Here is a 122,602-nt window from a genome sequence, read left to right on the forward strand (position 1 = left end):
CCCTTGTAAAACTGACCATCCTACCAATCCTCGACTTTGGCGATGTAATTTACAAAATAGCCTCCAATACCCTACTCAACAAATTGGATGCAGTCTATCACAGTGCAATCCGTTTTGTCACCAAAGCCCCATATACTACCCACCATTGCGACCTATACGCTCTCGTTGGCTGGCCCTCGCTTCATACTCGTCGCCAAACCCACTGGCTCCATGTCATCTACAAGACCCTGCTAGGTAAAGTCCCCCCTTATCTCAGCTCGCTGGTCACCATAGCATCTCCCACCTGTAGCACACGCTCCAGCAGGTATATCTATCTAGTCACCCCCAAAACCAATTCTTTCTTTGGCCGCCTCTCTTTCCAGTTCTCTGCTGCCAATGACTGGAACGAACTACAAAAATCTCTGAAACTGGAAACACTTATCTCCCTCACTAGCTTTAAGCACCAACTGTCAGAGCAGCTCACAGATTACTGCACCTGTACATAGCCCACCTATAATTTAGCCCTATCAACTACCTCTTTCCCAACTGTATTTAATTAATTAATTTATTTTGCTCCTTTGCACCCCATTATTTTTATTTCTACTTTGCACATTCTTCCATTGCAAAACTACCATTCCAGTGTTTTACTTGCTATATTGTATTTACCTTGCCACCAAGGCCTTTTTTGCCTTTACCTCCCTTCTCACCTCATTTGCTCACATTGTATATAGACTTGTTTATACTTTATTATTGACTGTATGTTTGTTTTACTCCATGTGTAACTCTGTGTTGTTGTATCTGTCGAACTGCTTTGCTTTATCTTGGCCAGGTCGCAATTGTAAATGAGAACTTGTTCTCAACTTGCCTACCTGGTTAAATAAAGGTAAAATAAATAAATAAATAAATAAAAAAGCCTAATATGGACAGTGAGTGTACAGAGATGGCAAGAGCTGTGGAATAGAGATACCAATCTCAGGCATTTATTTCAAGTACAGAAGAAAGTCGGGGAGGACAGTAGGAATGGACAGAAGAAAGGAGACTATTTTTACAAAAATTAAGGGTCAGACACAGCCGGTTGAATAAGACTTTGTGATAGGAAAGCATCCAACAGGAAAGTGTGATTATTACCAGAAAACAGAGATAGTGGAGCATGTATTGATACAGTACGGGCAGCATGAGAGGGAAAGAGAGAGGTTGAGAACAACATATTTGAGTCTGTATTTTTTAAGAGAAATTGGGCTGGCAGGTAGGATTTAGTTTCTCCCTCCAGTGCAGTAGGTGACGGCAATGAACCATAATTGTGGATGCCAACCGCCGATGAACCCCACCGAAGAAGAAGAAGAAGAAGGAAATTCCGGTCAACTTTCAGAGTTTCGCGCGCGTTCGAATGTCAAACAAAGAACTGCGGGTACATTCAGCTATCAACATTTTCGATTAAATCAATACATTTGCATAACTTCAGAAATGACAACTGCTGATTACGACCAGGCTTCACTACCGGACTTATTGCCTCTGTACTACCGCCGACTTTTCCCTTTCTCTCAATACCACCGGTGGCTGAACTATGGAGGAGGTGAGTACAGTAAGCTAGCTACTGCTAGCCTCTACGCTTCCGAGTGGGAAGTTCTCTCTCCCTACTCGAACAGTTATTTTATTCAGAATGTTCAATAAACTCTATCGGTTGGTTGTCAGTTAACGTTATGTTGCTAGAAATGAGACAAACATCAACAGCAAAGTTTTTTTTAAACGGCAGTACCAGCAAAGGACAGTATAATATGAATATAGGCTAAAACTCTAGTGTAGGTAGCAGAATCGCTGGAGTAACTATTTTATTGGACGTATCGAGAGAAGTGGGAGGATCAGGCGTAACATGGTTTCTCCACAGGTAGAGAATCGCGGTCCAAACACGTAAAATAAACATCCTATCCCCTCAGCCCCCAAATTAAATGGGCACTTCTGATGACGTCTCATGACTTCTGAAGAATATACACTTGCAGGGCAAGGGAGGAAATAATCATTTTTAAATGGACCACCCTTAGCCTGAAATTCGTCACTTGTTCATCCCGCGATGATTGTGTTTTCAGCCACCGTAAACTTGCGGGTGCTTTATATGCGCTGCAGTCAATTGAGTGCATGTCTACGTATATTAAACATATAATTATTAATATATGCCTACAGTATGATAGGTAGCAAATTAATTAGCTAACTAACGTTAGCCTGCCTAGCTGGAACTTCTGAAGGAAAAATTTGTATTTCTACAATTTCCAAAAGATACCCAAACAAAAATATATTAGTTTGTACATAGTAGCGAAATTTCTAACTTATTTGCATTCGTTGTTACTTACACTTGTATTTTGATTTCTCCATTGATGTTTTTAATTTTTCGCTGGCTTTTCTTAGCGGATGTACAATCTTCGCGAATTGAATTATGGGGCGTTTCAGACCAGGAGTGAACATAATTGGTAACTCGCAAAGCCGACTAAAAACGAGGGCTGATGGGCTTACGTTGCCAACTTCCCTTGCTTGGCTAATCATTTGGACCCCCTTCCAAGGTGGTGAGGTGGATTACGCCAAGGGCATAAGGCGAGGGTAAGTGGACAAGGGTGTGTCGAGGGTAAGTGGACAAGGGTGTGTCTCTTAAGTGTTTGGACCGCAGTGGGAGTAGATGGATTTTGTTCCAAAAACTATAATCTGTTATGAAAGGGAAAGGGGGATACCTAGTCAGTTGTACAACTGAATGCATTCAACTGAAATGTGTCTACAGCATTTAACCCAACCCCTCTGAATCAGAGAGATGTGGGGGGGGCTGCCATAATCCATATACATTTCGGAAATCTATTACAAAAATACTAAATTGATATCACATTTACATAGGTATTCAGACCCTTTACTCAGTACTTTGTTTAAGCACCTTCGGCATCGAGTGTAATTGGGTATGACGCTACAAGCTTGGCACACCTGTATTTGGGGAGTCTCTCCCATTCTTCTCTGCAGATCCTCTCGAGCTCTGTTAGGTTGATGGGGAGCGTTGCTGCACAGCTATTTTCAGGTCTCTCCAGAGATGTTGGATCGGGTTCAAGTCTGGGCTCTGGCTGGGCCACTCAAGGACATTCAGAGACTTGTCCCGAAGCCACTCCTAAGTTGTCCTGGCTGTGTGCTTAGGGTCGTTGTCCTGTTGGAAGGTGAACCTTCGCCCCCAGTCTGGGGTCCTGAGCGCTCTGGAGGAGGTTTTCATCAAGGATCTCTCTGTACTTTGCTTCGTTCATCTTTCCCTCGATCCTGATTAGTCTCCCAGTCCCTGCCACTGGAAACATCCCCACAGCATGCTGCCACCACCATAGGGATGGTGCCAGGTTTCCTCCAGATGTGACGTTTGGCATTCGGGCTTCATCAGACCAGAGAATCTTGTTTCTCATGGTCTGAGATTCCTTTAGGTGCCTTTTGGCAAACTCCAAGCGGGCTGCCATGCATTTTACTGAGGAGTGGCTTCTGTCTGGCCACTCTACCATAAATGCCTGATTTGGTGGAGTGCAACAGAGATGGTTGTCCTCCTGGAAGATTCTCGCATCTCCACAGAAGAACTCTGGAACTCTGTCAGAGTGACCATCGGGTTCTTGGTCACCTCCCTGACCAAGGCCCGTCTCCCCTGATTTCTCTGTTTGGCCAGGCGGCCAGCTCGAGGAAGAGTCTTGGTGGTTCCAAACTTCTTCCATTTAAGAATGATGCAGGCCACGGTGTTCTTGGGGATCGTCAATGCTGCAGACATTTTTTGGTACTCTCCCCAGATCTGTACCTCGACACAGTCCTGTTTCGGGGCTCTACTGACAATTCCTTTGACCTCATGGCTTGTTTTTTGACATGCCGCATAACTGTGGGACCTATAATTGACCGCTCTGTGCCTTTCCAAAACATGTCTATTCAATTTAATAAAAAAAGTGCTGTTTGAATGAATATTTACGCGCCTGCTTCTGCCTACCACCGCTCAGTCAGATACACGCTAGATAATATCTAGTAATATCATCAACCATGTATAGTTTGTTTTTTATAAGATACGTTTAATGCTAGCTAGCAACTTACCTTTGCCTGTTACGCGAATGCAGTAAGCCGTCTCCTTGTGGAGTGCAACGAGAGAGAGGCAGGTCGTTATTGCGTTGGACTAGTTAACTGTAAGGTTGCGAGATTGGCTCCCCCGAGCTGACAAGGTGAAAATCTGTCGTTCTGCCCCTGAACAAGGCAGTTAACCCACAGTTCCTAGGCCGTCATTGAAAATGTGTTCTTAACTGACTTGCCTCGTTAAATAAAGGTATAAAAACAAAACATTTTTTTTTAAACAAATCGGCGCCCAAAAATAACGATTTCCGGTTGTTAAGAGAACTTGAAATCGGCCCTAATTAATCGGCCATTCTGATTAATCGGTCGACCTCTACTCCACATGCTTAATTACATCACTTTTGTTTTGAGCCGCGTTCACAGTTGGCTTTGAACAGGGCACCTTCCAAAACAAATGCAATCAACTTTCACCCAGTGCAAAACACGCCTAATAGAATCTCCTCACTAGATTACTGGGGATATTTTGTCTCAAATTTCCAACAGCATAGGGCATGTAAGGATTTTAACAGCTTTGCAGACAATGACATTGTGCCCCATGCCTCTGGCATTTTTTGACTGAAACAGTTTTGCCCCTCCAACAACACACTTGCAATCTAGTTCACAATCAGTCAAGTTTATTGGTTGAGGACAAATTCTTTTGCAACCCCTCAGTGACAAAGAACTACTTCCAGAATCGAGAGTTCTCCTTCACGTTGAAGGATGACATCTACGTACGATATCAGTCGTTCAGCACACAGAACGAGCTGGAGAAGGAGATGCAGAAGATGAACCCGTACAAGATTGACATTGGAGCAGTCTACAGTCACAGGGTGAGGATCCATTACCCACTGTCTGGATCTGACCACCACTTACTCACATACTCTTGCTCTCTTCTCCCTTTATCTCTCTCTCTCACACACACCTCTCTCTTGTCACTCAAGTGTCCATTCAATTTTTTTTCTTCTGCCACCCTCAGCCCAATCAGCACAACACAGTCAAGTCTGGATCCTTCCAGGCTCTGGAGAAGGAGCTGGTGTTTGATATTGATATGACAGACTATGATGACGTCAGAAGCTGTTGCAGGTACTTGATCACATTAGCCAGAAAGTGTCTGTAGTTCAACCATCTTTATGATTGTAAAGTTGTGGAGTATGTTTGAATGTACAACAGATTATAATTTGGGGATGATAATTTTTGAAGTTTTGGGGATCTGGGACCGTTCATCAGCTGTCTTGTCTTGCAGTGGTGCAGACATCTGCCCAAAGTGCTGGACTCTGATGACCATTGCCATCCGTATATTGGACCGAGCCCTTCGAGGTGAGTCAGAAAAACGGTTAATTTTCACAGGATTAAAAGAGGTTCAAGACAAGAGCTCAATCTTTCTATTGGTCATTTTACAAAATTGTCTGATGTTGATTAATTTTCATTGTTACCTGTGTTTGTTGATTTTTTTTTCTGGGGTGCTCCAGATGACTTCGGTTTCCGGCACTGCCTGTGGGTGTACTCTGGCAGGAGAGGGGTGCATTGCTGGGTGTGTGACGAGGCCGCCCGGAAGCTCTCTGTGGCGGCACGCTCTGCTGTGGCTGAGTACTTGAGTCTGGTCAAGGTAAGACCACTTCTCATGACATCATAACCCACTCTAGGCTAAAAGAGGTTTCCAACAATCAAGGGTTATACTCTTCTTGGCTATATTTTAATGAATTAGTAGACTCAATCACATGCAATATTTGATAGAGGTGATGCGGGAGCCTTACATTTATCGACTTCTGTTCATTTGAATCAAGAAGTTCTGAGTAAAGAAATGCTAACAATCATAAGATCAACATCATCAAAGTGATATCAACACTGGAGATTGTCACACAAAAATTATATTCTTCAGGGTGGAGATGAGACGGTGAGGAAAGTTGTGCTGTCAGACCCAATTCATCCATTCATCACGTAAGATCACGTTTCAGAGCCATACTTGTATCCTTGTTAGCTGTTGTGGGTTCTACTAGTTGAGAAAAGGACCATTAGTTTAAGTTGTTGTCTAACTGTTAAAGGGCAGAATCATGTTGAATTTTGACTGACCAGTTGACCTCTAACCCTCATCTCCCCTCCAGGGAATCCCTGACTGTGGTGGAGCGCTACTTCTCCCAGTACGCTCTGCTGGGACAGGACATACTGGGTAGCAAAGAGGCTGTAGACAAAGTGCTGGCTCTTTTACCTGAAGATATCCTTTTCCTCTGTGCCACTTTTCATATGAAATGTGGCGTGCATACAGTACATACACTCAGTGGACAGTTTATTAGGTACCCCACCCAGTTCACGAAAATAGATCGCTCCTACAGACGATGAGTCACATGGCCATGGCTTGCTATATAAAGCTGGCAGACAGGCATCGAGGCATTGTTACTGTTCGGTTGAACGTTGGAATGGGCTAAACGAGTGACCTAAGCGACTTTGAGCGAGGTATGATCGTCAGTGCCAGTTCCAGTGTCTCAGAAACGGCCGGCCTCCTGGGCTTTTCACGCATGTCAGTGTAGGCTTTGCCAAGAATGGTGCGGATATCATTTATTTATTCATTTTAAATTTTCCTGTTCCGACAGGTGCATGATAATGGCCCATTCTAAATACAAACACATTTTGCACATATTATTTAGTATATGTGAAGACAAGATTAATTTGAAAAAAGTGTAAATGGTGAGGATATTATCACTTGTGAATGATGCACAGCGCATGCATTTTTCAGCAACTTTTTCAAATCATAATCTCATGCATCATGTTGCCTAGCCCATAGGCCTATATCTTTTGCTAACGTTTATATCACAACTGAAGTGGCCAAATAATGCCAAACGTAGCCTATAGGCAGTGGCGTGAAGTACTGAAGTAAATATACTTGAAGTACTACTTAAGTAGTTTTTTAGGGTATCTGTACTTTACTATTTATATACTGAAAATAAATATCAACGCAACATACTACAATTTCAAAGATTTTGCTGAGTTACAGTTCATATAAGGAAATTAGTCAATTTAAATACTTTCATTAGGCCCTAAATCTATGGATTTCACATGACTGGACAGGGTCACAGCCATGGGTGGATCTGGGAGGGCATAGGCCCCACCCACTTGGGAGCCAGGCCCAGCCAATCAGGATGAGTTTTTCCCCACAAAAATACTTTATTACAGACATTAAAAACTCCTCAGCACTCCCCCTCAGATGATCCTGGAGGTGAAGAAGCCGGATGTGGAGGTCCTGGGCTGGCGTGGTTACATGTGGTCTGTGGTTGAGTCCAGTTGGACGTACTGCCAAATTCTATAAAACGGCTTATGATAGAGAAATTAACATTACATCTCTGGCAACAGCTCTGGTGGACATTCCTGCAGTCAGCATGCAAATTGCAAGCTCCCACAACTTGAGACGTTGTTTGACAAAACCTCACATTTTAGTGGCCTTTTATTTTCCCCAGCACAAGGTCCACCTGTGTAATCATCATGCTGTTTAATCAGCTTCTTGATATGCCCACCTGTCAAGTGGATGGATTATCTTGGCAAAGGAGAAATGCTCAGTAACAGGAATGTAAATACGTTTGTGCACAAAATTAGAGAGAGAAAAGCTTTTGGTGCGTATGGAACATTTCTGGGCTTCTATTTCAACTCATGAAACATGGGACCAACACTTAACATGTTGAGTTTATATTTTTGTTCAGTATAAAACCAAATACTTTTTTACTTTTACTCAAGAAGTATTTTACTGGGTGACTTTTACTTGAGTGATTTCCTATTAGGGTATCTTTACTTTTACTCAAGTATGACAATTGGGTACTTTTTCCACCACTGCCTACTGGCCCAAGACCCCTGGAACATGTTTGGAAAGCCCATAGTCTACAGAACCTAGTGAAACTAAACCCAGTCATTGCGCAATTGAGTGTGAAAACAGTTTTTTTTTTCAATTGTATTGTTCTTACCATAGCCTCAGAAAGTAAGGGCGCTGAGGGTGCTGCATCACCCCCTTAAAAAAAATCTGAATTTATATATACATACATACAGTTGGAAGTCGGAATTTCACATACACCTTAGCCAAATACATTTAAACTCAGTTTTTCACAATTCCTGACATTTAATCCTAGTTAAAATTCCCTGTTTTAGGTCAGTTAAGATCACCACTTTATTTTAAGAATGTGAAATGTCAGAATACTAGTAGAGTGATTTATTTCAGCTTTTATTTCTTTCATCACATTCCCAGTGGGTCAGAAGTTTACATACACTCAATTAGTATTTGGTAGCATTGCCTTTAAATTGTTTAACTTGGGTCAAACGTTTTGGGTAGCCTTCCACAAGCTTCCCACAATAAGTTGGGTGAACGGTGTAACTGAGTCAGGTTTGTAGACTTCCTTGTTCGCACACGCTTTTTCAGTTCTGCCCACAAATGTTCTATAGGGTTGAGGTCAGGGCTTTGTGATGGCCACTCCAATACCTTGACTTTCTTGTCCTTAAGCCATTTTTTCCGCAACTTTGGAAGTATGCTTGGGGTCATTGTCCATTTGGAAGACCTATTTGCGACCAAGCTTTAACTTCCTGACTGTTACTTCAATATATCCACATAATTTATCTTCCTCAAGATGCCATCTATTTTGTGAAGTGCACCAGTCCCTTCTGCAGCAATGCACCCCCACAACATGATGCTGCCACCCCCGTGCTACACAGTTGGTATGGTGTTCTTTGGCTTGCAAACATCCCCCTTTTTCCTCCAAACATAACGATGGTCATTATGGCCAAACAGTTCTATTTTTGTTTCATCTGACCAGAGGACATTTCTCCAAAAAGTATGATTTTTGTCCCCATGTGCAGTTGCAAACCGTAGTCTGGCTTTTTTATGGCATCTTTGGAGCAGTGGCTTCTTCCTTGCTGAGCGGCCTTTCAGGTTATGTCGATATAGGACTTGTTTTACTGTGGATATAGATACTTTTTTTTCCCGCACCAAAGTACGGTCATCTCTAGACGACAGAACGCGTCTCATTCCTGAGCGGTATGACTGCTATGTGGTCCCATGGTGTTTATACTTGCGTACTATTGTTTGTACCGATGAATGTGTGGTACCTTCAGGCGTTTGGAAATTGCTCCCAAGGATGAACAAGACTGGAGGTCTACAATTTTGTTTCTGAGGTCTTGGCTGATTTCTTTTGATTTTCCCATGATGTCAAGCAAAGAGGCACTGAGTTTGAAGGTAGGCCTTGAAATACATCCACAGGTACACCTCCAATTGACTCAAATGATGTAAATTAGCCTATCAGAAGCTTCTAAAGCCATGACATTTTCTGGAATTTTCCAAGCTGTTTAAAGGCACAGTCAACTTAGTGTATGTAAACTTCTGACCCACTGGAATTGTGATACAGTGAATTATAAGTGAAATAATGTCTGTAAACAATTGTTGGAAAAATTGCTTGTCATGGACAAAGTAATGTCCTAACTGACTTGCCAAAACTATAGCTTGTTAACAAGAAATTTGGAGTGATTGAAAAACGGGTTTTAATGACTCCAACCTAAGTGAATATAAACTTCCGTCTTCAACCTTATGTATGTATATATTTTTTATTTCCCAAAAGTAGTGCCCTGGGCCTTTACTAGTCCTGTATTTTGCAACCCCCCCTCTGAAATGGACTACATTTTCTTCATGTTTCTTTAGACCTGTCTAAAATAAATGATGTATTTACTGTGATGGTGTAGGCTATATTAAATTGATTTATTAGACTTTTAAAAATGTAGATGTTTTAAAGGTCCACATCAGTGGCTTGGAGGCTATGCGCTGAAGCCAGAGATTATAAACATGTTTATTTTAATTAACGGTTACTGTAAGACTGGCAGTTACTTGAATGACAATCACCTACTGACAAAATGTCATGACCGCCACAGCCTTCGGTGCGACAAACAAAAAACATCCAGTCAGTGGCAGTCCTGTGGGCGAAAACAGCTTGTTGATTTAGGTTCTAAGAGTGGCAATAATCGTTCAACTTAACAGGTGGGCCACAAACAGGCAAAGAATGGCACAGTACAACAGTGGTGTGCAGAATGGCATCTCGGAACGCGCAATTTGTCAATCCCTGTCACAGATGGGCTGACGAAGTGGCTCTAGTGGGCACCCGATCACCAACATTGGACATTCGAGGAGTGGAAAAACATTACCTGGGCCAACGAATCACGGTCCTTGTTGCATCATGCTGATGGCAGACTCAGGATTTGGCGTAAGCAGCCTGAGTCCATGGCCCCATCCTGCCTAGTGTCAACAGTACAGGCTGGTGGTGTAATGTTGTGGGGAATGTTGTCCTGGCACACGTTAGGTACCTTGATACCAATTGAGCAATGTTTCCATTCCCCAAAGAATTTCAGATGTTCTGGAGGCAAAGGGGGGGTCCAACCCGGTACTAGATGGGTATACCTAAAAACTGGCCAACAGTGTTCTGTGTGTCGCAGTTTAGCAGGTTTTGTGATATATCATTACATGTTGAGGGAGAACATGCCTATCCTTAGCAGAGACTTCACATGTCAGAAAGAAGCTGCTGCAGTACTTCCAGACTGAAAAGAACCCTGAGATGCGCTGGGATACACTCAGAAGTATGGCCCAAGACAAACGCGTAGGTGGCCATGATCACACAACACTGCAATAAAGAGTGACATACGCCCTGTTTGAACACAGTACAACAATGTGGTGATGTCAATGGCAGCCAAGCATGCCCTTATGAAAACTGCTTTTTTTCAACCAGACGACTGCCAAGAAGGGCCACTACTTTGAGATGGAGATCATGCTTCAGTACTGTTACCCTCGGCTGGATGTTAACGTCAGTAAAGGAGTCAACCACTTGCTGAAGAGCCCCTTCAGCGTCCATCCCAAAACAGGTGAGGAGAAACTCATGAAGTGCAAGACTAACACGTTGAACCATGACAAACATTTAACCCAAATGTTGCCTGTGAGAGAAACAGTCAGGATGCTTCTCATCCAATTGAGAGAGATAATCTTTGGATGTCAGCCCAACACGCAAAACCTTTCCTCCCTATGTTCCTTACCTCCCCACAGGGCGCATCTCTGTTCCCATTGACCTGAGAGAACTGGATCGCTTTGACCCCTTTGAAGTGCCCACTATCAGGTAAGCCCACAGTCAGTTTGTCATAACATTGTAAAGAGCTTTTCAAAAATGGTATTCCCAAAGGGCTAAACAGAAGGTTTGTGTTGCGTCTGTAGTGTTCTCTGTTGGTTTTCTCACCGATCCTGTTATTGTTTCTCCTTGTAGTCTGATCTGTGAGGAGCTGGATCAGCCCAAGACTGAAGAGGAGCAGGAGGACACCATGGAGAATGAGAATAAAAAAGAAGCAGGAGAGCGGCGGAAGATGAGAGGTACAGTGCCTTGCGAAAGTATTCGGCCCCCTTGAACTTTGCAACCTTTTTCCACATTTCAGGCTTCAAACATAAAGATATAAAACTGTATTTTTTTGTGAAGAATCAACAACAAGTGGGACACAATCATGAAGTGGAACGACATTTATTGGATATTTCAAACTTTTTTAACAAATCAAAAACTGAAAAATTGGGCGTGCAAAATTATTCAGCCCCTTTACTTTCAGTGCAGCAAACTCTCTCCAGAAGTTCAGTGAGGATCTCTGAATGATCCAATGTTGACCTAAATGACTAATGATGATAAATACAATCCACCTGTGTGTAATCAAGTCTCCGTATAAATGCACCTGCACTGTGATCGTCTCAGAGGTCCGTTAAAAGCGCAGAGAGCATCATGAAGAACAAGGAACACACCAGGCAGGTCCGAGATACTGTTGTGAAGAAGTTTAAAGCCGGATTTGGATACAAAAAGATTTCCCAAGCTTTAAACATCCCAAGGAGCACTGCGCAAGCGATAATATTGAAATGGAAGGAGTATCAAACCACTGCAAATCTACCAAGACCTGGCCGTCCCTCTAAACATTCAGCTCATACAAGGAAGGAGAAGACTGATCAGAGATGCAACCAAGAGGCCCATGATCACTCTGGATGAACTGCAGAGATCTACAGCTGAGGTGGGAGACTCTGTCCATAGGACAACAATCAGTCGTATATTGCACGAATCTGGCCTTTATGGAAGAGTGGCAAGAAGAAAGCCATTTCTTAAAGATATCCATAAAAAGTGTCGTTTAAAGTTTGCCACAAGCCACCTGGGAGACACACCAAACATGTGGAAGAAGGTGCTCTGGTCAGATGAAACCAAAATTGAACTTTTTGGCAACAATGCAAAACGTTATGTTTGGCGTAAAATCAACACAGCTGAACACACCATCCCCACTGTCAAACATGGTGGTGGCAGCATCATGGTTTAGGCCTGCTTTTCTTCAGCAGGGACAGGGAAGATGGTTAAAATTGATGGGAAGATGGATGGAGCCAAATACAGGACCATTCTGGAAGAAACCTGATGGAGTCTGCAAAAGACCTGAGACTGGGACGGAGATTTGTCTTCCAACAAGACAATGATCCAAAACATAAAGCAAAATCTACAATGGAATGGTTCAAAAATAAACATATCCAGGTGTTAGAATGGCCAAGTCAAAGTCCAGACCTGAATCCAATCGAGAATCTGTGGAAAGAACTGAAAACTGCTGTTCACAAATGCTCTCCATCCAACCTCACTGAGCTCGAGCTGTTTTGCAAGGAGGAATGGGAAAAAATGTCAGTCTCTCGATGTGCAAAACTGATAGACATACCCCAAGCGACTTACAGCTGTAATCGCAGCAAAAGGTGGCGCTACAAAGTATTAACTTAAGGGGGCTGAATAATTTTGCACGCCCAATTTTTCAGTTTTTGATTTGTTAAAGTTTGAAATGTCCAATAAATGTCGTTCCACTTTATGATTGTGTCCCACTTGTTGTTGATTTTTCACTTTATGTTTATGTTTAAACTTTATGTTTGAAGCCTGAAATGTGGCAAAAGGTCGCAAAGTTCAAGGGGGCCGAATACTTTCGCAAGGCACTGTAATTCAAAGAGACCAGTGCAATTCATTACTAAGGGAGCCAAGGGATCTGATATGTGTTTGTTCATTGCACGTTGATTTGACTAACAAAAGCTTATTGGTTTCAGATTACAAACGAACAAGCTTGGCGAAGTATGTGAAACTGTTTGATAATTTCTTGGAGGGGATGGCTCACTCAAGGAAAGGGGAGGTTCTTAAAAACAGTGGTGAGTGTAATTTAAATCCTCAGTGGAAGAATACAATTGTTAGCATGGACATTTCTAAAAGATTTGATTATCATGGCCTTATTTCTCAATTTCTTTTCAGATCTTCAAAAGGACTTCTAACCCTGTGCGGTGTCCAACAATAGTTGTCTAATCTTAAACAAGCATGTCGTATTAGTTGTTAATCTGACATTTAAAAGATGAACACACATTACATATAAGCAAATGGTTTCAGTCTGAGAATTGTCATGCAAATATATTACTCTATGAATGATTGAAAATATCAGTTGTGCAAACTTTTATATGGCTTATTGTTTTCTCATTAAACTGACTTTGTCCTCCAGTTTGTCAACCTATTTTGTGTCTTAGTATTGCTGTAGTGGAGACCAACTGGATCTAGTCAGTTCCATCATGGCATGTGCCTTGCCTAATAAATCCAACTGATACCAATTGAGTCTGAAACAAAGCACTGCAAAAACTTGGAAAGTTTCCACACAAGCCAGAATGTATAATACAATGATATTTTAATTTACTTTACCAGTTGTTTGTGAGGTTGGGACTTCAGTGGGTTGAAATCTGAGACAAAGTATCCTACAGGAAAGTTATTTCCCTGACTTTTTATTTCTATCACCTGGCACATGCGCCAAATCATGAAAACACCTGCAAGACTTTGGTTAGTATGTGTGCATCGTGTTTATGTACTACCATCTTGCGCACGTGCATTAGGCCTCAAGCAAACAAATATTGATTGCCACACACAGAGACTTGTTTTGATGTCTGTTTATTGCCTGTGGATATTTTCTCAAATTTCAACCCACTGGAGGACCAACCCCACATGCAATCGGCAGAGTAAGATCCAATATAAGTTTATTCAACATTCGTGACAGACAACGGGACATTAACTTTTTTAAATGTAATTGTGCGTTTCTATGCTGTAAAGTTACTCAGCATTGCCACAGCGGGACGATCCCCCCCCCCCCTTAGCATATATACTCCAGCTATATTATGCAGTTAATTTAACTGTCAGAATGAAACTTTTGATAGGCCTATGTGCCTATAACTAAAATCAGTAATACCATCCAAATTGTATTGTTCGCATACACACACTATATATACAAAAGCATGTGGACACCCCTTCAAATTAGTGGAGACAGCTATTTCGCCACACCTGTGGCTAAAAGGTGTATAACATTTAACACACCGCCATGCGATCTCCATAGACAAACATTGGCAGTAGAATGGCCTTTACTGAAGCGCTCAGTGACTTTCAACGTGCCACCTTTCCAACGACGTCAGTTTGTCAAATTGCTGCCCTGGTCAACTAAGTGCTGTTATTGTGAAGTGGAAATGTCTGGGAGCAACAACGGCTATGCCGTTTAGTGGTAGGCCACAGAAACGGACCCCGAGTGCTGAAGCGTCTAGCGCTTAAAAATCGTCTGTCCTCGGTTGCAACACACTACCGAGATCCAAACTGTCTAAAAGCAATATCGGCACAACGACTGTTTGTTGGGATCCTCATGAAATGTAATCGCATACAAGCCTATTCCTAGCGTCGGCTGGAGTGGTGTAAAGTTTGCTGCCATTGGACTCTGGAGCAGTGGAAAGGCGTTCTCTGGAGTGTTGAATCACGCATCGCCATCAAGCAGTCCAATGGCCGAATCTGGGTTTGGCGGATGCCAGGAGAACGCTACCTGCCCCAATGCATAGCGCCAACTGTAAAGCTTGGTGGAGGAGGCAGAATGGTCTGGGACTTTTTTTAGTGGTTTTGGCTAGGCCCCTTAGTTCGAGTGAAGGGAAATATTAATGCTACAGCATACAATTACTTTCTAGACGATTCTGTGCTTCCAACTTTGTGGCAACAATTTGAGGAAGGTCATTTCCTGTTTCAGCATGATAATGCCCCCATGCACAAAGCGAGGGCTGTACAGAAATGGTTTGTCGAGATCGGTGTTAAAGAACTTGACTGGCCTGCACAGAGCACTGACCCCATCGAACACCTTTGGCATGAATTATAACACTAACTGCGAGCTAATCGCTAACATCAGTGCCCGACCTCACTAATGCTCTGAATGGAAGCAAGTCCCTGCAGCAATGGTCCAACATCTAGTGGAAAGCTTTATAGCAGCAAAGGGGGGGACCAGCTCCACATTAATGCCAACATCTAGTGGAGGCTGTTATAGCAGCAAAGGGGGGGACCAGCTCCACATTAATGCCAATGATTTTGTAATGAGATGTTTTTCTACTTTTGGTCATGTACTGTATTTAGCAGATGTTATTGCAGGTGTAGTGAAGTCCTTGTGTTCCTAGCTCCAACAGTGCAGTAATATCTAGCAATACACACATCTAAAAGTAAAATAATGGAATTAAGGTATATAGAAATATTAGGACGAACAATGTCGGAGTCCGGAGTATGTATTTTGTGTGTGTTGTGTGTGTATATACACTACCAGTCAAAAGTTTAGACACACATACTCAAGGGTTTTTCTTTATTTTTTTTTACTATTTTCTACATTGTAGAATAATACTGAAGACAAAACTATGAAATAACACGTCATTTAGTAACCAAAGAAGTGTTAAACAAATAAAAATATAATTTATATATGAGATTATTCAAAGTAGCCACCTTAATGACAGCTTTGCACACACTTGGCTTTGCACACACTTGGCATTATCTCAACCAATTTCAAGAGGTAGCCCGCTCGAATGCATTTCAATTAAGGTGTGCCTTGTTAAAAGTTAATTTGTGGAATTCCTTTCCTCAATGCGTGTGAGCAAATCAGTTGTTTGGTGACAAGGTAGCGGTGGTATACAGAAGATTGCCCTATTTGGTAAAAGACTAGGTCCATATTATGGCAAGAACAGCTCAAATAAGCAAAGATAAACAACAATCCATTATTACTTTAAGACATGAAGGTCAGTCAATCTGTAAAGCATAAAGAATTGTTAAAGTTTCTTCAAGTGCAGTCACAAAAACCAAGCGCTATGATGAAACTGGCTCTCATGAGGACCGCCACAGGAAAGGAAGACCCAGAGTTACCTATGCTGCAGAGGATAAGTTCATTAGAGTGACCAGCCCAGATAAATGCTTATTTGCATAAGAATTCAATTCCATTGATCATCTTTGAGATGTTTCTACAACTTGATTGGAGTTCACCTGTGGTAAATTCAATTGATTGGACGTGATTTGGAAAGGCACACGTCTGTCCACATAAGGTCCCACAGTTGACAGAGTAAAAACCAAGCTATGAGGTCGAAGGAATTGGCCATAGAGCTCCGAGACAGGATTGTGTCGAGGCAAACATCTGAGGAAGAGTACCAAAACATTTCTGCAGCATTGGCGGACCCCAAGAACGCTGTGGCCTCCATTTTTAAATGGAAGCGGTTTGGAACCACCAAGACTAGGCCTAACTGAACAGTCAGGGGAGAAGGGCTTTGGTCAGGGATGTGACCAAGAACCCGATGGTCACTCTGACAGATTTCCAGAGCTCATCTGTGGAGATGGGAGAACCTTCCAGAAGGACAGCCATCACTGCAGCACTCCATCAATCAGGCCTTTCCACCAATCAGACGGAAGCCACTCAGTAAAAGACACATTTTTTTATTTTTTTATTCATCTTTTATTTAACAAGGTAGGCTAGTTGAGAACAAGTTCTCATTTACTAATGCGACCTGGCCAAGATAAAGCGTAGCAGTGCGACACAAACAACACAGAGTTACTCATGGAATAAACAAACATACAGTCAATAATACAATAGAAAAAGTCAATAAATAGGCCATAGTGGCGAAATAATTTACAATATAGCAATTAAACACTGGAGTGATAGATGTGCAAATAGAGATACTGGGGTGCAAAGGAGCAAAATAAATAACAGTATGGGGATGAGGTAGTTGGATGGGCTATGTACAGATGGCTATGTGCAGTGATCTGTGAGCTGCTCTGACAGCAGGTGCTTAAAGCTAGTGAGGGAGATGTGAGTCTCCAGCTTCAGTGATTTTTTTTTTTGTTGTTGTTGTTGCTGTTCGTTCCAGTCATTGGCAGCAGAGAACTGTAATGAAAGGCGGCGGAAGGAGGAATTGGCTTTGGGGGTGACCAGTGAGATATACCTGCTGTGGTGTGTGCTACGGGTGGGTGCTGCTATGGTGATCAATGAGCTGAGATAAGGCGAGGCTTTACCTAGCAAAGACTTAGAGGACAAGGAGCTAATGGTTTTGGCGACGAATATGAAGCGAGGGCCAGCCATCGAGCGCATACAGGTCGCAGTGGTGGATAGTATATGGGGCTTTGGTGACAAAACGGATGGCACTGTGATAGACTGCATCCAATTTGCTGAGTAGAGTGTTGGAGGCTATTTTGTAAAGGACATCGCCGAAGTCAAGGATCGGTAGGATAGTCAGTTTTACGAGGGTATGTTTGGCAGCATGAGTGAAGGATGCTTTGTTGCGAAATAGGAAGCCGATTCTAGATTTAATTTTGGATTGGAGGTGTTTAATGTGAGTCTGGAAGGAGAGTTTACAGTTTAACCAGACACCTAGTTATTTGTAGTTGTCCACATATTATTCAGAACCGTCCAGAGTAGTGATGCTGGACGGGCGGGCAGGTGCGGGCAGCGATCGGTTGAAGAGCATGCATTTAGTTTTACTTGCATTTAAGAGCAGTTGGAGGCACCGGAAGGAGAGTTGTATGGTATAGTTAACACAGGTTAGTTAACACAGTGTCCAACGAAGGGCCAGAAGTATACAGAATTGTATCGTTTGCGTAGAGGTGGATCAGAGAATCACCAGCAGCAAGAGCGACATCATTGATGTATACAGAGTAAAGAGTCGGCCCGAGGATTGAACCCTGTAGCAGTTTGGGTCTAGAGTGTCTCCCCCTTGGAAGAGGGGGGTGATGCAGCAGCTTTCGAATCTTTTGAGATCTCAGACGATACGAAAGAGAGGTTGAACAGGCTAGTAATAGGGGTTGAACAAATTTTGGCGGATAAATGTAGAAAAAAGGGTCCAGATTGTCTAGCCCAGCTGATTTGTAGGGGTCCAGATTTTGCTGTTCTTTCAGAACATCAACTATCTGGATTTGGGTGAAGGAGAAATGGGGAGGCTTGGGCAAGTTGCTGTGGGGGGCGCAGGGCTGTTGACCAGGGTAGGGGTAGCCAGGTGGAAAGCATGGCCAGCCGTAGAAAAATGCTTTTTGAAATTCTCAATTATCGCGGATTTATCGGTGGTGACAGTGTTTCCTAGCCTCTGAAGTTGGGAGGAGGTGCTCTTATTCTCCATGGACTTTACAGTGTCCCAGAACTTTTTTGAGTTTGTGCTACAGGATGCAAATTTCTGTTTGAAAAAGCTAGTCTTTGCTTTCCTAACTGTGTATATTGGTTCCTAACTTCCCTGAAAAGGTGTATGTCGCGGGGGCTATTCGAAGCTAGTGCAGTACACCACAGGATGTTTTTGTGCTGGTCAAGGGCAGTCAGGTCTGGAGTGAACCAAGGGCTATATCTGTTCCTGGTTCTAAATTTTTTGAATGGGGCATGCTTATTTAAGATGGTGAGGAAAGCACTTTTAAAGAATAACCAGGCATCCTCTACTGACGAAATTAGGTCAATATTCTTCCAGGATACCAGGGCCAGATCGATTAGAAAGTGACGGCCCACTTGGAGTTTGCCAAATGGCACCTAAAGAACTCAGACCATGAGAAACAAGATTCTCTGGTTTGACGAAACCAAGATTGAACTCTTTGGCCTGAATGCCAAGCGTCACGTCTGGATGAAACCTGGCACCACCCCTACGGGGAAGCATGTTAGTGGGGATGTTTTTTAGTGGCAGCGACTGGGCAACTAGTCCGGATTGAGGGAAAGATGAATGGAGCAAAGTACAGCGAAATCCTTGATGAAAACCTACTCCAGACCGCGCAGGACCTCAGACTGGGGCAAAGGTTCACCTTCCAACAGGGCAACGACCCTAAGTACTCAGGCAAAATAAATCAGGAGTGGCTTTTGCGACAAGTATCTGGATGTCCTTGAGTGGCCCAGCCAGAGCCCGGACTTGAACCTGAGGAATATCTCTGGAGAGACCTGAAAATTGCTGTGCAGTGACACTCCCCATCCAACCTGACAGCTTGAGAGGATCTGCAGAGCAGAATGGGAGACTCCACAAATACAGGTGTGCCAAGCTTGTAGTGTCATACCTAAGGAGACTCGAGGCTGTAGTCGCTGCCAAAGGTGCTTCAACAAAGTACTGAGTAAAGGGACTAACTAGTTATGTATGTCGTGTCTTTACTATCATTAACTGAAGACTTATAGTTTTTATCAAAGATTCTCTGTAATTAGTATTACGCGATTAGACTGATTAATCATATAACCGTAATTACTAGGAAGTCGGGGCACCAAGGAAAAATATTCAGATTAAAAAGTTATCATTTCCTAAAATAACTTTTCAGATATTTTATCTGATCAATTAGTCTTCGAATTAATGAATTATTTACTTTACCTCACGTTAGTCTCATTCCAAACATCATTCCAACATAAATTGTTGGTTATCTGCATGAACCCAGTCTTCACTATGAGTCAACCATACATCAATTGTCTTAAATCATTTATTTATTACTAACTAAGTAATTCACAGAAATGCATAAACATACAGAAAATATGGTTACAAGAAATTATAGGAGAATGTGCCCTAGTGGGCTAAACCGGCATGGCGGCTTGTTAGACAAAAGGGGAAGTGGGGGTCGACTAAGAAGTCACTACAGAGTGATAATTATAACAACTGAAATGCTAGTCCTTTGCACATGAACGCTCACTCATTCGGGAACAATTGCACTCAATATATATATTTACGCTCAGTGTGTCGTCTTGATCGCTGGTGAAAAGTTTGTTTCTTTTGTAGAATTGTCTATCTCTCTCCCTCTCTCTCTGTCTGTCGTGGTTATAGTGTATAGTTCAGAGTGATATTCATTTGTTTCGTTATAGTGGGGATGTTTCAGAGGTTGTCGTGCTTCGCGTTCAATGATACCGAATTCCTAGCTGCAGACTAGTAATTAATATCAAAGACTTGTTCTTATTCTGTCGGTATCGATAGTAGTTTAACCACATGATATGGTTAAAAGATTTAGCAATGGTCAACAACCTTTGTCTCCTCCTAATGGAGAAAAACATGGTCTGGTGATAATTTCTCAAAGTTGGGTTTTATTCGGAATGGCAGAAAAGGGCTGTCCCAGGACGCCTGACCCTAACTGGGCTCAGGGGCAGTCCTCTGATTTAGTTAACTCCAATCCCCTTTTCGAGTTTTCCTTCATTAAACAGTCCAAAATCATATTAGACAATTTTACAAACAGTATCATACTCACTCATTCATCTAATACAATAATTAGATGTAAACCTCATATCTGCGGCTATTATATAAACAGCATTATGGTAATGTGGCCACACCGTCTCCAATGAGCTTCCCCAAGTTGTGACAAACAGACCAGTTTGTAGCTGGATTCTTCACCGATCTTTTATACTTTCTCCAGAACATGAAATTTGTTCGTACCTCAAGTTCTGTGAGGTGGAGGAAATTCCTTTGTGCTCCATGAAAATTTCCTCTGCCTCTTATACTATGTGGCCATGTGGCAGGGTCTTCTCAGGAATTTACGACCTCTCTCTGACCACAGCAGCCTAAATGAAGGAGGAATGGGGGAGGCAGGGAGGGGGGATGGGCTTGCTATACCCAAAGAGGCCAACGTCATGACAGTATTTATGTAATTTTTTTTAGTTTTTGCTTTGTCATTATGGGGTATTGTTTGTAGATTCATGAGAGGAAAAAAACAATTGACTTGATTTTAGAACATGGCTGTAACATAACAAAATGTGGAAAAATGACATGTGAAATGGGTAAAAGAGTATGTAAACAACAGCCTAGTTGAAGGAGGAAAGGGGGAGGCAGGGAGAGGGGGATGGGCTTGCTATACCCAAAGAGGCCAACGTCATGACAGTATTTATGTAATTTTTTTAGTTTTTGCTTTGTCATTATGGGGTATTGTTTGTAGATTTGATGAGATGAAAAAAACAATTGACTTAATTTTAGAATTTAGCTGTAACATAACAAAATGTGGAAAAATGACATGTGAAATGGGTCAAACAGTATGTAAACATTATTAAAGTGACCAGTGCTCCATGTCTATGTACATAGGGCAGCAGCTTCTAAGGTGCAGGGCTGAGTAACCAAGTGGTAGCTAGCTAGTGACAGTGACTTAGGTCAGGGCAGGATACTGGTTGGAGGCTGGCTAGTGATGGCTATTTAACAGTCTGATGGCTTTGAGTTAAGAAGCTGTTTTTCAGTCTCTCTGCCCCAGCTTTGATGCACCTGTACTGACCTCGCCTTCTGGATAATAGCAGGGGGGGGGGGGAACAGGGCGTAACTCAGGTAGATGAGGTCCATGGTGATCTTATTGGCATTCCTGTGACACCAGGTGCGGTAGATGTCCTGGAGGGCAAGTAGTGTGCCCCCAGTGATGCATTGGGCGGACCACACCACCCTCTGGATAGCCATGTGGTTGTGGACGGTGCAGTTGCTGTACCAGGTGGTGATACAGTCCTTCTGTTCACCTGATTTAGAATTCCTCACAATCAAATGTCGACCGCATTATCTACCAAGGGAATTCTCTTCGATTATAATCACAGCCGTATATATTCCCCCCCAAGCAGACACATCGATGGCTCTGAACGAACTTTATTTGAGTCTTTGCAAACTGGAATCCATATATCCTGAGGCTGCATTCATTGTAGCTGGGGATTTTAACAAGGCTAATCTGAAAACAAGACTCCCTAAATTGTATCAGCATATCGATTGCGCAACCAGGGCTGGAAAAACCTTGGATCATTGCTATTCTAACTTCCGCGACGCATATAAGGCCCTGCCCCACTCTCCTTTCGGAAAAGCTGACCACGACTCCATTTTGTTGATCCCTGCCTACAGACAGAAACTAAAACAAGAAGCTCCCGCGCTGAGGTCTGTTCAACGCTGGTCCGACCAATCTGATTCCACACTCCAAGACTGCTTCCATCATGTGGACTGGGATATGTTTCATATTGCATCAAACAACAACATTGACGAATACGCTGATTCGGTGAGCGAGTTCATTAGAACGTGCGTTGAAGATGTCATTCCCATAGCAACGATTAAAACATTCCCAAACCAGAAACCGTGGATTGATGGCAGCATTCGCGTGAAACTGAAAGCACGAACCACTGCTTTTAATCAGGGCAAGGTGACCGGAAACATGACCGAATACAAACAGTGTAGCTATTCCCTCCTCAAGGCAATCAAACAAGCTAAGCGTCAGTATAGAGACAAAGTAGAATCTCAATTCAACGGCTCAGACACAAGAGGTATATGGCAGGGTCTACAGTCAATCACGGATTACAAAAAGAAAACCAGCCCTGTCACGGACCAGGATGTCTTGCTCCCAGGCAGACTAAATAACTTTTTTGCCCGCTTTGAGGACAATACAGTGCCACTGACACGGCCCGCAACCAAAACATGCGGACTCTCCTTCACTGCAGCCGACGTGAGGAAAACATTTAAACGTGTTAACCCTCGCAAGGCTGCAGGCCCAGACGGAATCCCCAGCCGCGTCCTCAGAGCATGCGCAGACCAGCTGGCTGGTGTGTTTACGGACATATTCAATCAATCCCTATCCCAGTCTGTTGTTCCCACATGCTTCAAGAGGGCCACCATTGTTCCTGTTCCCAAGAAAGCTAAGATAACTGAGCTAAACGACTCACTTCCGTCATCATGAAGTGCTTTGAGAGACTAGTCAAGAACCATATCACCTCCACCCTACCTGACACCCTAGACCCACTCCAATTTGCTTACCGCCCAAATAGGTCCACAGACGATGCAATCTCAACCACACTGCACACTGCCTTAACCCATCTGGACAAGAGGAATAACTATGTGAGAATGCTGTTCATCGACTACAGCTCGGCATTTAACATCATAGTGCCCTCCAAGCTCGTCATCAAGCTCGAGACCCTGGGTCTCGACCCCGCCCTGTGCAACTGGGTACTGGACTTCCTGACGGGCCGCCCCCAGGTGGTGAGGGTAGGCAACAACATCTCCACCCCGCTGATCCTCAACACTGGGGCCCCACAAGGGTGCGTTCTGAGCCCTCTCCTGTACTCCCTGTTCACCCACGACTGCGTGGCCACGCACGCCTCCAACTCAATCATCAAGTTTGCGGACGACACAACAGTGGTAGGCTTGATTACCAACAACGACGAGACGGCCTACAGGGAGGAGGTGAGGGCCCTCGGAGTGTGGTGTCAGGAAAATAACCTCACACTCAACGTCAACAAAACTAAGAAGATGATTGTGGACTTCAGGAAACAGCAAAGGGAACACCCCCCTATCCACATCGATGGAACAGTAGTGGAGAGGGTAGTAAGTTTTAAGTTCCTCGGCGTACACATCACAGACAAACTGAATTGGTCCACCCACACAGACAGCATCGTGAAGAAGGCGCAGCAGCACCTCTTCAACCTCAGGAGGCTGAAGAAATTTGGCTTGTCACCAAAAGCACTCACAAACTTCTACAGATGCACAATCGAGAGCATCCTGTCGGGCTGTATCACCGCCTGGTACGGCAACTGCTCCGCCCACAACCGTAAGGCTCTCCAGAGGGTAGTGAGGTCTGCACAATGCATCACCGGGGGCAAACTACCTGCCCTCCAGGACACCTACACTACCCGATGTCACAGGAAGGCCATAAAGATCATCAAGGACAACAACCACCCGAGCCACTGCCTGTTCACCCCGCTATCATCCAGAAGGCGAGGTCAGTACAAGTGCATCAAAGCTGGGACCGAGAGACTGAAAAACAGCTTCTATCTCAAGGCCATCAGACTGTTAAACAGCCACCACTAACATTGAGTGGCTGCTGCCAACACACTGACTAAACTCCAGCCACTTTAATAATGGGAATTGATGGCAAATGATGTAAAATATATCACTAGCCACTTTAAACAATGCTACCTAATATAATGTTTACATACCCTACATTATTAATCTCATATGTATACGTATATACTGTACTCTATATCATCTACTGCATCTTTATGCAATACATGTATCATTAGCCACTTTAACTATGCCACTTTGTTTACATACTCATCTCATATGTATATACTGTACTCAATACCATCTACTGTATCTTGCCTATGCCGCTCTGTACCATCACTCATTCATATATCTTTATGTACATATTCTTTATCCCCTTACACTTGTGTCTATAAGGTAGTAGTTTTGGAATTGTTAGCTAGATTACTTGTTGGTTATTACTGCATTGTCGGAACTAGAAGCACAAGCATTTCGCTACACTCGCATTAACATCTGCTAACCATGTGTTTGTGACAAATACATTTTATTTGATTTGATACAGCCCGACCGGATGCTCTCAATGGTGCATCTGTAAAAGTCTGTGAGGAACTTAGGGGCCAAGCCAAATTTCTTCAGCCTCCTGAGGTTGAACAGGTGCTGTTGGGCCTTCTTCACCACACTGTCTGTGAGGGTGGACCATTTCAGATTTCAGTGATGTGTACACTGAGGAATTTTAAGCTTTTCACCTTCTCCACTGAGGCCCCGTCGATGTGGGTGGGGGCGTGCACGCTTTGTCTGGTCTTTTTTGGTAAACAGGCCTATAACTGTTGTGTCATCTGCAAACTTGATGGCACAACACCTGGGGGTGTCCTGTCAGACTGGGTCATGCACTTCCTGACGGGCCGTCCCCCAGGTGGTAAAAGTAGACAACAACACCTCCACTACACTGATCCTCTAACACAAGGGCCCCACAAGGGTGCTTGCTCAGCCCCCTCCTCTACTCCCTGTTCACCCATATCTGCGTGGCCATCCTGATGTCACTGAAGTTGCTAATGATTTGTACTGCCGTGTTCATTTATCGTGTTAATGAGGCCCAGACAAAGAAGCTGACCAGTGCTGAAAGATTAAAACAGACACGATCAAGTCACACACAAAAACACCAGTGCCTGCCTGAATGTCAAATGTTAAAATGTCCCACCATATAATGTCAATTTTGCAGATTTCAAATATGACGGTTGAAAATTTAGAGCTGTACATCTGAAAGGATACGCCATAGATGTTATGGAAAAAATAGTGGAAACACCGGAACAACCCGGAAGAAGAAGCTAGTAAAAAATGTGATAACACCGCGAGACAGAGGTCAGAATTTCTCTCTCACAACCATCTTGGATATAGAATCCTGACTCGGTGAGTCTCTCGCTAATCTAGCTTAATCTAACCGTTTATTGTCTTTGAAAATATTTTAAACAGGGTTCCGACAGTACATGATAAATTTGTCATACACTTTATGTGGATATTAATCTATATCATTGTATGTACACATATTCACTGTTATGTAGTCGATCTCTGGTACAAAATGGGGGAACATGACTGCTCACATTCCCTATCTGGAACAGGCTAACTAGTTGATAACACAGGACGAATTTTAAATGTTACCAATTGTGGTATGTTTGTGAAGTGTTTAGTAAACGTTGTCCGTGTCTGAACACGTAAAATTGTCTGTCGGCTTTTTGTGACCGTGCACAGCCAGCTAGCTAACGTTAGCTTCAAGTGAAGCTTGTTCGCCAGAAAGTGAGTTTAACGTTAGCTTGCTAACTTTTTTGTTTTCTTTGTAGAGTTTAAAAGTTGATACGAGTTTTTATTATTGCTGAAATGTTATATTAAACAGCGTTTCCGTTCAGTGGCCATTTTGTATCCTGATTTGCAGTTTAACATTAACTAGTTAACGAATAATTTTAAAGTGGCTTGTTTGTGTGCTAACTAGGGCTGTAGCTAACGCTAGCTATGTAGCAACACGTGAAACACGCACATCACTTGAGTTATAATTTAAAATGGCTAACGTTAGCTACTATCCATTAGCCAGTTACCCCTCAGTTGGTAAGTTGCATAACATTACATTTGACAGTATCAGTAGTAAAGTGATTAAAATGTTACACAAGTACAGTAGCTTGTACTTAGTATAAATGAGATCTAGCTGGGAATGATTGGTATTTGAACACACGTTTAATCCAGTTCCTACTACAGTACACTGAAGCCATCAGCGCTCTGCATTCGCCTAGTCAGTAAGCCATGTAAAAAAGAATTAGTAAATTGGCTGTGTTTTATTCAATCCTCACTTGATTTAAATGTAAGCTATTCCTGGTGATCATTACTTGATTTCTCCTTTCAGACACAAGCATGCCTGGCGAAGCCACAGAGACGGTCCCAGTCACTGAGCAGGAGATGCAACAGCCGCAAGTTGAGACTGGTTCGTATTGCATTATTATATCACACATGCATGCTAAGATACTAAACTACAGGGCTAATGGGGTCCTGGAACTCAAACACTGCAGTAGAAGTCATATTCCCCCATTGGGAGTGGTGGCTTTTATTTCAGAGCTCTATATAGGTTTAACTCCTTTTGGGAAAGGTAACACTCGTCAGTTGACACTGAAATAATCAAGCAGGTGACACTGCTGTTGAATGACACTAACATCTGTTGGTAACGTTGACTTGGAACTCTGGGTCGCCTGAGTCCTGCTTTACACACATTCTTAACATAAATGGGGAGGTGTGGTGTCGGGTTTATTTTAAGGGGATGGGTGGGCTGAGCAGCTGATGGATCATATAAACCATACCCTGTCTCTATCTACTCGGTCTCTATCCACAACTTACAGACTAGAAACCTTGTTTTTATACTGGGAAGTGAGTAGCCCTCTAGAATTATGTTTGACAAGGCCGGTCATTGCCTCACTTTGCATTAATGTGGGAATAACTGTGTGTTAACAATTTGGTTGTTGTGTCCTGAAATTCACTGCAGTCCAAATGGGTTATCCAGGACCCCTTATTTACTCAAACTCACTCACAACTGCCTGTTGAATGTCACTGCACTGACAACTGGGTTGTGAAACAATTCCCAATGCATGGGTATTTATGTAGTCGCCTTGTGCATGCAACATTTTAAAGAAACAGGAATTAATTACGTGGTCAAACTAATAGCAACCTTTGGTATAAAGGAGTGGCACTGGCTCATAAGGTTACAGTTGTAGGAATTACTTCTGGTTCTGGGAAATTCCAGTCCACATAAAATAAAAAATGTTATAGTAGCTTTATTTATTTTTTATTCACACTACATTCTCATTGACCATGTTAAGTGTCCATTGCTTACTGCTATTTTCTGTTTATTTTATCTGAAATTCCAGCTTTACTTCGAATTGATGGTAATGATAGTGCTATAGTATAGATTTTTTTTCAACGACAATACCGATTTATTGGAGGACCAAAAAAACCAGACTGATTAATCGGCCAATTAATTTTTATATATATATATTTATATTTATATTTATTTATTTATATTTATTTATTTATTTGTAATAATGACAATTACAACTAGACTGAATGAACACGTTATTTGAACTTAATACATAAATTCAATTGATTTAGTCTCAAATAAATCATGGAAAATGTTCAATTTGGTTTAAATAATGCAAAAACGCAGTTGAAGAATGTAAAAGTGCAGTATGTGCCATTGTAAAAAAGCTCACAATTAAGTTCCTTGCTCAACATGAGAACGTATGAAAGCTAGTGGTTCCTTTTAACATGAGTCTTCAATATTCCCAGTTAATAAGTTTTAGGTTGTAGTTATTGGAATTATGACTACTTCTCTCTACCATTTGTATTTCCATATACCTTTGACTATTGGGTGTTCTTATAGGCACTATAGTATTTCCAGCCTAATCTCGGGAGTTGATAGGCTTGAAGTGATAAACAGCGCTGTGCTTCAAGCATTGCGGAGAGCTGCTGGCAAACACAGGAAAGTGCTGTTTGAATGAATGCTTACAAGCCTGCTGCTGCCTACCACCAATCAGTCAGACTGCACTATCATACTTAATTATAATATAATAAACACATGTGAGCTTTAGGTCAGTATGTTCAAATTTTCGAAAACAATGTTTATTCTTTCAGTGAATACGGAACTGTTCCGTATTTTATGGAACGAGTGGCAACCCTAAATATTGCTGTTACATTGCACAGCCTTCAATGTTATGAATTAATGTCGTTGTGAGGAAGAAATATTCTTCACAGTTCGCAACGAGCCAGGTGGCTCAAACTGTTGCCTATTTCTCTGACTCTGAGAGAAGTGACCATTTTCCTAGTTAATATTGCCTGCTAACATGAATTTCTTAATTACATATGGAGGTTTACAAAAAAATATACTTGTGTATTGATTTTAAGTAAGGCATTGATGTTTATGGTTAGGCGCATTGGTGCAACGATTGTGCTTTTTCCGCAAATGCGCTTTTATTAAATCATCACCCGTTTGGCGAAGTTGAGGTAGGCTGTGATTCATTGATAAATTAACTGGCACCGCATTGATTATATGCAAAGCAGGACAAGCTAGTTAACTACACATGGTTGATATTACTAGTTTAACTAGTGATTATGCTAAGATAAGTTTAATGCTAGCTAGCAACTTACCTTGGCTCCTTGCTGCACTCGCGTAAATCGGCCTTAATTAATCGGCCAACCTTTACTATGGTAATGTACTGATGCCCTAACAAGTGCAGGCCTGTTATGGCATTGATTTGACTAAATGTTGATGTCAAATGTACGCTACTTCTCTGAAGTAGCTTATGGCTTTTTATTTTCAAGTCATTTGAGAAACATTTGGTTTTGACTAGAAAGGAGTTAGTATTGTGGTTGGTTTTCTTAAAGCATTTTCGTGCTGTAACAAACTAAATTCTGATTAGTATGGCGAAGATGTCAATATGCTAGTGATTATAATTGGTGAAACTTTTATGGATTTCCTCAATACCAAGCCCTGTACTAGAAGCGTTATAAGCAGATGAAAGTCCATGTTTCCCCAAAGAGACTATGGGGTGGTGCTGATTAAGACCACAAATTGCTTTTGAAGTCCATTGGTCATGATGGCAGCCAAAGAAGATGCATGTGCTAAACAAGTGAAGACTACCGATATTGATTGGAGAAGACATGGGTGTTCAGTACCACAGGTGCTTGTTTAATCAAGTTGCTGAGAAACTACATTGAAGGATTTATGGAGAGAGCCCACATACTAGTGATAACTGTTTTTAGCTGAAGACCACACGTGAAGGCTTTAGGAATTAATGTTAGACTGTTGGAAGAGCGGAACAAAAAAAAATACCGCATGGAAGTCAGTGGTTCAGAAAAGTATTGAAAATCCTATTGGGGAATTGGTTTGTTGCATGAAATGGGTGAAACTACAATTGAAAAGCAATTTTTTATTTGACGGTTTTTCGGTTAGGGTTATTAAATTGTCTCATTATATATAACAGAATAGGAACTTAGGAAATCTCGATTTCCTAATTCAAAAGTTTTCTAGTATTCCAGTGTGCATGATTGTCTCTGTCGCAAGACACTTCACTCTGAAATGTTGTCATTACGGTTTGTAGGTGTATTGAATGCTACTCTGTCTTCAGAGGGTTTCCTCACACTTTCGGTCTCGAGGTGTTTCCAAGTACAATCTTGTACATTTGGGCACTGCATGGTAACTGGGACATAGGCACAAGTTTGGTTTTGTTGGTATACACATTCACCCATTTTAGGTTCAGTTATAACAAATGGAAATCTCATGTCTGCATCCTTGAACAACCTCACAAACACCTTGGTTCAACTGAATTGGTAGATGTAGATCACAAAACCATTGCTAAAAAATGTACTCTTATTCAATTGTTTCCTCTTAATATTTTGTCGCATAATCAAAACATTTTGGACCCTACCTTCATGTTTTTGTCTCTCGTATAGGGGAGTACTATTAGTGTAGCTAGATTTTCTTAAACACGGTGTTCAATCATTTTGATCATATGCTTTAAAAAAACACGCTATCGCTGTGACTATCCCCTGCTGCTCCTTCCGCTCCTCCTCCTTTCCTTCCTATCAGCTCCAGGGGTGTTGAGTTCCTCTGCTCCCCTTGGGATGTCTGTGCCTGACGTGACCAATGCCCCCTTGGAGAGTCCTGTGCCTCCAGAAGGCTCCACTTTTCTTCCAGAAATCAAAACCCATTCAGTGTCAGACATGGCTTTTGGAGAGGCAGCTAGTGGACAACTTAATGGTGTAAAAGCAACACCTGAAGCCACTGCGCAAACTGAAGTGCCTGGTGTCACAGAGGAAGCAGTGATCCAAGAATCTGTCTCACCAGTTGAGGCAGCTGCATCTGCCGCAGAAGAAACGCATGTTCAGGAACCAACGGCTCTTTCCGACGAACCTGATGCCTCAAATGAAGAACCAACTGTTAAAGACCTAGAAGCTGCTGCAGAAGAGCCGGTCACCCAAGCAACTGAAAATATAATCATTCAAGATTCAACTGAAGTTACAGAGGCCTCCGTGGCAGCTAGTCAAGAGACTGTGGCTGAGGAACCTATGGCTGAAGCTGAAGAACCCATTGAAGTGGTCAAAGAACCTGTGCCTGCTGCTGAAGAGCCCATCGCTGATGCTGTTGACGCGCCAATCGTAGACACTATTGATGGGATGGCACGTGGAACTCCAGAAGTCACCCCTGAGCCTGCAGTTGAGACAATCGTTGAAGATGTGAAGACTGTGAGTTTGAAGCCAGCTCCTGAAGATGCAGTACCTTGCACTGAAGTGGCCAGCTCGAACCTTGGGGCCAAAGAACCGAAATCTCTGCCTACTGATTTGACCATAGACACTGCCACACTAAACACAACTCTCGTTGAGAAAGAAGCATTTGCGGCCTTCTCTGAGGCCGACCAGCCAAAGGTGACGTCAAATCGTGCAGGCCCGACCATCTCCACCCGGCACCTGTCAGGTGGGTAATTTTGTGTGTAAAGTAAAAGCTCCTTTTACTTTCTTACAGCAGCTCCCCCTTCCAGATCTTTTGTTTCTTATATACTTGCTAACTTTTGCACCCACTGGGCCTAGATTTGCCTTGTAAATGGTATGTTCCCCCAATTTATCTTTTTGTATTTCAATGTGCTTGATGAAAAGGGCTAATGTTGAGAGAATTAAGAATGTCAAGATTTTATTTTGAGGCTTATCTCGAGGGCTCGCTATCTTTTGCATCACTGTTTTAAACTCATTGTTTCACCTTGAAACAGGCCAGTCCATTTAAGCACTTCATGTAAAGAGTTGACTTCCAGCAACTTTTTCCTCTTGTTGTCAGATGTTGACTTTTCTGTTTCTGTTGCTCTATTTTCTCTCTCAGCGCTTATTGGTGTTTGTCCAGGAAGAATGCACCAAGCCAACTGTGTTCATGTGCTTTAACTGCAGTGTGTTTTCAACACTATTTGTTTCCAATGAAGGTGTTTGTATCCATTTGTGGGAGTTGTTCCAGTTTAAGGCTTTTTGTTCATTGTGGTACACCATTTTAATCCTCAGTATCTTTTAATCATCCTCACATCTGCTGTTGATTGCTTTAAAAAACAATTAATGGTAGTATTAAACATAGCGAATTGGTTAAATGTTTCAATGAAATACTGATTTTTGTATCTATACTATAGTGAATCCCAAACCTATGGCGTTCGCTATGACGAAGGGGGGCATGAGTGAAAATGTTTGGGAGCACTGGTATAGCTTAACTTTGAAACTCTGTAAACCACAATTCATCATTCTACCTAGGGTTTAGGTCAAATGTTCTTAGTGTTTCTTGTTCTGCATAGCATTGTTTGTAACCTCTAAAGTGCCTTTGAATTTGACCGGTCACAAATTCATTTTGGTATAAATCGTGCCATACTTTGCGAATGCGTTTGCCACACTTTGTCTTTCCTCTGCACTGAGTGGGTCCTCAATTTGAATCTCTGGTTATGAAATTAGAGTAATGTTGTAGAAAATGTGACGTGTGTTTTTTTTGCCTGAATACTTGAAATTGAGTGTGCTGCCCTGCAACAAATCCTTCCATTTTGGAAAGAAGATTGGTGTGGTGTTTATTTTCCTAACCCTGCATTTCTGAGGTAACATTGCCTCCTGTGTTCCGATCTTTTAACCCGCATGGTTCAGGCTTTGACATCCTTGTCTTCCAAATGTAAAAATATTTTTTTTAAACAAATTTGTTTCATTCAGCTGCACCCTCTACCCCTGCAAGTCTGGCTACTTCCCAGAAACCTCAGACTGCTTCTGTCCCTGCCAAGCCCAAAGGCAAAGAGGCCAAGGGTGGCTCTGCCCCAAAGGCTGTCCCTGGCAGAAGAAAACGCTCTTCTATGTCTGCCTCCTCTGCTTCTCCTACCTCCTCCACACCCCATTCCCCCCTAGCTAACTCACCTGGGGCTTCTGGAACTCCCAGCCAGGGCAGTCGTGCCGCACCCAAGGTTGTGAAGGTTGGCAAACAAAGAAAGGCTAAAAAAGAGTATTTTAAGCCTGCTGCTGACCTGCCAGCCCCAGAAGAGGCTCCTGCCCCCACAGAGGCCAAACCTCGTCCTATGGAGCCTAAAGCTGCTCCTGCACAAGTAGTGGCCTCGTCAGTAACTGTTGCTCCAGAGCCTGCCTCTCCCAAACCTGTGGCGTCCCCTGTGTCCTTCAAAGTGACCTCAAAGCCTGCTGCACCAGCCCCTGTGTCATTTGCTGCCGCTATTGCCTCTAGCCCCCCTAGAGCTGCCTCTGAAATGCCCATGGCCAAGCCAGAGCGTCTGCTCAGAGCTGAGGTGAAAGAGGTCAATGCAGCACCTGCCCTGGAGGATGACGATGACCTTCCCCCTCTAATTCCACCAGAGGAGCCAGTAAATATGCCAGTCTTCTCACCCCCTACAGTAGTAGGGACTCCTAAGCCTGCCCCAGTTGCTTCTCCAGCTCCCCCTAAGCCAGCTCCTGTTGAGCCCGTTGTAGCGGCGTCAGCTCCTTTTAAGGCTGTTGTGGCTACACCAGCTCCCCTAAAGCCACCTCCAGTTGTTGCTACAACAGCTCCCTCTAAGCCAGTTCCAGTTAAGCCCATTGTTGCTACACCAGCTCCCCTTAAGCCTGCTCCAGTTGGAGCTGCTCCGGCTCCTGTTAAGCCCGTTGTGGCTACAATTGCGCCCCCTAAGCCAGTTCCAGTTAAGCCCATTGTTGCTACACCAGCTACCCCTAAGCCTGCTCCAGTTGTAGCTGCACCAGCTCCCCCTAAGCCAGTTCCAGTTAAGCCCATTGTTGCTACACCAGCTCCCCTTAAGCCTGCTCCAGTTGTAGCTGCATCAGCTCCCCCTAAGCCAGTTCCAGTTAAGCCCATTGTTGCTACACCAGCTCCCCCTAAGCCTGCTCCAATTGTAGCTGCGCCGGCTCCTGTTAAGCCCGTTGTGGCTACAACAGCGCCCCCTAAGTCTGCTCCAATTGTAGCTGTGCCGGCTCCTGTTAAGCCCGTTGTGGCTACAATAGCGCCCCCTAAGCCAGTTCCAGTTAAGCCTGTTGTGGCTACACCAGCTCCCCCTAAGCCTGCTCCAATTGTAGCTGCGCCGGCTCCTGTTAAGCCCGTTGTGGCTACAATGGCGCCCCCTAAGCCAGTTCCAGTTAAGCCCGTTGTGGCTACACCAGCTCCCCTTAACCCTGCTCCAGTTGTAGCTGCACTAGCTTCCGTCAAGGCGTCTCCGGTTGTAGCTTCGCCAGCTCCCGTTGAACCAGTTATAGCTGCACCAGCTTCCGTCAAGGCCTCTCCGGTTGTAGCTTCGCCAGCTCCCGTTGAGCCAGTTATAGCTGCACCAGCTTCCGTCAAGGCCTCTCCGGTTGTAGCTTCGCCAGCTCCCGTTGAGCCAGTTATAGCTGCACCAGCTTCCGTCAAGACCGTTCCCGTTGTAGCTGCTCCAACTCCTATTGAGGCCTCTCCGGTTGTAGCTGCTACCGTTGAGGCCATTGTACCAGCACCTGCTAAGCCAGCTCTTGTTGAGCCCGTTGTAGCTGCACCAGCTTCCGTCAAGGCCGCTCCCGTTGTAGCTGGACCAGCTCCCCTTAAGCCTGCTTCCTATGCAGCCGTGGTAGCTGCACCAGCTCCCCTTAAGCCTGTTCCCATCGAGCCTGTTGTAGCTTCCCCAGCTCCCCCTAAGCCTGTTGAAGTAGCCGTTGTACCAGCACCTGTTTCAAACCCTGCCCCCACCCCTGCTAAACCCCCTACCAAACCGGAGCCTGTGATCAAGAATGACAAGGGTATTTCTCCTTATTTTGTCTGTCTGTGTCCCCTCTGTTTGCCCACCAGTGTTTATTTCTGTGGTCCGTTCAAGTCTCTTTTCCCTTTTTAAGGTTTAAGCTAAAGAAAGTAGAGATTGTAGTAGTCTGTATTAGCTTTTCCTCAAATGTAACCTCTGAACTGGCCTGTTTCAAAGATCACGTGTAGTTATTGGAGCTATTGATTGGAGAAATCGGGGCTCCCATTTGAGTGCCATTTTTATTATTTGGGGTACATTTTTACTGTACTTTCAAACAAGACATTCCAGTGTTTTTCCTCCCAAGATAAGGTTCAAATTATGTAAATGGCCTGCTTTTATATACTGTTTTTTTCTGGGGGGGTCTCTCAATTATAGTGAAATGAGGAGCCCTATTACAGTGCCTTCAAAGTATTCATACCCCTGGACTTATTCCACATTTTGTTACAGCCTAACTTCAAAATGGATTTTAGAAATACACTTTTGCACCCATCTACACACTAATGTCAAAGTGAAAACATAATTTTTTTGCAAATCTATTAAATTAAATGCAGATCTCATTTACATAAGTATTCACGAGTAAGCACCTTAGGCACACAGCTGTATCTGGGTAAGTCTTTAAAAGCTTTCCACACCTGTTTAACATATGCCCATTTTATTATTTTCAAAAGTCTTCAAGCTCTGTGAAATTGGTTCTTGAGCATTGCTAGAAAATCAAGTAGATTTAAGGAAAAACTAACTCTGCCACTCGAACATTTGGCCTTGAGTTTTAGGTTATTTTCCTGCTGAAAGTTGAACTCTCCAAATGTCTGGTGGAATGCAGACTGAACCAGGTTTTCCTCTAGGATTTTGTCTGCTTAGCTCGTTCTTTTTTTAAATCCTGAAACTCCACAGTCCTTAACGATTACAAGCATACCCATAACATGATACAGCCACCACTAGGCTTGAAAATATGGAGTGGTACTCATTAATGCGTTGTATTGTATTTACCCCAAGCATAACACTATTCCGGACAAAACATTCATTGTTTTTTGCGGTATTACTTTAGTGCCTTGTTGCAGACAGGATGTTTGTTTTGGAATATGTTTTTAATTCTGTACAGGCTTCCTTTTCAGTCTGTCAATTAGGTTAGTATTGTGGAGTAACTACAATATTGATCCATCCTCAGTTTTCTCCTGTAAGCCATTAAACTCTAACTGTTTGAAAGTCAACATTGGCCTCATGGTGAAATCCCTGGGTGGTTTCCTTCCTCTCTGGCAACTGCATTAGGAAGAATGCCTGTATCTTTGTGGTAACTGGGTGTATTGATAATTAATGACTTCACCTTGCTCAACGGGATATTTAGTGTCTGCTTTTAAATTATACTTTTTTTAGTTGCCCTTTTGCTAGGCATTGGAATACCTCCCTGGTTTTTGGGGTTGACTCTGTATTTGAAATTCGCTACTCGACTGAGGGACCATACAATTGTATGTATGGGATACAGAGATGAGGTAGTCATTCGAAATTTGTGTTAAACACTATTGCACACAGTCCATGCAACTTATGTGGCTTGTTAAGCACGTTTTTACTCCTGAACTTATTTAGGCTTGCCATAACAAAAGGCTTGACTATTTAAGATGTTTCAGACTTCCGTTTTGAAATGGTGTATTAAGCCTTCGATAAAATCAATTTAATCCCTTTTTTAAATTATGTCTAACAAAATGTTGGCAAGTCATGGGGTGTGAATACTTTCTGAAGGTGCTCTATTTCTGTCAGCCTATAAAAGTACTTTTGAGGGGAATGGCAAGGGGGGTGGCAGTTCTATGTCATTGTGATACAGATTTGTCAAGTTGGGAGATTACTTTTCAAATCCATATGCAAAGGATGTGCAAGATTTTACTACTCCAGATACGAAGGGCTATATAAATAAATTTGATTTGATTTCACATTTCTAAGCTGGTCTTAATTTCTACACTGACGTTTTTGTTAACCTCATCCACATATACCCATTTTTATTCTGTTTCACTGCCACAAATGAATAGGTTAGATTCACCTACCACCAACCAATGTTGTGCTCATTCAACATCTCGATTTGTATCAGTCTCTGTTGTGCCTCATAGACTTTGCTCTGTTAAATACCTATACAATTACAATTCTCTTACAAAGGCTACTATAGAAGAACTGGTTTTCTGCAGCTCGTGCCAGTGACCACATGAATAATGCTTGTTTCTCTGGGGGTGGCTTACAGGGTCTGGCACTGAATCAGACAGTGATGAGTCTGTACCAGATCTGGAGGAACATGACTCTGCACAGACACAGCAAGCGCAGGTAAGACCACCTGAGAGTGATCAAGTGCCCAGATAAGACTATTCAGGCAGAGGTCTGGTAGGCCACAGAACAGATTAATTTAGCACGTTGCTTCTACGGTGTATGGGTGTGATATAGTAAACCATTATATTTCACTCCCGACATGATTAGAATAAATCCTGGACTCTACAGTGATTGATTCAGTGACTTTCGTTCTTCTGATTCTACTGAAGCCATCCTTCCTGTTCTGAGAAGAGAAAAGGCCAAAGGGATATTTTAATATGCTTTATTTTTACCGCGCACACCATATTCTTACATATGGGTTGAATTTTTGATCTCATTCTCTAAAAATCTACATCTTGCCTGTCATTAAAGGAGGATTTATATATTTTCCTCCACAGCTTGCAGCTGCTGCAGAAATAGATGAAGAACCCGTTAGCAAAGCCAAACAGAGCCGTAGTGAAAAGAAGGCACGAAAGGTAACTCATTTGAAACGATCTAGACTTGTTTTCCTAAGGCATTCCAGTCTTAAGTATACATTGAATTATTTAAATTACTATGCCATCTATAACTGTCCATTGTTGGAGCTAGTGTTCATTTCCACTCAAAATAGAGCATGACCCATGTTTCTTTGCTTCTCTCCAGGCAATGTCTAAGCTGGGTCTCAGGCAGGTGACGGGGGTCACCAGGGTTACCATTCGCAAGTCTAAAAATATCCTTTTCGTTATCACCAAACCAGACGTCTACAAGAGCCCTGCATCAGACACGTACATTGTCTTTGGTGAGGCTAAGGTAAGATGGATACCGTTTGAATTTTGTTTTCTGATCCCTTTTTAATGTCATGTTAGTGTTATTCCATCTCATCTAAACTGCTCTTTCAGAACCAGAATTACATATTCTTAATGGTATCAGTCAAATGTGCAGTGTAATGTCCATTCAACCAAGGTGTTGGGGTTCTTTCCAAAGGTTACAGCGCTGATGTCACGGTCTGTTTCTCTCCCTTTGTGTCTCAGATCGAGGATCTTTCACAACAAGCCCAGCTTGCCGCGGCAGAGAAGTTCAAGGTACAGGGAGAAGCTGTGTCGAACGTCCAGGAAAACACACAGACTCCCACTGTACAAGAGGAGAGCGAAGAGGAAGAGGTGAGGGCCTTGAGAGGGGTGAAACGGTTAACATAGAATCATCAGCAGGTCATTTCTCTTCAATGATGATTGATACAGTGACTTTCGTTCTTCTGAGTCTACTGAAGCCAACCTTTCTGTCCTGAGAAGAGCAATTGAGTCCAATCCAAAACCCCCATTCCCCTTGATATCAGTGAATTGCAGTGTGAGTTAAACTGTCTGATACTAATGCTTTGTCTCGCTGCATAGGTTGACGAGACAGGGGTTGAGGTGAAGGACATTGAACTCGTGATGTCACAAGCCAACGTGTCGCGAGCGAAGGCTGTACGCGCCCTTAAAAACAACAACAATGATATTGTCAATGCTATTATGGTAAGTATATTTTACCACACAATTCCCTTGTCACCAGACAGTATTATCCAGCACAGGGTCCCTTCAATTCAAATATTTGTAGATTTGAGTTGTGACCTGTCAGTTATCGTAGGATCTACTAGCTGGAGATCCTTTCTCTTCAGTGATGATTGATACAGTGACTTTCGTTCTTCTGAGTCTACTGAAGCCAACCTTTCTGTCCTGAGAAGAGATTGGCACTTAACTATGACAGGGCTTAGTTTGTACATGTATCAACACATTGTATTCTTATATTCACAGGAATTGACGATGTAGGCTGCTGGTCGAAGGGGGTTCTGAAAGTTTGCTGGTTTAATCTACTATTGTTTGTACAATTTATACCCGAGATGGAAATAAAGTTGTGGCTTGGTAAATTGAACTAGGTTTCCCTATGTATTAGTTTTGTGAAATTATGAATTGTACATCTCCAGGACTAGGATTGAAGAACACTTGACTCAAAGGGATTCGTCTGAACAGCGGTATGGAATACAGTTTGGTGTAAACTCTGCTCTGTTTTACTGAACTTTCAGAAGTCCCTCTGCTGAAATGGTATTGTAGGACTTTTCATTGCTGTGGTTAAATATTTTTTTGCAAACAATGTACCACAAATTTAAGACAAAGTATTGCGTTTTAATGAGCTGGTGCTGGGAATCTTGAGACGTTTTGTTACTATGACTAATCTAAAGACTTCCAGTGTAAACCGCACCTCTGAGTAACTGATGAAACAAGGAAACTGGAAGGCACTTGGTCTCTGAAAGATTACTGACAGTAAAGGTATTTGATATCCTAGAAATACCTGACTGATACCTGTGATATTACACAAGACATAACCCAGAGTGCTTCAAATGTATGTTAACCACTGATGGTCTGTTTCCCCATTCTCCTAATGATAAAGGCAAGAAATTGAATAATCTTAGATCGGTGGTCAGGCCAGGTCAACCACGGAATTGGGTCAAACATGCTCCTATCTAGGGTTTCTACTAAAGGGGAGTAGTCTCCTGAACTTTAATTCCTGTGTCCTAACCAGTTCATGAGCAACTGGTGAATGCTTGAGATGCATCCAGCTGCAACCCTGCAGCAGCCTGTGATTTGCCTGTCAATAGACAATACTATCGACATCTACTGGCTGTGGTTAATCCCTACCGGGGGAGAGCGACTGTACCCTCTCTTGGAAGCCACGGATGTTCAAGGCCGACCGTGGTACTGCAGGCATTGACAGGAAACAGGATCCCCCATTCTAGACGGGTGGGTTGTTTGGCATCAAATCTTGTGAAATGCTTTGTGTACAGGTGTACAGTCGTGGCCAAAAGTTTTGCGAATGACTCATTAATTTCCACAGTTTACTACTTCAGTGTCTATAGATATGTGTCAGATGTTACTATGGAATACTGAAGTGTAATTACAAGCATTTCATAAGTGTCAGGCTTTCATTGACAATTACATGAAGTTGATACAAAGAGTGAATAGTTGCAGTGTTGATCCTTTTTCAAGACCTCTGCAATCCACCCTGGCATGCTGTCAATTAACTTCTGGGCCACATCCTAACTGATGGCAGCCCATTCTTGCATAATCAATGCTTGGAGTTTGTCCGAATTTGTGGGGTTTGTCCACCTGCCTCTTGAGGATTGACCACAAGTTCTCAATGGGATTAAGGTCTGGGGAGTTTCCTGGTCAAGGACCCAAAATATTGATGTTTTGTTCCCTGAGCCACTTAGTTATCACTTTTGCCTTATGGCAAGGTGCTCCATCATGCTGGAAAAGGCATTGTTTGTCGCCAAACTGTTCCTGGATGGTTGGGAGAAGTTGCTCTCGGAGGATGTGTTGGTGCCATTCTTTATTCATGGCTGTGTTTTAGGCAAAATTGTGAGTGAGCCCACTCCCTTGGCTGAGAAGCAACCCCACACATGAATGGTCTCAGGGTGCTTTACTGTTGGCATGACACAGGACTGATGGTACCGCTCACCTTGTTTTTTCCGGACAAACTTTTTCCCGAATGCCCCAAACAATCAAAGGGGATTCATCAGAGAAAATGACTTTACCCCAGTCCTCAGCAGTCCAGTCCCTGTACCTTTTGCAGAATATCAGGCTGTCCCTGATGATTTTCCTGGAGAGAAGTGGTTTCTTTGCTGCCCTTGACACCAGGCCATCCTCCAAAAGTCTTCACCTCACTGTGCGTGCAGATGCACCTACCTGCTGCCATTCCTGAGCAAGCTCTGTACTGGTGGTGCCCCGATCCTGCAGCTGAATCAACTTTAGGGAATGGTCCTGGCGCTTTCTGGACTTTCTTGAGTGCCCTGAAGCCTTCTTCACAACAATTGAACCCCTCTTCTTGGAGTTCTTGATCCGATAAATGGTTGATTTAGGTGCAATCTTACTGGCAGCAATATCCTTGCCTGTGAAGCCCTTTTTGTGCAAAGCAATGATGACTGCATGTGTTTCTTTGTAGGTAACCATGCTTGACAGAGCACCACCCTCCTTTTGAAGCTTCCGTTCTGTTATTTGATCTCAATCAGCATGAGTGATCTCCAGCCTTGTCCTCGTCAACTCACACCTGTGTTAACGAGAGAATCACTGACATGTCAGGTGGTCCTTTAGTGACCCAGTGGAAATGTGTTTGGGGGATTCAGTTCATTTGCATGGCAAAGAGGGACTTAGCAATTAATTGCAATTCATCTGATCACTCTTCATAACATTCTGGAGTATATGCAAATTACCATCATACAAACTGAGGCAGCAGACTGTGAAAATTAATATTTGTGTCGCTCTCAACTTTTGGCCATGACTGTAGAACAGTGAAATACATACGGGCCCTTCCCAACAATGCAGCGAAAGAAATAATATCATTACAATAGGTAATGATATCTTGGCTATAGTGTCTTTAGAATGTATTCATATCCCTGGACTTAATCCACATTGAGTTACAGCCTGAATTCAAAGTGAATTATATTGATGGATTTTCTCACTCATCTACACACTACCCCATAATGACAAAGTGAAAACATGTTTTGAGAAATGTTTGCAACTTTATTGAAAATGAAATATCTCGTTTACATAAACATTAACCAAATACATTTAAACTCAGTTTTTCATAATTCCTGACATTAATCCAAGTAAATCCTGACCCATTCTTGGGTCAGTTAGGATCACCACTGTATTTTAAGAATGTGAAATGTCAGAATAATAGTAGAGAATGATTTGAATTCAGCTTTTATTTCTTTCATCACATGCCCAGTGGGTCAGAAGTTTACATCCACTCAATTAGTATTTAATTGCATTTAAATTGTTTAACTTGGGTCAAACGTTGCAGGTAGCCTTCCACAAGCTTCCCACAATAAGTTGGGTGAATTTTGGCCCATTCCTCCTGACAGAGCTGGTGTAACTGAGTCATGTTTGTAGGCCTCCTTGTTCACACAAGTTTTTTTCAGTTCTGCCAACAAATGTTCTATAGATTTGAGGTCAGGGCTTTGTGATGGCCATTCCAATACCTTGACTTTGTTGTCCTTAAGGCATTTTGCCACAACTTTGGAAATATACTTGGGGTCATTGTCCATTTGGAAGACCCATTTGCGACCAAGCTTTAACTTCCTGACTGATGTCTTGTCTTGAGATTTTGCTTCAATTTTCCTCCCTCATGTCATCTAGGTTGAGAAGTGCACCAGTCCCTCCTGCAGCCAAGCACCCCCACAACATGATGCTGCCACCCCCATGCTTCACAGTTGGGATGGTGTTCTTCGGCTTGCAAGCCTCCCCCTTTTTCCTTTAAACATATTGATGGTCATTATGGCCAAACAGTTCTATTTTTGTTTCATCAGTCCAGAGGACATTTATCCAAAAAGTACTATCTTTGTTCCCATGTGCAGTTGCAAACCGTAGTCTAGCTTTTTATGGTGGTTTTGGAGCAGTGGCTTCTTCCTTGCTGAGCATCCTTTCAGGTTATGTCGATATAGGACTCGTTTTACTGTGCGTATAGATACTTTTGTACCGGTTTCTTCCAGCATCTTCACATGGTCCTTTGCTGTTGTTCTGGGATTGATTTGCACTTTTCGCACCAAAGTATGTTCATCTCTAGGAGACAGAACGGGTCTCCTTCCTGAGCGGAATGAAGGCTGAAGGCTGCGTGGTCCCATGGTGTTTATGCTTGCGTGCTATTGTTTGTAAAGATGAACGTGGTACCTTCAAGCGTTTGGGAAAAAGCTGCCAAGGATGAACCAGACTTGTGGTCTTCAATTTTCTTTCTGAGATCTTGGCTGATTTTCTTTTGATTTTTCCCATGATGTCAAGCAAAGAAATGTGGGAAAATATAACACATTAGATCTGGTAAAAGATCATTCAAAGATTTTTGTTTTTGTACCATCTTTGAAATGCAAGAGAGGCCATAATGTATTATTCCAACCCAGGCACGATTTAAATGTTGGCCACTAGATGGCAGCAGTGTGTGCAAAGTTTTAGACTGATCCAATGAACTATTACATTTTTGTTCAAAATGTTGTATCAACACTGCCCAAATGTGCCAAATTGGTTTATTAAAAACAGTTCAAGTTCATAACTGTGCACTCTCCTCAAACAATAGCACGGTGTTCTTTCATTGTAATAGGTACTGTATATTGGACAGTGCAGTTTAACAAATGTCATTGTTCTGCCAATATCAGGTATATCTATGTGCTGGGAAATGTTCTTGTTAGTGCCTTGCGAAAGTATTCGGCCCCCTTGAACTTTGCGACCTTTTGCCACATTTCAGGCTTCAAACATAAAGATATAAAACTGTATTTTTTTGTGAAGAATCAACAACAAGTGGGACACAATCATGAAGTGGAACAACATTAATTGGATATTTCAAACTTTTTTAACAAATCAAAAACTGAAAAATTGGGCGTGCAAAATTATTCTGCCCCCTTAAGTTAATACTTTGTAGCGCCACCTTTTGCTGTGATTACAGCTGTAAGTCGCTTGGGGTATGTCTATCAGTTTTGCACATCGAGAGACTGAAATTTTTTCCCCATTCCTCCTTGCAAAACAGCTCGAGCTCAGTGAGGTTGGATGGAGAGCATTTGTGAACAGCAGTTTTCAGTTCTTTCCACAGATTCTCGATTGGATTCAGGTCTGGACTTTGACTTGGCCATTCTAACACCTGGATATGTTTTATTTTTGAGCCATTCCATTGTAGATTTTGCTTTATGTTTTGGATCATTGTCTTGTTGGAAGACAAATCTCCGTCCCAGTCTCAGGTATTTTGCTCCATCAGGTTCTCTTCCAGAATGGTCCTGTATTTGGCTCCATCCATCTTCCCATCAATTTTAACCATCTTCCCTGTCCCTGCAGAAGAAAAGCAGGCCCAAACCATGATGCTGCCACCACCATGTTTGACAGTGGGGATGGTGTGTTCAGCTGTGTTGCTTTTATGCCAAACATAACGTTTTGCATTGTTGCCAAAAAGTTCAATTTTGGTTTCATCTGACCAGAGCACCTTCTTCCACATGTTTGGTGTGTCTCCCAGGTGGCTTGTGGCAAACTTTAAACAACACTTTTTATGGATATCTTTAAGAAATGGCTTTCTTCTTGCCACTCTTCCATAAAGGCCAGATTTGTGCAATATACGACTGATTTGTTGTCCTATGGACAGAGTCTCCCACCTCAGCTGTAGATCTCTGCAGTTCATCCAGAGTGATCATGGGCCTCTTGGCTGCATCTCTGATCAGTCTTCTCCTTGTATGAGCTGAAAGTTTAGAGGGACGGCCAGGTCTTGGTAGATTTGCAGTGGTCTGATACTCCTTCCATTTCAATATTATCGCTTGCACAGTGCTCCTTGGGATGTTTAAAGCTTGGGAAATCTTTTTGTATCCAAATCCGGCTTTAAACTTCTTCACAACAGTATCTCGGACCTGCCTGGTGTGTTCCTTGTTCTTCATGATGCTCTCTGTGCTTTTAACGGACCTCTGAGACTATCACAGTGCAGGTGCATTTATACGGAGACTTGATTACACACAGGTGGATTGTATTTATCATCATTAGTCATTTAGGTCAACATTGGATCATTCAGAGATCCTCACTGAACTTCTGGAGAGAGTTTGCTGCACTGAAAGTAAAGGGGCTGAATAATTTTGCACGCCCAATTTTTCAGTTTTTGATTTGTTAAAGTTTGAAATATCCAATAAATGTCGTTCCACTTAATGATTGTGTCCCACTTGTTGTTGATTCTTCACAAAAAAATAAAGTTTTATATCTTTGTTTGAAGCCTGAAATGTGGCAAAAGGTCGCAAAGTTCAAGGGGGCCGAATACTTTCGCAAGGCACTGTACGTACAACCTCATGCTAATCACATTAGCCTACGTTAGCTCAGCTATACCACGGGGGACCCACCGATCCTGTAGAGGTTCATTTAATTTCACATTTTGTTTACAATCTTTCGGTTCAACCATAATGCATAATAAGCATCAACAGGGTGAACATATTGGGTGTATACTGATTAACTGTAGAAAGAATATATTAATTTAGACTTTTTTTTTAATGGAAAATATAATTCTTCATAAAAAGGGCTGAAGTCAAAATTCAGACCACTAAGGGGTCAATGTTTTTAAATAAGATATCCAGTTGGCCTCCCTCTAGTTGTAGGTAGGATCTCAATGTTACCTCTCCTTGGTAGAGAAATTTGATCAATCCCTGTGTATTTGAGAGAGGAGATGGGATGGTTAGCTTCAACAAAGTGAGCTGCTACTGGATAGTCGGTGTTCTTACACCTGATTGAGCTGCGCTGTTCAGCTATGCTTTGTTTTAATTGTGTTTTAATTTGTTCTATGTAGGCTTTCCCACATGAACAGGTGATGAGATAGATGACTCCCTTTTGTCTTTATTTTTTTTTTTTATAGCTTAGTTTATTAACCCTTAGTCAGCACCTCTACACTAAATAATCTTCTATTTTATTAGACAATCAAATGAAAACATCAATACTGGTTGTGCTTATGCCACATTAAAAGCTAATACATGTTTGTCATATCACTTTTAAGGCCTACAGAGATCATATGAAATTAATAGGGTTTCTATGATCACACCAGAGGAAGCTGGTGTAAGAAGCTATAGGAGGACAGGCTCATTTTAATAGCTGGAATTGAATAAAGATGGCACGGTATTGAACACATCAAACATGGAAACCATATGTTCGACTCCGTTCCATGAATTCCATTCCAGCCGTTACAATGAGCCCGTCCTCCTATAGCTCCTCCCACCAGCCTCCACTGTATTACACCTAGGCTATTAATAAAATGTGTGCGCTTGGTTGTCCCTGACCTACCGGTATTTTTTAATCTACTTTCACCCGTATTTAAAACGTAAATACATTTGCACAATGAGTATTTCTTTCAAGTACATAGTTGTTGGTTAACTAACTAGCTAATTTTAGCATAGACATGACGAGCAGTGCTTGACTTGGACCAAAATAGGCGCCGGCAATAATTGTAGGTGCTGGTACTGTTTATATTTAGGTGCAGGAGAAGTTGAAAATTTGAAGTGCAGGAATTTAGCACCGGTGAGCTCCTCAAAACAAGACATTGTATCAATAACAAGATGGACCTATGATTCCCCACATGGCAGCTTCATGTCATTGTTGCTTGCTATCTGACCATCCAGAATCATAACTACAGATGGACTTCTTCCCCATCAACGCACGTGCATAATCTTCGTGTTGTCAGCTAACCCATCTATAGTGAATGGAAAAATCTTTGTGTAAATAATTATTTCTAATGGTAGCCTACTGTACCCCAGTCGGCCTTCAACTTCAGGTACTCAATGAGATTGGGCAGCAACACTGAGCTACCCTGCAACATCTTTTCCTGGAGTATCTCAAACTGCATGTTGTGTCTCCATGAGACACCATTTTAACTGACTTTGGCTTGATTTCGCTATTTGAGTCTTCACATAGAAAATAATTGGTGTCACGTAATCGATGGCTTTATCCTTTCATATATACCGTCATTGATCCCTACCACTTACATGTGAAATCCTCTTATATCCTAAATTAATTTCCTCCTTTTCTTGCTAACTTTCCTTTCCTCTTTTCCTTGCTCCCATTTCCTCCTTTCCTAGCTTCATTTCCTAATAGACTAGCTTCCTTTTCTAACCTCCTTTCCTTCCCTATCTCCTTTCCTAGGACCCTTCCTCTTTTCCTAGCTCCCTTTCCTTTACTATTTTTCTTTCCTAGATTAATTTCCTTCTTTCCTTACCTCTTCCTAGCTCAATTTCTGTTCTGCCTTTCCTATTTTCCTTGCTACCTTTCCTTCCCTACTTCCCGTTCCTCTTTCCCTAATTCCTTTCTTTACTTGCTCCCTTTTCCTAGGAAGCTAGGAAAGGAGGAAAAGAAAGCAGAAAGGAATCTAGGAAAGAGAAGTTCATGTGTGTTGTAGGGATTAACCACGGCCAGTAGATGGCGATAGGATTGGTTTTAGTGACGGGCTACTTTTAGTCACAGGCTGCTCAGCTGGATACTATTACATTGTTGGAAAAGGAACCGCAAGTAATGGTGCTTTCAAGACAACTGGGAACTCGAAAAATCATGACGCCGGTGATCTTCAGGTCAGAAAGCCGGAGCTCTAGAAAGAGGCCCGAGTTCCAGACTTGGGATTCTGATTTGGATGACTGTTCAAAATCACTTTTCCCACTCGTTTTTTCAGCTTTCACAGTTGTCTTGATTGCACTGAAGTCGGAAGTCGGAGATTTCCGAGGTCCGAGTACCCGTTTGTATTTAACGAGGCATAATCATTTCACTGTTACACCTGTTGTCTACTAAGCATGTGACAAATGCAATGTTATGTTATTAGATTTATTGGAATGTTCTAGAAACGTTACATTTGCATTAGCCGAGTCATGGCGTCATTGGTGGTGCCAAGTTCCCAGTTGTTTTGAACACGCTATCAGTCGCAATACCATACAGAGGAGGAATGACGGGGAAAAGAGAGGCAGAGGAGTTCTAAGAGAGAGCAGGAGGAAGTGGGTGAGCTTGAGTCGATTAAGGGAGATGGTTTGTTAAAAAAGAATGGTAGAGTGAGTTGAAGACGAGGAGAAATTTAAGTGAATGAGGGTGAAGTATTGGAGGTGGTAGGTGTGAAGTTCTCAGAGCCTGAGGGTTGCACCGAGGGTCCGGATAAAGATGAGTCTGACAGTAGGAGGGAAGTTTTTTGAAAAAGTGATCCATTTTTGTCTGATCCATTTGTGGTTTCAGAGGGGTTGTAACAGATTTGGATTCTGTGGAATTGGTGAGGGTAACCAGAAGTGGTCTTGTGATAATTGTTTGTGTTTCTGTTGGTCAGAGGGAGCAGGTGCTCCATGTTAAACGAATGGGGGCAAGACATGTGACTTGTTTTGCTCTAAAGAAAAGGCCAACATTGAATGGAGTGATTACTGGGGCAGCAGTAAATGTGAAAGCTGACCAACTAAAGGGGAAGATTGATTCCTGGTGTTTGTGATGCTCGTAGTTTGGTGCAACGCAGACAGGGTGGGGTGAGTGGTGAAACAGAGTCATTGTCTGTTCTTTTCAGTTTTGAGGTTGAGTCTTTGCCCAACAAAGTAATGTTAGGATATATATATTATCCTGTACGAGCTTTTGTGCCGAATACATTACGTTGTTACAGGTGTCAAGCTTATGGGCATGTGGCAGCAGTGTGTAGGAGGGAAGTGTGCAGAAGGGAATGAGACAAAGGAATGTGTAGCATTGGGGAAAGTAGTGGTACGTGTTAATTGTATGGGTGCCCATGGGGCTGGGGACCAGAAATGTCCTGTGCGAGAGAGGCAGGTTGATGTTTCCAGGGTTAGAGTAGTGCAGGAGTTGTAATATTCTGAGGCAGTGAAGAAAGTAGAGGAAGATGGGTCAAGGGGGAGGGATCATGAAAGGAGTGGTGTGTTTTTAATTGTTAAAAATTATTATTATTATTATTTTTTCTTCCAGCTTTATTTAACCAGGTAAGCTAGTTGAGAACATGTTCTCATTTACAACTGCAACCTGGCCAAGATAAAGCAAAGCAGTGACACAAACAGCAACACAGAGTTACACAGAATAAACAAGCGCACAGTCAATAACACAATAGAAAAAAAGAACTTCTAAATACAGTGTGTGCAAATGGTATGAGGAGGTAAGGCAATAAATAGGCCATAGTAACGAAGTAATTAGAATTTAGCAGATTAACACTGGAGTGATAGATGTGCAGATGATGATGTGCAAGTAGTGATACTGGTGTGCAAAAGAGCAGAAAAGTAAATAAAAACAATATGGGGATGAGGTAGGTAGATTGGGTGGGCTATTTACAGATGGACTATGTACAGCTGCAGCGATCGGTTAGCTGCTCAGATGGTTGAGGTTTAAAGTTAGTGAGGGAAATATAAATCTCCAGCCTCAGCGATTTTTTTGCAATTCGTTTCAGTCACTGGCAGCAGAGAACTGGAAGGAAAGGTGGCCAAAGGAGGTGCTGGCTTTGGGGATGACCAGTGAGACATACCTGCTGGAGCGGGTGCTACGGGTGGGTGTTGTTATCGTGACCAGTGAGCCTAGGTAAGGCGGCGCTTTACCTAGCATAGACTTATAGATGACCTGGAGCCAGGGGGTCTGGCGACGAATATGTAGCGATTGGTGGTGGGTGGTATAAGGGGCTTTGGTAACAAAACGGTTGGCACTGTGTTAGACTGCATACAGTTTGCTGAGTAGAGTATTGGAAGCTATTTTGTAGATGACATTGCCAAAGTCGAGGATCGGTCTGATAGTCAGTTATACTAGGGTATGTTTGGCAGCGCGAGTGAAGGAGGCTTTGTTGCGAAATAGAAAGACGATTCTAGATTTGATTTTGGATTGGTGATGTTTGATATTAGTCTGGAAGGAGAGTTTACAGTCTAACCAGACACCTAGGTATTTGTAGTTGTCCACATATTCTAGGTCAGAACCTCCCAGAGTAGTGATGCTGGGCGGGCAGCGAATGGTTGAAAAGCATGCATTTGGTTTTACTAGCGTTTGCTCTTGCGTTGGAGGCCACGGAAGGAGTGTGGTATACAGTGCCTTCCACTAATATTGGCACTCTTGGTAAATATGAATAAAACGGCCTGTGAAAAAAATGTATATTTATCCTCTTGGTATTATATATATTCATAAAACTCTAACCTTAAATTAAAGTCAAATATTTTAAAGGAGAAAAAAAAATCTTATCATAAAACAAATATTTTTATCATATATGTGTGCCACAATTATTGGCACCCCTTCATTCAATACTTTGTACAACCTCCCTTTGCCAAGATAACAGCTCTGAGTCTATAATGCATATTGAGGTTGGAGAACACATGGCAAGGGATCTGAGATCATTCCTCCATACAGAATCTCTCCAAATCCTTCAGATTCTGAGGTCCACGATTGTGGACTGTCCTCTTCAGCTCATCCAACAAGTTCTCTATGGGGTTTAGGTCAGGAGACTGGGACGGCCATGGCAAAACCTTGATTCTGTGATCAGTGAACCATTTTTGTGTTGATTTTGAGGTGTGCTTTGGTTCATTGTCCTGCTGGAAGATCCAACCACAGCTCAGTTTAAGATTCCTTCTAGAAGCAGTCAGGTTTTGATTTAATATCTGCTGGTACTTAATTGAGTCCATGATACTATGTATCCTAACAAATTGTCCAGGGCCTTTGGAAGAAGAACAGCCCCACAATATCAAAGATCCATCACCATACTTCACAGTGGGGATGAGATACTTTCCTGTATGGCTATCTTTCTGTCTATGCCAAACCCACCTCTGGTGTAAAAAAAAAAAAAAAGAAGCTATATTTTGGTCTCATCTGACCATGGAACCCGGTCCCATTGAAAGATCCAGTAATGTTTGGCAAACTGTAGGCACTTGAGTTTGTGGTTTGATGACAGCAAAGGCTTTTTATGGCAACCCTCCTAAACAAGTTGTGGTTATGTAGGTGGCAGTAGTTAATAGTTTTGGAGACTTTCTGACCCCAAGACCCAACTGACGTCTGCAATTCTCCAGCTGTGATCCTTGGAGATTTTTTGTCCACTCTAACTATCCTCCTCACTGTGCGTGGGGTCAATATAGACATACATTCTTTTTCAGGCCGATTGTTAACCTCTCCAGTTGCTTTAAACTTCTTAATTATTGCCCTGATTGTGGAAATGGGCATTTTCAACCGTTTGAGATATTTTCTTAAAGCCATTTCCTGATTTGTGCAGCTCAACAATCTTTTGTTGCACATCATTACTGTATTCTCTGGTCTTTCCCATAGTGATTGATGGCTATGGGAACTTGGCCTGTGTGTCACCTCATATTTATACCCCAGTGAAACACCAAGTCATGGCTTACCACTTAACCATTCCTAATCACTCAGGTGAACTTAAAATCGTAAAATATGAATGGGAATATAGTTAGATTTTACTTATAAGAATTTCTCGGGGTGCCAGTAATTGTGGCAGACATGTTTTGGAGAGAAATATTTATTTCACAATTTTTTTCAATCATTTTACTTCAATTAAAGGTTTGATTTTTGTGAATATTTTTTAGAATATTTTTCACAGCCCATTTTGCTCATGTTTACCATGGGTGCCAATATTAGTGGAGGGCACTGTATATCTGTACCAGTACAGAGGGATTAATCAACAAGTGATATATGTTCCAGTAAGATTGGATTTTTGGCATTTATAGCAATGGTTATCAACTGTACTGCAGGGATGGAACATAAGTCGCAGAAATAAAGGTTGTGGTGGCAGCTGCAGAGGTATTTTGTGTGTGCAAGATTTGATGTCAGAGTTACAGGGTGTGTTAAGTGGTGGTGTCCCATTATTTCAGGCTGTTGGACTAAATAGATTTAAATAGTGGAGTATGGTATTTATTTATTTTTAATTGTGAGTGTAGTTGGATGGTAGAGTTTATTTTTAAATTAAGCAAAGTATAAAGGTGTAATACTCCAGTGTAGTAGGTGGCGGTAATGCAACATTTATTGAATGCCAACTGCCGTTAAACCTCATCAAAGAAGTAGTCGCAATACCAGAGGTTCTTCTTGCTATCCTACCTTGATGTCTTCCTCAACCAGTGATAGATCTAGGGTTGCTTGAGAGGGTAAGAGATGTTGAGGAAGGAGTAGATTCAGTTGTAAGTGAACATTTAAGAACACTATGCTTTCTTGAACATATTCACAGATGGATCTACGGACCCTAAAACAGGGAAGACAGAAGCAACTTTTAGTGTTCCTGAATTTAAGGTGGCAGTGACAAAAAGAGCAACGGATGATTTATCTGTTTACACAAGGGAGTTGTTGGCCATACTATTGGCTGCAGAGTGGGTGGAGGTGGTGAGGCCAGACAGGGTAGTCATCTTCTGACTCCTGTGCAGCACTGATGCGCTTAAATTCATGTATGTCTTAGAGCAGACAGGATGTATTGTATGAGGTTTTGCAGTGTTTGTATAGGGTGAAACAAATGGCGGTATTTGTGACGTTCCTCTGGGTACCAGCTCATGTGGGAGTAGATGGGAATGAGGAAGTGGATATTATTGCCAAGCAGGCTCTTAAACGTCCTAATGTTGAGATGGAATTATCAATCAGTAAAGCAGAAGTCAAGGGATTAATAAGAACAGTGGTTAAAAATGAGTGGCAAGAGTTGTGGAACAGTGATAGTAAGAGAAGACACCTGTATAAGATCCAGGAGAGGGTGGGGGCAGGGAGGTCTACAGGCTGAGACTGGCACCCACAGGGCTAAATAGTACATTGAAAGTGGTGGGGAAACATCGACTGGGAGGTGTGATCATATTCAGGAGGAGATGGAGACAGTGGAACATAATTCTATTTCAGTGCACTTGTTATTAGATTTGAGGAGTAATGGGGTTGAAGAGCCAGGATTAAATGAACTGCTGAAGACCTTTTCAGGGGATGTGGTATTTAATTATGTAATTCGTTTCCTTAGGAAGACGATATTATTTGGGAGGATTTAGACCTTCACTGTCTCTGGTCCACACTCCAGTCCAGTTGGTGGCGGTAATGCACCTTAAAGTTGGTTGCCAACCGAGATATAAAATCCACAGAAAAAGAAGATACACAGTCCGCGACTCATAGAAACGGTGGCTTTGCAGTGTATGGATATAGCACATTTTTGTACAGCCCATTGAAACGAAATCCCCATAAGGACAGTATTGTAAATTAATTTTGTATCCCCAAGGAGAAAGCTATCACACATCTACAACAAGACATGTAAGTTTGATGAATTGCGAGCTTCTGTAAAATGTAGTCCGCAAGAGCACGTTAGCGCCACTAGCTAGCTAACGTCGTTGGTTTCGTTAAGGTTATGGCAAGTTAGCTACCTAGCATACCAACATGCTTTTACGAAAGGCGGGAGGGACGCCTAGCGACGATGGGCCTTGTTAGGTATCTGTTGGCTGCCAAGCTAGCTCATTTAAATGCAAGTCATTGAATATAATCATGCGAATGTCGATCAGTTGATTTGCTAACTAGCTAGCTAGTAACGTTAGAAAATAAATGTTTTAAAAAAAGAAGCTAGTACTAGTAACTAACGGCAAGGATTGAACTAGCTACTAACGTTAACCAGATTTAGAAACTGTTTAACCAAACTGAATACAACGAGGTTTCTTTCTATGCTCACATTGTTCAGTCATGGGCTAAATTCCCCTGCTAGCCAAATATACGCTAGTTATCTAACGTTAGTTAGCTAATGATGGAAGTTGGCTAGGTAGTGGTCAAGTGCACCGCATGGCATGTGGTGTGCATTCCACCCCCCCCCCCCCCCCCGAGTTAACGTTAGCTATAAAATATATTTGCTAGTTACCTAACACAACTGATTAATTAACTATTATATTAGCATGTTGATCGATCCCCATGGTTGTTTCCCACATTTGAACTGAATCCAATCATGACATGTTAAGGTTACTAACACACTAGTTAGCGAAGTGCTCTGATTATAAGTAACTTTAGTTTTATTCTAATGATGAATGACTGACAGTTTAAATTAACAAAATGTTTACATACATACTATGCACATAGATAATGTCCAGTTAATCTCAACAAAATGAAAGGTTGGTCATCCTACTGCCGGCTGCTAACTGTAAGGAAGCCAAGAGAGATGGCTAACTAGCCAATGATACATAATGCTCATTAATGGATGTCCTAAAGTAGTGAAGTGCATTTAACATCAATTGTCAGTATGGTAAGATAAATGTGATTAATCTTAGGCAGTGAGGGCAAAAGTCGTCTTAAAGCTCTGGTTTAGCCCATGTCATTGACAGCCTACAATGCTTACTTTTGACTTTGAACAAGAATATGGAAGGAATGTGTAACTTTAGCTATCTAGATCACTATTTAGTCAGTCAGGCCTTAATCAAATCTTGATCATTCATTGGTGCATTGGGGCTATTTTTCACTACAGCATCACATGAGAACACTAAAGCAGGAAGTAGCTAATTTCATAAACATTTAATGTTTTTATATCAGTTGAGTTTGCACGTTTCAAGTTAATGTCTCTATCTCTGACCTCAACAATGCAGTAATAAATAACAATATAATACTAAAAATAAAAGGGTAGAACAAAAACAAGATGTAAAAACACGATAAAGTAAGCAAGCATACTATATACAGGGTCAGTTCCAGTACCATATTTACAATGTGCAGGGTTATGGTTTTTTATTAGCCTGTTATTTTATTTCACTTAGTCCAGCATGTTGGAGCTTGAAGCCTAAGATTGTCACTGTATCCTATAATCGTGCCTGTACATGTGACTTAAACACTTTGAATCTGAGAGGTAGATATGTATAGGGCTAGGTGAGTAGGCATCACAATATATGATAAACAGAGTAGCAGCAGTGTATATGATTGTGTGTAGAGTCAGTATAAATGTGCATGATCAAATTATGGAGTGTGTTGGAGTGCCTAGTGTTTAGGGCCCTGTGAGTGTGCATAGAGAATAAAATACAAAGGTCAACTCAGTCTGTGTACCTATTTAGCGGTCTTGTGTCTTTTTACATTTTATTTAACTAGACAAGTCCGTTAAGAACAACTCCTTATTTACAATGACGGCCTAGGAACAGTTGGTTAACTGCCTTGTTTAGGGGCAGAACGACAGATTTTTACATTGTCAGCTCGGGGTTTTGATCTAGCAACCTATCGGTTACTGGCCCAGCGTTCTAACCACTAGGATACCTGCCGTCGCATGGGGATAGAAGCTGGTCAGTAGCCTGTTAATCGGACTTGATGCACCAGTACCGCTTGCTGTGCGGAAGAAGAGAGAAGTCTATGGCTTGGGATTTTAACTTTTTTTCCCGGGCCTTTCACACTGCCTGATACACAGGTCAGGGAGCTCGGCCCCAGTGATGTAATGGGTTGTCCGCACCACCATCTGTAGCGCCATGTGACGGAGAGCAATGCTATTGCTGTTTGTAACATATTTTGTGCTGCTACCTTGTTGTTGCTACCATGCTGTGTTGTGTGTTGCTGCCTTGTCTTAAGTCTCTCTTTATGTAGTTGTGTTCTCTTGTTGTGATGTGCGTTTTGTCCTATTTATTTTTTTAAATATTTTTTTTAATCCCCTGTCTCCGCAGGAGATCTTTTGCCTTTTTGGTAGGTCGTCATTGTAAATAAGAATTTGTTCTTAACTGACTTGCCTAGTTAAATAAAAAAAATGCCATACCAAGCAGTGATGCAGCCAGTCAAGATGCTCCCAATGGTACAGCTGTACAACTTTTTGAGGGTTCACGCCAAACCTTTTCAATCTCCTGGTGGGGAAGAGGTGCTGTCGCACCTTCACGACTGTGCATGTTTGTGGACCGTTGAGTTTTTCGTGATTTGGACATACATGAACTTGAATCTCTTGATCCGTGGGTTAATGTGGTGGAGGTGATGTTGCCTACCCTCACCACCTGGGGCCGCTCCACCAGGAAGTCCAGGATTCAGTTGCAGAGGGAGATGATCAATCCCAGGGTTCTGAGATTGGAGGGGACAATGGTGTTGAATGCTGAGCTGTAGTCAATGAACAGCATTCTCACATTGGTATTCCTCTTATCTAGGTGGGTGAGGAAAGTGTGGAGTGCAATTGAGGTTGTCATCTATGGATCTGTTGGGGCGGTATGCAAATTGGAGTGAGTCTAGTGTTTCGGGGATGATGGAGTTGATGTGTGCCATAACCAGCCTCTCAAAGCACCTTATGATTACAGATGAGTGCTACAGAGTGGTAGTCATTGTGGCATGATGCCTTAGAGTTCTTGAGAACAAGAATGATAGTGGTCATCTTAAAACGTGGGGATTATACCCGCCAACTATTATGCGCATGCTCAGAGAACATGCTCAGGAATACCATCGGGCCTTGTGGAATTGATCTGATTAAAGACTTTACGTATGTCGGTCTCAGAGCGAGATCACCCAATCTTCTGGGTCAGTGACAGCCCTCACACTCGGAAGGATGTCATGGTCAAAGCGTTCATAAAATCCATTGAGTTTGTCTGGTAGAGAGGTATCTGGGCAGATCACCGCTGGGTCTTTTGTCATTCGCAATGGATGTAGCCCCTGCCACATGCGGCGAGTGGCGAAGCCTGTGTAATATAATTCCACCTTATTCCTATATTGTCCTTTAGCTCGTTTAATGACTGCGGAGGTCATAGCGGGACTTCTTGAACTTGTTCCTGTTCTCAGCCGTAGACTCAGGGTTGTCTGCAGTAGCCCTATCCTCTAGTTTAGCGCCAACTTGTGTTAATCCAGGGCTTTTGATTGGGTAAGCGGCTAACCTTAACTGTGGGGGATAACGTTGCAGATGTCTTTCATTGAGTTTCTTCATCTGTGTTCCCAGGCATCCGGCGACTGCTAAGTGGTATGACAGGCGGGACTCCGTCTACATCGAGTTCTGCGTAGCGGACAGCAAGGATGTCAAGATCAATTTCGAGGAAGCAAAGTTTGTTTTCAGGTGAGTTATAACTTCTGTCAGTGGAGGTTTAAAGGAGAAGTTTGGCTAACTGCTCTAGGCATTTGATAATTCCTCTAATTCAGTTTGTCACATTTATGCTGAATTTCCTTTCACCCCTCCCTTTACCAGTTGTCTTGGAGGAACTGATCAAGTCAAACATGAGAACGAAGTAGACCTTTTCGAAGGCATTGATCAAAATGTGAGTAACTTCATTGCATTGTCTTCAGGACAAGATGCAGATTGCATCTGACAAGATATAACTAAGGGGACTTAGGTTTGCAGCATGGAAATGTTCATGTATCTCTCTTGTACACACAGGAATCCATACACAAACGCACAGATCGGTCAGTGTTGTGCTGTTTAAGAAAAGCTGAACCTGGGAAAGCGTGGCCTAGGCTAACGAAAGAGAAGGCTAAGGTTAGTGATGGTGTATAATATTTTGTTCCATAATATATACACTAAATGGCCAAAAGTATCTTGACACCCTTTCAAATTAGCGGATTTGGCTATTTCAGCCGTTGCTGGCGGATGTATACAATTGAGAACACCGCCATCCGATCTCCGTAGACAAACATTGGCAGTAGAATGGCCAGTGCTGAAGAGCTCAGTGACTTTCAACATGGCACTGTCATGGAATGCCACCTTTCCAGCAAGTCAGTTGTTCAAATGTCTTCCCTGCTAGAGCTGCCCCAGTCAACTTTAAGTGCTATTTTTGTGAAGTGGTAATGTCAAGGAAGTTTTAGGCAACAAGCTCAGAGAACAGGACTGGCGAGTGCTGAAGCATGTAAAATAATTCTGTCCTCAGTTGTAATACTCACTACAGAGTTCCAGGAGAACTGCTCCCTGACAGGGATGGAAACAAATTTGTTTACAAAATTTGAGAGTAATAAGCATATTGAGAATATTCTTGTGCTGATGTTGCTTTTCATTAAGGCCATTCTACTGCCAATGTTTTATGGAGATTGCATGGATGTGTGCTTGATTTCATACACCTGTCAGGAATGGGTGTGGCTGAAATGGGTGTCCACATAGGGGTGTCCACATACTTTCGTATGTAGTTATATTAGTTATCTATATATTTAACTAGTATATCTATATAGTTAATTTAAATGCACATTTTCTGTATTTGGTACATAATTGATTTTGGAACACTGAACTCTAAATGCATGTAAGGAGCCTGGAAGATGACATCCTCCAAACGAGCATCTGCAATGCCTTTTTGTCATGTAAGATATTCCTCAACAGTTAACTTGGCTCAGCGTCGACTTTAACAACTGGAAGGACTGGGAGGGCGACTCAGACGAGGAACTAGGCAACTTCGATAATTTCCCAGAGGGGGGAGATGGGGATATGGCATTCAACACACAAGAAGCGATGGCTAAAGTAAGGGCCCTAGGGCAAACTGAACTTGCACTTGAATGCTGTATGAAAGGTTGGGCAAAGATTGTACAAGTAATATATGCCAACATGATGATATTTGTTTCCGGCTGTTCTGTGTGATTCTGATTGCAGATGATGAACAACATGGGAGGGGAAGACTGCCTACCTGATCTAGATGATGTTGATGATGTAAGAGCTTTTCTGTGGAGTTCCTTCTTTCCCTCAGTATCACTTGGCTTAATACAAAAACATGTCTCACGCTAGCCGTGTCCCTCTTGTGTATGGGTTTGCTAATGAATGATCAGTGTCTCTTCAGAATGTGTGGGACACAATATGCACTTGCAAAACCTTAATTGCAATGGTCATATTCCGCTTGATTGCATGCTTTTTTTCTATTCCTGTTTAGGACGAGTCTGCAGATAGTGACGATGAAAGTAAGCAAAATGTTTTCTGACCAGATACTGAGCTTTCGAATGACATTTTATACCCCGACATCCCTTAACCCTGAAAATGTAATGATGCAAAATGTGCCATGAGAAGTATATTTTTTTGACCATGTTTACTTTACATTATTTTTAATTATTGGTTTTATTTTCAGAAATGCCTGATTTGGAATAAAAGGCCTCAAAATCCAGGAAGTCGGGATGGAAGGCAGGAGGAATCATCAAGACTATCTTGAAATATAAGGCAGTGGGTAAAAACACTGTACATGAGTCAGTAGCCATATTTAAATCCAGAGCTCTTTTCCAATCAGTCCACTGAAGGTTAATGTCTATAGTGTTGTACGGAGCAGCAGTCTCCACTTCCATTTGCAGTGCTGCACTCTTGGCATATCCTGTTTTACTATTAATTGTTACAAGTAAGCATTCATGATTTGTTCTGAAGTACTGTATAGTAATCATCCTCAACCTAGAAAACAATACATGTGAAGGCATTTATGAGCAGTTGACTAATGTTATGAAGTGTAATTAAACGGACAAATGTTTTACACCCCCCGCCTCATGGATCTGTGTTTGAAGTTAGTTGATCAGGTTACAATTTCTGTTTGGTTCCCTCTTGTGAGCTGCCTCCTGTGGCATATAGATAGTGATCAGAGAAACAGTTAAAAGTTTCAGTACCTTAGCCTTTAAACTTACATGTTTCCCCTTTCCTCCTCATCTGTTAAATCGTTAAAACAGTATATCAATGTTCATAAGATTTGAATGTTCTGAAATTCTGTCTTAATGTTCTCGGATATACATTTTATGGTACCAGTTATTTTTTACTAATTCCATATTGATATTATCTAACAGCAGATCACATGAAGGCAAAATCAAAGGAGGCTTGAAGCTCGGTTTGGCAAACATCTGGTTGTTTTTTTTTTACTTTCAAGAATCTTTCCATCTGTTTAGAGTTGTCAGAGTACATTACAATACTCCTGGGTCTTGTGTGGTGATGGGGGTTATGACATGGTAAACCTGTGTATTGACCAAATTAAACTTGCACTGTCAAGAAAATGAGATGTGTAGTTATTGGTGTGTATGTCAAACCTGTAAAGTTATCACATGCTTAAGCACTTCAAATGATGTTGAGTTACACTGGAAAATATATTTTTTTTGTCTACATCGTTCTAAGAAACTAAGACTCGTGTTTCCCATGGTGCAAGTGTTTGAAGACTGGCTATGCATGTTTCGTGCCAAATACGTTTTTGAAAAGACACTGCTTTCAGTGGTGTGACTTTTCATACATTGGAAATGGGAGGACATGGCTACTGTACTTCATTAATCACTGTTTACCAAAACAAATGACCAAGAATACTGCATAGAGGTGTGTTTCTCAACCATCTCAAGACATCTGATCAGCTTCTCACTGTAGGTAAATAGCCTAGAAATAATTCTGCTCCATGTTTGCTTTCATTTAGATTTGGGTATGTCATTTTAGGAGAGTATTTAAAAAAGGGGGTGGATCCTTTATCACTCACCCACCCCTTCCCTAAAATGAATGCTTTGCGCCCCAGCACCAGAGGGGGTTGTACATACACCAGAGCTTGCGTGCGCGCTAGTTCCCTTATATTTATAGGCTACATAACCTGGTCTAATCAACGTTTGAGTATATATTGTACCGTTGGTTATCAAAATAGGTTCTTTCAGTATGAAAAGTTGGAAATGTTCTTGTGAAATAGAGAGAATGACATCACTGACCGACATGCAGATGACCACCTGCTACCATAGGACATAGGGAAGGGTAAAATATGGCCAACAAACTGTTTGTATAAAAACATTCAATGTAGTTAATGTACAATCATATGCCTAATTGATTACAATAACATTTGAACAGGGCCATATAATAGTATACTGTGGGGAAAAATGGCACAACATACAGTTTCATTTGTCTGGCAATTTGTAATGTTACGTCACCCTCCCAACTCCGCGCCATCTCAGCATCACTTTCTGTAGCAGCATTCTGACCAGACACCTTTTGCGCTCTAATGATTCCAAGAGACATCCCATTCGGTCCTTGAGCCGGCCTTTGTCTTCGGTATTGAATGAGAATAATTAAATAGTTGTGCCTTGAAAGATGTGTAAAACGATTAGGAACTGCGAGACAATAGGGGGTTGCGCGTTGAAAGAGCAGGTGATCACATGAGACATAAACATAAAATCCAGATGGAGCTGAATGATGATTAGTCGATTAATCAGGCTGTAATACACAAATACTTGATATGTACAGCCTGAAACTAATGTCAGCAAAATCGTGTAAATGTTCCTCACAAGCCAGAATGTTCAATAAAATTACATTTAAACTTACTCTATCGGTTGTCTGTGGTCTGCTCTTCAGCTGCTTGAAATTTGAGACAATGTATACGGTAAAGTATTGTAATATACTTTTACATGATTTTGCAGTCATTTCCCCTATTAATCTGTAATTACACTAACATGCATACCTATTTTTAAATTACATGGTATACCTGGATTTTTGTGTGTAGTCTAAAAGTACAGGTAGGCCCTACATCCAATTATTTACAGTGCATTTGGAAAGTATTCAAACACCTTCACTTTTTCCACATTTTACATTACAGCCTTATTCTAAAATTGTTTAAATTGTTTTTTTCCCCTCATCAATCTACACACAATACCCCATAATGACAAAGCAGAAACAGTTTTTTTGAAATGTTTGCTTTTTTACAAAAAATAAATAACTGAAATATCACAATTACATAAGTATTCAGACCCTTTACTCAGTACTTTGTTGAAGAACCTTTGGTAGTGATTACAGCATCGAGTCTAATTGGTTAGGATGTTACAAGCTTGGCACACCTGTATTTGGGGAGTTTCTCCCATTCTTCTCTGCAGATCCTCTCAAGCTCTGTCAGGTTGGATGGGGAGCTTCGCTGCATAGCTATTTTCAAGTCTGGACTCTGGCTGGGCTACTCAAGGACATTCAGGGACTTGTCCCGAAGCCACTCATGCATTGTCTTGGTTGTGTGCTTAGGTTTGTTGTCCTGTTAGAAGGTGAACCTTCTCCCCAGTCTAAGGTCCTGAGCGCCCTGCAGCAGGTTTTCATCCAGGATCTCTCATTTCTTTTCCTGTCTAGTTTTCCAGTCCCTGCCGCTGAAAAACATCCCCACAACATGATGCTGCCACCACCATGCTTCACCGTATGGTGCCAGGTTTCCTCCAGACGTGACGCTTGGCATTCAGGCCAAAGAGTTCAATCTTGGTTTCATAAGACCAGAGAATATTGTTTCTCATAGTCAGAGAGACTATGAAATGTTTTAAATTTCACCCTTGCACACTCTTGGCATTTCCTCAACCAGCTTCATGAGGTAGTCACCTGGAATGCTTTTCAATTAACGTGTGCCTTGTTAAAAGTACATTTGTGGAATTTCTTTCCATCTTTATGCGTTTAACCCAACCTGTTGTGTTGTGACAAGGTAAGGGTGGTATACAGAAGATAGCCCTATTTGGTAAAATACCAAAGTCCCTATTATGGCAAGAACAGCTCAAATAAGCAAAGAGAAACAACAGTCCATCATTACTTTAAGTCATGAAGGTCAGTCAATCCAGAACATTTCAAGAACTTTGAAAGTTTCTTCAAGTGCAGTCGCAAAAACCATGAAGTGCTACCATTAAGCACTGCCACAGGAAAAGAACACCCTGAGTTACCTCTGCTGCAGAGGATAAATTCATTAGAGTTAACTGTACCTCAGATTACAGCCCAAATAAATGCTTCACACAGTTCAAGTAACAGACACATCTCAACCTCAACTGTTCAGAGGAGACTGTGAATCAGACCTTCATGGTCAAATTGCTTTTTTGGACACCAAAAAGAAGAAGAGGCTTGCTTGGGCCAAGAAACACGAGAAATGGACATTAGACTGGTGGAAATCTGTCCTTTGGTCTTATGAGTCCAAATTAGATTTTTTATGGTTCCAATTGCTGTGTCTTTTTTAGACAGAGTAGATGAACGGATGATCTCTGCATGTGGGGTTCCCACTGTGAAGCATGGAGGAGGAGGTGTGATGGTGTGGGGGTGCTTTGCTGGTGACACTGTGATTTATTTAGAATTCAAAGCACACATAATCAGCATGTGTATCACATTATTCTGCAGCGATACGCCATCCCATCTGGTTTGCGCTTAGTGGGACTATCATTTGTTTTTCAACAAGACAATGACCCAACACACCTCCAGGCTGTGTAAGGGCTATTTGACCAAGAAGGAGAGTGATGGAGTGCTGCATCAGATGACCTGGCCTCCACAATCACCTGACCTCAACCCAATTGAGATAGTTCGGGATGAGCTGGACCACAGAGTGAAGAAAAAACAGCCAACAAGTGCTCAGCTTATGTAGGAACTCCTTCAACTGTTGGAAAAGCATTCCAGGTGAAACTGGTTGAGAGAATGCCAAGAGTGTGCAAAGCTGTCATCAAGGCAAATTGTGGCTACTTTGAAGAATAAAGTATAAAAGATTAAAGTATAAAAGTATAAAATATTTGTGTAACACTTTTTTGGTTACTACATGATTCCACATGTGCTATTTTATAGTTTGATGTCTTCCCTATTGTTCTACAATGTAGAAAATTGTTTTTAAAAAAAAAATTGTAGGTGTGTCCAAACTTTGGACTGGTAATGTAGAATTTTGTCCTGTATAATTTTATTAATTCTTATGGAAGACTGCTCCAACTGGAGAGTGCCAATATGGCTGACCGGTGGCTACAAAGTCTTTTGATGTCCAATTCAACCACACCAGCCACTGCCTGCTCACCATGCTATCATCCAGAAGGCGAGGTCAGAACAGCTGCATCAATCTGGGACCGAGAGACTGAAAAACAGCTTCTATCTCAATGCCATCAGACTGTTAAATAGCAATCCCTAGCACATTCAGAGGCTTCTGCCCTATATACATAGACTTGAAATCACTGGACACTTTAATAATGGAACACTAGTCACTTTAATAATGTTTACATAATTTGCATTACCCATCTTATATGTTTTACTGTATTCTATTCTACTGTATTTTAGTCTATGCCGCTCCGACATTGCTCATCCAAATATTTATATATTCTTAATTCCGTTCCTTTACTTTAGATTTGTGCGTATTGTGTGAATTGCTGTGAAATTGTTAGATATTACTTGTAAGATATTGCTACACTGTTGGAGCTAGAAACACAAGCATTTCGCTACACCCACAATAACATCTGCTAAACCTGTATGTGAGCAATACAATTTGATTTGATTTACATCGTATCAGCATTATTTTTTGTCAAATGACAGTCAATGAACTAAGTAGACCAGACACAACTGCTATTGCATTGGTGTTTATGGGAGACCCACCCCGTTAAGTCGACCGGAACTGATCATTATTTTCAATAGTAAACGGCCTGAGTGAACTATCTTAATTTATCCGTCGGTTCACCCATTCACTTCTTCTTTCGGCTCGATGTATTTATCTTCTGTGATCATCGCTGCGCTCGAACACAAGCCATGTTTTCTCATTTGAAACCCAAAGGTTAGCGAATACTGTACCTGATTTATTTACATAGCCTGTACCTACTTCAGCCATATTTGTTCACTCGGATGATAAAATACATCAGTGCCTTTGAAATCCAAGGATTACAAGGTTAGTCCGTTTAAATTACATTTTCTGTCAAACTTTTGATGTGTGTGTGTGTGTGTGTGAGGGAGGATGATGCGGTCTCACAATATCTCAGGTGAATAAAGCGAAAACAATGTGCGTTTATTAGCTAACTAACAAAAGACACGCTCAGAAACTTACACGATACTCCAGGACAACTGATGTTGTTACTCTCCACGTGTTTCATCAACTAGCTATCATCGCAAAAGTTTAAAGAGTACAGACCTGCTGTGAATGTATTATAAATTAGTTACACTGCGTTGTAGTGAACATCTGTTGATTATTGTCAATAACCTTTAATTTAGCATGATCTTATAAGGGTCTAGAGGTGTCGAATAATATGTTGAAACTATGAGCAACTTAAATAATTTTAACCCGATTGTGTTAAATGTAGTTACATCTCACTAACGAACTCCTTGTTGGATTGTTTTTTGTTGCAGTGTACAGTAACGTTAGAAAGATATCAAATCAGATGCTAACTAGATAACGCTAGATAGGCCTAACGTTAGTTGGAAATGAAGTTAACCATTGGGTGGCGAGTTTTGAATGAAAGCTAATTTAGCTAGCTAGTCAAGAAATGGACAATAACAAAACTAAACATGTTTAGCTATGCAACTGCTCGTGCCACCTTTTAATTAAATTACACTATCGTTTAGCCCTTTTTTGTTTTCGTTATTGACAGTTTTTTGATAAGCAACTGGATAGCGGGATCTTTTAGCTAGCAAACAACCAACTTCAATGTGACAAGTTAAATAACGTGTCATGGTTACATTAGCTCGCTATCATGAAAGACTGCAATAGCTAGTTTGCTGACAAGTTGAGTATTGGATGAGAGATTCCGGTCTATGCAGAGAGGCGATATCAGAAACAGCGCATGGTCACGTGTAGCAGAAAGCCTTGCTAGTAAGCAATGACAACCGAATCTAATTTTCTGTCGTTAGAAATTAGGTAATAAATGATTAACTACGGAAGTTGTCTGTTTTCAAATTGCAATTTTAATATATTTGTGACATGGTTAATATTTGTGGCGAGCTAACATAGCTTAATGAAGCCAATGTTTTCAACTAGCTAATGTTCGCTGCTTCATGCTAATATGCGTTTATCGTGGGATGGATGTTGAAAACGCAGGTAAACATTAGGAGGAAGGAGGACCATCCTCCTCAGTGAATTTCATAAAAATTGTAAAACATTTGTAAAGTTTTTATTTTTAGATAAAACTATACTAAATGTATTCACGTCACCAAATAATTCATTAAAACCCACTGTTTTGCAATGAAGGTCTACAGTAGCATAAACAGCACTCTGTAGGGTAGCTTCATGGTGTAGCTGGGGGATAGCTAGTTTCCGTCCTCCTCTGGGGAGGCTTATGGTTCTCACCTCCTTCCATAGACTTGCACAGTCCTCCGAGTGATTAGAGCTCTTGCAACAAAAACTGACTTTCTTTTCTCCACCCAATCAGATTATCAGTGAATGATTCTAGTATCGAATGCATAAGCCACAGCTAGCTAGCACTGCAGTGCATAAAATGTGGTGAGTAGTTGACTCGAAGAGAGAAAGACAATAGTTGAACTAATTCATTTATTTCAAAATGAAGGAGAAGCAAGGGAGAGAGAAAGATACTTATTTTTTTCTTGAGTTTCTCTTACTTAGCTAGGAAATGCAGCTAGCTAGTTCAGCCTACTCTAACACGCTTCTCAAACAGAGAGATGCTATGTTAGCTAGCTGGCTATGACTATCCAACACTGGAACTCTTCCAAGTCAAGGTAAGCTTTTGATTTCACAAATGTATTGCCATCAGGGCCCGCCGGTGTAAGTGCTACACTGCTCACTGACTGTATACTGTAATGTTACTGCATGATTGTAGCGAGTTTACTAATGCATTAGTTCTATTAGCTATGTTGACTGATGTTACTTTAGCTAATATGGTGACAACGATGTAGGCTGTGTGTAGCAGTTATGATATATGGTTTTGCTTGGAATGTTTTTTTTTTGCCTGGTCACGTACAGCTGAAGTGTTGTTCATTGAAGTCCACAAGCGAATGGAAAAGGTGAGAGGAGGAGAGCGCATAGGAATACAATGTGGCTACTATGGGCTGTGTTTACACATGATCAGGCGTGTATTCATTCCGCCTGTTCTGTTGAAAAACGTTTCTTAAACGGAAGCAAATGGAACGACACAGGGATAAACACCTGAATTTGTCCAATAGAAATTGTCGTTTGCAACTGATGAACTAATGATTACACCCTAGATCAGCTAGATGCAGGCAAAAGTGTGCAAAGTGGTATTGAATGTGTCACTGTGTCACTGTCTGTCCAAAATGTTTCTCTCGACCTGTGTAAACTTTAATTCATAGGTTAGGTTGTAGCAACCTCATGATGGGTATTGGGCAAATAAGAGTATCATGTAGTAGCATAATCCTATCGCTGTTAAGATATTCCATTCCCTATATTCAATGTAACAACGATAGGACATGATACTCTTATTTCCCCTTTACCCATCATGAGGTTGCTACAACCTAGCCTATCCACAGTCATCCAATATGCTATAATAGAAATAAAGCCATGCTCATGATGTACAAGCAAAGCTAATGTTATATTGTTTGAAAGTAGCTAGCTAATAAATGTATAACTACTGAAGTTGTCTGTTTTCTAATTGCAATTACCATCGCTTTGTTATATATGGCCAAGATTTGTGGTGAACTCGTGAGCTAGCATAGCTTAATGAAACCAATGTTTTCAGCTAGCTAGTGTTAGTTAACTCTTAATGCTAATATTATGCGTTTATCGTGGGATGGATGTTGACAAACGCAGTTAAACGTTGGGTTTACGAACAGTCAGACGTTCTGTACAATATGTAGCTAGCTACTTGTTGAAAACCACGATATACCTTTTTCAATGTATAGCTAGATTTCTTGAAAACATGTCTCGCAGACCAAAATATTGTCGTTCCCCCGCTGTCAAAATGGGTTCGCTGTGCTTTAACGTAGATCAACCCGTGGCGTATATTGCATGAGTGTGCTGGCCAGAGCATCCCTGCTTCTCTAACTGCGACATGTTGTGGAAGTGCAACGTTATATGTCGTCCTCAACGTGTCATCATTCATAGCAATCTTCAGGCTTGCCAGCGCCTGCATTGTAACCAATACATTTTAGTGTATGGTTCTAGCTAGTTATTTTATTTATTTTAAAAAATCACATAGTATTTGTTGTTTAGTTTATACTGCTCACTTATTTTATTAATGGGAACCATCCATTGCATGTGTATTCTGCTTGTAAGAATAGACCATGAGACAGCTGCAGGGAATTTCTGTGAATTTTATTTTATGTTCAGGATCAAATATTTTTTCCTTAAATATTTACTGTTTTTCTTCATGACTTGTTGTCTTTGCTACCTGTTTTTCAGATGGAGGCGAACAACTATTTCAACTATGGCACCCACTCCTCTGTGTCTGTTAACTCAGGACTGAAACTCTCCTCAGGGGATTCTGTCTATACTAATGGGTCCTCCATGAGTTTCCCTCAGCAGGAGAAGAGTGAGTACAGCACCTTGTGCTGGGGACAATAAAAGGCCACTCGAAAATGTGCAGTTTTGTAACAAAACACAATGCGACAGATGTCTGAAGTTTTGAGGGAGCCAGCAATTGGCATGCTGACCTGCAGGAATGTTCACCAGAGCTGTTGCAAGATAATTTAATGTTAATTTCTCTACCATAAGCTGCCTCCAACGTCGTTTTAGAGAATTTGGCAGTATGTTCAACTGGCCTCACAACTGCAGACCATGTGTAACCACGCCAGCCCAGGACCTAGACATCCGGCTTCTTTACCTGCAGGATTTCTGAGACCAGCCCACCGGACAGCTGATGAAACTGAAACGTATATCTGTCTGTAAAAAAAAACTTTTGTAGGGAAAAACTAACTCTGATTGGCTGGGCCTGGCTCCCGAGTGGGAGCAAGGCCCACCCATTACTGCGCCTCAGCCCAGTCATGTGAAATCCCTAGATTAGGCCCTAATGAATTTGTTAATTGACTGATGTCCTATGAACTGTAACTCGGTAAAATTGTTTAAATTATTGCATGTTGCGTTTTACATTGTTGTTCAGTGTATATCAATAACTGATTTAAATGAATATCGCTCTGCCCCAGTCTTTTCACCCCTTTTATAATGAGCAAGAGATTGTATCTAACTCTAGAGCAGGTCTTTGGTGTATAAGCAATTCATTCATGTAACTTCACACCTCAAATTTTCTAGAGAATTTATGATTGTGCAGGATGCATGATGTGTGAATTGAACACTCTGAAAAATGAATTATCTGACCCGTCTTCTCTTACTCTTGTCCCTGACCACCTTTGCAGATATGAACGGTGAAATGAATGTGAATGGCAGCACTACTGTAATTGGGTCCAGTGTGCCTGGCTCCCAACCTCCAACAGCCCCATACCCTCATATGAGCAACCACCACCACCAGAGTAGCATGGGCTACGACTACCTGTGGGGAGGACAGCCACAATACAGCCCAGCCATGAGCTTGTCTCCTGGGCATGGCATGCACCAGAAGCAGCCTCCCACTGGGGTGATGCAGCAACAGAGCCAGCAGCATTTCCAGGGTCACGGACAGTACCAACTGAACGGGGGCATGCCTGGGTCCCGTCAGCCCCCCGTGGTGCCACCCCCAAACATGACTCTTACAGGGGGCCAGTACTGGAACAGGGTTAACCCGGGGCAACAGCAGAGCAGCGCAGCCATGGCAATGGGGTATAACTCGCACAGCGTGTACGGGGCCTACCAGAGCCAGGTGCACCCTGGGATTGCGCCCTCACAGCATCACCAGCAGCAGCCTCCACAGCCACCCCCTCAGCAGCACCAGCAGCAGCAGCAACCTCAGCACTACAGCATGGTGTCCAACGGGATTCCCTACTACCAGCACCAGCCCCAGCAGCCATCTCTTCCCGCTCCACAACCTCAGGCTCAGATGATGCCCCCTACCTCCCAGAATTTCACCCCTCCACAGGGAAGCCCCCAGCACCACCAGATGGGCCGGGGGGGCACAGGCAGCCCCCTCCCCATGGCGGTGTCCTCTGTCCCCATGATGTCACCCTCGACAATGGCGGATAGTGGATCGCCCCAGAGCCAGACCAGGGAGAGGAGTCCCCATGGTGGTTCTGTAGCGATGCCAGCTGTCATGCAAGGTGAGATGCACATATTTACACTGGTTTCAAGTCTTCTGAGTAACCTAACCCCTTCTATTTTATAGCACGGAAGAAGTGTTTCATATTTCTGTGGTCGCTAGATACATGGCGCTGTTTCTACAGATACTGTATCACAAGAGTTTGAACTTCCGGTTTCAAAGCCATTTTTCAATTACTTAATTTTCTTTCAATTAGGCCTTATCTGCTAATTTAGTAATCAGTGTCTCAGCTGTCAGTGATTGAATTCGCATAGCAGATTTAAAACCTCTACAGGATTGGTGGGTCCCCCTTGGGACTTTTGAGCTGACGTAGGCTAATGTGATTAGCATGAAGTTGTAAGTAACAAGAACATTTCCCAGGACATAGACATATCTGATATTGTCAGAAAGCTTACATTCTTGTTAATCTAGCTGCACTGTCCAATTTACAGTAGCTATTACAGTGAAATAATACCATGCTATTTTTTGAGAGTGCACAGTTATGAACTTAAAGTTATTAATAAACCAATTAGGCACATTTGGGCAGTCTTGCCACAAAATGTAACAGAAATGCAATGGTTCATTGGCTCAGTCTAAAACATTGCACATACACTGCTGCCATCTAGTGGCCAACATCTAAATGTGCCTGGGCTGGAATAATAAATGATGGCCTTTGTCTTGCATTACACAGATGATGGTGCAAAAAAAACAGTTGGTTTTCTAATGTGTTATATTCTCCTACATTCATTTCACATTTCCACAAACTTCAAAGTGTCTCCCTTCAAATGGTATTAAGAATATGCATTTCCTTTCTTCAGGTCCTGAGCTACAGGCAGTTAGGCATTTTAGGCAAAAATTGAAAAAAAAAAGGGGCCGAAAAAAGGGGTTTTTAATGTCAACACTGTAAACTGTTTCCATGACAGAACTGAAACCGTGTTTGCATATTCTGTCATCTCAGTTTGATAAGAGACATTTTCTGACGAGAGGACATTTTTTGTGGAAAGGAATAAGGATGTGTCAGCTGGATTCCTTCTAACACAGGTTACAGTATGGACAAGTCCCAAAAAGTTTAGGAAAGTCACCTCTTGCAGTGGTTCGAGATGTAGGCTTATCTATAGGTCATTCATTGTTCCTGTTTGACTGTAGTTAGCTCTCCATGTCAGAGAACCTTACTTGTTTCCTGGTTTGGACCCTGGCCTGTATCTCCTGAGAGAAATCATGTTGTAAATCTCACCTCACATATTTCCTGATTCTCAACCACTGTAGTCGGGTGTAGCTCACCTCCAATTTAGTGTGCACCACAATACATAGCGAAAAACTCCTGGCCCTTCATACAGGCAATATATTTATTGTCATCTCACTGAAGTGGAACGCTGGCATGCATAAGATTGTCGACAAGGTGTTTTATAAAAGCTCCATCTGCTCTTCAGATTCCCTCCTTTGAATTGCCTTGCCGCTGCTGTGTTTTGTTCTTGTCATTTCTAATGGTCTGACTGTTTTGTGTTCCCTAGTGCGGATGAGTGAAACGTTTAAGGATGTGGATAAAGGCTACAATGGGATGGAGAGGGCGTCTGTCGCCCAGCGGCTGCCTAAAAGCGACAGCTACCCTCCCAAGCCCCCTGGACCTCCCATGGGACCCACCAGTGACTACTGCCAGCGCTCCAAGCAGCCAATGGCCCAGCACCATGAAATGACTACCTTAGCGAGGGAGTCTGCGCTGCCTGAGCCTCCACACTTGATGTCGGCGCCTCCCCTTGTGGTTTCCACACCTCCTTTAGCTAAGGCAGCAACCCCTCCTAGGGTCTCCGCAGCTGCACACAAGCCTAAGATCACAATACGCAATGCCAAGCGTCGGCTGGAGTGGTGTAAAGCTCGCCGCCATTGGACTCTGGAGCAGTGGAAACGTGTTCTCTGGAGTGATGAATCACGCTTCACCATCTGGCAGTCCGACGGACGAATATGGGTTTGGCGGATGCCAGGAGAACGCTACCTGCCTGAGTGCATAGTGCCAACTGTAAAGTTTGGTGGTGGAGGAATAATGGTCTGGGGCTGTTTTTCATGGTTCGGGCTAGGCCCCTTACTTCCAGTGAAGGGAAATCTCAATGATACAGCATACAATGACATTCTAGACGATTCTGTGCTTCCTACTTTGTGGCAACAGTTTGGGGAAGGCCCTTTCCTGTTTCAGCATGACAATGCCCCCGTGCACAAAGCGAGGTCCATACAGAAATGGTTTGTCGAGCTCGGTGTAGAAGAACTTGACTGGCCTGCACAGAGCCCTGACCTCAACCCAATCGAACACCTTTGGGATGAATTGGAACGCCGACTGCGAGCCAGGCCTAATCGCCCAGCATCAGTGCCTGACCTCACTAATGCTCTTGTGGCTGAATGGAAACAAGTCCCCACAGCAATGTTCCAGCATCTAGTAGAAAACCTTCCCAGAAGAGTGGAGGCTGTTATAGCTGCAAAGGGGGGACCAACTCCATATTAATGCCCATGATTTTGTAATGAGATGTTCGACGAGCAGGTTATGTACGGATCCGCAGTCTCCACTTCCATTTGCAGTGTTGCACTCTCGGCGAGTAAGCGTTCATGATTTGATCTGATGTACTGTATAGTAATCATTCTCAGCCTAGGAAAGGAATACAAGCAGTTGCCAAATGTAATGAAATTAAACAGAGTAATCTGCCCCCCCCCTAACCATTTACAGTTTTTGTTTGGTTCCCTCTTGTGAGCCCCCTCCTGTGGCATATAGATAGTGATCAGAGAAACAGTTAAAAGTTTCAGTACCTTAGCCTTTAAACTGACATGTTTCCCCTTTCCTCCTCATCTGTTAAATCGCTAAAACAGTCTATCAATGTTCATAAGATTTGAATGTTGTGAAATTCTTTCAGGCATCTGTCTTATTGTTTCTCCCAAATATACATTGTTTTACTAATTCCATATTGATATTATCTAACAGCAGATCACATGAAGGCAAATTGAAAGGAGGCTTGAAGCTCGGTTTGGCAAACATCTAGTTGTTTTTGTTTTTTTACCTTCAAGAATCTTTCCATCTGTTTAGAGTTGTGTCAGAGTACATTACAATACTCCTGGGTCTTGTGTGGTGAGGGGGTTGATGGGGGATATGACATGGTAAACCTGTGTATTGACCAAATTAAACTTGCACTGGCAAGAAAATATGAGGTAAATGTGTAGTTATTGGTGTGTATGTCAAACCTGTAAAGTTATCACATGCTTAAGCACTTCAAATGATGTTGAGTTACACTGGAAAATATATATTTTTGTCTACATCGTTCTAAGAAACTAAGACTCGTGTTTCCCATGGTGCGAGTGTTTGAAGACTGGCTATGCATGTTTCATGCCAAATACGTTTTTGAAAAGATACTGCTTTCAGTGTTGTGTGACTTCCCATACATTTCCAATGGAAATGGGAGGACATGGCTACTGTACTTCATTAATCACTGTTTACCAAAATAAATTACCAAGAATACTGCATCAAGCGGTGTTTCTCAACCTTCAGACATCTGATCAGCTGCTCACTGATGTAGGTAAATAAATATCCTAGTGGCCTCCCGAGTGGCGCAGCAGTCTAAGGCACTGCGTCACTACAGACCCAGATTCGATCCATCTGTGAACAGGAGACCCATGAGGGGGCGCACAATTGGCCCAACATTGTGTTAGGTGAGGGTTTGGTCGGCCGGAATGTCCTTGTCCCATCACGCTCTAGCGACTCCTTGTGATGGGCAGGGCACCTGCAAGCTGACTTGGTTGCCAGTTTCCTCCCACATATTGGTGCGGCTGGCTTCCGGGCTAAGCGAGCAGTGTGTCAAGAAACAGTGCGTCTTGGCAGGGTCGTATTTCGGAGGACGCATGTCTCTTGACCTTCACCTCTCCTGAGTCCATACGGGAGTTGCAGCAATGGGAAAAGACTGGAACTACCCATTTAGATATCATAAAATTAAAAAGTACAAAATAATAATTCTGCTCCATGTTTACTTTAATTTAATATCACCCACCCTTCCCTATAAAGCTATTAGCGCTGCGTCCCAGCTCCAGAGGGAGCCATAAATACACTAGCACTTGCGTGTGTGCTAGTGCCCCTTACACTTATTTCTAGGCTACATAACCTGGTCTAATCAGTGTTTTTGTGGATATATTGCATCATTGGTTATCCAAATAATCTGTTATTTCTGAATGAAAGTTGGACATTTTCTTTTTTATGAAATAATAGAGATTGACATCACTTCCGAGATGCGGATGACCACCTGCTACAAGAGGAAAGGCTGAAAGATGGCCACCGAGAATGATGTTTGTACAAAAACCATTCAATGTCAATAGAGTTTGTGTACAATCATTATATGCCAAATTGATTAAAATAAAACGAGAACAGGTCCATATAATAAACCGCCTACTGCGTGCAGTTCCAGTGTGAAGGGGGAAATGTGGTTTCTGTTACTATAATGTAATATTGTTATTGTAGTACATGGCACTACATACAATTTCATTTGTCTGGGTATTTTTTATTGTTTATTAATTAAATGACACCCTCTCAACTCAGCATCACTTCCTGTAGCTGCATTCTGACCAGACACCATTTGCGCTTTAATGATTCCAGGGGACATCCCATTGGGTCCTTGAGCCATCCTTTGTCTGCGGTATTGAATTAGAATAATTAAGCAGTTGTGCTGTGGAAAATTATTACGAATTGCGAGAAAATAAGGGTTATCATGTTGAAAGGGTTCGACAATAAAGATGATAACATGGGGCCCCATTCAATGAAAGGGCTTAATGAGGAAGCTGTTCAAACATCCTGTTCTTAGGAACAAATATTATTCTTCTCTTTAGAAAGCAACACAGAGTTTGATATTATTATTATGCTTTTTCTGAATGTGCCCATTTTATCATGAAATGAAGCTGGCAATCTGAAGACTACAGAATATGTTTAGTCTTGTGTAACTTACTTTCTCCTAAAGGGCAGTTTTTTTGCTGCTGGATTGGGATAGTCCTTATAAAAGGTCAATGATGTTTTGCACAATGATAAGGTGTGTAGAATGCCTGTTGAGTTCAAAAGTAGACCAGCTAACAATATGTTAAGTGAAATGAATAAATAGAAACACCTGCAAACGGTTATCTTCCCATGAATTGTATTGCACTCAAATTTATATAATCCTCGAAAGCAGGTACAGTGGGGCAAAAAAAGTATTTAGTCAGCCACCAATTGTGCAAGTTCTCCCACTTAAAAAGATGAGAGAGGCCTGTAATTTTCATCATAGGTACACTTCAACTTTGACAGACAAAATTAGATTTTTTTTTCTCCAGAAAATCACATTGTAGGATTTTTTATGAATTTATTTGCAAATTATGGTGGAAAATAAGTATTTGGTCACCTACAAACAAGCAAGATTTTTAAGTGGGAGAACTTGCACAATTGGTGGCTGACTAAATACTTTTTTGCCCCACTATAGTTCTATTCCTTTCATAGAATCTGTGTTTTTAATATGAGAATTTGCCAAATGTATTGTAGGAGAGAGTTTACCACAATATTACAACATCAAAACATAAATGTAATTAAGTAAACATTTTACCTTGAAATGTTAGACTTCATAACAATGAAATGGGGAATGAATAGGTTAACATTTGTGGCGGTGTAAGAGTTTTTTCAAAGTAGCAGAGCTGCTGAATTTGCACGCCCTCAACACAAGAACCATGTGATGTGAGAGACCATATCCCTAATGGTACAAACTAATATCATGATTTATCTATAATTGAGACATTCTTCAAGTCTACATTTTATTTGTCCCAGAGGGCAATTGGTTTTGCGGCAGGTGAGCTGCACATGAGATGTTAAAAAAACATAATCCAGATTAAGCTGAATGAGGGTTAGTCTGATTAATCAGGATGTAATATAAAATTCATTGGTATATAGCTTTGAAACTAATGCCTGCAAAATCGTGTAAATGTTCCTTACAAGCCAGAATGTTCAATAAAATTCTATTTAAACTTACTCTACCGGTTGTTTGCGTGGTTTGTTCTTCAGTTGCTTGAAATTTGAGACAATACAGGAAAGTATTTGCAGTAATTTCCCCCATTGATCTGTGATTGCACTCAAATTCGTGCATATTCTTTATTACATAGTATACCTGTATTTTTGTGTGTAGTCTACAAGTACATGTAGGCCCTACATCCAATTATTTATATATACACTAGATAGCTTTTTGGGGGCGCTGTCTTGAAGACACCGTCCTCCATCTTGGCACTCCCCCACTGTCGTAAAAAAAATATTTTGGAAGCTATAGAAAGGCATTTATTGTCTACATTCGTTTTTGCCACGTTTTATTATATTACAGACACCTTAATGCATAATTTTAAATTATGTGAGCTAAACATAAAATAATGATCAAAACATAAAAACATTTTATTTTAAGTATATATTTTATTAGATGATTAATGTTACTGTCCCACTACAATAACAAAAATACGTAAATACTTAATTTTGTTCTCTACAATTCCATTAATACTTTTTTTAAGACAGCTGCTTCTGGGGATTGCCAATATGTCCGACCGGTGGCTATAAAGTATTTGAATGGCCAATACACAGCATCTGCAATCCAGGGTTTGCATAGGTCATTGCCTACATCAGATGACAATTCTCCTAATATGGTGCTATTCCGGTGCTAGGACCCAGAGCTTCCCAGGCTTCCCCAGTGTGTAAACTCCAGAGACGAAAGAGGAAGCGAGACACCCCACTCTCTGTTATTTTCTGGTTAAATTAAAGTCAATGAACTAAGTAGGCCAGACCCAGCTGCTTTTGCATTGGTGTCTAAGGGAGACCCACCCCTTTAAGTAGAGAAGAACTGACCATATTTTTCAATGGTAAACGGCTTGAGTGAACTATCTTTATTTATCCGCCATCTCGTAACCATTCACTTCCTCTTTCGGCTCGATTTCTTTCTCTTCTGTGATCATGGCTGCGCTCAAACACCAGCCATGTTTGCTCATTTGAAACCCAAAGGTTAGCGAATACTGTACCTGTTTTATTTACATAGCCTGTACCTACTTCAACCATATTTGTTCACTCGGATGATCAAAGACATCAGTGTCTTTGAAATCCAAGGATTACAAGGTTAGTCAGTTTTAATTACATTCTATGTCAAACTTTTGAGTGTGTGAGGGAGGATGATGCTGCCTCACTATCTCAGGCGAATACAGCAAAAACAATGTGCGTTTATTAGCTTGGTGGCTAACAAAAGAGAAGCAGCCACTGTTTTAAGAACGTAAACAAAAACGATACTCCAAGACGACTGATGTTATTACTCTATATGTTTTAGTTATCATCACAAATGGTTATGAGCACAGACCCGCTGTGACTATTATTAACTAGTTTTACTCAGCGTTGTAGCTAATGTCTGTTGTTGATTACTAGTGACGCTATTGTCAATAACCTTGAATTTAGCATGATCTAATAAGGGCCTAGAGGTGTCAAATGATATGTTGAAACGATCAGCAAATTCTACAATCGCCCGATTGTGTTAAATGTAGTTACATCTCACTAACGAACTCATTGGATGATTGTTTTTGATGCAGTGTACAGTAACGTTAGAAAGATATCAAATCAGATGCTAACCTAGCGCCGTATTGCTAACTAGATAACGTTAGATAGCTTACAGTAGGCCTACCGTTAGTTGGATATCACGTTAACCATCTGGTGGCGAGTTTTGAATGAAAGCTAATTTAGCTAACTAGTCAATATATGAACTATAACAAAACGAAACATGTTTATGATTCCGCTCGTGCCGCTTCTTCTTCAATTCCACTACAAGCACTAACGTGGAGCCCTTTTGTTTTCGTTGAGTTTTAATAAACAACTGAATAGCGGTATGGTTTGTTTTCTAGCTAGCTCATCAACTTCAACTGGACAAGTTAAATAGCGAGCTAGTGTAACCATGACACGCTATCATGAAAGACTGCTATAGCTAGTTTGCTGACAAGTTGAGTATTGGATGAGAGATTCAGGTCTATGCAGAGGCGATATCAGCAACAGCGCATGGTCACGTGTAGCAGAAAGCCTTGCTAGTAAGCAATGACAACCGAATCTAATTTTCTGTCGTTAGAAATTAGCTAATAAATGATTAACTACGGAAGTTGTCTGTTTTCAAATGGCAATTTAAATATATATTTGTGACATTGCCAAGATTTGTGGTGAACTATCGAGCTAGCATAGCTTAATGAAACCAATGTTTTCAGCTAGCTAGTGTTAGTTAGCTCTTAATGCTAATATTATGCGTTTATCGTGGGATGGATGTTGACAAACGCAGTTAAACGTTGGGTTTACGAACAGGCAGACGTTCTGTACAATATGCTGTACAACTTGTTGAAAACCACGATATACCTTTTTCAATGTATAGCTAGATTTCTTGATAACATGTCTCGCAGACCAAAATATTGTCGTTCCCCCGCTGTCAAAACGGGTTCGCTGTGCTTTAACGTGGCGTTCATTGTCCATGAGTGTGCTGGCCAGAGCATCCCATCTGCTGCTCTAACTGCGACATGTTGTAGGAGTGCAACGTTTGTGGTGTCGTCCTCAACGTGTCATCATTCATAGCCATCATCAGGCTTGCCAACGCCTGCAGTTGTAACAATGCATGTTTGTGTATGGATCTAGATTTATTATTTATTCAAAAAACTATTATTTATTTGATGTGCAGGGTCAAATACTTTTTCCTGGTTTATTTATTGTTTTTCTTCATGACTTGTTGTCTTTGCTACCTGTTTTTCAGATGGAGGCGAACAACCATTTCAACTATGGCACCCACTCCTCTGTGTCTGTTAACTCAGGACTGAAACTCTCCTCAGGGGATTCTGTCTATACCAATGGGTCCTCCATGAGTTTCCCTCAGCAGGAGAAGAGTGAGTACAGACCCAATTTTCTGTGTTTACTCTGCCTCTATTTCTATGGTGAACAAAAATATAAACACTATGTAAAGTGTTGGTCCCATGTTTCATGAGCTGTAATAAAATATCCCAGATATGTTCCATACACACTAAAATCGTATTTCTCTCAAATGTTGTGCACTATTTTTGTTTACATGCCTGTTAGGCAGCATTTCTCCTTTTCCAATATAATCAATCTACCTGCCAGGTGTGGCATATCAAGAATCTGGTTAAAGTGTGTTCATTGCACAGGTGCACCTTGTGCTGGGGACAATAAAAGGCCATTCGAAAATGTGCAGTTTTGTAACAAAACACAATGCGATAGATGTCTGAAGTTTTGAGGGAGCCAGCAATTGGCATGCTGACTGCAGGAATGTCCACCAGAGCTGTTGCAAGATAATTTAATGTTAATTTCTCTACCATAAGCTGCCTCCAACGTCATTTTAGAGAATTTGGCAGTATGTCCAACTGGCCTCACAACTGGCCTCAGGACCTCTGGCTTCTTTACCTGCAGGATTTCTGAGACCAGCCCACCGGACGGACAGCTGATGAAACTGAGGCGTATTTCTGTCTGTAAAAAAGCTGTTTTGTAGGGAAAAACTAACTCTGATTGGCTGGGCCTGGCTCCCGAGTGGGTGGGACCACGCCCACCCATGACTGCGCCCCTGCCCAGTCATGTGAAATCCACAGATTAGGGCCTAATGAATTTGTCAATTGAGTGATTTCCTATAAACTGTAACCCAGTAAAAAACAAAAAAAATATTGCATGTTGCGTTTTTATATATTTAAGTGTATATCAATAACTGATTTAAATGAATATCGCTCTGCCCCAGTCTTTTCACACCTTATAATGAGCAAGAGATTGTATCTAACTCTAGAGAAGGTTTTTGGTACATAAGCAATTAATTAATGTAACCTCACACCTCAAATTTTCTAGAGAATTTATGATTGTGCAGGATGCATGATGTGTGAATTGAACACTCTGAAAAATGAATTATCTGACCTGTCTTCTCTTACTCTTGTCCCTGACCACCTTTGCAGATATGAACGGCGAAATGAATGTGAATGGCAGCACTACTGTAATTGGGTCCAGTGTGTCTGGCTCCCAAACTCCAACAGCCCCATACCCTCATATGAGCAACCACCACCACCAGAGTAGCATGGGCTACGACTACCTGTGGGGAGGACAGCCACAGTACAGCCCAGCCATGAGCTTGTCTCCTGGGCATGGCATGCACCAGAAGCAGCCTCCCACTGGGGTGATGCAGCAACAGAGCCAGCAGCATTTCCAGAGTCACGGACAGTACCAACTGAACGGGGGCATGCCTGGGTCCCGTCAGCCCCCCGTGGTGCCACCCCCAAACATGAATCTTACAGGGGGGCAGTACTGGAACAGGGTTAACCCGGGGCAACAGCAGAGCAGCACAGCCATGGCAATGGGGTATAACTCGCACAGCGTGTACGGGGCCTACCAGAGCCAGGTGCACCCTGGGATTGCGCCCTCACAGCATCACCAGCAGCAGCCTCCACAGCCACCCCCTCACCAACAGACACAGCAACACCACCACCAGCAGCAGCAGCAACCTCAGCACTACAGCATGGTGTCCAACGGGATTCCCTACTACCAGCACCAGCCCCAGCACCCACCTCTTCCCACTCCACAACCTCAGGCTCAAATGATGCCCCCTACCTCCCAGAATTTCACCCCTCCACGGGGAAGCCCCCAGCACCACCAGATGGGCCGGGGGGGCACAGGCAGCCCCCTCCCCATGGCGGTGTCTTCTGTCCCCATGATGTCACCCTCGACAATGGCGGATAGTGGATCGCCCCAGAGCCAGACCAGGGAGAGGAGTCCCCATGGTGGTTCTGTAGCGATGCCGGCTGTCATGCAAGGTGAGATGCACATATTTACACAGATTTCAAGTCTTCTGAGTAACCTAACCCCTTCTATTTTTATAGCACAGAAGAAGTGTTTCATTTTCATATTTCTGTGGTCGCTAAATACAGTATCTGTAGAAACAGCGCCATGTATCACAAGTGTTTGAAATTCCTGTTTCAAAGCTATTTTTCTTTTCAATGACTCAACTCTTTCAATTAGGCCTTATCTGCTAATTTACTAATCAGTGTCTCAGCTGTCAGTAATTGAATTCACTAAGCAGATTTTTTTAAATGTCAACGCTGTCAACTGTTTCCATGACAGAACTGAAACTGTGTTTGCATATTCTGTCATCTCAGCTTGATAAGAGACATTTTCTGACGAGAGGACATTTTTTGTGGAAAGGAATAAGGATGTGTCAGCTGGATTCCTTCTAACACAGGTTACAGTATGGACAAGTCCCAAAAAGTTTAGGAAAGTCACCTCTTGCAGTGGTTCGAAATGTAGGCTTATCTATAGGTCATTCATTGTTCCTGTTTGACTGTAGTTAGCGCTCCATGTCAGAGAACCTTACTTGTTTCCTGGTTTGGACCCTGGCCTGTATCTCCTGAGATAAATCATGTTGTAAATCTCACCTCACATATTTCTTGATTCTCAACCACTGTAGTCGGGTGTAGCTCAACTCCAATTTAGTGTGCACCACAATACATAGCGAAAAACTCCTGGCCCTTCATACAGGCAATATATTTATTGTCATCTCACTGAAGTGGAACGCTGGCATGCATAAGATTGTCGACAAGGTGTTTTATAAAAGCTCCATCTGCTCTTCAGATTCCCTCCTTTGAATTGCCTTGCCGCTGCTGTGTTTTGTTCTTGTCATTTCTAATGGTCTGACTGTTTTGTGTTCCCTAGTGCGGATGAGTGAAACGTTTAAGGATGTGGATAAAGGCTACAATGGGATGGAGAGGGCGTCAGTCGCCCAGCGGCTGCCTAAAAGCGACAGCTACCCTCCCAAGCCCCCTGGACCTCCTATGGGGCCCACCAGTGACTACTGCCAGCGCTCCAAGCAGCCAATGGCCCAGCACCATGAAATGACTACCTTAGCGAGGGAGTCTGCGCTGCCTGAGCCTCCACACTCGATGTCGGCGCCTCCCCCTGTGGTTTCCACACCTCCTTCAGCTAAGGCAGCAACCCCTCCTAGGGTCTCTGCACCTCCTGCAGTGTCTATGGCTCATATGAGTGCCTCAGGGCCTCCTGTTGTTTCATCTTCCTCTGTTACTTCTACGCCTCCCCGAAACTCAGCTCCTCCTGTGTCCTCTGCTCCTTCTCCCCCTGTGCTCGGGCCTCCTCCCAGGCTGTCGTCGCCTCCTCTGATGTTACAAGGCCTAAGACCTTTTCCAGTGACTGTGTCCACACTTCCATCAGTCGTATCACCTCCCTCCTCATTGTCTGCACCTCCTCCTAAGCCATCTGCTCTTTCTCCTTTACTGGACAAATCCTCTAGACCTCCATCTGTGTCTGCTCCCAATCCAGTCAGTGCTCGTCCCCCAGTGTCTGTGGCACATCAGACTGCTCACACTACATCTACACCTCCTGCAGTGGTCTCGACTTCTACCATGGTGTCTGCTCTCCCGCACTCCATGTCTGTGCCTATCCCCGCTCTTCAACAGATGGTCCAAGGATCCAGACTACCTCCTCTGACTTCTTCTCCCCCTAATTTATTTGGAGCACTTCGAGAAACGTTTTGGACTTCGTCATCAATGTCTGCATCTGCTCCTTCCCCAGTGGTGTCTACTCCCTCGGTGGCAATCATGGCACCTCCCTCAGCAGTGTCCAGGCCTCATTCAGCAGTCAGTTCACGTTCTATATCAGTGTCCTCACTTTCTCAATCAGTGTCTACTTGTCCCCTAGCAGTTTCTGCCCCTCCCGCAGTGTCTGTGTCTGTAGTGTCCTCCTTTCCAAAGGAGGTGTCTATGCCTCCTCTAACAGTCCAAGGCCCTAGAGCTCTACCTCTGTCTGGACCTCCTCCTCTCACATCCCAAACCTCCAGAGATCCTCCATTGTCTGAATCACCTGCCTTGATGTCTGTGCCTCTTGCAGTGATGACTGCTCCTCTTGAGGTACCTTCTGCGCCTCCACTATCCGCCCCTGCTCCTCCACAAGCTCCTAAACGGATGGTTCCCCCAGAGCCAGAGGAGCGATGCATGGGGAACATGAAGTACATGGGGAACATGAAGGATCCCTCTGTAGAAGCAGACAGAGTCAAAACATCATCAAATATTGATTCCGCAGGGTCTCCGACTCGTCAATGTGAAAAACACTCAATCAAACCCCTCACAGTTATTCCTGGGACGACACTGCACCCCAAGAACCAAGAGGACTCCCCTGGGGACCAAGTTTGTGCTGAGAAAAATGACACCACCCCGATGGGCGGTGCAGACATTCCCCAGGAGAAGAGAAGTCTGGATGACATCTGTGTGACGGATGAGTCAACAGTTGATGAGTCTTTTGACGAGTCCTTGCAGGCGGAGTCCATACGCCTCGACAGCACCCATATGGAAGACCTCAGCCTCACTGAGGAAGATGACATCAGTAACAACTCGTCATTTGACGATGCCTCTCGGTTTGATGAAACTTCTAGACTTCACGATACCTCTCGCATAAATGACACATCTCGATTGGATGACATCTCCCGCGTAGATGGTGATAACTCTCTGTTTGACGATACCTCTCACACGGATGATGACACTTCCCGCTTTGACGACAGCTCTCGCGTAGATGGCAGCAAATCTCTATTTGACGACAGCGCTCGCGTGGATGACAGCGCTCGCGTGGATGACAGCGCTCGCGTGGATGACAGCGCTCGCGTGGATGACAGCGCTCGCATGGATGACAGCACTCACGTGGAGGAAACATCACATGTTGGAGACACTACAATGGATAGCAGCTTCTCCTCTGTGGAGGACTCTAGGGAATTGACTCTGGATGATTCCCAGACAGAGAACGTTTCTCGGGCAGAGGAGACCATGGACAGCTGCCTGAGCACCAAGGAGTCCATGCTGGAGTCCTCTCTGAACAACACCTCTCAGATGCAGGACTCCAGTGTTGACTTGTCCCAGAATGACATCTCTCAGTCAAGCTCAAATTGCCCTGCCAAACCAACCCCAGCCTACAAAGGTAAGATCCTTGCCATAGTTGATGTATGACAACCTATGTTTTTGTAATTAATTCGATTTTTATGAGTCAGAATCTCCTGTTAAGTAAGATGTGTGGCAATCTAGAACTTTGCAAGAAAGAGTTGTGGGTTAGGTCTTGGAAATTATCACAGCCAACAATGGAAATACATATTTTGTCAACAAACAGTAACTCCGTTAATTCGATGTTGCTACACATTGACCATTAACCTTATGCCCTCTTGACACGGTCTGAAGGTGACCGTGAGGCGGAGGTCTGGGATATACCAGACTCCACTGGCACCACCAGCACCAAGGCCAGTGCTGCTACCATCATGGCACCACCTGTTATCATGGATAAAGGCAAGCACACAGCGGCGCTCAGTGCCCTGGTGGAAAGCCTGGTTGGAGCCCCGCTCCTGCCCCTAGGTGCCCCAGCCCTGCCCACGACTGGCCAAAAGACCAAAACACCAAGGAAACCCAGGAAGCCACGCACTCAAGCAGCCTCCATTCCCGGTAAACCAACTTCTCTTTATCCCTTTTTTTTATCTGTGTAACTAATTCATTTTGAAAAAGGTAGTGTACAAACAAGGATTTCTGAAATTTCTGTTGTCACTCTCCAGTTCCGCAGGCCCCTGGGAAAGCCCAGCGGAAGTCTGCTATTAAAACTCCAAAGGTAGAGAAGATAAAGGTAGAGAGGAGGAAGAAGCTTGAGGTAGGAGAGAACAAGGAAAAGGGACGACCTAGAAAGAGAAAGAAGATTGAACCAGTAGCAGCCACAGGAGAGCCTGAACATTCTGCTGAAGGCTTACTTCCTGGTCAAAGTGGACCAGTCACTACCATTGGTAAACCATGTCTGACCAGTGGCGAGATCCCACCAGTGATCAAACCCAAGAAAGTTAGAGTCAAGAAAGTAAGTGTTCTGGAGCCGAAGCCACACAAAATAGCAAAAATGGACATTGACACTAAACCCAATGATGATGACAATAACGTCAACGACGGCGACGACAGTTCCACTGCGGGTAATGAATGAGCAAACTACTTTAATACTGGAAATTATTGAAAAATGGTTACATATTTTTCAACTAGATATAGTTATAACCCAATGATTATAAACTCTAAACCAATGGCATTGTTGATGGATGAGTCATTTGGTACTGATCTGATTCAACTATCTTTGTTCTTTGTACAGGTGACACTCCTAGAAGGAGGATAGCAACAGAGGAGCAGGTCTACTTCCCTCTGCTCCACGGGTAATGATACATACACTCTGATTTATACAGTTTATGGAGCGAGAAGTCCCCCTTAATTAGGCTTTCTCTGTGCCAAATACTTCTAGTGTGTGGAAAGTGCAGAAGGTTTATGTTCACCCATAAATACAAAACCCCTCAGTTTCATCCTTCTATTCTAGGCCCACTGCATGGATACTATGTGCTGCTTTTACTCTGTTGAATGTGGTTCTCAACTGACTTTCTATTGATCTGTGCTTTAGCTGGAGGAGGGAGATCCGGGTCAAGAAGAATGAGGACCGACTCAAGGGCGAGACCTGGTACTACAGCCCCTGTGGGAGGAGGATGAAGCAGTTTCCTGAAGTCATCAAGGTAAATGGCCCTGAGTTACAGTAAAACCTCACCACAGGAGCCATTTTGGCACAACATAATCTTACTGTCAATTTATTGTGTGATACACGAGAGAACTTCAGCAGCTATAAATAGTCCTTTATACAATGGGTTTTCTTTACCTCAGGGCATTTACCACATCAGACAGACACTAATTTTGGGTGAGAGATTGACTGTGACCATCTAAATTAAGAGACTATGGAGAGGCCATGTTTTTAGCATACAGGCATAACTGTAGCTGCATTTAATCAACCCATTATTTGCTCATACTGTGGGTGGATGACTCGGTGACCTATGACCTGTGTTTGTCCATGTTCTTCTGCTCTGATGCCACTGACTGACGACCCTGTTCTCCCTCAGTATCTAAACAGGCACCAGGACACTGCTGTGACCAGGGAACACTTCAGTTTCAGCCCCCGCATGCCCGTAGGAGACTTCTACGAGGAGAGGGACTCCACTGAGGTGTGTGTGAATTTATTGTATTTGCTGACAGATTTTTCATCATAAATACCTACAGTAATAACTCAACGCACACTGTCAATAATATCATAAAACACATTTCCCATAAAACTTTTCATATGATCTCTTCCAGGGAGTGAAATGGTGCCTACTGGCCAATGAGGAGGTGCCCTCCATGATCATGGCCATCACAGGCCGACGTGGCCGACCTCCAAACCCTGACAAAGAGATGCCCCGGCCCCGAGCTCGTCGTACCAAGGGTGGGCCAGTCCGAAAGCCTGGCAGGCCGCCCAAACCCAAGATGGTGGACCTGCTGAGCAAGGTGGATGCCAGAATGCTGAAGAGGCTAGAGGCCAAGGGTGAGTGGAGGTCATAGCCTGGCGATATGAGTCTGTGTTCACTGGTTGGAAAGTAAGCTCCTGTACAGACTTATTCAATGGCACAAAATAATCAGCCATGTAATATTGTAGAATCTGTCTGCATCAAAAAGCTTCAATTAGGTTGGGGATTTTGAAGTCTCCAATGTAAACGTGTTTATCTCATTTTAGATGGTCTGACTGAGGAGGACAAGGAGAAACTTGTCAAAATCAAGAAGAAAATGAAGAGAAAGGTACGGTATACTAAGTATCAAAATCTGAAGACGTGCTGTAACATTACATGTTGGTGGTGTATCCAGGTTGTCTCCAACACACTTAACTCAAATGGTTCCATTGCTCTCTTCTAGGCAAGGATGAAAAGAAAGGAGGATAACAAGAATAAAAAGATCCGACAGGAGAAAAAGCAAGCGAAGGTAAGGCATATTTATATATAAATATATATATTTTTGACCAAAGCAATAATCGGCCACACTCTATTTAACAAACCCCTCTTACCCTCTGTTCAGCTGGACAAGGAGACCAAGGAGGTGAAGGCTGAACCAGCCGACCAGGAGGCCTCACAGCCGGCCCCACCACAGCCACCCGCCCCTGAGCCCAAGAAGCGCGGCCCTAGGAAGAAGGTTGAGGTGCCGCCACCGGTTGTGGAGACTGACCAGGAGAGGTTGGCCAAGGGGAAAAGGGTGCTGGGGGCCAGGAGTAAGGCCAAAGCCCTGGCTGCTGCCCAGGCAGAGGCGGAGGCTGCGGCCCAGGCAGCCCTGGCAGCTAAGAAGCAGGTGGAGAGGAGGGCCCAGGCCCAGAGACGGCTGGAGGAGAGGAGGAGACAGCAGATGATCCTGGAGGAGCTGAAGAAGCCCACTGAGGACATGTGTCTCACAGACCACCAGCCCCTTCCGGAGCTGTCTCGGATCCCTGGCTTGGTTCTTTCTGGTGTGGCCTTCTCCCACTGCCTGACTGTGGTGGAGTTCCTGTACAGCTATGGCAAGGTGCTGGGCCTCCACATCCCCACTGATGTGCCTAGCCTCAGCACCCTGCAGGAGGGCCTCCTGGGCCTGGGAGACAGTCAAAGCGAGGTCCAGGATCTGCTCATAAAGCTGGTGGAGGCCGCACTACACGACCCAGGCCTGCCACCCTACTACCAGGTGTGTGTTGTTGACTGTATGGAGATAGTTTTGGAGATGGTTGTTCCTAAATATTTGTTTGACAAAGCGCTGTCTCCATGTAGACATTTTACTGTTAGCTATAGTTTACCAATTAAAAAATGTATTTAGCTGTATGTTACATGTAAACTCTAGTTCAACAGATTTACCTAGTTCAATTTCTTCAATCCCCCTCTTTCTCTCCCTCTAGTCGGTGAAGATCCTAGGGGAGAAGCTGGTGGACCTGGAGCTGACTCGCAGCACAGTGTCTGAGGGCCTGAGGATCTTCCTGGAGTCCCATGGCTTTGACATGGAGGTGTGCAACGTGCTGCGGACCAAGACCTTCCTCACCCTCAACCCCGACACCAAGGCTGCCATCCTGGGCTTCCTGGTGGAGGAGCTCAACGGCAGCAACATTGTCATAAGGTCAGGATGACAATACACAGTTTCTCCCTAAGGAGTTAATAACAACCATATCCTAAGTATGATGCAAATATATTTTACAGCAAAAATGTGTCAAAAGAAACCCCTTCTGGAAAGGATATCCCACATTTAAAGTAAACCTTGTTTGTATTGTTTTGCATTGCAGTGAGATTGACAACACACTGGAAAACAGGGCTACTTACAGGAAGAACAAGTGGATCATCGAGGGGAAATTGCGCAAGTAAGACCAGTCATAGCTCCTTGAATTTAGATTTATTTTAGTTTGTGGAAGGAGAGTGTTATATCACTGGGGCTTTATGTGTGTGATCTCCCAGACTGAAGGCAGCTCTAGCACGGCGTACGGGGCGGTCTGAGGAGGAGCTCTATCTAGAGGAGAGGAGGCGCAGTGCCAGGGTGGCAGAGGAGGAGAACCTCAGTCTGGAAGAGAGCGGCGGCCCCATGGAGAGGGGCAGCCGCCGCCGCACACCCAAGGAGGAGCCCAAACTGAGTGAAGTGCGTGTGTGTGTTTGTGTCAATCTCAATGTGTTGGTGAGGATGTCTGTATTATACTCACCAAATGTCCTTTCCACAGACTGACAGCCCCACCAACGCCAGCATTCCAGAGTTGGAGAGGCAGATCGATAAGCTAACCAAGGTAAGGCATTAATTTTGTTCTTCTGTAGTGTCTTTTCTATCAGTGTAACTACATTGTGTTCACAGTTCTGAGTTGTTTTGTTTGAGGAAAATGTCACCCTACATGACCAAAATTATGTGGACACCTGCACGTCGTTGGTCCCCTCTATAACAGTCTCCACTCTTCTGGAAAGGCTTTCCACTACATGGTGTAACATTGCTGTGGGGATGTTCAGCCGCAGTGGAAGCAAGTCGACTGGCAGGCCAGTCAAGTTCTTCCACACCGATCTCGACAAACCGAGATCTGGACTTCGCTTTGTGCACGGGGACATTGTCATGCCGTAACAGGGAAGGGCCTTCCCCAAACTGTTGCAACAATCGTCTGGAATGTCATTGTATGCTGTAGCATTAATATTTCCCTTCACTCTAACTAAGGGGCCTAGCGCAAATCATGAAAAAACAGCCTCAGACCATTATTTCTCCTCCACCAAACTTTACAGTTGGCACTGTGCATTAGGGTAGGTAGCGTTCTCCTGGCATCCGCCAAACCCAGATTTGTCCGTCAGACTGCCATATGGTGAAGCTTGATCACTCCAGAGAACGCCTTTCCATTGCTCCAGAGTCCAATGGCGGCGAGCTTTATGCCACTCCAGCAGACGCTTAACGTAGGGATAGGGGTCCCGTCAACAGGACAGTTTTATAAATCAGATTTTAGAGAAACAACAAATGTCGGTACATATGTGTCTTATATCGGCTGAAAGCTTAAATTCTTGTTAATATAACTGCACTGTTACGTGGTTGGTCTTCACTTGATTGACTGTAACTTTGTCAAATAAGCACCAACAACGCTAGCTAGATAGCCAACGAGCTGGGCTTTACGGGAGTATGCGGAAACCCCAACGCTGTCGGCAAGTTCTGCTGCTAACCTTGTGCGACAGCAAGCCTTTTCCTTTTGGACAAAAATTACAAGAATATGGAGAGTTATGAAAACAGGATGTTTTGCAAATGTTGAATTTACGATATGGCTACTAATACTGGAAAGCTAAATCAAAGTCCAAGTATACAGATTTGACGATATTCTTGCAGAAAAATGTAAATGTCTCCTTCACGATTTGCCCAAATGTACCTGGGTGACTTCACACTAAATGTCATGTAGTTTGCTCATACTTCAAGTTATCCGTCTGAAACTTTGCACATACACTGTTGCCGTCTTGTGGACACCATCGGAATTACATCCAGAGTGATGGCCTTCCTTTGGGACCTTCCTGTTGCATTTCGAAGATGGTGGTAGAAAAAACGTTTTTGTTTTGTTTTTGTAGTCTACCAGATCTATTGTGTTGGTTTTTGTCTTTTGTATTTTCTTCGACCAGATCGATTGTGTTATATACTCCTCCATTCAATTGACATTTCCACAAACCTCAGTGTTTCCTTTCAAATGGTACCAAGAATATGCATATCCTTGCTTCAGGGCCTGAGCTACAGCCAGTTAGATTTGGGTATGTCATTTTAGGTGAAAATTGAAAACGCGCTTCATCACTCGGCGGTCCCATTCTGTGATCTTGTGTGACCTACCATATTGCGGTTGAGCCGTTGTTGCTCCTAGGTGGTTCCACTTCACAATAACAGCACTTACAGTTGACCGGGGCAGCGCTAGCAGGGCAGAAATTTGACGAATTGACTTGTTGGAAAGGTGGCATCCTGTGACGGTGCCACAATGAACTGCGCTCTTGAGTAAGGCCATTCTACTGCCAATGTTTGTCTATGGAGATTGCATGGCTGTGTGCTTGATTTTTATACACCTGTCAGTAACGGGTGTGGCTGAAATAAACAAATCCACTCATTTGAAAGGGTGTCCACATACTTTTGTGTGTATGTGTGTGATATATATATATGTATGTTTGTTTATTTTTTCCTCCACAGCGACAGGTGTTTTTCCGTAAGAAGCTGCTCCAGTCCTCCCACTCCCTGCGGGCGGTGTCTCTGGGCCAGGACCGGTTCCGCCGGAGATACTTGCTCCTGCCCCACCTGGGAGGGGTGCTGGTGGAGGGGCCTGAGGAGATCCTAGGTGAGTTGCAGAGCAACTGCTCTCAACCCTCTGCTAGCCATCTTTTTATTGACTCTAAACATATCCATCCTCTGTCTGTTAGCGACAGAAGATATCCTGGTGAAGGAGGTGCCCGTCACTCTTCTGAAGAGGGAACCCAAAGTGGAGGAGAAGACCACAACCACCCCTGCCCCCCCCGCCTCCCCTCCCCAGTCCCAGACCTCCTTGCCCCCTAAAGAGGACCCTCTCCCCGGCACCGCCTCTCTTATGAGCAGTCCCAGGGCCCGGGGTCGCCCCCGCAAGATCAAACCAGAGGTGGAGCTACACCTCCGCACCGCCAAGTGTCGCCGCCGTCGCCGTAGCAGCAAGTCCGGCGGGGAGGAGTCGGGGCCAGGCGTTTCCCAGGACACCACCACCACCACCAATGGAACAGAAGACCTCACTCAGTCCACTTTCAGTAACTGTCTCAGCCAATTGCAAGGCGCCTTAACCAACGGGACGGAGCCAATAACAGGGACGGCACCTAAAGGCAGACTACCAGAGGATAGCGTGAAAGAGATGGCGGAGAAACAGGGGCAGTGGTTCAACCTGCTGCCAAAACAGCCTTGTGACAAAACCTCTCTGACAGAACCTCAGACCCCCCCCAGCAAGCCGCCCAAACGCCTCCCTCTGACCCCCAGCACCCTGCCCGCCCTTGCTGCTCCACTGCTGCAGGTGATTCCCCCTCAGCCCCCTGCACACACTTCAGGACCCTCATGGGAGAGAACACTCAACATAAGTTACTACTGTTGAACATGTTTTCTTCATCAAAGAAGATTTTTATCTCTTATTAAACTATCTTTCTCCCTCTCTCCAGTCTGTACCAGACCCCACACCCCAGGTGACCCCCAGCCCAGCCAAACCAGGGCGCAGGCGGAGGAGGGGCGGCAGTCCCGCCCGCAGGGTTGGCGCTAGAGCGGCTGCAGCTAAGCGTCGTGGCCGCCCTTCTTCCACACTCTTCCAGGAGATAGAGCAACAGTACTTCACTCAGCTCGTGGTCAAGCCCATTCCAGCATGTAAGCCATTCAGTTCAATCCTTTAAAACATTTTTTTTTTTACACATGCTATTGAAAACTACTTACGGATTATCCAATATCATCTGTAGTGTCTGACGATGACACTTGTCAGCAATGTAAACATAATGCAATTTGAGCTGCGGATTTGGCTTACATGATTATGTATGGTTATCCGAAGTAGCAAAACTACAAGATCTAATCATATGCTTCTGTGTGGTTAGCCGATTATGGCTAGCATGGTTTGCTAACATGCTACGGTGTGATGCTGGTGTCATGCTGGTGTCAAGTGTGTGTGTTGCTGTTGTTTTGTTAGCAATGGTGCGTGGCTGGTGGTGGATAAAGGAGCCTGAGGACCTGACGGCCACCCTGCAGGCCCTGCACCCACGAGGCATCCGGGAGAAGGTGCTCCACAAACACTTGGCCAAACACATGGAGTACCTGGCTGAGGTCTGCACACGGCCCATCAACGGTGAGTCAGTGAGCACTGGTCAGGAAAAGATGGGGATATGAAAAGTCATAGTGTGTCAGATTTGGTTGTTTCATAGTGAAGCTGCTTTGGACATCAATGGGACTTTAAATAAGTATGTTGTTGTAATGAATGGAAATGGGATGATGACACTTTCCTTGTCCTTTTTTCTCTTTCCCCTTCCCCTTGCATCTCCCTTCTCTCCGTCCTCCCGTCAGACCCTATATTCCAGGTGAAGGTGAAGGAGGGAGAGGCCCTGCTAGAGTCCCTGCAGCAGCCATGGCAGGTCCAGGAGCGGGCCCTGGAGACAGACGTCGGAGCCCTCCGCTGGGTGGAGGACCTGGAGCAGAGGGTCATTGCCGCCGACCTGCACCTCAAGGTGAGACGCCAGGGGGACAGAGGGGCCCTGTCTCAATAGTCTAAAGTTTCTTTCTATCCCTACTGACATCCCTCATCTGCACTGCTCTGGAAACACAGATAGTGGAGAGTTGATCCTGAAATACCTTTCCGTCATATCATCCCCAAATTTACCGCCTTTTCAGATCTGTGCAGACCAAGGCAAGGATGACACTTTAGACTGTTGAGATGCACACAGGGATGCATGGGTAGGGTGGGTGCCTGGTAGTTTGTAAAGTAAGTTGGGTTTGAAATGTCTGGAGCTTGTCAGTTTATATTTTGTCATTTTTTTTCTGTTTATTTTTTACTATGGCTGCAGTTGCACTGAATGTCCAGAGGGTGGCGTAGGTGGCATGTGCTGCTGCAGTTTATACAGTGACCGTGTCCCCCCCTCCTGGCATTGTCATACAAAAACAGGGAAACTTTTCACACTCATCACATCATATGTCCATTACTTATATTTCAAGATGGCTCCTCAGAATGGAAGGAGCGACTCTGACAATAACACGGAAACGCCAGCCGCAGGATTCCAGGTACAAACCAGGTTTTCGATCTACAATTCACACATCCTCACCCTTCTTTTGGATCTACACTCTTTCACAAGTCTTCATGTTTCCCTTTTAAGAATTATTTTTGTCACCTCCTAAAATTGAAAAGGAGACGCTGTGTCTGAAATCTGTCTTGTCTACTACTTAAACTGCATACTGTGTACTACATACTATTTGGAACATACTTTTAAGTAAAAGCGGATACAGTAGTCAACGACTAGGCTCATCCTACTGAGAATACGTTATCAATGTGCAATTATGTTGATTTCTGCCATTTGTTAATTTTGGTACAGCGCGATTATCAGCTGTTGTCACACGCGTGTCTGGAAAGACAATTCTCTTCAGCGAATTCTACTAAATGAAAAGCCAAAATGAGTATGACATCCTGTCATTTAATGCATACAATTTTTTGGAAATGTCACATACTATAAAAAATAAATAAATTGTATGCCTACTATTTAGATTGCAAGTACAGGTATTCGGACACAGCCAGTGTGTCTAGAGTTGTCACGTCAACACTCCTGCTCCTAACACTGTTTGAAATAAGCGCTCTCTGTGTTTTTAGGGGCTTGCTTTTATATTTTTAAAATAGTTGTGAATTAAAAAAATGTATCATTTGATGTCTGCACTCACTTACCTTACCTCACCTCGCCCACCTTACCCACCTTACCTTACCTTACCCACCTCACCTTGCCCACCTTGCCCACCTCACCTTGCCCACCTTGCCCACCTTGCCCACCTCACCTTGCCCACCTCACCTTGCCCACCTCACCTTGCCCACCTCACCTTGCCCACCTTACCTTGCCCACCTTACCTTGCCCACCTTACCTTGCCCACCTTACCTTGCCCACCTTACCTTGCCCACCTTACCTTGCCCACCTTACCTTGCCCACCTTACCTTGCCCACCTCACCTTGCCCACCTCACCTTGCCCACCTCACCTTGCCCACCTCACCTTGCCCACCTCACCTTGCCCACCTCACCTTGCCCACCTCACCTTGCCCACCTCACCTTGCCCACCTTACCTTACCTCACCTCGCCCACCCCACCTTGCCCACCTCACCTTGCCCACCTCACCTTGCCCACCTCACCTTGCCCACCTTGCCCACCTCACCTTGCCCACCTTACCTTGCCCACCTTACCTTACCTCACCTCGCCCACCCCACCTTGCCCACCTTACCTTACTCACCTTGCCCACCTCACCTTGCCCACCTTACCTTACTCACCTTGCCCACCTCAGGTATTCGGACACAGCCAGTGTGTCTAGAGTTGTCACGTCAACACTCCTGCTCCTAACACTGTTTGAAATAAGCGCTCTCTGTGTTTTTAGGGGCTTGCTTTTATATTTTAAAAATAGTTGTGAATTAAAAAAATTTATCATTTGATGTCTGCACTCACTTACCTTACCTCCCCTCGCCCACCTTACCTCACCTCGCCCACCTTACCTCACCTCGCCCACCTTACCTCACCTCGCCCACCTTACCTCACCTCGCCCACCTTACCTCACCTCGCCCACCTTACCTCACCTCGCCCACCTTACCTCACCTCGCCCACCTTACCTTGCCCACCTTACCTTGCCCACCTAACCTTACCTTGCCCACCTTACCTTGCCCACCTTACCTTACCTACCTTACCTCACCTTGCCCACCTTACCTCACCTCGCCCATCTTACCTTGCCCACCTTACCTTACCCACCTCACCTCGCCCACCTTACCTCACCTCGCCCACCTTACCTCACCTCGCCCACCTTACCTCACCTCGCCCACCTTACCTCACCTCGCCCACCTTACCTCACCTCGCCCACCTTACCTTACCTCACCTCGCCCACCTTACCTTACCTCACCTCGCCCACCTTACCTCACCTCGCCCACCTTACCTTGCCCACCTTACCTTACCTCGCCCACCTTACCTCGCCCACCTTACCTCGCCCACCTTACCTCGCCCACCTTACCTCGCTCACCTCACCTCGCCCAACTTACCTCACCTCGCCCACCTTACCTCACCTCGCCCACGTTACCTTACCCACCTTACCTTACCTCACCTCGTCCACCTTACCTTACCCACCTCACCTCGCCCACCTTACCTCACCTCGCCCACCTTACCTCACCTCGCCCACCTTACCTCACCTCGCCCACCTTACCTCACCTCGCCCACCTTACCTCACCTCGCCCACCTTACCTCACCTCGCCCACCTTACCTCACCTTGCCCACCTTACCTCACCTCGCCCACCTTACCTCACCTCGCCAACCTCACCTTGCCCACCTTACCTCACCTCGCCCACCTTACCTCACCCACCTTACCTCACCTCGCCCACCTCACCTCGCCCACCTTACCTTGCCCACCTTACCTTACCTCACCTCGCCCACCTTACCTCACCTCGCCCACCTTACCTCACCTCGCCCACCTTACCTCACCTCGCCCACCTTACCTCACCTCGCCCACCTTACCTCACCTTGCCCACCTTACCTCACCTCGCCCACCTTACCTCACCTCGCCCACCTTAACTCACCTCGCCAACCTCACCTTGCCCACCTTACCTCACCTCGCCCACCTTACCTCACCCACCTTACCTCACCTCGCCCACCTTACCTCGCCCACCTTACCTCGCCCACCTTACCTTACCCACCTTACCTCACCTCGCCCACCTTACCCACCTTACCTTACCCACCTCACCTTGCCCACCTCACCTTGCCCACCTTGCCCACCTCACCTTGCCCACCTCACCTTGCCCACCTCACCTTGCCCACCTCACCTTGCCCACCTCACCTTGCCCACCTCACCTTGCCCACCTTACCTTGCCCACCTCACCTTGCCCACCTCACCTTGCCCACCTCACCTTGCCCACCTCACCTTGCCCACCTCACCTTGCCCACCTCACCTTGCCCACCTTACCTTACCTCACCTCGCCCACCCCACCTCGCCCACCCCACCTTGCCCACCTCACCATGCCCACCTCACCTTGCCCACCTCACCTTGCCCACCTTACCTTACTCACCTTGCCCACCTCACCTTGCCCACCTTACCTTACTCACCTTGCCCACCTCACCCACCTTACCTTACCTCACCTCGCCCACCTTACCTTACCTCACCTCGCCCACCTTACCTCACCTCGCCCACCTTACCTTACCCACCTTACCTCACCTCGCCCACCTTACCTTACCCACCTCACCTCGCCCACCTTACCTCACCTCGCCCACCTTACCTCACCTCGCCCACCTTACCTCACCTCGCCCACCTTACCTCACCTCACCCACCTTACCTCACCTCGCCCACCTTACCTCACCTCGCCAACCTCACCTTGCCCACCTTACCTCACCTCGCCCACCTCACCTCGCCCACCTTACCTCACCTCACCTCGCCCACCTTACCTCACCTCACCCACCTTACCTCACCTCGCCCACCTTACCTCACCTCGCCAACCTCACCTTGCCCACCTTACCTCACCTCGCCCACCTTACCTCGCCCACCTTACCTCACCTCGCCCACCTTACCTTGCCCACCTTACCTCACCTCGCCCACCTTACCTCACCTCGCCCACCTTACCTTACCCACCTTACCTCACCTCGCCCACCTTACCCACCTTACCTCACCTCGCCCACCTTACCTTACCCACCTCACCTTACCCACCACACCTTGCCCACCTCACCTTGCCCACCTCACCTTGCCCACCTCACCTTGCCCACCTCACCTTGCCCACCTCACCTTGCCCACCTTACCTTGCCCACCTTACCTTGCCCACCTTACCTTGCCCACCTTACCTTGCCCACCTTACCTTGCCCACCTCACCTTGCCCACCTCACCTTGCCCACCTCACCTTGCCCACCTCACCTTGCCCACCTCACCTTGCCCACCTCACCTTGCCCACCTTACCTTGCCCACCTTACCTTACCTCACCTCGCCCACCCCACCTTGCCCACCTTACCTTACTCACCTTGCCCACCTCACCTTGCCCACCTTACCTTACCTCACCTCGCCCACCTTACCTTACCTCACCTCGCCCACCTTACCTCACCTCGCCCACCTTACCTTACCCACCTTACCTTACCCACCTTACCTTACCCACCTTACCTCGCCCACCTTACCTTACCTCACCTCGCCCACCTTACCTTACCCATCTTACCTTACCCGACTTACCTTACCTCGCCCACCTTACCTTACCTGACTTACCTCACCTCGCCCACCTTACCTTACCTTACCTTACCTCGCCCACCTTACCTTGCCCACCTTACCTTACCTCACCTCGCCCACCTTACCTCACCTCGCCCACCTTACCTCACCTCACCTCGCCCACCTTACCTCACCTCGCCCACCTTACCTTACCTCGCCCACCTTACCTTGCCCACCTTAACTTACCTCACCTCGCCCACCTTACCCAACTTACCTTACCTCGCCCACCTTACCTCGCCCACCTTACCTCGCCCACCTTACCTCGCCCACCTTACCTCGCCCACCTCACCTCGCCCACCTCGCCCACCTCACCTCGCCCACCTTACCTCACCTCGCCCACTTTACCTCACCTCGCCCACCTTACCTCACCTCGCCCACCTTACCTCACCTCGCCCACCTTACCTCACCTCGCCCACCTTACCTCACCTCGCCCACCTTACCTCGCCCACCTTACCTCACCTCGCCCACCTCACCTCGCCCACCTCACCTCGCCCACCTCACCTCGCCCACCTCACCTTGCCCACCTCACCTTGCCCACCTCACCTTGCCCACCTCACCTTGCCCACCTCACCTTGCCCACCTCACCTTGCCCACCTCACCTTGCCCACCTCACCTTGCCCACCTCACCTTGCCCACCTCACCTTGCCCACCTCACCTTGCCCACCTCACCTTGCCCACCTCACCTCGCCCACCTCACCTCGCCCACCTCACCTCGCCCACCTCACCTCGCCCACCTCACCTCGCCCACCTCACCTCACCTCGCCCACCTTACCTCACCTCGCCCACCTTACCTCACCTCGCCCACCTTACCTCACCTCGCCCACCTTACCTCACCTCGCCCACCTTACCTCACCTCGCCCACCTTACCTTGCCCACCTTACCTTACCCACCTCACCTCGCCCACCTTACCTTACCCACCTTACCTTACCTCACCTCGCTCACCTTACCCACCTTACCTCACCTCGCCCACCTTACCTTACCTCACCTTGCCTACCTTACCTCACCTAGCCCACCTTACCATGCCCACCTTACCTCACCTCGCCCACGTTACCTTACCCACCTTACCTTACCTCACCTCGTCCACCTTACCTTCCCCATCTAACCTCACCTCGCCCACCTTACCTCACCTCGCCCAACTTACCTCACCTCGCCCACCTTACCTCGCCCACGTTACCTTACCCACCTTACCTTACCTCACCTCGTCCACATTACCTTACCCACCTTACCTCACCTCGCCCACCTTACCTCGCCCACCTTACCTCACCTCGCCCACCTTACCTTGCCCACCTTACCTTACCTTACCCACCTTACCTCACCTCGCCCACCTTACCTCACCTCGCCCACCTTACCTTACCCACCTCACCTCGCCCACCTTACCTCACCTCGCCCACCTTACCTCACCTCGCCCACCTTACCTCACCTCGCCCACCTTACCTCACCTCGCCCACCTTACCTCACCTCGCCCACCTTACCTCACCTCACCTCGCCCACCTTACCTCACCTCACCTCGCCCACCTTACCTCACCTCGCCCACCTTACCTCACCTTGCCCACCTTACCTCACCTTGCCCACCTTACCTTACCTCACCTTGCCCACCTTACCTTGCCCACCTTACCTTGCCCACCTTACCTTGCCCACCTTACCTTGCCCACCTTACCTTACCTCACCTCGCCCACCTTACCTTGCCCACCTTACCTCACCTCGCCCACCTTACCCACCTTACCTCACCTCGCCCACCTTACCTTACCCACCTCGCCCACCCCACCTTGCCCACCCCACCTTGCCCACCCCACCTTGCCCACCCCACCTTGCCCACCCCACCTTGCCCACCCCACCTTGCCCACCCCACCTTGCCCACCCCACCTTGCCCACCCCACCTTGCCCACCCCACCTTGCCCACCTCACCTTGCCCACCTCACCTTGCCCACCTCACCTTGCCCACCTCACCTTGCCCACCTCACCTTGCCCACCTCACCTTGCCCACCTTACCTTACCTTGCCCACCTTACCTTGCCCACCTTAACTTGCCCACCTCGCCCACCTCACCTTGCCCACCTCACCTTGCCCACCTTACCTTGCCCACCTTACCTTACCTCACCTCGCCCACCCCACCTTGCCCACCTTACCTTACTCACCTTGCCCACCTCACCTTGCCCACCTTACCTTACTCACCTTGTCCACCTTACCTTGCCCACCTTACCTCGCCCACCTTACCTTACCTCGCCCACCTTACCTTACCTCACCTCGCCCACCTTACCTCACCTCGCCCACCTTACCTTGCCCACCTTACCTCACCTCGCCCACCTTACCTTACCCACCTTACCTCGCCCACCTTACCTTACCTCACCTCGCCCACCTTACCTTACCCATCTTACCTTACCCGACTTACCTTACCTCGCCCACCTTACCTTACCTGACTTACCTTACCTCGCCCACCTTACCTTACCTCACCTTGCCCATCTCACCTCGCCCACCTTACCTTACCTTACCTTGCCCACCTTACCTTGCCCACCTTACCTTACCTTACCTCGCCCACCATACCTTACCCTCCTTACCTCACCTCGCCCACCTTACCTTACCCACCTTACCTCACCTCGCCCACCTTACCTTGCCCACCTCACCTTGCCCACCTCACCTTGCCCACCTTACCTCACCTCGCCCACCTTACCTTACCTCGCCCATCTTACCTTACCTCGCCCACCTTACCTTACCTCACCTCGCCCACCTTACCTCACCTCGCTTACCTCACCCGACTTACCTTACCTCGCCCACCTTACCTTACCTCGCCCACCTTACCTCACCTCGCCCACCTTACCTCACCTCGCCCACCTTACCTTGCCCACCTTACCTTACCCACCTCACCTCGCCCACCTTACCTTACCCACCTTACCTTACCTCACCTCGCTCACCTTACCCACCTTACCTCACCTCGCCCACCTTACCTTACCTCACCTTGCCTACCTTACCTCACCTCGCCCACCTTACCATGCCCACCTTACCTCACCTCGCCCACGTTACCTTACCTTACCTCACCTCGTCCACCTTACCTTCCCCATCTAACCTCACCTCGCCCACCTTACCTCACCTCGCCCACCTTACCTTACCTCGCCCATCTTACCTTACCTCGCCCACCTTACCTTACCTCACCTCGCCCACCTTACCTCACCTCGCTTACCTTACCCGACTTACCTTACCTCGCCCACCTTACCTTACCTCGCCCACCTTACCTCACCTCGCCCACCTTACCTCACCTCGCCCACCTTACCTTGCCCACCTTACCTTACCCACCTCACCTCGCCCACCTTACCTTACCCACCTTACCTTACCTCACCTCGCTCACCTTACCCACCTTACCTCACCTCGCCCACCTTACCTTACCTCACCTTGCCTACCTTACCTCACCTCGCCCACCTTACCATGCCCACCTTACCTCACCTCGCCCACGTTACCTTACCTTACCTCACCTCGTCCACCTTACCTTCCCCATCTAACCTCACCTCGCCCACCTTACCTCACCTCGCCCAACTTACCTCACCTCGCCCACCTTACCTTGCCCACGTTACCTTACCCACCTTACCTTACCTCACCTCGTCCACCTTACCTTACCCACCTTACCTCACCTCGCCCACCTTACCTCACCTCGCCCACCTTACCTCACCTCGCCCACCTTACCTCACCTTGCCCACCTTACCTTACCTTACCCACCTTACCTCACCTCGCCCACCTTACCTTACCCACCTCACCTCGCCCACCTTACCTCACCTCGCCCACCTTACCTCACCTCGCCCACCTTACCTCACCTCGCCCACCTTACCTCACCTCGCCCACCTTACCTCACCTTGCCCACCTTACCTCGCCCACCTTACCTTACCTCACCTCGCCCACCTTACCTTACCCATCTTACCTTACCCGACTTACCTTACCTCGCCCACCTTACCTTACCTGACTTACCTTACCTCGCCCACCTTACCTTACCTCACCTTGCCCATCTCACCTCGCCCACCTTACCTTACCTTACCTTGCCCACCTTACCTTGCCCACCTTACCTTACCTTACCTCGTCCACCTTACCTTACCCACCTTACCTCACCTCGCCCACCTTACCTTACCCACCTTACCTCACCTCGCCCACCTTACCTTGCCCACCTCACCTCACCTTGCCCACCTCACCTTGCCCACCTTACCTCACCTCGCCCACCTTATCTTACCTCGCCCACCTTACCTTACCTCGCCCACCTTACCTTACCTCACCTCGCCCACCTTACCTCACCTCGCTTACCTTACCCGACTTACCTTACCTCGCCCACCTTACCTCACCTCGCCCACCTTACCTCACCTCGCCCACCTTACCTCACCTCGCCCACCTTACCTTGCCCACCTTACCTTACCCACCTCACCTCGCCCACCTTAACTTACCCACCTCACCTCGCCCACCTTACCTCACCTCGCCCACCTTACCTCACCTTGCCTACCTTACCTCACCTCGCCCACCTTACCATGCCCACCTTACCTCACCTCGCCCACGTTACCTTACCTTACCTCACCTCGTCCACCTTACCTTCCCCACCTTACCTCACCTCGCCCACCTTACCTCACCTCGCCCAACTTACCTCACCTCGCCCACCTTACCTCGCCCACGTTACCTTACCCACCTTACCTTACCTCACCTCGTCCACCTTACCTTACCCACCTTACCTCACCTCGCCCACCTTACCTCACCTCGCCCACCTTACCTCACCTCGCCCACCTTACCTCACCTTGCCCACCTTACCTTACCTTACCCACCTTACCTCACCTCGCCCACCTTACCTTACCCACCTCACCTCGCCCACCTTACCTCACCTCGCCCACCTTACCTCACCTCGCCCACCTTACCTCACCTCGCCCACCTTACCTCACCTCGCCCACCTTACCTCACCTCGCCCACCTTACCTCACCTCGCCCACCTTACCTCACCTCGCCCACCTTACCTCACCTCGCCCACCTTACCTCACCTCGCCCACCTTACCTCACCTTGCCCACCTTACCTTACCTTACCTTGCCCACCTTACCTTGCCCACCTTACCTTGCCCACCTTACCTTACCTCACCTCGCCCACCTTACCTCGCCCACCTTACCTCACCTCGCCCACCTTTCCCACCTTACCTCGCCCACCTTACCTTACCCCACCTCGCCCACCCCACCCCACCTTGCCCACCCCACCTTGCCCACCCCACCTTGCCCACCCCACCTTGCCCACCCCACCTTGCCCACCCCACCTTGCCCACCCCACCTTGCCCACCCCACCTTGCCCACCCCACCTTGCCCACCTCACCTTGCCCACCTTACCTTGCCTTACCTTGCCCACCTTAACTTGCCCACCTCGCCCACCTCACCTTGCCCACCTCACCTTGCCCACCTTACCTTGCCCACCTTACCTTACCTCACCTCGCCCACCCCACCTTGCCCACCTTACCTTACTCACCTCACCTTGCCCACCTCACCTTGCCCACCTTACCTTGCCCACCTTACCTCACCTCACCCACCTTACCTTACCTCACCTCGCCCACCTTACCTTACCTCACCTCGCCCACCTTACCTTACCCACCTTACCTCACCTCGCCCACCTTACCTTACCCACCTTACCTCGCCCACCTTACCTTACCTTACCTCGCCCACCTTACCTTACCTCGCCCACCTTACCTTACCTCACCTTGCCCACCTCGCCCACCTTACCTTACCTTACCTTGCCCACCTTACCTTGCCCACCTTACCTTACCTTGCCCACCTTACCTTGCCCACCTTACCTTACCTCGCCCACCTTACCTTACCCACCTTACCTCACCTCGCCCACCTTACCTTGCCCACCTCACCTCACCTTGCCCACCTCACCTTGCCCACCTTACCTCACCTCGCCCACCTTACCTTACCTCGCCCACCTTACCTTACCTCACCTCGCCCATCTTACCTCACCTCGCTTACCTTACCCGACTTACCTTACCTCGCCCACCTTACCTTACCTTACCTCGCCCACCTTACCTTACCTCACCTTGCCCACCTCACCTCGCCCACCTTACCTTACCTCACCTCGCCCGCCTTACCTTACCCACCTTACCTTACCTCACCTCGCCCACCTTACCTTACTTTGCCCACCTTACCTCGCCCACCTTACCTCGCCCACCTTACCTTGCCCACCTTACCTTACCTCGCCCACCTTACCTTACCTCACCTTGCCCATCTCACCTCGCCCACCTTACCTTACCTTACCTTGCCCACCTTACCTTGCCCACCTTACCTTACCTTACCTCGCCCACCTTACCTTACCCACCTTACCTCACCTCGCCCACCTTACCTTACCCACCTTACCTCACCTCGCCCACCTTACCTTGCCCACCTCACCTCACCTTGCCCACCTCACCTTGCCCACCTTACCTCACCTCGCCCACCTTATCTTACCTCGCCCACCTTACCTTACCTCGCCCACCTTACCTTACCTCACCTCGCCCACCTTACCTCACCTCGCTTACCTTACCCGACTTACCTTACCTCGCCCACCTTACCTCACCTCGCCCACCTTACCTCACCTCGCCCACCTTACCTCACCTCGCCCACCTTACCTTGCCCACCTTACCTTACCCACCTCACCTCGCCCACCTTAACTTACCCACCTCACCTCGCCCACCTTACCTCACCTCGCCCACCTTACCTTACCTCACCTTGCCTACCTTACCTCACCTCGCCCACCTTACCATGCCCACCTTACCTCACCTCGCCCACGTTACCTTACCTTACCTCACCTCGTCCACCTTACCTTCCCCATCTAACCTCACCTCGCCCACCTTACCTCACCTCGCCCAACTTACCTCACCTCGCCCACCTTACCTCGCCCACGTTACCTTACCCACCTTACCTTACCTCACCTCGTCCACCTTACCTTACCCACCTTACCTCACCTCGCCCACCTTACCTCACCTCGCCCACCTTACCTCACCTCGCCCACCTTACCTCACCTTGCCCACCTTACCTTACCTTACCCACCTTACCTCACCTCGCCCACCTTACCTTACCCACCTCACCTCGCCCACCTTACCTCACCTCGCCCACCTTACCTCACCTCGCCCACCTTACCTCACCTCGCCCACCTTACCTCACCTCGCCCACCTTACCTCACCTCGCCCACCTTACCTCACCTCGCCCACCTTACCTCACCTTGCCCACCTTACCTTACCTTACCTTGCCCACCTTACCTTGCCCACCTTACCTTGCCCACCTTACCTTGCCCACCTTACCTTACCTCACCTCGCCCACCTTACCTCGCCCACCTTACCTCACCTCGCCCACCTTGCCCACCTTACCTCGCCCACCTTACCTTACCCCACCTCGCCCACGCCCACCCCACCCCACCCCACCTTGCCCACCCCACCTTGCCCACCCCACCTTGCCCACCCCACCTTGCCCACCCCACCTTGCCCACCCCACCTTGCCCACCCCACCTTGCCCACCTCACCTTGCCCACCTTACCTTGCCTTACCTTGCCCACCTTACCTTGCCCACCTTAACTTGCCCACCTCGCCCACCTCACCTTGCCCACCTCACCTTGCCCACCTTACCTTGCCCACCTTACCTTGCCTCACCTCGCCCACCCCACCTTGCCCACCTTACCTTACTCACCTCACCTTGCCCACCTCACCTTGCCCACCTTACCTTGCCCACCTTACCTCACCTCACCCACCTTACCTTACCTCACCTCGCCCACCTTACCTTACCTCACCTCGCCCACCTTACCTTACCCACCTTACCTCACCTCGCCCACCTTACCTTACCCACCTTACCTCGCCCACCTTACCTTACCTTACCTCGCCCACCTTACCTTACCTGACTTACCTTACCTCGCCCACCTTACCTTACCTCACCTTGCCCACCTCGCCCACCTTACCTTACCTTACCTTGCCCACCTTACCTTGCCCACCTTACCTTACCTTGCCCACCTTACCTTGCCCACCTTACCTTACCTCGCCCACCTTACCTTACCCACCTTACCTCACCTCGCCCACCTTACCTTGCCCACCTCACCTCACCTTGCCCACCTCACCTTGCCCACCTTACCTCACCTCGCCCACCTTACCTTACCTCGCCCACCTTACCTTACCTCACCTCGCCCATCTTACCTCACCTCGCTTACCTTACCCGACTTACCTTACCTCGCCCACCTTACCTTACCTTACCTCGCCCACCTTACCTTACCTCACCTTGCCCACCTCACCTCGCCCGCCTTACCTTACCCACCTTACCTTACCTTACTTTGCCCACCTTACCTCGCCCACCTTACCTCGCCCACCTTACCTTGCCCACCTTACCTTACCTCGCCCACCTTACCTTACCTTGCCCACCTTACCTTACCCACCTTACCTCACCTCGCCTTACCTTACCCGACTTACCTTACCTCGCCCACCTTACCTTACCCGACTTACCTTACCTCGCCCACCTTACCTTACCCGACTTACCTTACCTCGCCCACCTTACCTTACCCGACTTACCTTACCTCGCCCACCTTACCTTACCCGACTTACCTTACCTCGCCCACCTTACCTTACCCGACTTACCTTACCTCGCCCACCTTACCTTACCTCGCCCACCTTACCTCGCTTACCTTACCTCGCCCACCTTACCTCGCCCACCTTACCTTACCTTACCTCACCCACCTTACCTTACCCACCTCGCCCGCCTTACCTTACCCACCTTACCTTACCCACCTTACCTTACCTCACCTTGCCCACCTTACCTTGCCCACCTTACCTTGCCCACCTCACCTCGCCCACCTTACCTTACCTTACCTCACCCATCTTACCTTATCCACCTTACCTCACCTTGCCCACCTTACCTTACCTTACCCACCTTACCTCACCTCGCCCACCTTACCTTACCCACCTCACCTCGCCCACCTTACCTCACCTCGCCCACCTTACCTCACCTCGCCCACCTTACCTCACCTCGCCCACCTTACCTCACCTCGCCCACCTTACCTCACCTCGCCCACCTTACCTCACCTCGCCCACCTTACCTCACCTTGCCCACCTTACCTCACCTTGCCCACCTTACCTTACCTTACCTTGCCCACCTTACCTTGCCCACCTTACCTTGCCCACCTTACCTTACCTCACCTCGCCCACCTTACCTCGCCCACCTTACCTCACCTCGCCCACCTTGCCCACCTTACCTCACCTCGCCCACCTTACCTTACCCCACCTCGCCCACGCCCACCCCACCCCACCTTGCCCACCCCACCTTGCCCACCCCACCTTGCCCACCCCACCTCGCCCACCCCACCTTGCCCACCCCACCTTGCCCACCCCACCTTGCCCACCCCACCTTGCCCACCCCACCTTGCCCACCCCACCTTGCCCACCCCACCTTGCCCACCCCACCTTGCCCACCCCACCTTGCCCACCCCACCTTGCCCACCCCACCTTGCCCACCTCACCTTGCCCACCTCACCTTGCCCACCTCACCTTGCCCACCTCACCTTGCCCACCTTACCTTGCCTTACCTTGCCCACCTTACCTTGCCCACCTTAACTTGCCCACCTCGCCCACCTCACCTTGCCCACCTCACCTTGCCCACCTTACCTTGCCCACCTTACCTTACCTCACCTCGCCCACCCCACCTTGCCCACCTTACCTTACCTTGCCCACCTCACCTTGCCCACCTTACCTTGCCCACCTTACCTCACCCACCTTACCTTACCTCACCTCGCCCACCTTACCTTACCTCACCTCGCCCACCTTACCTCACCTCGCCCACCTTACCTTACCCACCTTACCTCGCCCACCTTACCTTACCTTACCTCGCCCACCTTACCTTACCTCACCTTGCCCACCTCGCCCACCTTACCTTACCTTACCTTGCCCACCTTACCTTGCCCACCTTACCTTACCTCGCCCACCTTACCTTACCCACCTTACCTCACCTCGCCCACCTTACCTTGCCCACCTCACCTCACCTTGCCCACCTCACCTTGCCCACCTTACCTCACCTCGCCCACCTTACCTTACCTCGCCCACCTTACCTTACCTCACCTCGCCCACCTTACCTCACCTCGCTTACCTTACCCGACTTACCTTACCTCGCCCACCTTACCTTACCTTACCTCGCCCACCTTACCTTACCTCACCTCGCCCACCTCACCTCGCCCACCTTACCTCACCTCGCCCGCCTTACCTTACCCACCTTACCTTACCTCACCTCGCCCACCTTACCTTACCTCGCCCACCTTACCTCGCCCACCTTACCTCGCCCACCTTACCTTGCCCACCTTACCTTACCTCGCCCACCTTACCTTACCTCGCCCACCTTACCTTACCTCGCCCACCTTACCTTACCCGACTTACCTTACCTCGCCCACCTTACCTTACCCGACTTACCTTACCTCGCCCACCTTACCTTACCCGACTTACCTTGCCCACCTTACCTTACCCGACTTACCTTGCCCACCTTACCTTACCCGACTTACCTTGCCCACCTTACCTTACCCGACTTACATAACCTCGCCCACCTTACCTTACCCGACTTACCTTACCTCGCCCACCTTACCTTACCCGACTTACCTTACCTCGCCCACCTTACCTTACCTCACCCACCTTACCTCGCTTACCTTACCTTACCTCGCCCACCTTACCTCGCCCACCTTACCTTACCTTACCTCACCCACCTTACCTTACCCACCTCGCCCGCCTTACCTTACCCACCTTACTACCCACCTCACCCACCTTACCTTACCCACCTTACCTCACCTTGCCCACCTTACCTTGCCCACCTTACCTTGCCCACCTCACCTCGCCCACCTTACCTTACCTTACCTCACCCATCTTACCTTATCCACCTTACCTCACCTCGCCCACCTTACCTTATCTCACCTCGCCCACCTTACCTTATCCACCTTACCTCGCCCATCTCACCTCGGCCACCTTACCTCGCCCACCTTACCTTACCTTACCTCGCCCACCTTACCTTACCTCGCCCACCTTACCTTACCTTACCTCACCTCGCCCACCTTACCTTACCCAGCGAGCATTTAGCCTCCCTTGATTAAAATAATAGCCAATCAGCATTGAGCTAAACTGAGTGAGCTCAGCTGTGAATGGTCCTGGCGCACCAAAAAAAAAGTGTCAAGGGAAGCCAGTTTGGATTTGGCGTCACTCCTATCAAATCGCATTGAGAGCATACATCATTGACTGAAACAACTTGAATTGTTGCATCCCGTTGTGTTGTCCTCCAGAGGCTGGCTAGCTCGCCTAAATTGTCCCTTTCCTAAATTAGCCATGGCTGCAAATGGGGATTTGGACTTGTGGTTTTACTTAATTCTCTGTACTGGCCAATGATTATTACTGTGATTCTGTTCCAACTATTAATTCATACATTCTGCCCCTGGCCTGAGAGGATGGAAGTTCAATATGTAGTTAGATGTAGAAGGCCCATGAAAGGAAGTGTTAGGCTTGCGCGTAAGGATTTTAGCCAGGTAGCCTGACCATTTCGTTGACATGAGAGGATGGTGGCATTGGCGTATCTCTACAAGTAGGGTGAGTCAACATGTTTTTATACTTGCGCTCACAGAAATCAGTGCCATGGACACATCATATTTAGCTTACGTTTGACTAAATAGTTGTTGGTATCTTTTAGTTGTCACCTGTATTAGACTAAGCAGAGGTGATTTGATAGGTGAAGTTGAATTGGTTCTGGAATAGTGGAAGCAGTTCCTGTTTTCTTTGCGACTTGCGGTAACTCTCTGGTTCAAAATGTAATAGTTGTTTAGTGGTCTGAAAATGTCAGAAACGTTAACTTGCTTAACCGTGCTGTAGGTCACGTAACTGTTTGTTACATACAATATGCTTTGTAGACTTCTCCGGACAGAGTTAACAGTTAACTTGCTCTCCCGTTTTGTGATGACAGGGTTGTGGTTGGATTTATTCTTCTATAGGCCTAAAGGCAGAGACAATATCACCGTCGCAAGGCATTTAAACTAACAGGTTATAGAGCAAACAATGCAATTTTCACAACACAGGTTGTAATATTTATTTTTTACCCACGTACTGCTTGCCCGCCCGCCGTACCTCACAACCCTTTTAAGTCTTGCTCTAGCTTCAAAGTTCTTTGCTTCACTGCCTTTTGATTGTCGAGAACTATAATATTCTATTTTCTGTCATTCTCCCTCCTCCCCACCTCAGCCCTACACAGTTCCAGAGGTGGACTCCACGCGTGACGACCTGCAGTACTACGAGCATGATGTGGACCCCCGGGACGACTGGATCGTGCGGACTAAGAAGGAGTGGTCAGACCTGCCCCGTGTGGCCAGCCACCCGCTGGACCTGGCCGTCCTGCGCCTGGCCAACCTGGAGAGAAACATTGACCGGCGCTACCTGAAGGAGCCCCTCTGGAACCTGGCCGAGGTGGTGCGTCTCGCCCCCCTCACCCCCGAGGAGAGCCAGATGGGCCAGATGGACGTCATGAGGTGGGAGGGACAGGGTTGGGGTCAGAGGTTGGAAAGGGTGGAGTGGAGCGTGATTTAATAATATCATGGATTAGATTTGTGTGGTATTTGGTCAAATTGCTCAAAGCTCTTCAGAGTGATTTAAACCTTCGTCTCACTTCAGCCCTTAATTGTGTTGAGACCTATTTTTATAATCTCTTTCCCACAGTCTGGAGAGTGAGATCACCCCCAGATTGCGGACATGGCGCCAGGCCCTGGACCGCTGTCGGAGCGCCCCCCAGCTATGTCTGTGTCTGCTACAGCTGGAGAAGGCCATCGCCTGGGAGAGATCTGTGGTCAAAGTGGTGGGGACAAGCCCAGTAGCAATACTCAATATGTACACTGAGAATAGAAACCATTATTATGAAGGGAATAATATTATGGATGTAAGTGAAACAAGGAATATAGAACATTCCTATGGCAAATATCATAGTAGTGACATGCTGATGAGATCATTAAGACCCTTTGATCCAAAGCAACTTACAGTAAACACATGTAGTATTGCACTGTAGTCTGAAAGACGGCAACAGAGCATTTCCCTTAAAGACAACTGTGTCCCTGTCTGTGTGGTGTTGTAGACGTGTCAGGTGTGCAGGAAGGGGGATAATGATGAGTACCTGCTGTTGTGTGACGGCTGTGACCGTGGCTGCCACATGTACTGCCTGAGGCCAAAGGTCACCCAGGTGCCAGAGGGGGACTGGTTCTGCCCCACCTGCGTCTCTAAGGTGAGGACTGACTGAGGCTGCACTCTGCTTGGCTACCCTTATGGACCACAACAGGGGTCACTGCTCATCTAACCAGGGGGGAGTTCAGAAGGGTGAACTGTTCAGACCATTCAACTTGGCTTAGATTAAGAAACTCTACGCTGATTCACTTTTTGTAAATCCAACCAAAAAGCCACGATGGTGCAACATAATTACAATAGTAATATATGGTGAAACAACATGAACACATACACACATTTTTGTCCCCAGTGTATTAAACCATAATATTGTCAGAACCTACTTCAAAAACCTGCCACAGCAGTACCCTCTGATTTCTGCTCCCCGTGGCCTCCTTAACCTTTCTCCCAGGGCTGTTATTTCATCCCTGTCTCACTGTGTCTTGTTGTTTATAAGGCTAGTGACGGTGAGTCACCATGTAGCAACCATCGCTCCTCCAAGCAGAGGACCCGGGTGAAGAGGAGGAGGTACGAAGACGACAGTTCTGACGAAGAGGCGGTGCCCAGCAAACGCAGCAGTGGTGGTGCTAATATGGCAACACGGCATAAGGACGGTGGCCCTGCCTTATCCTCCCGTTACTCTGGAGATGGAGGACGCACAGCGGGCTTCTCACCCGCCAAGCGCCGCCGCATGACCACCCGCAACCAGCCCGACCTCACCTACTGCGAGTGAGTCTGACCTCAGATCAGTTGTAGTGTCACAATGTTGAAGTGGTTATAGAACATGATATTAAATGACTCCCCTCAAATGAGTTATCGTGTCCCGTTGCTCCAGTGGTTTCTATAAGACCATTAGATTCATGTTCTCACTATTGTGATGATAGTCCAGTTCTAACTGACGTGTGTTTTGTGTGTAGAATCATCCTGATGGAAATGGAGTCTCATGCTGACGCCTGGCCCTTCCTGGAGCCCGTCAACCCCCGCATGGTGCCCGGCTACCGACGCATCATCAAGAACCCCATGGACTTCCTCACCATGAGGGAGAGGCTGCTGCAGGGAGGGTATGGGGGCCACTCATTCTCTCTCTCTGTCTGTGTGTTGGCTTGTATTGCTATGCTTGTGGGTACCGGAAGTGCCCTCAAGGATAGTGAAACAACGAAAATTCTCCCTTGTGGGGACATTTCCTTCATCCCCACAAAGACAAAGGCTATTTTAAGCTTAGGGGTTAGTTTAGGGTTATCTTTAGGGGTTAGAGAAAATAGGATTTTAGGTCCCCACAGTGTTGTGTTCAAGATCACATGGCGAGACCGATTCAAGACTGGAGGGGGGGCAAGACTGAATCGAGACCGAGACCAGAAACATGCGAGTCCAATTCAAGACCATGATTGTAATTTTGTCAAAACACCACCATAATAAGAGTTCAAAATGTCCAGTATTTCTGGCTTCATATTTCAGAACAACATATGGATTCTTTAGACATTCAGAATAGTGAAAAAATACATGCTGAGGGAAAATAGAGCCACAAAAATGATTACTAACCCAAACAGTGGGGAATAATGGTCCTTCAGAGAAGGGCTAAGGATATATGAAATAATATTATTTTCAATGATGTTCGGATTTAATCACTTCAGTTTTTGTTGGAAAGGGTTAACGCTGAAGAGAAAAAAAGATCCAATCAGGATTTTTCTTTGCTGGTTTTTGTGGAGATAAATCTAGCTAGCTACGTCAGCTGTTGACTAGGCCATCAGAAGTTAAAGGCAACTGCCGTTCAACTGTATTAGGGCAGCATTTTGGAGTGACAGTGGAATCAACCAGTCACATTTTGACTTGTAGTGGGTGGGACCGTTTGTATAAAAACATATGGTAACTTCTGCCTATCAAAGAGGATGTTGTTGCTAATTTATTAGTTTATAACTTTCAACAAGAAGTTAAGTTTCAAATTAACATCTGGTGAGTGGAACTGTTTGTTATTGTGGCGCGCTTGTTGTTAGCCATCTCTTTGAAAAAACATTATTGCATTTAAAGTAGAACTGACAGCATTTTAGCTGTCATTTAATGAGAAAAATTGTTCATTTACACCCCCCAGGAAGAATATTGCACTTTTTAAAATTTTCTGACAATCTACCACATTATCATACATTCTTAGAATGTTTGGGAAGTACATATACTATGGTATTTGTGAAAATTCTATAGCAATATAGAGTGGGAAAGCTGTGAGTTTGGACAATTAATAGACACTGCAGTAAATAAAACCAAATAAAAACATCTGTCTTGTCCAGGACCTATAGCCAATCAGAGCTACATTAGGCCTTTATACAAACAAGCCATTTGACACATGGAATTGTAGCCTCCTCATCCTTCTGTAGCTTGCTTGCCAATGCATTCTTGTCCCCAACAAGCACCCAAGCTAACTGGCTAAAGTTGGCTACCTAGCTACTTCCCGACGCAAATGAGAGAAACTCACTCACCATTTTACTTGCCGTAGCAGAGCTGGTTGTCTAGAGAGTTGTTGACTAAATATTATATTTCTTGCCTACGTTTACTGACACCGGTCATATTCAGCTGGTGTTGCACGTTTGTAAATTCATAGTTTGTTCTGCGCTCTGGCACACTCCGATCCATCTATTCTGACAACAATGCCTTGGTGTATGTCATGGAACGTTGAGTTAAATGGAATCTATTTTTAAAACCTCTTATAAAGTTGGGTTTGTAGCATAAACTGGGAATTAAAATTTTGATTTTTATCATCTGTTTCATATCTGCACTTTAAACGTTAGTGGAGTGCTGCAGAGGTGGTTGTCCTTCTGGATGGTTCTCCCATCTCCACAGAGGAGCTCTGTCAGTGACCATCGGGTTCTTGGTCACCTCCCTGACCAAGGCCCATCTCCCCCGATTGCTCAGTTTGGCCAGACAGCCAGCTCTATGAAGAGTTGGTGGTTCCAAACTTCTTTCTTTTAAGAATGATTGAGGCCACTGTGTTCTTGGGGACCTTCAATGCTGCAGAAATGTTTTGGTACCCTTCCCCAAATCTGTGCTTCAACACAATCCTGTCTCGGAGCATCTACGGACAATTCCTTCAACCTCATGGCTTGTTTTTTTTTCTGACATGCACTAACAACCGTGTGACCTTATATAGATAGTTGTGTGCCTTTCCAAATAATGTCCAATCAATTGAATTTACCACAGTTGGACTCCAATCAAGTTAAATAAACATCTCAAGGATGATAAATGGAAACAGGATGCACCTGAGCTCAATTTAGAGTCTCATAGCAAAGGGTCTGAATACTTACTTAAATAAGTTATTTCTGTTTTGTATTTTTAATACATTTGTTAAAATTTCTAAACTGTTTTCACTTTGTCATTATGGGGTATTGTGTGTAGATTGCTGAGGATGTAAAAAATATATAGCATCCATTTTAGAGGCTGTAACAAAATGTGAAAAAAGTCAAGGGGTCTGAATAATTTTCCACGGCACTGCATTTCAATTGGGAAATTCTTAATGGTTGTGTTTTTGTATTCTTCTGATTGGGACCTACTGGTTATGTCAGTTTATGGACTGATTATCCTTTGACATCATGCTGTGTGTGACTGCTGTCTTACTGGAGGCCTATAGGTTCACCACTATTAACATATCACACACTGGAGGCCTATAGGTTCACTACTATATTAACCTGTCACACACTGAAGGCCTATAGGTTCACCACTCTACTAACCTGTCACACACTTTAGGCCTATAGGTTCACCACTGTATTAACATATCACACACTGGAGGCCTATAGGTTCACCACTGTATTAACCTGTCACACACTGAAGACCTACAGTACTTTGCGAAAGTATTCGGCCCCCTTGAACTTTGCGACCTTTTGCCACATTTCAGGCTTTCTAACATAAAACTGTATTTTTTTGTGAAGAATCAACAACAAGTGGGACACAATCATGAAGTGGAACGACATTTATTGGATATTTCAAACTTTTTTAACAAATCAAAAACTGAAAGATTGGGCGTGCAAAATTATTCAGCCCCCTTAAGTTAATACTTTGTAGCGACACCTTTTGCTGCGATTACAGCTGTAAGTCGCTTGGGGTATGTCTCTCAGTTTTGCACATCAAGAGACTGACATTTTTTCCCATTCCTCCTTGCAAAACAGCTCGAGCTCAGTGAGTTTGGATGGAGAGCATTTGTGAACAGCAGTTTTCAGTTCTTTCCACAGATTCTCGATTGGATTCAGGTCTGGACTTTGACTTGGCCATTCTAACACCTGGATATGTTTATTTTTGAACCATTCCATTGTAGATTTTGCTTTATGTTTTGGATCATTGTCTTGTTGGAAGACAAATCTCTGTCCCAGTCCCAGGTCTTTTGCAGACTCCATCAGGTTTTCTTCCAGAATGGTCCTGTATTTGGCTCCATCCATCTTCCCATCAATTTTAACCATCTTCCCTGTCCCTGCTGAAGAAAAGCAGGCCCAAACCATGATGCTGCCACCACCGTGTTTGACAGTGGGGATGGTGTGTTCAGGGTGATGAGCTGTGTTGCTTTTACGCCAAACATAACGTCTTGCATTGTTGCCAAAAAGTTCAATTTTGGTTTCATCTGACCAGAGCACCTTCTTCCACATGTTTGGTGTGTCTCCCAGGTGGCTTGTGGCAAACTTTAAACGACACTTTTTATGGATATCTTTAAGAAATGGCTTTCTTCTTGCCACTCTTCCATAAAGGCCAGATTTGTGAAATATACAACTGATGGTTGTCCTATGGACAGAGTCTCCCACCTCAGCTGTAGATCTCTGCAGTTCATCCAGAGTGATCATGGGCCTCTTGGCTGCATCTCTGATCAGTCTTCTCCTTGTATGAGCTGAAAGTTTAGAGGGACGGCCAGGTCTTGGTAGATTTGCAGTGGTCTGATACTCCTTCCATTTCAATATTATCGCTTGCACAGTGCTCCTTGGGATGTTTAAAGCTTGGGAAATCTTTTTGTATCCAAATCCGGCTTTAAACTTCTTCACAACAGTATCTCGGACCTGCCTGGTGTGTTCCTTGTTCTTCATGATGCTCTCTGCGCTTTTAACGGACCTCTGAGACTATCACAGTGCAGGTGCATTTATACGGAGACTTGATTACACACAGGTGGATTGTATTTATCATCATTAGTCATTTAGGTCAACATTGGATCATTCAGAGATCCTCACTGAACTTCTGGAGAGAGTTTGCTGCACTGAAAGTAAAGGGGCTGAATAATTTTGCACGCCCAATTTTTCAGTTTTTGATTTGTTAAAAAAGTTTGAAATATCCAATAAATGTCGTTCCACTTCATGATTGTGTCCCACTTGTTGTTGATTCTTCACAAAAAAATACAGTAATATATCTTTATGTTTGAAGCCTGAAATGTGGCAAAAGGTCGCAAAGTTCAAGGGGGCCAAATACAAAAGGCACTGTTCACTACTGTATTAACCTGTCACACACTATAGGTTCACCACTTCGCAAACCTGTTTATAATAGATGTAAATGCTGTTCAGATATTGTTTCAAGAAAGGAGTGTATATATTTGGCCCCAGGAAGCAGTTTTATGCGCTGAATGAATGGAAGCTGTTAATTATGATTTTTATTTTTATTTTACCCCTTTTTCTCCCCAATTTCGTAGTATCCAATTGTGTAGTAGCTATCTTGTCTCATCGCTACAACTCCCGTACGGGCTCGGGAGAGACGAAGGTTGAAAGTCATGCGTCCTCCGATACACAACCAACCAAGCCGCTGCTTCTTTAACACAGCGCACATCCAACCCGGAAGCCAGCCGCACCAATGCGCCGGAGGAAACACAGTGCACCTGGCCACCTTGGCTAGCGTACACTGCGCCCAGCCCGCCACAGGAGTCGCTGGTGCGCGATGAGACACGGACACCCCTACCGACCAAGCCCTCCCTAACCCGGGCGACGCTAGGCCAATTGTGCGTCGCCCCACGGACCTCCCGGTCGCGGCCGGTTACGACAGAGCCTGGGCGCGAACCCAGGACTCTGATGGCACAGCTGGCGCTGCAGTACAGCGCCCTTAACCACTGCGCCACCCGGGAGGCCCTTTAATTATGATTTTTTTTACTCCACTGGTTTTGGCTGGTCTCAAAGAAATTACGAGTCCTCACTATCCCAAGACCAAGTCAAGACAGAGATGCAAATAACACCGAGACAAGACCGAGACACTCTGTGGTCTTGACTACTACAACACTGGGTCCCCACAAGGATAGTAAAACTGTGTCTACAACATGACCCAAACTTCCTTAATGAGGCCGGTTCCTTTCATTTTCAACAATGTTACGGAAAATGTGTACGCTTATATTTGACCGGTTGTTCTCTTCTCTCCAGGTACTGCAGCTGTGAGGAGTTTGCAGCAGACGCCCATCTGGTGTTCAACAACTGCGAGCTGTTCAACGAGGACACGTCCGAGGTGGGCATGGCTGGACACTCCATGAAGCGCTTCTTCGAGAACCGCTGGGCTGAGTTCTACGCGAGCAAAGACCAATAGGACTCTTGTGCTGGGGGCAGGGTCACCCATTGGCTGATGCTTACGCTCCCCGTTACTACGAAGACTGTCTGGGCCGGAGTATCCTCCGGCTCGCTGTATACATATATGTATAGATCTATGTATAGATTTGGATATTTGTCTGTTCTTGTTTTTCCCTTTCTCTGCTTCACCTTTTTTAAAACCTCGACCGTTGGCTTGAAATTCTCTCGACGACAGAGGGGGATGTTTGAGCTCTCTTCTTCCCTCTGCACCCTCCCTTCTGTACCTAGCCACCTGTTTGGAATTTTCCTGTTGTCATGTTCTCTCCTAAGCCACACCCCTTGTCTCATAAGGCCACAGTATTCGTCCATCCCTTCCTCTGGGGGCGGGAGGAGGGTCTGAGGCCCTGAGCGGATTGGGTTCTCAAACTCTACCCTCTGACCGCGACAGGAGGTCTGCCAGACCAATGCGTCACTGCAGACCGGACATGCTCTGACCTCGTTTCCACCATATAGATCAAAACCCTAAGGTCCTCTCTGAACTCAAACACTTTGGGATTGGACCCTCTTTTAACTGTTCAATGGAAATGTAGTATGGTCTTATGCCTGAAGCAATTTTTCTCACTATATTTTTATTATATATTCTATATATGTGTATATATATATAGAGTACAATAGCTGGGATTATTTAATAGCAATAGCTTGTAGTGAATGTGTACAGACTATATAGTTGAGATGTCTAGACGATTTATGAAAAGGCCAGTAAAACAAAATGGAAAGGAGTGTTTTTTTTGTTTGTTTTTTTCCCCCTGAAGACTTACATTGTGTAACGCAACCCCTGACCTAACTCATACACACCCACACTCCTGCTGCTTTGTGAAGGTCACTGGTTTCAGAAACTGGAGGCTTTAGTGTCTTTTCTTTTCTGTCCTGTTTTTAGACCTTTTTTTTCTGCTCCATAATGACAACTAAGACCGGTAGTGACAGCAACGGGAATTGTCAGGTGTGGTGTGTTCATAGATCGTGTCAAGAGAACTGAAATGATGCTACCGCCATTATTAAATACGGTTTGCTTTGTGTTGCAGCTCTTTACCATATTGGTCAAATTGTGCAGAAAGCTAGCAGGCTGCTGAAATCTTATTGGTTGACTGTTCGCAAACAAAATGATGTCACGTTTTTTAGCGACACCCGTTCATGGGAAGAATTGTTTTGATTTTACAGAAAATTGTCACTCAATATTTCTTACAATGCATTTTCTTTCTCACTAAATTTAAAGGACCTTCATAGGAATTTGTTTAACACTGGAAATGTTCAGTCTCATCAATTTCAAATGAATGTAGAAACATACCCCCCCCCAAAAAAAATAAAAGCTTGATAACTTGATGTAACCGTTTAAAATTGGGGAGAAGCTATAACTCTTATTTTTATGAATACTGCAGAATAACAGTAAATATGCATTGAGGTTTCTTCTGCTTGTGGGTTTCTGAATCTTGACAGTTAAGCGCAGGAACTGGTATCACTTGTGTGTTAAAAAATAAACATTTTGTTCTAGACACCTACTGATTAAAAGCCTTCAAAACAAGTATGTCCACATTTTGCTAAGCTCATGTTCCATTTATGAATCTTATTTTTTTTTTTAAGTGGCCACTGTGCTCTATAGAGCCCCACAGTGGAGGAGTCATAATACCCATAAAATACTAGCGGTCAAACAGGGAAATGGTTCCAATTGTTTTTCCACCGTAAATTGTTCCAATATGGGGGAAAAACACTTAAAGTAAGGGTTGTGTTTCGTGTAGGCTTACCCAGGTGTGGCATTTTGATAACCATGTAAATCTCTCTCGGACAAGGTGACTTTTTTTATCAATATATTTTTCTCTTTTTACTCTGATTTGAAAATGCTAATTAGCATCAAAGTTGACATGCAAACGACAAAGCACTGCAAGCTCCTGCATGTCATCTAGCTGACACCTTTAGTAACAGGTATTGTTAATTTTAAACTTGCCCGAGACAGTTCACAGAATTGTCAATTTTTAAAGTAATGTAGCCAATTTACACAATACCACATTTAGAAAACATTAGTTAATCCAGGTTTTCTTACCTTTGCCTCAATTCGGCAGTCTCGTCCAGATCATCATGGCATTTGTAGTTATTTTTGATAGCCTAATTCGCAATTAATTTTGGGGGGTAAATACAAGTGAATACATTGATAAAAGTCACCTTGGCTGAGAGAGATTTTAGAAGGTAATTGAAATGTCATCCCAGGGTAAGCCTAAATGAAACACAGTTTTAGAAACACAGTTTCTAAAATCCCCTATGGGAAAAATATTAATGGTGGAAAAATGATTGGAACCATTTCCCTGTTTGACCGCTAGGTTTTCTGGGTATTATGACTCCTACTGTGGTCCTCTAGCGTGGCATGGTTGGTGTGTTATGGGAACGGTATGAAGGCGGCATGACGATACTTCACAGTCTGGGTTTTATTTAAAGCGTGGTTTCTTACACTGAACTCAAACTGGTCGATAGGAAATTCATTTTTGTGTTCCTTTCTACACAAAAGGGACATTCCTTTTTCTATATAAAAAAAACTAACTAAAAGACATGAATAAAACCAAATCTGGTGTTAAGTGAATTTTTCATAATGTACAGTTTTTGTGACTACATTTGTTCCTTTCTATATTTTTAGGACCAATATAATTTTTAAGAGGTATTACAAGACCATGTTGTATCTTGGTGATGTAACACGTGTGCATCTGTAGAATGTACTGTTAGTTGAATAAAAACCACATCTAGTAGAGACTACACTCTGGAACTGTCCCTGGGTCCTCATTTCATTCTTCTTTTTATTAAATCACAGAAGTAGGACATCCAATAAGAATTATAGGAACCAGCAAGCTAGTACAGTAAGTAGCCTGAATGGAGAGCGGTGCTGTACACCCATTCACAGACAACCCTATATATGGTGCATTCGGAAAGTATTCAGACCCCTTCACATTTTGTTACCTTACAGTCTTATTCTAAAATTGATTAACTCGTTTTTTCCCCCCTCATCATTCTACACACAGTACCCAATAATGACAAAGCAAAACACGGTTTTAAGACACCTGTGGACAGTTATCTTCCGGGTGACTCAAAAAACTTGTCTTGACCACAAACCCAAGGTCTCTTTTAAATGTAACCATTGCAACCATTGCAGTAATATGGCACAGAATAAGTAATTTGTTGACACAGCTTCCAAAATGGAGTATTACGTCAAGCATTTCATTAACTGTAAAACCACTCATGTCATCTATAGATTGGAATGTCCACAGTGCAAGGTGTTCTACATTGGACGGACAAAGAGACGCCTTCAAGACCGCTCAGCGGAACACAAGTACGCCATACGGGTAGGCATTGAAGACTACCCCATGGCAAGGCACTACAAGTCCCTACACCATGGCAAGGCACTACAAGTCCCTACACCATGGCAAGACACTACAAGTCCTTACACCATGGCAAGGCACTACAAGTCCTTACACCATGGCAAGGCACTACAAGTCCCTACACCATGGCAAGGCACTACAAGTCCTTACACCATGGCAAGGCACTACAAGTCCTTACACCATGGCAAGGCACTACAAGTCCCTACACCATGGCAAGACACTACAAGTCCCTACACCATGGCAAGGCACTACAAGTCCCTACACCATGGCAAGGCACTACAAGTCCCTACACCATGGCAAGGCACTACAAGTCCTTACACCATGGCAAGGCACTACAAGTCCTTACACCATGGCAAGGCACTACAAGTCCCTACACCATGGCAAGGCACTACAAGTCCCTACACCATGGCAAGGCACTACAAGTCCCTACACCATGGCAAGGCACTACAAGTCCCTACACCATGGCAAGGCACTACAAGTCCCTACACCATGGCAAGGCACTACAAGTCCCTACACCATGGCAAGACACTACAAGTCCCTACACCATGGCAAGACACTACAAGTCCCTACACCATGGCAAGGCACTACAAGTCCCTACACCATGGCAAGGCACTACAACTCCTTACACCATGGCAAGGCACTACAAGTCCCTACACCATGGCAAGACACTACAAGTCCCTACACCATGGCAAGGCACTACAAGTCCCTACACCATGGCAAGACACTACAAGTCCTTACACCATGGCAAGGCACTACAAGTCCCTACACCATGGCAAGACACTACAAGTCCCTACACCATGGCAAGACACTACAAGTCCCTACACCATGGCAAGGCACTACAAGTCCCTACACCATGGCAAGGCACTACAAGTCCCTACACCATGGCAAGGCACTACAAGTCCCTACACCATGGCAAGGCACTACAAGTCCCTACACCATGGCAAGGCACTACAAGTCCCTACACCATGGCAAGGCACTACAAGTCCCTACACCATGGCAAGGCACTACAAGTCCCTACACCATGGCAAGGCACTACAAGTCCCTACACCATGGCAAGGCACTACAAGTCCCTACACCATGGCAAGGCACTACAAGTCCCTACACCAGAAAATTATGTCATGGATTTAGAAGCTTCTGATAGGCTAATTGACATCATTTGAGTCAATTGGAGGTGTGCCGGGATCTATTTCAAGGCCTACCTTCAAACTCAGTACGTCTTTGCTTGACATCATGGGAAAATCAGCCCCCCAAAATTGTAGACCTCCACAAGTCTGGTTCATCCTTGGGAGCAATTTCGAAACGCCTGAAGGTACCACGTTCATCTGTACAAACAATAGTACGCAAGTATAAACACCATGGGACCACGCAGCCGTCATACCACTCAGGAAGGAGACCCATTCTGTCTCCTAGAGATGAACGTACTTTTGTGCGAAAAGTGCAAATCAATCCCAGAACAACAGCAAAGGACCTTGTGAAGATGCTGGAGGAAACAGGAACAAAAACATCTATATCCACAGTAAAAACGAGTCCAATATCGACATAACCTGAAAGGCCACTCAGCAAGGAAGAAGCCACTGCTCCAAAACCGCTACCAAAAAGCCAGACTACGGTTTGCAACTGCACATGTGGACAAAGATCGTACTTTTTGGAGAAATGTCCTCTGATCTGATGAAACAAAAATAGAACTGTTTGGCCATAATGACCATCATTATGTTTGGAGGAAAAAGGGGAGGCTTGCAAGCCAAAGAACACCATCCCAACCGTGAAGCACGGGGGTGGCAGCATCATGTTGTGGGGGTGCTTTGCTGCAGGAGGGACTGGTGCACTTCACAAAATAGATGGCGTCATGAGGGAGGAAAATTATGTGGATATATTAAAGAAACATCACAAGACATCAGTCAGGAAGTTAAATATTGGTCACAAATGGGTCTTCCAAATGGACAATGACCCCAAGCATACTTCCAAAGTTGTGGCAAAATGGCTTGAGGACAACAAAGTGAAGGTATTGGAGTGGCCATCACAAAGCCCTGACCTCAATCCTATGGAATATGTTTGGGCAGAACTGAAAAGGCGTGTGCGAGCAAGGAAGTCTACAAACCTGACTCAGTTACACCAACTCTGTCAGGAGGAATGGGCCAAAATTCACCCAATTTATTGTGGGAAGCTTGTAGCAATGCTACCAAATACTAATTGAGTGTATGTAAACTTCTGACCCACTGGGAATGTGATGAAAGAAATAAAAGCTGAAATAAATCATTCTCTCTACTATTATTCTGACATTTCACTTTCTTAAAAAAAGTGGTAATCCTAACTGACCTAAAACAGGGAGTTTTACTAGGATTAAATGTCAGGAATTGTGAAAAACTGAGTTTAAATGTATTTGGCTAAGGTGTATGTAAACTTCCAACTTTACCTTCAGAGGTCATTCAATTCAATATTCATCAATAATAAAAAAAAAGCAGTTTCAGGCTGAAGAGAAGACTAACAAGGGAAATCCATGAACCAGTAGTACAGGTAGATAGATACAAATAAAAACGATACTACAGAGATACAAAATAAGCTAGAGGAAAAACAAAAAGAACTTGAGGAACTTATTCAAGAACGATCTAATATAATATATTACAAAAATAAAGCAAACTGGAGGAATGTGAAGAAAAATCCACAAAATTCTTCCTGAATCTCCAACCCAGGAACGCTAACAAAAAGAATTTGCAGAAACTCGCTACTGAAGACTGAGCCATCTATGGTTCTCTGAATTCAATTTTAAAAGAGGAAACTAAATATTTTAAGCAGGTGTTCTCTTTTCCATCTCATCCTCTCCCGCAGAATGAAGATTGCAGTAACGAATTATTTTCAAATAATACAAAAATGGAAAATTAACAAATGTGGAGAAAGATCAGTGCGAGGGCCAAATTACAGAGGAAGAACTTTCTGAGGATATTAAATCCTTTCAGTCTGGAAAAACCCCAGGGCTTGATGGCATACCGGTAGAGGTATATCAAGCCTTTTTTGATATACTAAAATCTCCATTGTTAGATTGTTTTAACTACTCCTATAGAAATGGTAGTCTGTCAGGTACTCAGCAGGAAAGTATGATTTCAATATATCAATAAAACAAGACCCAGATGGCAAATATAAAGATCCAGTCTATGTAAAACACTGGAGGCCCCTTACACTTCAATGTTGTGATGCAGAAAATACTAGCAGAATGCATAGTAGTCACAATTAAAAAGATTTTAGCAGGTATTGTTCACCCTGATCAGACAGGTTTTTTTACATGGACGATACATTGGAGATAATATACGACAACTACTATAAATAATAGAACATCTAAAAAGCCAGGCCTGGTATTTATATTGGATTTTGAAAAGGCCTTTGATAAAGTAAGACTGGATTTTATTTATAAATGCCTGGATTTTTTCAATTTTGGTGATTCTCTTATAAAATG

The 122,602-nt window shown here is 44.9% G+C and overlaps 5 protein-coding genes and 3 non-coding genes across 20 annotated transcripts; all 8 read left to right on the forward strand.

Annotated features, from left to right (window-relative positions):
- Positions 1 to 1,308: 1,308 nt before the first annotated feature.
- Positions 1,309 to 13,601, forward strand: prim1 (DNA primase subunit 1). Its single transcript, XM_021566629.3, has 13 exons — positions 1,309 to 1,552; positions 4,741 to 4,898; positions 5,045 to 5,151; positions 5,312 to 5,385; positions 5,538 to 5,674; positions 5,948 to 6,006; positions 6,171 to 6,280; positions 10,588 to 10,679; positions 10,809 to 10,941; positions 11,120 to 11,189; positions 11,334 to 11,437; positions 13,163 to 13,261; positions 13,362 to 13,601. The coding sequence occupies exons 1-13, from the start codon at positions 1,444 to 1,446 to the stop codon at positions 13,379 to 13,381; spliced, it is 1,272 nt and encodes a 423-aa protein (XP_021422304.3). The 5' UTR covers positions 1,309 to 1,443; the 3' UTR covers positions 13,382 to 13,601.
- Positions 13,602 to 25,381: 11,780 nt separating this feature from the next.
- Positions 25,382 to 38,580, forward strand: LOC110492373 (nascent polypeptide-associated complex subunit alpha). Of its 3 annotated transcripts, none has more exons than XM_036947351.2 (9): positions 25,382 to 25,516; positions 26,499 to 26,576; positions 32,363 to 34,408; positions 36,632 to 36,711; positions 37,092 to 37,169; positions 37,336 to 37,482; positions 37,704 to 37,832; positions 38,061 to 38,183; positions 38,463 to 38,580. In XM_036947351.2, exons 2-9 carry the CDS (start codon positions 26,507 to 26,509, stop codon positions 38,475 to 38,477), a joined length of 2,688 nt encoding a protein of 895 aa, XP_036803246.2. In that variant the 5' UTR covers positions 25,382 to 25,516; positions 26,499 to 26,506; the 3' UTR covers positions 38,478 to 38,580. The 3 variants fall into 3 exon arrangements, with proteins under 3 accessions (XP_036803246.2, XP_021422306.1, XP_021422305.3); XM_021566630.3 differs by lacking the exon at positions 32,363 to 34,408 and adding an exon at positions 30,228 to 31,112 and having other exon boundaries at positions 25,422 to 25,516; XM_021566631.3 differs by lacking the exon at positions 32,363 to 34,408 and having other exon boundaries at positions 25,398 to 25,516.
- LOC118939611 (small nucleolar RNA SNORD59) lies at positions 36,876 to 36,946 on the forward strand. Its single transcript, XR_005036644.1, has one exon. It is a non-coding gene; the product is annotated as a small nucleolar RNA SNORD59 (small nucleolar RNA).
- On the forward strand, positions 37,889 to 37,962 carry LOC118939608 (small nucleolar RNA SNORD59). The gene has a single exon (XR_005036641.1). It is a non-coding gene; the product is annotated as a small nucleolar RNA SNORD59 (small nucleolar RNA).
- On the forward strand, positions 38,320 to 38,393 carry LOC118939609 (small nucleolar RNA SNORD59). The gene has a single exon (XR_005036642.1). It is a non-coding gene; the product is annotated as a small nucleolar RNA SNORD59 (small nucleolar RNA).
- Positions 38,581 to 52,231: 13,651 nt separating the features above from the next.
- LOC110492374 (prostaglandin E synthase 3) lies at positions 52,232 to 58,991 on the forward strand. Its single transcript, XM_021566632.3, has 8 exons — positions 52,232 to 52,403; positions 56,002 to 56,115; positions 56,245 to 56,314; positions 56,434 to 56,532; positions 57,361 to 57,498; positions 57,628 to 57,684; positions 57,902 to 57,929; positions 58,094 to 58,991. Coding segments are annotated over exons 1-8 (528 nt in total). The 5' UTR covers positions 52,232 to 52,401; the 3' UTR covers positions 58,114 to 58,991.
- Positions 58,992 to 63,227: 4,236 nt separating this feature from the next.
- On the forward strand, positions 63,228 to 71,954 carry LOC110492376 (uncharacterized). Of its 9 annotated transcripts, none has more exons than XM_090203516.1 (4): positions 63,228 to 63,595; positions 67,013 to 67,142; positions 67,963 to 68,796; positions 70,286 to 71,954. In XM_090203516.1, the coding sequence occupies exons 2-4, from the start codon at positions 67,013 to 67,015 to the stop codon at positions 71,263 to 71,265; spliced, it is 1,944 nt and encodes a 647-aa protein (XP_090059642.1). In that variant the 5' UTR covers positions 63,228 to 63,595; the 3' UTR covers positions 71,266 to 71,954. The 9 variants fall into 9 exon arrangements, with proteins under 9 accessions (XP_090059642.1, XP_090059644.1, XP_090059647.1 ...); XM_090203518.1 differs by having other exon boundaries at positions 63,229 to 63,595; positions 67,013 to 67,490; XM_090203521.1 differs by having other exon boundaries at positions 63,229 to 63,595; positions 67,013 to 67,482.
- Positions 71,955 to 75,480: 3,526 nt separating this feature from the next.
- Positions 75,481 to 118,541, forward strand: LOC110492375 (uncharacterized). 3 transcript variants are annotated; one of them, XM_021566635.3, is made up of 29 exons: positions 75,481 to 75,900; positions 77,555 to 77,684; positions 78,750 to 79,601; positions 80,497 to 82,761; positions 83,016 to 83,273; positions 83,381 to 83,779; positions 83,950 to 84,010; positions 84,250 to 84,358; positions 84,737 to 84,838; positions 84,969 to 85,194; positions 85,384 to 85,445; positions 85,560 to 85,625; positions 85,719 to 86,351; positions 86,560 to 86,774; positions 86,938 to 87,012; positions 87,107 to 87,284; positions 87,364 to 87,426; positions 89,325 to 89,469; positions 89,552 to 90,162; positions 90,305 to 90,503; positions 90,817 to 90,972; positions 91,188 to 91,348; positions 91,833 to 91,898; positions 108,279 to 108,562; positions 108,750 to 108,885; positions 109,159 to 109,305; positions 109,699 to 109,970; positions 110,159 to 110,302; positions 115,598 to 118,541. In XM_021566635.3, exons 2-29 carry the CDS (start codon positions 77,555 to 77,557, stop codon positions 115,755 to 115,757), a joined length of 8,175 nt encoding a protein of 2,724 aa, XP_021422310.3. In that variant the 5' UTR covers positions 75,481 to 75,900; the 3' UTR covers positions 115,758 to 118,541. The 3 variants fall into 3 exon arrangements, with proteins under 3 accessions (XP_021422310.3, XP_021422311.3, XP_021422309.3); XM_021566634.3 differs by having other exon boundaries at positions 75,486 to 75,789; XM_021566636.3 differs by lacking the exon at positions 91,833 to 91,898.
- The last annotated feature ends 4,061 nt before the right edge of the window (positions 118,542 to 122,602 follow it).

The sequence above is a fragment of the Oncorhynchus mykiss genome, chromosome 16, assembly GCF_057628025.1.
Source record: "Oncorhynchus mykiss isolate SJ-2025 chromosome 16, ASM5762802v1, whole genome shotgun sequence".
NCBI lineage: Eukaryota > Metazoa > Chordata > Actinopteri > Salmoniformes > Salmonidae > Oncorhynchus > Oncorhynchus mykiss.

Excerpts from the sequence above, each read along its gene's own strand:
- prim1 (XM_021566629.3), top strand. The coding sequence starts at position 1,444 with ATGACAACTGCTGATTACGACCAGGCTTCACTACCGGACTTATTGCCT. Across the intron at positions 6,281-10,587 it reads GCTGGCTCTTTTACCTGAAG|ATGTCAGAAAGAAGCTGCTG; the intron begins ATATCCTTTTCC and ends CAGAGACTTCAC. Across the intron at positions 11,438-13,162 it reads AGAGCGGCGGAAGATGAGAG|ATTACAAACGAACAAGCTTG; the intron begins GTACAGTGCCTT and ends TATTGGTTTCAG.
- LOC110492373 (XM_036947351.2), top strand. The coding sequence starts at position 26,507 with ATGCCTGGCGAAGCCACAGAGACGGTCCCAGTCACTGAGCAGGAGATG. Across the intron at positions 34,409-36,631 it reads TGTGATCAAGAATGACAAGG|GGTCTGGCACTGAATCAGAC; the intron begins GTATTTCTCCTT and ends GGTGGCTTACAG. Across the intron at positions 37,833-38,060 it reads AGGAGAGCGAAGAGGAAGAG|GTTGACGAGACAGGGGTTGA; the intron begins GTGAGGGCCTTG and ends CTCGCTGCATAG.
- LOC110492374 (XM_021566632.3), top strand. Across the intron at positions 56,533-57,360 it reads TAACGAAAGAGAAGGCTAAG|TTAACTTGGCTCAGCGTCGA; the intron begins GTTAGTGATGGT and ends ATTCCTCAACAG. Across the intron at positions 57,685-57,901 it reads ATCTAGATGATGTTGATGAT|GACGAGTCTGCAGATAGTGA; the intron begins GTAAGAGCTTTT and ends ATTCCTGTTTAG.
- LOC110492376 (XM_090203516.1), top strand. The coding sequence starts at position 67,013 with ATGGAGGCGAACAACTATTTCAACTATGGCACCCACTCCTCTGTGTCT. Across the intron at positions 67,143-67,962 it reads TTTCCCTCAGCAGGAGAAGA|ATATGAACGGTGAAATGAAT; the intron begins GTGAGTACAGCA and ends CCACCTTTGCAG. Across the intron at positions 68,797-70,285 it reads GATGCCAGCTGTCATGCAAG|TGCGGATGAGTGAAACGTTT; the intron begins GTGAGATGCACA and ends TGTGTTCCCTAG.
- LOC110492375 (XM_021566635.3), top strand. The coding sequence starts at position 77,555 with ATGGAGGCGAACAACCATTTCAACTATGGCACCCACTCCTCTGTGTCT. Across the intron at positions 85,446-85,559 it reads AGAAGAAAATGAAGAGAAAG|GCAAGGATGAAAAGAAAGGA; the intron begins GTACGGTATACT and ends GCTCTCTTCTAG. Across the intron at positions 91,349-91,832 it reads CCGCCGACCTGCACCTCAAG|ATGGCTCCTCAGAATGGAAG; the intron begins GTGAGACGCCAG and ends TTATATTTCAAG.